At 51.6% G+C, this 140,842-nt stretch overlaps 3 protein-coding genes and 1 pseudogene across 5 annotated transcripts in view; 2 read left to right on the top strand and 2 right to left on the bottom strand.

The window, feature by feature from the left end:
• Positions 1-18,163, top strand: part of LOC311622544 (uncharacterized protein) — a gene marked incomplete at its 5' end in the record, with an annotated part of 19,019 nt that extends 856 nt beyond the window's left edge. Inside the window, 5 exons of the mRNA XM_084883817.1 lie at positions 804-862; positions 5,924-6,050; positions 6,545-6,631; positions 17,521-17,654; positions 17,972-18,163. Coding sequence (XP_084739943.1) covers positions 804-862; positions 5,924-6,050; positions 6,545-6,631; positions 17,521-17,558 — 311 coding nt within the window. The 3' untranslated portion in view covers positions 17,559-17,654; positions 17,972-18,163. The remainder of the gene's footprint in view (positions 1-803; positions 863-5,923; positions 6,051-6,544; positions 6,632-17,520; positions 17,655-17,971) is intronic.
• Positions 18,164-35,749: 17,586 nt separating this feature from the next.
• On the top strand, positions 35,750-128,056 carry RNF216 (ring finger protein 216). Of its 2 annotated transcripts, none has more exons than XM_084886154.1 (17): positions 35,750-35,910; positions 46,025-46,158; positions 48,114-48,247; positions 49,088-49,789; positions 51,289-51,365; positions 51,759-51,861; positions 56,553-56,717; positions 60,394-60,508; positions 62,645-62,784; positions 64,297-64,347; positions 65,713-65,850; positions 68,053-68,201; positions 68,665-68,743; positions 102,792-102,889; positions 110,694-110,916; positions 125,447-125,516; positions 125,881-128,056. In XM_084886154.1, exons 2-17 carry the CDS (start codon positions 46,092-46,094, stop codon positions 126,198-126,200), a joined length of 2,631 nt encoding a protein of 876 aa, XP_084742280.1. In that variant the 5' UTR covers positions 35,750-35,910; positions 46,025-46,091; the 3' UTR covers positions 126,201-128,056. The 2 variants fall into 2 exon arrangements, with proteins under 2 accessions (XP_084742280.1, XP_084742279.1); XM_084886153.1 differs by having other exon boundaries at positions 48,917-49,789.
• On the bottom strand, positions 40,663-41,755 carry LOC311622299 (ras-related GTP-binding protein A-like; annotated as a pseudogene). The gene has a single exon. The product of its transcript is annotated as a ras-related GTP-binding protein A-like (transcript).
• Positions 128,057-132,087: 4,031 nt separating the features above from the next.
• Positions 132,088-140,452, bottom strand: FSCN1 (fascin actin-bundling protein 1). Its single transcript, XM_084886184.1, has 5 exons — positions 139,492-140,452; positions 134,678-134,834; positions 134,473-134,594; positions 133,545-133,712; positions 132,088-133,213 (listed from the first exon to the last, which is right to left on the bottom strand). Exons 1-5 carry the CDS (start codon positions 140,318-140,320, stop codon positions 133,011-133,013), a joined length of 1,479 nt encoding a protein of 492 aa, XP_084742310.1. The 5' UTR covers positions 140,321-140,452; the 3' UTR covers positions 132,088-133,010.
• Between the last annotated feature and the right edge of the window lie 390 nt (positions 140,453-140,842).

Raw genomic sequence — 140,842 nt, 5'->3', positions numbered from 1 at the left:
CAGCCTGCGGGGGGCGCCCTCCGCCTGGGTGCCTGCGGGAGAACTGGGGCCTGAGGAGGGCGGGGACTTGCCGGGGTGTCCCTGTGTCGGTGGGATTGCCAACAGGACTCAGACCCCCAGGGCAAGTGTTGTGCCCACCGTCTCTTGGTTTCTTAAAGGAGTAAGTCAGCTCCAGCCAAGTCTTGTCTGATAAATCAAACCATGCCATCAAGCACATTTATCCCTTTTCTGAGAGCACATATCTGTTCCTCTGTAATCGTTATTTTTAACGGAAAGAAAAGTAAGGAAATAGGTAAACAGTATGACAGGTCCCCCTCCCCCCCTCCTCCAATCACCACCTTTTTATTTATGGGACGGCTGTTTGAAAACGGAGTCTGTGTTTATAGTCACCAATGAGAGGGACTGTCATTCCCTCCATTCCCTTGGGCGGGGCAATGGTTTGGGTGTGTCTGTCCTCTGTCTCCCTGGAGCCCTTTCTGAGTGTTCACCGGGCATCATTCTATTGCGTTTTCTTTGGTGATTTTTTTTTTTTAATATTTTTTATTGCTTTCTTACAGAGAGGAAGGGAGAGGGATAGAGAGCCAGAAACATCGATCAGCTGCCTCCTGCACACCGTCCACTGGGGATGTGCCCACAACCAATGTATGTGCCCTTGACTGGAATCGAACCTGGGACCTTTCAGTCCGCAGACTTATGCTCTATCCACTGAGCCAAGCCAGTGATTCTTACGCAGAAGGTTCCCGGCTACACAGGCCAGGGGCCAGGGTACCCATGACTTCACTGACTTGCTTGTTCTCCCCCAGGTCCATTGCGAACTATCTCTGCACGTTCCCAAGAGCCGCCGAAAATGCACGAGTCCCAGGTGAGTTCCCACTTGGCTCTGTAAGACCGCTTAGGGAGTTTCAAGGCTCCATACTTCCACCTGGGAGCAGGGAGCTGGGAAAAGACTGTGAAATGCAGCTCAGAGAGTGTCGGCCGATCGGCACCAGAATCCTTTGTGAGTTCACCTGTCCAGGTAGCATGATACTTCAGGGCGAGTGAGATTGAGCTGCAAATACAGCCAATGCCCTTGACCGTCATAGGAAAAGGGAAATACCATCCTTTAGGTGGTTTGTATAGACAATAGGAGACTGTGGTTTGTTAGTTGTGGGTTGTAAAGATCTCCTAGGACTTGGGAATTTTTCTTTAATAAAGTTGATAAAACGTATTATAGCTTTATAACAAGCAGAACGTCATTGCAGTATATGGCTTGTACTCGCTTTTTTAAGCAGAGGGCCTCCTGCCCAAGGGAATGATATTTTGTTTTTTTCAGGCACCAAAATATTGTGATCGAAATAGACACATTTCCATTGTTACACCGAAGTCAGGGCACCGGCCTGTTTGTCCTCAGACGTGCCTGTCAGTCTGTGTATCTGGTTGCCCAGAAAACAAGGCAAAACCAGTATCCTCTGATCAGGGTGTCCCCACGCCCCGTTTCCACTCAGGCCTCAGGGGCTGGGCTTGGTCCTCCCCCTTGCCTGCATCTGTCGGTGAGGATTAGCCGTGACCTAATTATAGCCGATCCTGTGCACAGGTGCCATCCTTTCCTCACGTGACACGCATCTGCCTTTGGCATCTGTGTCTTCCGTACTGATACTTCCTCCTTCGCTTGGCTTTAAAAAAATTCTGTCTTTCTCTATGTGTCTCTGAAAGATCAAGGGGCTTTCCAAAGTGGGCGGGGATAACTCACAATACTGTGCTTGGTTCTGTAAGATCCAGTGTTCCAAATTCCAGTTTTCTGAATGGTTTTTTATTTGTCCTTTTCAGTCAGGACACAGATAGAGGCCAGACATTGCAGTAGGCCTCTTTTAGTAATAACTGTCCCTGTCTGTCTTGTGTTATTTCCAGGAAATTTGTTTCCTGAAGACACTGGGTGCGCTGAGAGGTCGCTGGTTGATTCCGGGTCAGGGCACATGCCCGGGTTGTGGGTTAAGTCCCCAGTGGGGGCGTGCAGGAGGCAGCCGATGGATGTTTCTCTCACCTTCTCCCTTCCTCTCTAAAAACCAATAAAAAGTCTTTAAAAATGTTTACAAAGTAAACTGGGTTATCCTCAGTTTGCCCCCCATCTGGACTGTGCTGATTGATTGCTGTCTGCGTAACTTTGCTTTTTAAGTTGCCGGTGCTCCTGGTAGCGCTGGCAGTGAGAGGTGGAATTCACTCAGGCTTGGGTCCCGCTCTTTGGGAAGACGGTGCTGTCTGTGACATCTGTCCTCCTCCGAAGGCCCTGTTCCTTCCTGTCGTGTCTCGGATGTTGGCGTCTGTGGACTGACATCCGTTGTCCAGATCCATGGATTCACTCGGGGAGACCAGCTGGGGACGTGCTTCTTTACCGTTTCTGCTTCGTTTGCAAACTGGGGTCCGCTTCTCGGGAGAACATCCCCGCTGCCCTGTGATCCCCGGGAAGGACAGTCCCCGGCGCCTGAGGGCCCCGGGGCCAGGCTCTGGTTTCAGCCGTCGCTGTGAGCTCAGGGTACTCCAGTGGGGGGTGGCGAGGTTCTTCTTTCCGATGTTTACGGGGCCCATCTGTGAGTCCCTTCCAGCAGTTCCTGCTTCCTTCTGAAGCATTCCCTCTTGTTTTATAGTCGTTTCTTTTGTCCAACATTTTATTTAGAAAAGCTTCGAGTTTACAGAACAATCACAGGGATGGTACAAGAACTCGTTCCTGTGGCCGAGATGCTCGGTTTTTGACATTTTTAACATCTGCTCTATTACTTTCTCTGTGTGGGTTTCACATTTATTTCTGAGTTCTTCGAGAATGGGTGTCATGTCACACCCCCTCCATCTGTGTTTCAGATTTAAGCTTCTAAGATCCAGAATATTCTCTTACATATTCTCGGCACGGTTACTAAATTTAGGAAATCTAACATTGATACGAGCTTTTATCTAATCCATGGTCATCTTTCAGTTTAGCCAGTTCCCCAGGATTCCCTGGTTTAAATTCTGGCGGAGGCTGCAGTCGGGATAGGAATCACATCAGCTCGTTCTCCTCTCCTCTGTCTCAGCTCCGCCCGGCCCCAGGCTGGCCCTCGCCGGCGGGAGCTGCAGGGCCCAGGCGTGCAGTTCCATCTCTCGGAATGGCTGGTGCTTCCCGTTAAAGAAAAATCCTGACTTTAGAACTTGAGAGGACAGAGGCATACGTGTGTGCGAGCATGTGTGTCTGTATACATTTTAAAAGTGTAGCTGAAACCGCTTTGGCTCAGTAGTAGAGCATCGGTCTGCGGACTGAAGGGTCCCAGGTTCAATACTGGTCAAGGGCATGTACCTTGGTTGCGGGCACATCCCCAGTGGGGGTGGTACAAGAGGCAGCTGATCAATCTTCTTCTCTGTAAAAAATCAATAAAATATATTAAAAAAAAAAAAAAGTTGTAGGCTGTTCTCCATGAGAAACAACATCAGTTACTAAGGATCTGGGTATTTTTTTTCCTCTGTAATTTTTTGGATTTTTTTCCTTATCCTCTTGGCTATTTTATCAGGAAATTTCTGATCTCTGTACTTCCCCCAGTATTCCGCTCTGGGTGTTAGCTGGGCCCTCTGAGTGAGGGGAGCCTGCGTCTGCAGCTCAGAACCATTTCCGTCCTCCTGCAGGGTGTCCTGCTGCTCCTCCACCTCTGTCTTTCCGGGAACGCCCAGTCTGCTGGGTCTGGCTTCCTTATCGCAAGTTTTCTTCCATCGTTTCCGTTTCTGATTTGCTGAGGGCCGTCCTCACATATATTCTGTCTCGTTTGTTATGCAAGCGTCTTTCTTGAGGATCTTGAGAAAATTCAATAATGCAGTCTTTAATTTCTAAGTATTCTGTGGTGGCTGTTTCTTAGCAGACTGTTCTCATTTTATGGAAGCAATATGTTGCTTAATTTATTAAAAGTATAAATCAGTATAACGTTATACAAGTTGTTTTCTTTATGAATTTGATTGTTGTGGTTGGGTTATTCATTTTGATGTTTATCTTTTATTTACACTGTTTTCCTCAGCTGGTGATTTTTGACGTTTTTAATTTCCGTTTCTGAGAGAATTGTTGCCGCTAACGTGTGTGTATCGCGAATGAGCCTTCTGCCCCTCTCCCTGTCGGAGGGGATGGCTGCAGAGGGGTGGGGAGGGCTGTGGGTGTCACATCCTTTCCCCGCAGTTTTCATTGTGTGAAATCCCCGCAGCACAGAGCGTGCTCTCTTCAGAGCTTCCCATGCTGGTTCATGGAGTTAATGCGTCCGCATTGCTGGGCGGCCGGCACCCCGTCCGCCTCCAAATGCTGCTCCGCTTGCACACCGGAAGCTGTGCTTGTGAACCACGAACTCCCACCTTCCCGCCCCGGCCGCCCCGGCCGCCGTCTGTCTGTGAGCCTGACTCCTGAGGGCGCGTGTCCGGACGCACACAGGCCTGTCTGTGTGACGGGTTCACTGGGCATGAGGTCCTGCACTCCATCGCGTGCCCCACCTGCCAGCTTCCTTCTCGTTCAGCGGAACAGCCGTCCGGTAACGGGCCGGCACTCCCTGCCAGCGCGGGAATGGCGCTGGGCACAGGCTGACACTGTCTTCCAGGCCTCGCTTCCCGTGCTTGGGGCGTAGACCCAGCGGTGGGCTCGCTGGTCACGTGGTCATTCTGGTTTTGTTGAGGAGCCGGCAGGCTGTGTCCGCAGCAGCGGCCCCATCTGACCCCCACACCTCGTACGGGGCCCACTGGCGCGCCCGGCGGCTTCCGTGGCGCTGGCTCCCTGCTGCTGCCTCCGGAGAGCCACGCTCGGAGGGAGAGGTGACTGTCCTCTGCCTGAGAGGGCCTCGGGGTAACGTTCCCGCCCTGTCACTTAGGGGTCTGGAGTGCGATGTGCCTCTGTCGTGGCCACAGGGTTTCAGGAAGCGCGGCTGCCTGTCCTGTGGCGGTGCCAGCCGGCCAGGCGCTGAGCCCGGGACCTCTGGCCGGGCCTGGGCGCTCCGGCTCTGTGAGTCTCTGTCCCCGGGGCTGCGGCCCAGCGCCTGCCTGTCCAGCGTGCCCGCAGCTCTGGTTTCTCCCCTCCTCCCGCCTCCGGGTTCGCTCAGGGAGCCTGCTGTGGGCAGCCAGCATCCGGCTCCTGGGAGGGGCTCCGTCGGCACATCTCTGTGAACTGGGCTTTTGGGCTTGTCTTGGGCCGGAAAGGAATGCTGTGTGCAGCTCCCACTGGAATTAGGATCCCTTCACACCGTGCAGTGTCCTCAGCAAAGCGCCCTCCCGCCTCTGCCCGGGCCAGCCCTGGCACTGATGCTGCTTCTGCTTTTCCATCGGCACTTCCTGCCCCTCCTCTTCCTTCTCTTCCTCCTGCGGGTACCCAGCGGACCGGCGCCTGAGCTGCAACAGGAAATGTCAGTAATTTGCATGCATCGCTCTATAGCACCTGGGCGTGCGTGCAGACAGCAGGTCCCCCTGCCGTGAGCGTGTGTGCTGAGAGACCCCGGGGCAGGAGGAGCTGAGCCGTGCGGAGAGCCGGCTGTGACTGGGTCCGAGGCTCCGAGCTGGCGGTGGAGACCGGAGTGGAGGGTGAGGAGAGCAGGGAGGGTTGCACGCGAACAGCACCGAGCGGCCGGGAAGAGGAGGGCCCGGAAAGGCGCCTGGAGATCTGACAGGGACGAGGGGTGCTCCCCCTGCTGCGCTGTCCGGTCACTCCCGAGCAGCAGTGACGCCCCCGCTCAGTGCTCCGCCGTGAGTCAGAAAGTGGGTCCTTTGGTTTGAGGGTTTTGTCATCATTTTTTGACACAAGAAGGAACCCAGATGCCGTGCGTTTCTGACATGGTTCGTTCCCCTCCCACAACCTGTAACAGAAGGGATCCGGGGCCCTGGCTGCCTCTGCCAGTGACCCGGTAAGCTCTTGTCCCCGGACGCCTCGTCCCCGCCACCCAGTCCCATCGCGCTGCTGTTACAGGAGCCGGTGTCGTTCAAGGACGTGGCCGTGGACTTCACCCAGGAGGAGTGGCAGCAGCTGGGCCCGGAGCAGAAGACCACCTACAGGGACGTGATGCTGGAGAACTACAGCCACCTGGTCTCCGTGGGTGAGCAGACGGCTCCCTGCACTGCTGCTGGGCCGGGGGGCGGGGGGTGGGGGGGAGGAGGGGGCTTCTAGATCCATGACTTTATCCTCAGGTTTGAAGAAGAAATAGGATTGGATTCCTTTTGGGCACCAGGTAGAGTACTTGTATCTCTGCTTCTCCATCAGAACGTTCTAACTTTGCCCTGGATGGTGTAGCTCAGTGGTTAGAGGTTGGCCCGTGCACTAGAGGGTTGTGGGTTCGATTCCTGGTCAAGGGCATATACCCGGATTGCAGGTTCGATCCTGGCCCCTGTCAGGGTATGTGTGGGAGGCAACCAATTGATGTGTCTCTCTCACTTCAACGTCTCTCTCTCTCCCTGTCCCGTTCACTGTCTCTAAAAATCAATGGAAAAAAACACCCTCAAGTGAGGATTAGCAAAAAATAAACAAAACCAATGAGGTGCTGTGCGGCCTCCAGGCAGCCCTCCCTGCAGCCGCTCTGTCCCCTCCCCGCAGGGTGCCACAGTGCCAAGCCCCGTGTGATCGCCAGGCTGGAGCAGGGCGAGGAGCCGTGGGGCGCGGACGGGGACGCCGCGTGTCCAGGTGAGTGAGGAGCGCGTCCGCGGTCAGAAACGGCCCCGGGCTTGGGAGTGCCCGCGTCTCCGTGCCTTGGCGCCCCGTTCACAGCCCCGGGACCCAGGGGCAGCTCCCCCGCACGTGTCCACAGCTTCCTTGTGACCGTCCCGCCTCTGGCTCTGAGTTCTCAGTGCCTCAGCTGCTCCGGTACCACAGGCCTCCTCGTCCGCAGGCGTCAGAAGGCTGACGAGAGGCTTTCGTGTTCTCTCTACGGAGGTCCGAGGCCAGCACCCCACGGAGTGTGCTGTGCTGTTGGGAGGATCGGACACAGCTCCCCGCTGCGTCCCCGCTGATCGGGGGCGCGGCGCTGGCCGGCCGCCTCCCCCATCGCTCCTCCTGCTGTCTGTCTGTCTGTCTGTCTGTCTGTCTCCCGGGCGACGGCAGCCGCTGGGGAGGGGTGTCGTCAGCGGGTTGGTTCCTCCTCTTCCTCCCTCAGGAGGCCGACCTGGGCCTGCTCTTCACGCCGTTGCTTTTCTCTGGGTTCTTAAAAGGTTCATTCGGTCCCCATGTTAGGACTCTGGGTTTGTGTTTATGCGGCGGATCCAGCTGCCTCCTAACCCTCCCCTGTGGTCCCTGACAGAGGCCAGTGCCAGTGAGACAGCCCACCGCCTCCTCCGTTCTCAGAAAGCCCCTCAGTGCTGTGGTCCGCCCGCCCGCTCCGCTTAGGCAGGTGCAGTGAGCACAGGACCAGGCTTGCGGAGCAGCGGGGTTTGGAGCCAGGGCAGTGCTGGTTTGAATGGAGCTGTGAGTCCCGGTAATGACAGACTCACTGGTGAATGGACTTCTCTGATCTTTCCTGTGTGTATTTGGGGTTTTTGGGGCTCAGGATTGTAGGTTTCAGAGCAGGTTCTCGGGATTGCGGTGAGTGTGGGCGAGAGTGTCTGGCAGCAGTTTAGAGGATCCCATAATCTGTAAGAAGTTCAGGTGTTAGGGGCAACTTTTGGAATCTTTTTTAAGGTTTTACACCAAATGAAACCCAGGAGTGTGGGGACTCTTATTTGTGTTGAGAATTGAGTTATGGTGTTGTGTCAGGGACATGACTGCTTTTAGGAAGTTTAGATCAGAAAATTGAAGGAAAATTAATGGTGGACCTTAACGGGCTTTTGTAGTGTCCAAACATTCTAAGCAGATGCGTGAGCTAACGGGATTAGTCTGTTCCCAACCCCGTGGTGTAGGCGCCCTTGCCCCCATTTCAGTGAGCGAACCTGCATCAGAGTTCAGTCACCTGCTCAGGTCCCCAGCGGGTCGTGTGTCTGTGTTGGTGTCCCAGTACCCTGACCACTGGGCTCTGTTGTGCAGACAGGTTCGTGGGTGTTAAATAAGACTGTGCACCCTTCGGAGCGCTGATCTCACTGGAGAGGTCTCCTGCTGTCCAGTCTTCTGTTGTTGGGACATTTCTGTGCAGGGAACTCTCCTTCTTGGTGAATGTGTTCAGGGCTAGGGGGCTGGGACCCTGGTTGTGGGCTGTCTCTAAACATGAGGAGCATGGAGCTTTTAGAATGTTCTTTTGGATTTCTGTGCAGAATAGAAAGGCAAAGATTTTGGGAGGAGCTCTGCTGGTGAGGATGTTACCATGGTAATCCTGTTGTGGAGTGATAGTTCACAGTTTAGTATAAAATTGTAATCTGCTTTTCCCAAGCGTCATCCATCCTTGAATGTTTCCTTTGAACATACATCCAGCCGTTGTTCTCCCGCTGCCCCGTGTGCTCTGCCTGGGTCTAGCACTCTTCCAATGCCTTCGTTCTCTGCTCACCACTGTGCTTGTTTATTTACCTTTTATACCAGAGTTTGAACATGTTTGTAAAGTAACAAAGCTACTTGTATTCAAAGTGAATTTATTATTTCTTTATCCACTAACACTGAGTCCTACCCCACTCTTATCCTTTCCCCATGATTCCCCTAGCTCTGCCTGTGTGTGTGTGTGTGTGTGTGTGTGTGTGTGTGTGTCTGGAATGACAAATCAAGGCGAAAAGAGGATTATATATGTGAGTTATTTTTTATTTGTGGAAATTGGCCTAAAAGCCAAGAGTTAACCCCACAGTAGGGTAATTGAGTACCACTCCTATCCTGTAACTGGTATATTCAGATTCACAAGGTTTATTTAACTTTATTCCTTTTCAGAAGAAATCAAGAAATTTGATGGTGTATTAGAAAGAATCCAAGAAAAGGAAGATGAACGTTCAAGGCAAAGTGTTTATGTAAATAGTAAAATCTTAACTGAAGAGAGAGAGAATACATTCGATAAAACTTATAATACAGACCCAATCTTTGTTCCTTCGAGCATATCTCATAATTGTGTCTCTTGTGGGAAAAACGTAGAATCCAGTTCAGAATTAATTATTGGTGACGGAAGCTATGCAAGAAAGAAGTCTGATGAGCTTAGCGAATGTGGGAAAACACACCATGGAGAGAAACCTTATGAATTTAATCAAAACGGGGAAGGCTTTTCTCAAAATGAAGAAAATGTTCTTCAGAAAGTTAATGTTTTAGAGAAACCCTTTGAGTATAATGAATGCGTGGAAGCCTTAGACAATGAAACCGTCTTCATCAGTCATAAGAGAGCTTATATTGGGGAGAAGCCCTGTGAGTGGAGCGACTCTGGACCAGACTTTCTTCAGATGTCAAATTTTAATATGTACCAGAGATCACAGGTGGAAATGAAGCCCTTTGAATGCACTGAGTGTGGAAAATCCTTCTGTAAAAAGTCAAAATTCATTATACATCAGAGGGCTCACACAGGAGAGAAACCTTATGCTTGTAATGTATGTGGCAAATCCTTCAGCCAAAAGGGAACCCTCACTGTACATCGGAGATCACACCTAGAGGAGAAACCTTATAAATGTAACGAATGTGGGAAAACCTTCTGTCAGAAGTTACATCTCACTCAGCATTTGAGAACTCATTCAGGAGAAAAACCCTATGAATGTAGTGAATGTGGCAAAACCTTCTGCCAGAAGACGCACCTCACCCTCCACCAGAGAAATCATTCCGGGGAGAGACCCTACCCGTGCAGTGAGTGTGGGAAATCCTTCTCCCGCAAGTCGGCCCTCAGTGACCATCAGAGGACGCACACAGGAGAGAAGCTCTATAAGTGTAACGACTGTGGGAAGTCCTACTACCGAAAGTCTACCCTTATCACACACCAGAGAACACACACAGGAGAGAAACCTTACCAATGCAGCGAGTGTGGAAAATTCTTCTCTCGAGTGTCATACCTCACCATACATTACAGAAGCCATTTAGAAGAGAAACCCTATGAGTGTAATGAGTGTGGCAAAACCTTCAATCTGAATTCAGCCTTCATTAGACATCGGAAAGTACACACGGACGAGAAACCCTTTGAATGTAGTGAATGTGGAAAGGTTTCTCAATTCTCCTGTCTTACTGACCATCATACAACTCATTTAGGAGAGAAACCCTATGAATGTAATGAATGTGGAAGAACTTTCCTTGAAAATGCAGCCTTTGGTGGACCCCAGCCACTTCCAGAAGGAGAGAAGTCCTATGAATGTAATATATGTGGAAAATTGTTCTCTGATTTGTCATACTACACTGTACATTATAGAAGTCATTCAGAAGAGAAGCCCTACGGGTGCAGGGAATGTGGGAAAACTTTCTCCCATAATTCATCCCTCTTTAGACACCAGAGAGTGCACACAGGAGAGAAGCCCTATGAGTGTTACGAATGTGGTAAGTTCTTTTCTCAGAAGTCTTATCTCACCATACATCATAGAATTCATTCAGGAGAGAAGCCTTACGAATGTAGTAAATGTGGAAAAGTCTTCTCTCGGATGTCAAACCTCACTGTCCATTATAGAAGCCATTCGGGAGAGAAGCCCTATGAATGTAATGAGTGTGGGAAAGTCTTCTCCCAGAAGTCATACCTCACTGTGCATTACAGAACTCATTCAGGAGAGAAGCCCTACGAATGTCATGAATGTGGGAAAAAATTCCACCACAGGTCAGCCTTCAACAGCCACCAGAGGATCCACAGGCGGGGGAATGTGAATGAGCTCAATGAGGGGAATCTCCTGTGAAAGTCAGGCCTCATTTTAGAAAAACCCTCTGAGTAATGATCTGGAGTCAGATATGATCTGAGAGTTCATGATTTTGAACGGGGGAAAATATTCAGATGTTAGGTTCATTTTCATCTGACTTCACAGGAGGAGAGTCCCTAAGAAGGCAACAGGAAGAAATGCCTTTGGCAACACGCTACAACTCATTGGACACTAGATAATTTATACAGGAGTCAATTTTATAAATATTTAATATTTATTTTGGACTAACGTCGTATCTACATATCAGGGAGTCATACCAAGGCAAAGTCTGTCAAAACTGATAAATGTGGAAAAATATTTTGTCTTGGAAAATGTTATACCAAAAGCCATATTTCTGATGTAAAATCACATGTTTATAGGAAAGATGTCAGAAACTGTCACCTCTAAACTTTTATTGTATAAAATGAAGTTTTCAAATCATCAGGACTTGATAATAAGGTCAGTAGCATTAAATACCTATGTGGAAGTTTATATCATATTTTAAAAATGCAATCTAATAACTCTATGCAAGTTTGGATTTGAATAATTTATGAGAAGGCAATATTCTTATTTGTGTATTAAAATGGCAAAATGTTAGTGAGATGTTTGGCAGGTACAAATAGTTAAATGCATAAGTTTCTATTATTTTCAGGCACTTATAAATGGATTTCTAATAAATGTCTCACCAATAGTGATTTTTGTATTTTTCAACTACATTTGAGAGGAAAAAAAAAGGTTTTAAAACATACTATTTTCATAAACAATAATAGATAAAGACAATTCTGCTGCTCTTACTCTATAAAATATGCCCAGCTCTGATCCCATCCCTGTTTTTTAACCCACACATTTGATTGTGCAGTGTGCCTCAGAAGCGTTATCTATACTTTTTGTTTGATATGAATACAGTGTCATCATTTTGTGCACTGCCCCTTATTTCCAGTATTTGGGAACAAATTAATACACGTTTCTAGCAGATTTTTTTTTTTTTTAACTTGATGTCCTTCTCTTCTCTTGCCTTGATGGAAGAGTTTAGTGTCTATCATTTCTTAACATGACTCAGAGGGTAAGTCCTGGTTAGTCTAAATCAGTCGTGATGGTCCATTTTGATTGCCCGTAGCTCTTCCATCGTAGTTGCATGGCCCCGTCCTGGGGAGACAGAGTGATTAGATGTGTCTTACTCCAGGAAGGGGAGGGTTTAATAATTAAAGATCAGTAACTGTGATGCCACACGAAGGAAAGTGATCTAGCAGGCAGGAAACGAATGTGGTGACGTCGCCATTCACCCGTGTTCTTTAGTGGAATACAGAATATCTTAACCTACAGTCAGCAACATGCTTAGTGGGGAAATATTGAAAGTTTTCTCCCAAGATTAAAAAACAACACAGCCGAAACCAGTTTGGCTCAGTGGATAGAGCGTCAGCCTGCATACTGAAAGGTCCCAGGTTTGATTCTGGTCAAGGGCATGTTCCTTGGTTGTGGGCACATCCTCCATAAGGGGTGTGCAAGAGGCATCTGATCAATGATTCTCTCTCATTGGTGTTTCTAACTCTCTATCCCTCTCTCTTCCTCTCTGTAAAAAATCAATAAAATATTGAAAGAAAGAAAGAAAGAAAGAAAGAAAGAAAGAAAGAAAGAAAGAAAGAAAGAAAGAAAGAACGAACAACAGGACAAACAGACAAGGATATCTACTATCACTAATTTTATTCAGTACTGGTGACCTGTGCACAGATTCGTGCACATTGAAATGAAATTAATTAAAAGGTGGCTGGTGGGACGGGAATGGTGTAGATGGGTCAGACATGCCCTGGAGCCAACTTCGCACAGTCCCTCTGGCACCGTCAGAGTGAGGGGTTCCCTCCAGCAGGTGGGGTCCCTCTGCCTGGTCTGCAAGGATCAAGCTGAAACGGGCTCTGACATCCCCCGAGGGGTCCCAGAGTATGAGAGGGCACTCTGCTAAGTTGCTGTCATATAGGGTGAGGAATACAAACGCAAGTGAGCAGTAAACCAGATTCTGGACCAACCATGCCCCAGCCAGAACATAACCCACCACCGCAGGTGGACTCACGCGGGCAGCCTCGAGAGGAATTGGGCTCCCTCCTCTCTGGTTTCAAGGTGTGTTACCTGAGAACCACCCCTGCCAAGTCACTGCAGCTCAGCAGCTCCCGCTTTGAGCATCTGCCCCCTGGTGGTCAGTGCACATCATAGTGACCAGGCAGAGGGACACATAGCATATTAGCCTTTTATATACATAGATGGTTATGCAGAAGGACCGAGCCAAGAAAGTAAGGGGAGACTTGTAAGCCAAAGGCTTACGATTTAGAATGAAATGGCATGATTTTTGTATGTAGAAAAGTCTGAGAATTATACAGACAATTAGAATTAATGAGTAAATTCAGCAAGGTCCCTGCATACAAATTCATTATGAAAAAATTGCTTTACTATACCAGCAATAAACATAGAAAACGAAGAATTTGGAAGCAATAGGACTTATAGTAGCATCAAAAATCCTCAAGTGCCTGGGGGAAAACTTACCTAACCGTGCTTTCAAGATAAAAACAGTTGCAAAACAAAAACAGTTGCAACTGGTGCATGAGTTCCCGGACAGACCCTTCATGTGGTCCTCCTGCCCACCCCTGAAATGGTTAGCGTGAACAGCAGCGGGAAGGCATGTGTTGGCAAGAATGTAAACAGCAGGAAGTCCGTGCTGCTGCTGGCATTGCCCATTGCTAGATTTTGGAAATCCGGTACTTCAGGCCAAACCCTTTCCCCAAACCTGGCAGAAACACGGGATGTCCACCAGAGCCATGGACTGTAATGTTCGTGGTGTAAAACGCAAAACCCAGAGCTCTCTGAAGGCATGTGTGCCTGAGGGTGAATGAGCTTCATGGTATATTTCCCCTCAGAATGCTGTAATGCAGAGAGAACATACAATCATGCAGCTTCATTTCACAAATAAAGTCAAATGACAGAATCCAGAGACAAAAGTGAACATCGTGTCTATTCCTTCTATTTACACTAGGAGCAGGCGAAGCGAGTCTATGCACTTAGACATCAGGAGAGCCTTGGCCTGGGCACAGGCTGCGGGTGGGGGAGGGGGTCACTGGTGGAGTACGTTGTATTTGAAATGTGGTGCTGACTATCCCAGTGTTCTGTGCACTCGGGATATGTGTGTGGTGTGTCTCTGCATGTGTGTTAGACTTCCATTAAAAGTGTTTAAAATCACAAATGCCTACCATTTCTGTTGCTCAGCATTCTTGCCATATTTTTCTAGATGAGTATGAATATGCTGCAGAACAGCAAGTAAGTGGTAGATTTTGCATAATTCTGTGCAGGAAATACTCTTTATTGTAGTTTCCATGGCAACTGCTAAGATTTCCTACACTGTGACCATAAAGCTTAATGACTATAATGTATATTTTAAGTGAAATATTTGAAAGGTCATTACATGTTTTGTCATCCCACCCTTTGCATATATGAATGGGTCTGAACTGCCTCTTCAATAAAGAACTAATGTGTATAAATGTTTCCTATTTTCTCAAATTGTTCGCACTTCTGAGAAAGGGGTGCATCTTTTCGCTGTCACCAAGGTGACCTTTCTTTGCAGTAAGAAATGTGGCGGTGAGTTTGATTTGATGGAGAAAAAGTATATTTTAAAGTTTTCAGGTAATCCTTTCAGATACACAGTTATCAGCACCAACGTGAGTGGGTAAAGGAAAAAACTAAGACTTTGCACCATAAAAAACAGAGCTCTTGCCCTAGCCATTTTGGCTCAGTGGATAGAGCGCTGGCCTGTGGACTGAAGGGTCCTGGGTTCAAGTCCAGTCAAGGGCACATGCCCCAGTAGCGGTTTGATCCCAGTGGAGAGGGAGGGGGGGGGTGCAGGAGACAGCCTATCAATGATTCTCATCGGTGATGTTTCCTCCCTCCCTCTCTAAAATCAATAAATATATATATATATATATATATATATATATATATATATATATATATATATATATATATATATATATATTTTTAAAAAAATAGAGATCTTGGTTGGGCTCAGCTGAGGGCACAGATGACATTTGCTGGAGCGCATACTTGGTTTTATTTCCCCTTCCCCTGCCCGCCTCAGCGGGATGTGTGAACAGGTGAACTGCGCCCCCTGCTGGCGGAGGGGTCAGCGGCGAGGTGAGGTGTGATCCGCATAGGCTGCCTGTTCCCGGGCGAGCGGCCCAGCCAGGCGCTGCTCGGCCTCCACAGCCCGCTCCTGTGGTCACGGCGCCCTGTTCCTCCATGTTCACCGCTCAGCGTGGGGCCAGGAACTCCAGTTTGTCTCCAGAGCCTCCCCGGTGGGTCAGAGAGCAATGCGAGGCCGCCTGTGCCTGAGGACAGAACTGCACCCAGTTCCGTTCCGTCCCCGGTGGGCAGGACTGCTGTCACCCACGCGGCCCCACAGCGGGGCCACGGCGGCCCGCAGCACCTGCCTGCGCAGCGCTCCCCACGTGAAGCCGGGTGCCGGCCACTGAGAAACGAGCAAAATGTGCGTCCCTCCTCCCCGGCCTCTGGGGTGGAAAAACCCCGCACGTGGGAGAGTTCACGGCTCCTGGCCGATGGGCAGCTGCATTGACCTGCCGCTGGGGAATCAGTCAGAGCTCCGCAGGGGAGGCGGGCCTGCGGGGAGCGGTGGCCGCGGCTGGGAAGGAACGTGCAGAGCGCGTGGCATCTGCTGAGCGGAACTTGGAAAACCACCCTCTGCTCCACGCGCGCGCCCATCGGCACTGCGGCCCTGCGGGCGCGGCGGGGGCAGGTGTGCGGGCGCGGCGGGGGCAGGCGTGCGGGCGCGGCGGGGGCAGGCGTGCGGGCGGCGGCGGGGGCAGGCGTGCGGGCGGCGGCCGGGGGCAGGCGTGCGGGCGGCGGCCGGGGGCAGGCGTGCGGGCGGCGGCCGGGGGCAGGCGTGCGGGCGGCGGCCGGGGGCAGGCGTGCGGGCGGCGGCCGGGGGCAGGCGTGCGGGCGGCGGGCGGCGGCCGGGGGCAGGCGTGCGGGCGGCGGCCGGGGGCAGGCGTGCGGGCGGCGGCCGGGGGCAGGCGTGCGGGCGGCGGCCGGGGGCAGGCGTGCGGGCGGCGGCCGGGGGCAGGCGTGCGGGCGGCGGCCGGGGGCAGGCGTGCGGGCGGCGGCCGGGGGCAGGCGTGCGGGCGGCGGGCGGCGGCCGGGGGCAGGGGTGCGGGCGGCGGCTCCTCCGCGCCCCTCGGCCCGGCCCCCAGAGGACGGGGATGTCTGAGGCCCTGGGAAGGGGGGGTCTTTGCCGCGCTGGCCTGGGAGGTGCCCGGGAGGTCGGGGATCCCCGCCGGCCGCGGTGGGCTCTGGCCACGTGTGTCCTCCCGGAGCCACGCAGATCGCAGTGTCCTCGGCTTTCCCCGCCGCGCCCGGGGCTCCGGGAGGACGTCCGGTCGGAGGACGGAGGATGCGGCCGCGGGAGGGACAGGAGCCGGGGCTCGGGCGCCCGCGGGCGTCTAGAGGGCGGGGATGTGCGGGTTAGAAAGCGTCCGGAGGGACGGCCTCGGCACACAGATTCCGGCAGGAACATTTTATTTTTCCTGCCTGACGGTGCGATGTGGAGCAGACAGAGGAGAGGACAGGCTGCCGGCAGCCCGGGGAGCCGAGCGGGAAAAGGTGTGCGGAGCTCAGTGCGGAGAGGGAAAGGGCAGGAGCTGCAAAGTGGGGGCAGGAGGCTGTGACTGTCACGTATGAGGGGAAAAACAACAGGACGGCCTGGAAAGAAAGGTCGGAGCTCTGAACAGGAATGGTCCGGACACAGCCATGCCACTAAAAAGAAATGTAAGGACATTAAAGATAAAAGTGTGAAACGGTTCTATGAGGAGGCCATCATTCAAACCTAACAGACCTGTCATCTTCCCTTTCTGGCCAGACTCGCCTCCTGCCTAAACAACTAAAAACTGGACAAAAAAATAAATAAATAAAAATAAAAAAATAAAAACTGGACAAAGCCGATGAACCGCGGCGGTCGGACACTGGCCATGGGGTGCGGGCCAGTGACCCCTGAGAGGAGAAAGTGACCCGTGGTCTCCCCAGCGGACGGCCTGCAGGGACCGCAGGCCACAGTGCGGGGACCCCCCCAGGAGCTGGGTGGTCTTCGGGCCGAGGAGGCAGCGTCGGAGGCCAGGGGGCTGGAACCCGCAGGGTGACCGCGCCTGAGAACCCGCAGGCGCCGGGCTCCTGGGACGGCTGGGCTGGGGGCTCACGTCGGGGTTGGGGCTCGCACCCGGGAAGAGGGACTCGGCGGGAGGGGACCCCAGGGTCCCGCTCACCATCAGGGTGGCCCTGGCTTAGGGGTGTGTCCCGTGGGGGAGGGCTTGTCTGGACGCTAAGGGTGCGGTTAAAGAATGGGGGCGTGGCTACAACCCGGGGGCGTGGCCATCGCGAGGGGCGGGTGTAACAGTGGTGGGCGTGGCTTAGGCGGGGCGGGGCCATCGCGAGGGCGGGTGTCACAGTGGTGGGCGTGGCCAGTGGCGGGGCGTGGTTTGGGCTCGAGCCAGCACCCAGAGCTCCAGGAGCCGCGCCGGCAACTGCCTGCACCTAACAGTCCTTGGGGATCCCGAGGCTGGAGCGGGCTGTGCACAGGTAATGGCCCTGCGAGGGCGGGCGGGCCTCGGGCCGGGGCCCGGGCTCCTGGGCGGGGGAGGAGGGAGGAGAGGAGGGGAGAGGAGAGAAGGGGAGGAGAGGAGAGGAGGGGAGGGGAGGGGAGGGGAGAGGGCGGAGAGAAGTGGGGCAGGGTGGGAGGAGCCTCTGACCCCCCACCCGTCACCCTCTCCCCCGCAGCCCTGACTGCCTCGCCATGTGGGGCCCACTGGTCCTGATGCTGCTGCTGCTGCTCTCGCTCAGCCCCGTGCCCAGCGCCACGGCGGCGCCCATCCCCAATGCCGGCGACCAGGACTCGCAGAACCTGCCCCAAGGTCCCGCCGCCCTGGAGGGTCGCGTTGGGGGGCAGGGAGGAGGGGCGCGGCCTAGGGAGGGGCCCTGGGCGGGAGAGGCGGGAGTGGAGAGGGACGGGGACCCGGACCGGGGGACCAGATGGGGGGCTTGGGCTGGTTTGCCCTTGAGGGTCAGAGGGGAGGAAGGGGGAGCCGCGGGCTGGCAAGAGCGTCCACCACTCAGCCGCCGCCTGCGAGCTCGGGGGCCCGGGGGGGAGGGGCGGGAGGAGGGGGACTGGGAGCGACACCCGCTCGCCGGCAGCCCGAAGCCCCTCCTGGAACCCCTCGTCCTCCCCCAGGGGCCAAAGGAGGCGACGGGGAGCCGTGGCCGGCGGAAAAGCCGGCCCCGCACGCGAGCTGCCCTCCGACCTGAGGCGGCGGCGGGGCCCTGCGCCCCGAAGTCCTGGGCCGGCCCGCGGCTCCCGGAGCGCCGCCCCCGCCCCCGCCCCGCCCCTTCCCAGCCGGAGCCCCTTCCCCAGCCCCTTCCCCGGACCCTTCCCCGGCCCCTCCTCCGGCCCCTCCTCCGGCCCCTCCTCCGGCCCCTCCTCCGGCCCCTCCCGGCCCCCCGGGCCCCTCCTCCGGCCCCTCCCGGCCCCCCGGGCCCTCGGGCCCCGCCCCGGAATAAAGTTCTTTCTCCGCGGCTGCCGCGTCCTCTCCCGCCGCCCCCAACGGAAAGCGGGGCCCGCGCCCGAACCCGAACCCCGAACCCCGCACGAGCCCCCGGGGCGCGGCCAGTGGGTTCTCTTAGGATCCAGACACGCACGGAGTCAGTCCCCTGCGGTGCCTGGAGCGGAGCCCCAATGTCCAGCCCCCAAAACGCACCCTTCAGAGCGGCGGCCCCGGGGTCAGAGGAAGGTCAGGCCCGGCACCGCCGCCCGGGCTGGGGAGGATGGGGGGGGCGGCCCGGGGCTGGCTCTGAGGCGGCACCTGGGATGGGGGGCTCCGCTCTCTGCACCCACGGGAGTGCGGTCTCCCTCTCCCGCCGGCTCCTGCGGGGCGCCCTCCTCAGGGGAGAGGGAGCGAGAGCTAGAAACATCGATGAGAGAGTCATCGATCAGCCGCCTCCTGCACGCCCCCCACTGGGGATGTGCCCGCAACCAAAGTACATGCTCTTGACCGGAATCGAACCCGGGACCTTCCAGTCCGCAGGCCGGCGCTCTATCCACTGAGCCAAAGCGACCAGGGCGTGTCTTTTTATTTTTAATATTGTAGTTAATTGATTTCAGAGAGGAAGGGAGAGAGAGAGAAACAGTGATGAGAGAACCATGGATCGGCTGTCTCCTGCACGCCCCCTACCGGGCATGCATGGAGCCTGCAACCCAGGCACGTGCTGAAGATCAGAGTCAAACGTGGGACCCTTCGGTCCGCAGGCTGACCCTATCCCAGGCGCAGGAGTGTCTTTTGAAGAGAATGAGTGCGGACGCCGGAGCGGGGGGCAGGTAGTTAGAATAGAGGAGCCTGGAAACAGCCCGCTGCGGTGAGCGTGGCGGGCGCCGAGGACCGGGGCAGAGCGGGCGCGGGGCCTGCGCGGATGGCAGGCGGCCTGCTGCTGCCGGGAAGCAGCCCCGCAGCCCCGGTGCTGAGCGAGCAGTAGACAGAGGACCTGGGTGTCCCCTTTCGGGAAAGGCCAGCGACAAGCACGTCTGGGGCGGCCGCCTTCCTCCCCTGGCGGTGGCCTCGCCGGCATCAGGGCGGCCTGGCTGCGCGGGCGGCGGGGTCCCCGGGTGCCCCAGGCCCAGGGCGGCGGGAGCAGCACCCGGGCTGCGGGGGCCGGGGGTTCGCATCCGCCTTCTGGGCGCTCAGGTGGCGGCCCGGTGCTCAGGCCGCTTGCCCCGCCATTGGACGTGGTGCCATCCTGCGCCCGGAGTGGGACCCGAATGCCGCCTGGGTGAGGCACCCTGGGGGGGGGGGAGGCACCCTCCGGGGGAGGCACCCTGGGGGGGAGGCACCCTCGGGGAGGAACTTGGGGGGGCACCCTCGGGGGGGGGAGAGGCACCCTGGTGGGAGGCACCCTGGGGGGAATAGTGCGCCCAGGCCGGGGCGCGGGGCGCGGGGCTGGCGGCGGGGCGCGGGGCGCGGGGCTGGCGGCGGGGCCCGGGACGCGGGGCGCTGGGACCGTCCCGCCCCCGCCCGCGGGGCGGCTCCGGGGGACTGATAATTTCTTCCTGGGTCCAAGGCAGTGAGTGCGGCGCACGCTCAGCTGAGAATTCCCTTGTTTATCCAGCCGTGCGCATACGGTGCTGCCCAATCTGACTCCCGTCTGCCGTCCAGTCCGAGCCATTATCTCCCTGAATATTTGCTTTTCTCCCATGTTCCCTGCCTTGTCTGGGTTTCCCGCTGGTTCACATTCCTGTCTGTCTCTGCTGAGTTGCTAAGCTCTGCTTTCCCTTCAGCTGAGTCTGATCTGCCGTTTGCTATGTTCGTCGAGTATTTTCATGTTGAGTTTTAAATTTCAGTGACTTTTTCATTTCCACTGAGTCACACCGGCTAGGACTAAAAAATATTTTTATTGATTTATTTTTTAATTTTTAATTTTTATTATTTTTTTTTCAGAGGAAGAAAAGGTAATAGAGAGTTAGAAACATTGATCCAGCCCTTGACTGGAACCCAGGACCCCTCAGTACAGGCGATGCTCTATCCACTGAGCCAAACCAGTTAGGGCTGTTTTTAATTTTTTCTAAAGATAATCAATCATTTTAATAAAATGTCTGGTTTTTCTATTACCTAAAATATTTGTAGTTCTTATTTTATTAAAATGTCTGTTGACTTTCCTGGTGGCTGGGTTCCTCATGTTTTATAATTTTGCATTATGAACTTATTTGGGGTTAGTATTTAAGAATCCTGACAAACCTGAGCTGAATATGTCTTCCTCCAGAAATATTTTTTTTGCTTCTGTAAATTGTTTTTTTTTTAAGGCCAGGACAAATATGTGTCGATTGTTCAGTTTTTTAACTGGGACATGAATAGGCAAATTCGAGATTCTCACTCATGTGAGCTGCTGCTGGTCAAGGCTTAGGAATCAGCAGAGTAATAAACTCTTTCCCACAGAATCCAGGGAGAGACAGACAAGCCTCCTGTGCAAATGGGCAGATTTTCCTCTAGTCTGTCCCTCACCCTTCCGTGCCTGGCTGCCAGGAGCCAATTCCAGCATGTCATAATCACAAGAGTTTAACAAAAGGTTGATGAAACGTGGAGGCTCAACAAGGGCTGATTCACACATGTAATTACCTGTCGGAGTAGCTAGAGGGCACTTCCCCCAACCTGAATAGGATGATTGTTTATTCCCAGACAGCTTAGGGCATGTCAGTCTACATGTTATTGCCTCCTATTGGCCAAACACCTGAACGGCTGGCTGTAGGCTCTTCCCCATTCTGACAGTGCTCTCAACCCTACCCTTTGCAGAGTATTATCTCCACCTTGCCTTAGGACAATTTGTGTTAATAAAAAGCACGGGGTCCTGAGTCAAGGAGAGTCTTTAGCTCCTTTAGCTGAAATTCCTCTGACCCCCAGTGCCTTTCAAAACTATCTTTCGTCTTTGGACTCCTTATTGAATCTACACACAGCCTTTCTCCAGATAGTTGAATCCCTTCTTAATGCTGGGACAAGAACATGGATTTTTGAAATTTCTGAATTTGAGTTATTTCAGTGCCAATTCTCTGTCTTGTGTGTCCAGGGCTGTGCTTTACATCATCTGTTAGTCTTTAACACCCAAGTTTTTTTGATAAAATTAAAGCCACAGGCAGCTGCAGCATCAACTCACACACTTAACTGTGGCTTAAAGTTTCCTCTGCCCAGCTGGCACCTGGAACTTCACTCATCTCCTTACAAGCTGAATTATGCCCAGGAAAGAAAGTTATCTGTTATTGTTCTCTGGAGGCCCAGTGCACAGATTCGTGCACCAGTGGGGTTCCTCCGACTAGCCTGCACCCTCTTGCAATCCGGGACCCCTTGGGTGATGTTGGAGTGCTGGTTTCAGCCCGATCCCTGCAGGCCAGGCTTAGGGACCCCACCAGTGCACAAGTCTGTGCACAGAGCCTCTAGTATGCATATAAGATCTTTGGATAATTTCTTCCCGCATTCCCTGTCCCCTTCCCTCTGAGATTCATCAGTCTGTTCCATGTTTCCATGCCTGTGCATTGGACGTCTGCCCCCTGGTGGTCAGTGCACATCATAGCTATGTTGAACAGTGGAGTGGTTGCTTGGGCTTTTAGATATATAGACTAGAAGCCCCGTGCACAAAATCCGTGCACAGGTTGGGTCCCTAGGCTGGCTGGTGATCAGGGCCAATTAGGCTCCCTGCCACCCCATCTCCCACCTCCTCCTTTCCTCCGCATCTGCCGTCGCCCAGCCCAGGGCCCGGCCCCAATCAGGTGATCGGGACCTGCCACCTGGGAGGGAGGGGCAGGGGAGGGACCCAGGAGGTTGGCTGCCAGCTCCAAGGAGGAGCCAGCCCTCAGCCTCCCTGGGAAAGGGGCCATGTCTGCCGCCACCCATCCCCAGTTCCACATCCCAGCCTGAGGGCCAGGCCCCGATCAGGTGATTGGGGCTTGCCGGCCAGGGGGAGGGATTGGGAGGTTGGCTGGCATCTGCCCCCTGGTGGTCAGTGTGCACTATAGAGACTAGCTGTTCCACCGTTCTGTGGTAATGGTGGCTTAGGGTTTTATATATATAGATTGTTTGTAGTGGTCACCAGTCAAACCGTTTTCACATTAGGCAGTCTACCAGCTTGCCGGAGAAAGGAATCCTAAGTACACACAGTTAATACAAGTACAAACAAAAGTTACATGTGTGATGTCAGGAGATGTCAGGGAAGTGTCGGTTTCCAGATCCAGGGGGTTCTGTCATACTTGCCAGTAAACAAACAAACAAAAAACCCCAAAGGGTATGTGATACAGTGTGTGGCCATCTTGTTTAATAGTGAATTCAGGTTGTCCCCATTATAAAGTATATTGCAAAGACAAAAGGGTAGGAATTAGTGTGGACAGTCTCAACAGATGTCATTCTAGATATTATGGGGTATATGTCTACAAGGTCACCGTTATGTTCAGTGATAAGTAAAATTCTTCTTTTGTAGCTCTGCAGGCACAGAACCCCTGAATAGCCATGGGATTGTCCTGGTACCTCCTATTACTTACTGGTTTAATTTATTCACATACACCAAAGCTCAGTAATCACAGTTACTGTAGCTACAGATGGACATTGTAATTAAGTATGTTCTATATAAACTAGAGGCCTGGTGCATGAATTTGTGCACGGTAGGGTCTGGCCAGCCCGCCCCAATTTGGGCTGAAGGGGTTGGGGCTGGCCAGGGGGAGGGGCCACAGGCCTTTGACCAGCCGGCCCCGCCCCCTGGTTGAAGTCCTGGGTTGAATTCCCTGTGGCGGTGACAATTTGCAGAGTAGCCTTTTGTTATAGGATATATATTGGGTCGGCAACTAAGTAATTGCGGATTTTTTAAAGAAAATCAAAGACAATTTTTTCATGGAACTAAATAACTTTATTCTGTAATGTATTGCCCATTTTGATCAATGACCTTTTGCCATCTTTCAGGCAGCATCATAATCCCACGTTCAAAAAACTTCTGGTTTTTATTAGCAAAAAACTGAATCAGGTACGATTTGACATCATCATCATTATTGAAATTTTTACCATTCAAGGAGTTTTGTAAAGATCGAAACAAAAAGTGATCCGATGGTGCAAGGTCAGGACTATATGGTGGATGTGGCAAAACATCCCAACCAAGCTCCATTAATTTTTGCCGAGTGACCAAAGATGTGTGTGGCCTTGCATTGTCATGATGGAATACAACACCTTTTCGATTTGTCAATTCGGGCCGCTTTTCTTCAACTGCATTGTTTAATTTCGTTAGTTGTTCAATGTAGACATCAGAATTGATCGTTCGGTTGGGTGGTAAGAGTTCAAAGTAGACAATTCCTTTGTAATCCCACCAAACTGATAACAAAACCTTCTTTTGATGAATATCAGCTTTTGATGTTGTTTGAGTTGGTTCACCTGGCCTGCTCCACGATCTTTTCCACTTGATATTGTTGTAAACAACCCATTTTTCATTGCCAGTTATCAGTCGTTTTAAAAATGGATCATTTTCATTACGTTTCTTTAGCAAATCGCAGCTGCTAATGCGTTGCGTTAACTGTGATTCTTTCAGTTCATGAGGAACCCATGTATCGAGTTTTTGAACATAGCCAAGTTGTTTTAAGTGATTTTCAATGAATGTATGTGATACATGAAGCTTCTCTGCAATCTCACGTGTTGTACTGTGACAGTCCGAATTGATTATTGCTTTGATTAGGGCGTCATCAACTTCAACTGGACGACCAGAGCGTTTTTCATCTTTGAGTGAAAAATCACCAGAACGAAATTTGGCAAACCAATTTTGACACTGCCGTTCTTTTAAGGCTTCGTCACCATAAACAGCACATAACTTTTTATGAGCTTGCGATACGTTTTTCCCTTTGCGGAAATAAAAAAGCAAAATATGATGAAAATATTCCTTTTGATTTTCCATTTTTCAACGAACGCCAAACGAAAACTACAAAACAGATCAAAAAACTTTTTTTACTGATTAACAGCTGAATAGCCAACTATCAAATAACAAAAGGTGTTTTACATTTGTACTACGTCTGCAAACCTAAAAATTCAACTGAAGCCATACATGTGTGAAACCCGCAATTACTTAGTTGCCGACCCAATACCTCCCTAGAGCATCATCACCGTCTGACATTCTTTCAACATTGGTGGGTAAGTACACACACCGAGGAAAACCACAGCGCTAAGACACGCATTAAATAAAACTGAACATTAATGACCTTGGACTCAGAAGACGAGGGTGGAGAAAAGGAGGAAACCCTGGGAGTGTAACGGACAAGAAACAAGGAGCAGCGGAGGTTCGGGGGCCCTTCTGTTCGCCTGACCGCAGCTCCGCGGCTGGGAGCCGCGGAGGGGACCTGTGCTTCCAGGGACTCGGACTCAGATACTCAGTAGGTTTGTGGGCCGAGATCGGTGTGGCTCAGTGGATAGAGCGCCAGCTTGGGGACTGAAAGGTCCCGGGTTCGATTCTGGTCAAGGGCATGTACCTTGGTTGCGGGCACATCCCCAGTAGGGTGTGTGCAAGAGGCAGCTGATCAATGACTCTCTCTCATCGATGTTTCTAACTATCTCTCTCTCTTCCTTTCTGTACAAAATCAATAAAATATATTTTTAAAAAAATAGGCTTGTGGAGGGAAGACAGGCATGCAGATCCCTGAAATAACCATCACCCCGAGCCTCCGACCTCGGAGCCTGCGTAGACGGGTCCACGCAGTGAGGGAGGGCCGGGGAGAAGGGGGCCTTTCCTGTCAGTCCCTCCTGCCCCGAGGGAGCCTGGCCACCGGAGCCGAATCCAGAGACCTGGGTGCGCGGAGAAGCTCAGGGTCAAGGGACAGAAGCAAATCCACCGTCGGGAAAGAGGGGTGACGTTCGCGGGAGAGCTGGCCACCCACTGACCCAGCAAGGCTGTCGCTGGTCCCTGCGGATGTGAACTCGGATGTGGCTGAGCTGCGGGGGGGACAGAGATGCAGGGAGACCCGCCTGCAGCACCCTCCTGAGCCAGACAGGAACCCCGATTCTCTGCAGACGACGGCAGGTGCAGCCGCCCCCGGCCGCATGGAGCACCCTCCCCGGCGTGGAGTCGGCCAGGCGTGTCCGCTCTACCGCCTGGCGCGGAGGGAGCCGCCAACCCGACCTGCAACCGGGGCCTCAAAACCCACCAGGTCCCGGGTGCTAGCCACCGAGGCCAGCCCGGGTCCGGCACTGGGAGACCTCGCAACACTGCGTAGCTGCCCCTGATCTTGGGGAGGGAGGACTACAACTCCCAGCAGCCTCCGCGCCGAGTCGGCTTCCGGTAATCCGGGAGGCACTTCCTGCCACAGTGGCGGCTGGAGCGAAGGCTGGCGTGGTGGTGGGTGTGGCGCCGCGGCCAGCGGCAGAGGAGCACCGCGGTGGCCCTGGTGACCCGCGGGCTGGCCGTGAGCGCAGCCTTTCCGGAGCGGCTGGCGGGTGGCAGTCGCCCTGGCGGCTTCCCACCGGATCCGCCTGCCCCCGGCGCTGCCCGGCTGATGGCTGCCCAGCCTTGTAGGCCCGGCCTGGCTGCAGGCCTCGGCCCAGGGAGTCCGTTAGGTGAGGGGGCGTGATTGACGCCTGCCCTTCGGTCCCCGGGCCAGTCCCCAAAGAGGGGTCGTTCTCCCCGTTCCCCAGGTGAAGACGCAGAGGCACCCTTTCTCGGTATTTTCACTCCGAAGGAAGGAACCCCTGCAGTAATTCCCAGGTCCCTCCCTGCCTACATAGTGGGCTCAGGACAGAATAAGGCAGTCTTTTTTTTTTTTTTTTTTTTAATATATTTTATTGATTTTTTACAGAGAGGAAAGGAGAGGGATACAGAGTTAGAAACATCTATGAGAGAGAAACATCGATCAACTGCCTCTTGCACACCCCCTACTGGGCATGTGCCCTCAAGCAAGGTACATGCCCTTGACCAGAATTGAACCTGGGACCTGGAGTCTGCAGGCTGACACTCTAGCCACTGAACCAAACTAGTTAGGGCTACATATATATATATTTAATTGATTTCAGAGAGAAAGGGGGAGAAGGAGAGAGAGAAACATTAGTGATGGGGCAGAGTCATGGATTGGCTGCCTCCTGCACGCCCCACACTGGGGATCGAGTGCCCAACCCCGGTATGTGCTCTGACCAGGAATCAAACTGTGACCTCCTGGTTCATAAGTTAACACTCAACCACTGAGCCATGCTGGCCGGTAAGCCGTGAGCTGGAGTTTCCATCAGAATTGTAAGCTCAGGTCAGTGCTGGGAAAATCATTACTGCCACATCAATGGGACTAAGGGGAAAAACTGCAGGACCATTTTCATAGAAGCAGAGAGACATGAAATGAACACCCATTCGTGATTTTTAAAAATACTATATAAAATAGAAATTAATGGATGCTTTCTTAACAGGATAAAAAATACGTATACTTCATCCCAAAAATCAGGATTGATCTTAATGAGAAACACTAGTAGCTTTACCACTAAAGTAAGGCCACAAAAAAGCAAATTAGAGCAAAGAAAGAGAACTATATAATTTCAGCTGACATTTCTATTTCTTCAATATGCAAAAGAATCAATAGGAAAACTACCACAAAATAATAGAATTTTGTAAAAAGAAGCAGGTCATAAAATCAACATGCAAAAATCTATGTAAGCAAAAGCCATTTAAAAGATATAATGGAAGCCGAAAAAGGTTTGGCTCAGTGGTAGAGCATCAATCTGCAGACTGAAAGGTCCCGGGTTCGATTCTGGTCAAGGGCATGTACATTGGCTGCAGGCACATCCCCAGTGGGGGATGTGCAGGAGGCAGCTGGTCGATGTTTCTCATCAATGTTTCTGGCTCTCTATCTCTCTCCCTTCCTCTCTGTAAAAAATCAATAAAATATATTTTTTTAAAAAGATATAATGGAAGAAAAATGAGGTAATGGAAGAGATGACCCCATTTATGATAAAAAATTACTTAAGCATAATCTTAAAATACCTAAAATTCGTATGAAGAGAAAAAGGAGGACAAAAAGGGAGATGAACAAATGAAAAGACAGGCCACATTCTCGGGTAAAACGACAATTCATAAAGATGTGCACCCTCCGTAAGGTAAGTTATAAACTTAAAATGATCTCAATAAAAACATCGTGCATTTTCTTCTCCTGGAATTAGAAACAAGCTGATTATAATGTAGAAAAGATCAAATAAGAATAGCTAGATAATGCTTGAAACACAGCCAGATTCCAATATATTAGAACACATACACAGCACCCATCATTAGAATGGCCCATTCATATGCCAAAACCAGTTTGGCTCAGTGGATAGAGCGTTGGCCTGGGGACTCAAGGGTCCCAGGTTCGATTCCAGTCAAGGGCATGTACCTTGGTTGCGGGCACATCCCCTGTGTGGGGGGTGCAAGAGGCAGCTGATTGATGATTCTCTCTCATAGATGTTTCTAGCTCTCTATCCCTCTCCCTTCCTCTCTGTAAAAAATCAATAAAATATATTTTTTTAAAAGTAAAAAATAAAAAAAATAAAAATAAAAAAAATAAAAAAAAGTAAAAAATAAAATAGCCCATTCATAGATGGAAGAAAATCCAGGAACCAAACTGATTGCAGATGCAAAACAAGTAAGTACCCAGAACAGATAGCATCGCAGGCCCGTGAGAGGGCTCTTTACTGTGTGACAGTTTCTGGGAAGGAGATAGTGACTTAATTATAGGTTTTCAGGGACACCTGGCCAATTCCATGGAAACAGAGAAAATGAAATCTATTCCTCATACTGCACACCCAGTCATCACAAAAGAATCAGATTTAGGTGAAAAGTAAAAAATGAAGCCATACAAGTACTAGGAGAGAACTCGGGGGAATTCCTCCATAACTGGGGATGGGGAAAATTTCCTGTTACTTGGAATCCATACGTGAAGGTGGGCAGCATTAGTCCATTTGGCAGAATAACGATGGGAACATTTACATCGCTTAAAAGCCCCGGACCAGAATAAAAAGACCAGCGACTTACTGTGGGGGGGTATGTGTGATGGATGTCACAGACACAATATAGAGAATGCTCCTAAAGGTAGAGACAAACCCAGAGAAGCATGAGCACCTGACTTGTTTCTTTAAAATATATATATATATATATATATATATATATATATATATATATATTGATTTTTTTTACAGAGAGGAATAGAGAGTTACAGAGTTAGAAACATCAATGGAAGAGAAACATGGATCAGCTGCCTCTACACAACCCCTACTGGGGATGTGCCCACAACCAAGGAACATGCCCATGACCCGAATGGAACCCGGGACCCTTAAGTCTGCCGGCCAGCGCTCTATCCACTGAGCCAAACTGGCCAGGGCCTGACTTGTCTCTTGATTGCCTCCTCCCCCCAACAAAGCACAGAGACCCAGGGAGACACCTTTGCCTTAAGCCAATGTCATGTGGCTGCCTCGGGCTCCTCCCCCATAGAGCTCCGCTGCTCCTGTCCCAGCTCACCCCAGGGTGCTTTGTCCCCTCGTGGAGGGAGGCCCTGAGTCACCAACCCCAAGTGGCACCCAGCGTGAGCCGGTGCTTGAGCCCCGCTTCCCTAACTCCTCCTCGCTCTGCCCTCCTGCCACCAGGCCCTGTCCCGGGATGGCGGGGGGCAGCGAAGCCAGACAAGACAAGGGAGTGGGAGGGGGATGTGACCGGGAGAAGGAGCGTGAGCTGACTCGTGCAGAAGACGAAGGAAACCAAGGACGCTTCAAAGATGGAGGGACACTGTTTAACACACCGGCGGCCTGGGGGAACAGCCTTCCAAATCTGAGAGAAGGAACATGCATGGGGCCCTCCCTTAGGTCTCCCTGTGGTCCTTGTCCCGCAAACATGGATTAAGCTTCCGTCCTTTTCACAGGCCTGGCGAGAAGGCCCCCAGGTGCTGGGGTCTCCAGGCCGTATCTGAGGGTCTGGCCTGGCGCCAGGGTTAATAACCCTCCCTCCGGGGCAGGCACTGTCCACAGTGACAGGCTCTGCAAGACCAGTTTCTGGGAAGGAGAGAGGGACTTAATTATAGGTTGTCAGGAATGTACACTGAGCCAAAACCGGTGTGGCTCAGTGGATAGAGCATGGCCTGGGGACTGAAAGATCCTGGCTTCGATTCCCGTCAAGGGCATGTACCTTGGTTGCGGGCACATCCCCAGTAGGGGGCGTGCAAGACGCAGCTGATCGATGTCTCTCTCATCGATGTTTCTAAACTCTCTATCCCTCTCTCTTCCTCTCTGTAAAAAAAAAAATAGATAAAATATATTAAAATCAATAAAAATATATTTAATAATTTTAAAAAAAGAGCAAAGGCCTAACGAGGGCCTCTGGTAACCAGGGTTCACACGTACGTCTCAGGGAGAACGGCACCCCGCCCAGCAGTCACGTTAGACCGCCTTCGTGCTGGCGGGAGAGGAGGTGGGTGGGAGGAGGGAGCGGCCGCCGTGTGGATCGCAGCACGTCCGTCGGAGTGGGCCTTATCTCTGTCATCTGGCTGGTTTGGGCTTGCCGCTGGAGTTCAAGTCCCAGCCTGCTTTGTTCCTGATGAAGGTGCTGGGACTGCACAGCTGTCATTCTGTGCGTGCTGCGTGGTGCGCTGACACGAAGCAGTTTTCCTCTCATTCTGTCCTAAAGCTTGCTTGGTTAAAAAAATAAAAAAATAAAGCTTGCTTGGTTGCCTTCGCAGTTTCCATCTGAACGTGGTCAGTCATATGGTACTTCATTCTCAAAGTGGAGTTTTTCAACCTGCTTTTATTATTAACTTTCAAACTGCATTGCTTTAAGGTTGGATTGAGGATTTTAATTAGCCTAGTTCCGCTCCACTAACAAGGTATGTATAATTCCATTATTCTGCAGTTGTTACCCTCGAGATGACAACAGACACCTTGGAATCACTGTCACTCCGTCCGTTCCCGGGCACTGTGGGGGTGTCAGAACCCTCCTTCCCCATGGGAGGCCGGAGAAGCGATGCTCTGAGAATTAATTCCAAGCGAAGCCCTCAGCCGGGCCGTTTCTGCTGCAGAATTCTCTCTCAGAATGTTTGCTCCTGGGCTGCTCCCTAGGGAATGCAGCTTCTTTTTTCTTTATATTTTTAAAGAATCACAGCCCACCTGGAGGGCCGTGGGGAGAAGAGCCACGGCTCTGGTCCTCTGCTGCAGCTGAGCCATCAGCCAGCGCCGCCCGTGAGCACTTAGCCCCGCGGCTGGGAAGACGCAGTCCCAGGTGACGGCGTGAGGAGCAGAGCCGCCCAGGAGCCCGGCCCGTCCACGGCGTTATTGGGGAGAGTAAGACGCGTTGGTGCTTTAAGTCACAATTTCAAAGCTCACTAGTTCCAATACACGGTTTTCTGTGAAAATGGTCCCTGGATTTTCATCTTACAAGCGACATTATAAACCCTGATAATCTATATGTACACTAGGTTGATATGTAAAGTGTCCCCTCCGGAGTTAAACCCAGAGTCAGGGAGTTCGCTCGCCCGCTATGACGTGTGCTGACCACCAGGGGGCGGTGCAGGATGAAGGAAGGCCCTGCCGGCAGCCAGAAGGCCCTGAAAGGCCAGAGGAGCCCTGATGGCCGGCCAGGCCTGGGGACCCTACCCGTGCACGCGTTTCATGCACCGGACCTCTGGCTTTTAATAAATGTTTATGTTGAGAGACTTAGTTCTCCACTGTCAACCGAAACAGGTAAAACTAAACGCAAATAAACGTAGAGCTGCAGAAGTATTTGAAAATGTGTTCAGCAAATCATTGCCATAAACAAGTTGCAACAGTGAAGCAGATCATATTTAATTTTAGTCCACATATAGCCTCATACCTCAACGTCTCACCAATCACACATTCCCTGTATGCACATCACCAAAGGCGATTGTAATTTGACCGAGTGGCAGCCGTTCACACACCCCTAATTCTTGAATTTCAAATCCAGGACTGGAGACCATTTTTAAAAATATATATATTTTATTGATTTTTTACAGAGAGGAAGGGAGAGAGACAGAGAGCCAGAAACGTCAATGAGAGAGAAACATGGACCAGCTGCCTCCTGCACACCCCCTACCGGGGATGTGCCCGCAACCAATGCACACGCCCCCAACCAGAATTGAACCTGGGACCCTTCAGTCCGCAGACCACTGAGCCAAACCGGTTTCGGCCGGAGACCGTTTTTAATGATCTCGGTCGCAGAAGTCCTGCTTGACCAGCAATAGCGATAGAAGGCTGTGGGGCGGTGGGAATCCCCTTGCCTGGCTGCCGTGACCAGGAGAGAGAGCTGGCCTTGCACCGAAGGGCTGCTCAGGCGAGGATTAACAAAAACATAAACCAACAAGTAAAAGGGTTAGAGCAATCCTTACCCGAAGCCAACATGGAGGAATTCACCCAGAGCAGGAAAACAGATCAGATATCAGCAAGGTGCAAGGCGGGAAGGTAATCCGGAGACCAGAGGAAGGGCTGGCGGTAAAGCATCACCTGGTGACGGAGGCCGCTTGGTGTCACGGTGTGCTGGCAGACGTTCGGCTGTGGGCCCTCTGGGGCGGAGAGCTGGGGTGCTGCATTTGCTGATTTCTATGGTGCAGATGCTCCCCCCAAGGCCTGCTCCAAGCTCCCAGTGCGACCTCACTGAGCATGGAGTGGAGAGGAACCGCATGGGGGCTCCAGCTGAGCCGACACCCCACTGGCCAGCTGACATCTCGTCAGCCGACCCCTGCCTTTGCCCTGAGCCAACTCCCCGCTGGCCAGCCGCCCGCCCCGGGTAAGAGGCGCCAGGTTTGTGAGGGCCGCCGAGGTCTCTGGGGCGGAGAAGCTAATGGAGGTTGGGAAGTGAGAGCAATGAGGAGGGTTATGTTTTTGTGAAGATGTATGGCAAAGGGAGGGTGGCATTTGGAACAAGAGCTAGAGTGGGATCCAGAACTGAAGGGTGCGTGTGCGTGTGTGTGTGTGTGTGTGTGTGTGTAAAGAAGGGAAATAGTTCCAGGTATGAATATGCTGAGGGAAGGACCTAACTGAGTGGGACATTTTTTTTTTAAATATATTTTATTGATTTTTTTACAGAGAGGAAGGGAGAGGGATAGAGAGCTAGAAACGTCGATGAGAGAGAAACATCAACCAGCTGCCTCTTGCACACCCCCTACCGGGGTTGTGCCCCCAACCAATGTATATGCCCTTGACCAGAATCGAACCTGGGACCTTTCAGTCCGCAGACCGATGCTCCACCACTGAGCCAAACCGGTTTCGGCTGAGTGGTACATTTTCAATATTTAGGAGAGACAGAGGGTCAGTGATGCAAGAGGGACCCTGTAGAAAAGAGAGGAGACGGAAACCAGAGGGGAGGGCAGAGGAGTCAACCTCCATTAGAAAAAGAGCACTTTTAGAAACCAGTTTGGCTCAGAGGATAGAGCATCGGCCTGCGGACTGAAGGGTCCCAGGTTCGATTCTGGTCAAGGGCATGTACCTTGGTTGCGGGCACATCCCCAGTAGGAGGTGTGCAGGAGGCAGCTGACCCATATTTCTAACTCTCTATCCCTCTCCCTTCCTCTCTGAAAAAGGTCGACCTTTTTATATTTAAATAAATACATTTAAAAAAAAGAATTACTCTAAAGAAAAATATTACTAATGGGTAGTACACGGATTAGGGAAATATTGTGATAAAACTGCTCAAATATCTGACCTTTGGAAATGTCCCGCCCACGGGGCAACAACGGGGGCACGCAGGAGCCATCTAAGAGAATGAACAAACAAGGAACGCGAAAGAATGGAGGCAAGACAAGGTTCTGATCAAGCTCCGATTTTATTCTCTGAAATGGCTGTATTTATACAGCAGAGACAAAGGGGGGCAGGGCCGCCCCTGCAGAGGGGTCCCTGGCAGTGTCCATGGGGGAGGATCAGGACGGGGAAGTTGCAAAGATGTTAACATTCCAAGGTGCAACCTTCCAAGGCTGGGCTATCTAGGGGGGAGGGTCGGGAAGGGGAAGAGGCAGGAAGACAGGAGATGCTAAGCCCCAGGTCAATCTTATCTTCTGGCCAAGCCCTCAGGGCACCGCATAACTTCTGCTAGAAGGAACTTAATTCTATTTCTTTAAGACTGAGTTGCTAGTCTCAACTTTGCTGGCTCCCAACATGGAAAAAGCTCTGCTGCTTCGTGGCTCAGTGAGAGGGCGGGCGGGCTCTTCTGTGGCCTCCTGACACGATGGAGCAGGATCAGCAGTGCCCTGCACAGGTGAGCCTTTTAAAACCTTTTCCACCGCGTTTTTACTGTAGCTTTTCTACGTTCAGGTAGATAAACACTTGCCATCCTAGCTGATAAAGAGGGAGTATGCTAATTGACCATCACTCCGTTACAAAGATGGCTGCACCCACAGCGGCGGCCAAGTTCCTATATGGAGCCTCAATGAGAATCAGCAGGGACTCTGGGTCCTGTGTGAGCCCCAGACTCTGACAGGAGGGAGGTTTTCCTATACATTTTAGTAATTTTCTTTCATCTCTCACACTTCCATTATAGAGAAAGGGCAAATAGCAATATTAAATTATTTCCTCTAATTAATCCCCTTTTATTTATTCATTTTTATTTTTTTAATGTATTTTTTTGATTTTTTACAGAGAGGAAGGGTGAGGTATAGAAAGCTAGAAACATCGATGAGAGAGAAACATCCACCAGCTGCCTCCTGCACGCCCCCTACTGGGGATGTGCCCCCAACCAATGTATATGCCCTTGACCAAAATCGAACCTGGGACCTTTCAGTCGCAGGCTGACTTTCTATCCACTGAGCCAAACCGGTTTTGACAACTAATCCCCTTTTAATGTGCACAAATTTCGTGCACTGGGCCACTAGTTGTGGTATAATTGCCTACAGCCTTCAGTACGGAGCATGCTGTATAGGCTTGTAGTGTAGGAGCAGTAGGCGCTATACCACCCAGCCTAACGTGAAGTGGGCTGTGCCATCCAGGTGTGCCAGTGTACTCTGTGATGTTGGCACAATAATTGCCTAAAGAGGCATTTCTCAGACGATACCCCGTTTCAGTGACACACGACTGCAATCGCCTATTGAAATCCCAACTGTTGGTTTGCCGGCGATTGGATATGTCCGAAATGTGTTCACTTCTCCCCCCTCTGACCCAAACCTCTTCCTCTTCATTTCCCCCCATATTTCGTGAACGGAACCACCATTTATCCTCTTGCACAAGCCAAAAAATTTGTGGCTATCCTTGACTCCTTCCTTCCTCACCCGCATCCAGTCCATGTGGGAAGCTCTCTGTTCGACCTTTAAACAATATCCTAATCTGGTTTTCTCTCACCGCCTCCTCCCTGACCATACTAGTCCGAATCACCCTCACTTCCTAATAGACTCCTGCCATCCATTCCTAAGTGGCTTCCCCACTTCTGACTTGACCTCTTCATCGTCTGTTCTCTAAACCAGTGTTTCCCAAACTTCTGACATATGTGTACCCCTTCTATAATTTTCATAATGCTGAATACCCCTCGTACTCATGAGAACGTAGAATTAGGCGCAGCTAAGCATGGTGCAGTGCATATCCCCACCAAACTCTTCTGTACCCCTAGGGGTAAGCGCACCACACTTTGGGAAACACTGCTGAGTCACCAGAGTGATCTTTGCAAAATGTAAGCAGAATAGCCATGCCCCTGCTCCCAATTCTCTAGTAGCTTCCGTCCCACTTAGAATGAAATCCATGGTTTGGGCCCCTGCCACCTCGCCAAGCCCATGCCTTGTCACCACGTGTCTCTCCCTGCGCTGCAGCCTTGCTGTGTCCTCAGCCACCAGGCGCGTTCCCCTTCTGGAGCCTCTGCCTTTTCTATGCCGTCTGCTTGAGGTGTCTTCCCTCCGGAGGTCACCTTGGCTCACCCCTAACTTCTTTCAGTTTTCTGCTCAATGCCCCCCACCCCCCTACCCCAGAAGACACTTTCCCTGACCACCCTGTTATCCCCATCACTCTCCATCCCTTTCTGCACTTTTTGTTTTTCCTGAACACTTCTTGTCTGGGCCAATATATTAGTTAGCTCACAAGTTGATTCACAAGTTAGTTACAGACGCGCCCGCTAAAACATAAGCTTCATTAGAACAGGCACCTCCATGGATACCTTTGTCTCCCCAGTGCCTGGCACAGTGCCTGGCGCACAGGGAGCCCTCCGCGTGGAATGAATGACTGACACGTGCGGAATGAATGAATGACACGTGTGAATGAATGAATGAATGTGCTGCAAAGGCGGCAGGTGGACATAGGTGCGCAGCAGGAAGACTTCCAGGGCCACCTGCCTCCGCCCTTTCCAACCCCAGGGCGCCAGCAACACTCCCGGGGTTGGGGGAGTCTCGGTTCGTTCCGTCCTCCCGCCTCGAGGGGGAGTCGAGGCTCGGTGGGCGGAGAGCGGGCGGAGCGGCGGGCGGGCGGCCTCTCTATGGTCCCTCCCCAGCCCCTCGCCCCGCCCCGCCCGGCCTCTATGGTTCTTCCTGTCGGCGTCGGGAGGGGGCGCTGTGCGCAGGCGCGCGCTGACGCCGCGGCGGGGCCGGAAGGAGCGCGGCGGTGCCTCGGCGGCCGCGACGGAGCTGCCGGCTGCGGCTTCGGTGACGGGGCGCCGGCGACGGGGCTTCCAGCCGCCTCGCGGGCCCGGGGAGCGGAGTGGCGGGTGAGTGGCGGCCGCGGGCGCGGCTCCTGCGCGGGCTCCTGGGCGAGTGCGTGTCCGCGCGGCGCCTCCCCGGCGCGGGGTCGACGGGGCCGGGCCGCGCGGGGCGGCGGGGGCCGGGCCCGGGGCGGCCGTGAGGCGGGAGCCACAAAGGCGCACGCGGCCGGGGCCCCGCCGTCACTTCGGGAAGTTCGGCGGCGGCCCGTCGGCCTGCGGCGGAGGGCGAAGGCGCCGAAAGTCCGACTTCCTGGGCGACCTCGCGGGGGGCGGCGTCCGTGGAGCCGAGCGCGGCCGGGGGCGGGGGCGAGGCCCGTGAGGGAGCTTCGGGGGCCCCGCCGCGCACCCCGCGCTGGAGGATGTGTCCCCCGGCAGCCGCGAGGGGACCCCGGCGCCCGCCGCCGAGGGGCGCCCCCAACGGACGCGCCTGCAGCGCGGGGCGCGGGGCCGGAGCGGGGCGCCCGCCGGCCGTGGCCGCCGTCCGGGGCAACGCGGCGCCCAACTTCGGCCCCTTCAGCCTCGTGTCCGCCGCGCCGAGCGCCTGCGGGGCCGCCGGGCTTCCGGGGCCGCGGGGCCGGGGGGCCCGGCCCGGTCCAGGCGCGGGGCCGGCGGGGAGGGCGGGCCAGCCTCCGCCTGGAGCACCCTGTCCGCGGAGCACCCGCCGGGCCGGCCTCGCCCTGTTTGTGCTGTGATCCGTGCAGAGATGGCCGTGCCCTCGGGGAGGGCTGGGAGTGGGCAGTGCTGGGGGAGAGGGAAGCGCTGGGGGAGAGGGAAGCGCTGGAGAGCCAGGCCGGACCGGGCCCCGCCTGTAAAACCTACACGGAGGCTTCAGCCCGATGGAGAAATCGGGTAAAGGAAGTTGGTGTGAGTCGGGGAGAATGAAAGTTTATGAAGTAGGATATGTGAGAGCATCTGTGTTTGCTGATAGCCGCTGTTAAAAAAACACACACAAAAACCCAAAGCCGAAACCGGTTTGGCTCAGTGGATAGAGCGTCGGCCTGCGGACTGAAGGGTCCCGGGTTCGATTCTGGTCAAGGGCATGTACCTTGGTTGCGGGCACATCCCCAGTAGGGGGTGTGCAAGAGGCAGCTGATTGATGACTCTCTCATCGATGTTTCTAACTCTCTGTCTCCCTTCCTCTAAGTACAAAATCAATAAAATATATATATCTAAAAAAAACCCCAAAACCCACAAACATTTTTATTGATTTTGAGGGAGAGAGAGATGTGTGTGAGAGAAACACCGATAGGCTGCCGCCTGCACCAGGGATCCAGCCCGAAGCGGGCCTGTGTCCTGACAGGGAATTGAACTGGCAACCCCCCAACTGAGCCACACCGTCCAGAGCAGCTCATTTTTTCCCCTTAATCCTCACCGGAGGATATGTTCATTAATATGGAGAAAAAGGAGGGGAGACAGGGAGAAACATCTATGTGAAAGAGGAACATGGATTGGTTGGCACCGGTTCTTGCCAGACCCAGGATCAAACCCGTAGCCTAAAATGTGCCCTGATGGAAACAAACCCGTTGGTGTATGTCACAAGCTCCAACCAACCCAGCCACACCATCAGGCCGATGGCTGCTATTGTATAGTGCTTACTATATTCTGTTAAGATTTCAGAGACGTCGTAAGTAATTTCACACCTAACCATGTTATTTTTTTTAAATATACTTTTATTGATTTCAGAGAGAAAGGGAGATGGAGAGAGAGAGAGAATCATTGATCGGCTGCCTCCTGTGCACCCTGCCCCAGGATGGATCCCGAATTCCCGTCTTGTGCCTGACCGGAAGGGAACCCTGGCCTTCTGGCTCATGGATCGACACTCAACCACTGAGCCACAGCAGCCAGGCCCTAACCATGTTTCTGCGTTGTTAATCCCCACTGGAGAATGTTTTTCCCATTGATTTTTTTACAGAGGGAAAGAGAAATACCAACGTGAGAGTAACACAGTGATTGGTTTCCTCCTGAATGTAGCCAATTGGGGCCCAGGCCAGGGACGAGCCTGCAATCTTGGTATGACCCTTTGGTCCACTGGCTGACACTCTTATCAACTGAGCCAAACTGCCTAGGGCCCTAACCATGTTACCTTATCCTCCTTGCTAGTCCTAATAGGACAAACCATGAAGCTATGTGCCAGATACTGTTCGAAGTAGTTTCCATATAGTAAATCTTACTCCTCAATGATGTGGGTTTTGTTATTCTTATTTTTAAAAGAAAGAAAATGAAGGTGCTGAAAAACAACTTACCTAATCACAAAGCTTACAAGTGTCTGACTAGAATTTGAACTCAGTTTAATTCCAGAGTTCATGCTCCTAATTATCCTGCTATACCGGTGAATATTTATTCAAAGGCTCTTATGGAGTATTTAATTTGTGTCTGTCAGGGTCCTATATCCTGGGACTACGGGAACAAATAAGATGTAAGGTCCCACTTCTTAGAACTTGTTTTAGCAGAGGAAGTGGATATTAAACACAGCTTCCTAAATAATTGTAGATTATTAGTGAGCCAAGTCCTTTGAAGGAGTGAGACGTGTTTGTGGATACTGGGGATAGTGAGGAAAGCTTTTCTCTGAGGAAGTGACATTTAAGATGAAGAAGTGAAGGATGAGGGAGTTCATCTGATCAACAAGAAGCAGTGAAGAGTGATCCAGCCAGAGAAAAGGTGAAAGTGAAGGAGGAGCATGGCAGCCACTCTCCCCGCGGGCCGGTGAGTGGGGAGAAGAGTGAGGCTGGCAGTGTCAGCAGGTGTCAGGAGGCAGCATTTTGCAGGCCTTGGCGAGGATTTTGATTCTACTGTGACGAGTTTTGTGGTTTCAAAACAAACTCTCAGTGCTATAGTAAAACATGCACGGGTAGAATCTGTAGGCAGGGGAAAAAAGACTGGGTATCGAGGATTCAATTATAAAAAGGTCATTGAAAACATTGTGTTTTTTTTACCCTTTGTAGATTAAAAAGTGCTTACTTAACTATTTTAGTTTCTGAACCAATATTCAGTTGACAGTTAAGGGGAAATTTTATTTTTTAAAATATATTTTATTGATTTTTTTACAGAGAGGAAGGGAGAGAGAGCTAGAAACAGAGATGAAAGAGAAACATCCACCAGCTACCTCCTGCACCCCCCCCATGGGGATGTGCCCGCAACCAAGGTACATGCCCTTGACCAGAATCGAACCTGGGACCTTTCAGTCTGCAGGCTGATGCTCTATCCACTGAGCCAAACTGGTCTCGTCAAAAAAAATTTTAAGGGCAATTTTAATGTTATATGTCTAGGCTACCCATTGAAGATATTTTTAAAATAAATCTTAATTGTTCAGATTATTACAATTGTTCCTCCCCCCTTCCTCATAGCTCCCCTCCATCTGGTTCCTACCCCACCCTCTGCCCTTACCCTCCCCCCCCACTGTCTTCATCCATAGGTGTACGATTTTTGTCCAGTTCCTTCCCGCACCGCCCACACCCCTGATTCTATTATATTCACCAGTTTATTCTGTTCATCAGACTTTTTTTTTAAACAGCATATGATTATATTTAATACACAAGTTTGATACAACCAAAAAGTAAAACACCAGAGTAAAATAGTGACAAAAACATGGTATCAGATTTTTTATTCACTTAATTTTTAGATTCACTTGTTGATATATATTTATTGTTCATAATTTTTATCTTACCTTTTTCTTCTTCCTCTTCTTAAAGAGTACCGTTCAGCATTCGTATAATACTGGTTTGCCGGTGATGAACTTGAGCTTTTCCTTATCCGTGAAGCTCTTTATCAGAGCTTCAATTCTGAATGATAGCTTTGCTGGGGGTAGAGTAATCTCGGTTGTAGGTTCTTGCTATTCATCACTTTGAATATTTCTTGCCACTCCCGTCTGGCCTGCATAGTTTCTTTTGAGAAAGCTGACAGTCCTATGGGCACTCCCTTGCTGTAACTGTTTTTTCTCTTGCTGCTTTTAATATTCTCTCTTTGTCTTTTGCTCTTGGCATTTTAATAATGATGTGTTTTGGTGTGGTCTTCTTTGGATTACTTTGGTTTGGGGTTCTGTGCACTTCCTGAACTTGTAAGTCTGTTTCTTTCACCAGGTGGGGGAAGTTTTCTGTCATTATTTCTTCAAATAGGTTTTCAGTATCTTGCACTCTCTTCTGGCACCCCCATAATTCAGATGTTGGTACACCTGAAGTTGTTCCAGAGGCTCCTTACACTATCTTCATAGTTTTGGATTCTTATTTCTTTTTGCTTTTCTGGTTGGGTGTTTTTTGCTTTGTTGTATTTCAAATCTTTGGCTTGATTCTTGTGATCTTCCATTCTGTTTTTAGGAATCTGTATAATATTTTTTATTTCAGACAATGTATTCTTTATTTCTAGTTGATCTCTTTTCATATCCTCACAGGTCTCATTTCTTTTATTGGCCTTTTCTAGGAAATTCTTGAAAAATCTTATATAGGTTTTGAACTCTATATCCAGTCATTTGCTTTCCTCCATTTCTGACCTTTTGTTTGTCTCTGCATTTTGGCTGCTTCCCTGAGTTGATACAGTGGCTTTGTGTGCTAGGTGTCCTATCGGGTCTAGCCACCCAGGGCCACCCACGGTGCAGATAACCAGGGCCGGCTAAGGCTTGTGCTGCCGGCACTGGCAGCAGCAGAGGTGTGATGGGGTGTCCCTTCCTCTGATCACCAGGTCACCTCCCACCCTGAGAGCTCCTGGACTGGGAGGGGCAGGCCCAGTGGCTCAGCCTACCCAGTTATCTGAGGTGGACACTTTTTTTTTTTTTTTTTTTTTTTTAAAGCATGGGGAGTAGGGAAGAGATGGAAGTAGTAAGCAGCACACAATTCAAAGCCCACCTTTAAGCACACCACATTATGAATACTGAAAGGATGCGGGAGGGGCGGGGGAGAGAGGGAAGGCAATTCAGCATTTTCAGAATGGGCATTTGGCAACACTCAACGCATAAGGAGGCTGTGCTTGGGACCATCACTCTCTCCAGCTTCTCAAAGTGTTTCCTGGCGTTGCGAATGTTGATCAGAGTAGCTGCGGACGGGATCGACGGATCCGACATCACCGCCATCACGTACGTGTTTGACGTGAAGATGTTGATGAAAGCAGCGAAGTTGGAATTTCTAACTTCCATACCGCAGCTCAGCTTGAACTGCTTGATGATGTTGCTGATCTTCTTGAACCGGTGCACGTCACGCTGCTCCTTGCACTGGTAGTGGGAGATGACCAGGAACGTGGCTCTCTCGAACAGCAGAACTTCATCGGCCTCGATGATCTGGGCAAAATTCCTTAGGTTCATCTCCAGCTGCTGGACATTGGGGATCAGCTGGTAGACAATACTGGACCAGGCCTTGTAGAGCGTTTCATCCCAGATGGATGTTCGAAAACAAGCGCATTCCAGCGGGCGGGACAGACGCCTCAGGTCTTCCTCTGGCTCTTTAAAAATCAGGTCACGCTGGTCCTCCTGCACCAGATCCATCTTGTGCACCAGGCAGAAGATTTTGGCGTCCGGAGAGTTCTGGAGGATGGCCTCCAGGCACGACTGGTAGTAATGCATGTCCTTTTCCAGCTCGCGGCTCTCCACATCAAACACGTAGGTGAGCACCTCGACGTTGCGGAAGATGTTGTCCCGCTGGCTGGTGAAGTAATTCTCCATGAAGGTGTCCTGGCCGCCGCAGTCCCACAGGTTCAGCACCAGGCTGCCCAGGAATCGGACGTGGGAGTGCTCCACATCGATGGTGGCACCCAGGCGCCGGGTGTCGCGAACGATGTAATTCGCAGAGATGATCGACCTCATGCTGGTCTTCCCCTACCCGCTCTTCCCCATCAACAGCACCTTTTTCTTCATGGCCGTATTGGGCATCATGTACAGGGCCTCAGGGCGGGGCCTCACTGCAGCGCGGAGGGAGGGAGCGGCTGGACATTCGGAGTGCTCCGCAGGCTGGGCCGCGCGGCGGAGCAGGCAGGCAGGCCGAGAGAGCGGGCTGGGGTTGGCAAGGCCCGGTGGGGTGAGGGCTGCCTTGGGATAGAGAAGCAAACGGCTGCAGCAGCTCCGCCGACCGCTCGCCTTCCAGTGAGGAAAGCCACTGCGTCTCGGCTGCCACCCACTTTCGGCGGCGATCTCGCGAGAACTCTGAGGTGGACACTCTTGGTGCACCTCTGTGTGGGCTGTGTGCACAGTCTTGTAGTTAAGCCTTGATAACAGTTGTTGGTATCGCTGGGAGGAATTGATTTCCAGGCCAATTAGCTGTGAGGTTCAGCTGTGTCTATGATGGGAGATCTTCCATGCTGAGACACCCTTATGAGATAAGACTTGCTTCAGTGGGACTTTGGTGCTCACTGACTCTGCCCCCTGAGTGTGTCCCGTATGGATCTGAGGAGTTGTAATCTGGATGGTCCCACGCTGACCCCTGGGTACACTGGCTCTTGGATCTCCAAGGAGGTGCTAATATAGCCTCTGCCTGAGGCCACCCAGCAGGAGCTACAGAGAGATCTACAGATTCTTCTTCTTTGTTTGGGTTTTGGAGGGGGCCAGATGAGGCCCAGCTGTGAAGCAGTGCAAGCTGCTGTGGGGCCTTGGGCCTTCTTTTGGATGTTCTTGGTCTCACTGACTCAACTGCAGTTTGTTAGGTAAGTTTAGAATTCAAAGGACCAGGGCATTCGTATGCAAAAGCCTCTGCATTCAGCTTGGATGGGGCGGAGTCTCAGGGCCCAGCAAACAGCAATGGCTTCCCATCAGCCTTGTCCTAAGAGGTCCCTGGATCCCATGGTAATTGTTGCAAGCACCTCTGAGGGAAAGCCGCCCTCGAGTTTCACCCGATGCCAGACAGTCCAATTTCTCCCGTGTGAGTGGGTCCCCGGAGTCTCGTCCAAAACTGGAGTTCAGAGTAGTTGGGAGCTTTTGTCTCCCTCCCAATTGAGAAAGCCAGCCCTCTCCGCAAGAGTGCCTCCCTACCTCTGCTTTCCGCAGCTCCTCTGAATCTCAGTGTGCTTTTCTCTTTTCTTCTAGTTGTAGAATTTCCACTCAAGCAGCCTTCCTGTGGTTCTGGATGATGTCCGTTTTGTCTTTTAGTTGTAGTTTTGAAATTGTGTGAGACAGCAGTTTAGGTATTTATCTATGCCGCCATCTTGGTTTCTCCTCCTCAATGAAGATTTTTAATTTAATTTTTTTTATTAAAACTTCTATTGTAGAAAGATACTGATTATAGGATTTTTAGGGCTTTTTAAAACTCTGCTTAAACTCGATACTAATTGTTTGCATAATTATATATGTAATTATAGATAGTATTTTACCTTAGATCTTTCATTTTTGTCTGTGTGTTAAAAATACCATGCATTGAATTTTCTTATTCTGAATTCATCACCTGCCTTATTCTTTCTTTTTTAAAAAAAAATATATTTTATTGATTTTTTACAGAGAGGAAGAGAGAGGGGTAGAGAGTTAGAAACATTGATGAGAGAGAATCATTGATCAGCTGCCTCGTGCACACCCCCCACTGGGGATGTGCCCGCAGCCAAGGTACATGCCCTTGACCGGAATCGAACCTGGGACCCTTCAGTCTGCAGGCTGATGTTCTGTCCACTGAACCAAACCGCTTAGGGCTAAGTTGATTTTCTTAAAGCACAACTCTCCATTGCTTTCCATTGCTTAGATACTAAAATTTGAGCTTTAGTTAGTTATTGACGCCTAGCAAACCACCCCCAAACTTAGTGACTCAATACAACGATTTGTTGACAGTTTCTGAGTCGGAGATTGGGAGTGCTCACCTGGGCCATGCTTTTTTCTCCTCCACTTGCTGTTGAACGAGGTGGCTGGGGCTGGAGGACCCCCTCCCAAATGGCTTCTTCACTCCCTCGCCTCGTCAGCGGCTGGGGAAGACTGGGTTCCCTGGGCTTTCTCTCTCCGTGTCGTGGCAGGGCTTCCCACAGGTGACTCTGGGCTCCAAGAGCCCAAGATGAAGCTGCTGCGTCCTCTACAGGCTAAGCCTGGAGCTGGCACAACGTCCAAGTTAGCTTAATGCTGCTATCTCCGCTAAGCATTTCTGACTGCCTGCCCTTCCCAATTGCAATAGTCTTTTTATTTCACTAATGGCTTTGTACTTTTTAGTGTAGCTAGTTATACGCATTTTAGAGGCCCAGTGCCCGGGCTTCATGTACTGGTGGGGAGTGTGGCCTGCGGGGATCGGTCCACTGCGGGTGCAGCCGCTCATCCTGGTCAGCGGAGCAGCCCTCCCATTGTGGGAGCACACTGACCACCAGGGGGCAGCTCCTGTGTTGAGCATCTGCCCATGGTGGTCAGTGTGTGTCATAGCCACTGGTCAACCGGTTGTCCTACTGTTCAGTCGCTGGGTTTTTATTATATGGGATAGGTTACGATTTTCTCATTGAAAAGATTCTCAAGTTCTTTGAGGCAGGATCCATGTTGTATTTTTTGATATTTGTTCACCATGATGTGCAACACATTATTTACATCATGTGGCAGGCCCACAATAAATATTTGTTTGAATGAATTCTTTTACCATATTTTAATTTTAAATGTTATTGTAAATAATAACCAATTTAGTGTAAAAAAATCAAAATATAAGGAAGCAAAAAATAAACTACCTTAAAATTATTACTTAGAAATAGCCATTATTAACTTTAAAAAAATATATATTTTATTGATTTTTCGCAGAGAGGAAGAGAGAGGGATAGAGAGAAACATCCATGAGAGAGAATCATCGATCAGCTGCCTCTTGCACACCCCCTATTGGGGATGTGCCCACAACCAAGATAGATGCCCTTGAACGGAATCGAACCCGGGACTCTTCAGTCTGCAGGCCGACGCTCTGTCCACTGAGCCAAACCGGTCCCGGCTATTATTAACTTTTTGTTGTGTTGATTTAATAATGATTAAATGTTAGTACAGGCTGAGAAAGAATGGATATCCAAATACTGGTTAAGAAGCTAGGATTTGAATGAAGAGCAAAATTCATTTATAGACACTTGAAAAATATGTTAGGAGGAGGCATTGTGTGGGGCTGGTATGATGAGCATGTGAGCTTCTCCCAGCCTGTACTTGACTCTCCTTTGCCCAACTTTCCCTGGAATGTTCAGAGATTGATTCAATACATTTGAAATATCTTTTATTACCCCCAAATCAGTGTCTACAGCAGTGACAGGCATATTTATGGAGATTATTATGGAAAGCAGGAACACTACAAAACTCTAGGAATGTGCATTGGAAGGAAAAATGGAGAAGTAACACAAGTAGAAGAATGAGAAGAAAATGTATTTTTATTATACTTTTAATTTTTATTAAATCTATTTGGGTAAAATTGATTAATACTATTATATAAGTTTCAGGTGTTCAACTTTATAAACAGCATCTGTGTACTCCATTGTGTGCTCACCCCCTAAGGTCTAGTCTTTTGTCACCATATATTTGACCCCCTTTACCCTCCTTATCCTCCCTCTAGCTCCCTTCCCAACTGGTAACTGCATTCTGTTGTCCGGATCTGTGCGTGTGTTTTGTTTGTTGTTTATAAATTGGATTTATTAGAGTTACATTAATAATATAGGTTTTGCCGAAACCGGTTTGGCTCAGTGGTAGAGCGTTGGTCTACGGACTGAAAGGTCCCAGGTTCGATTCCGGTCAAGGGCATGTACATTGGTTGCGGGCACATCCCCGGTAGGGGGTGTGCAAGAGGCAGCTGGTCGATGTTTCTCTCTCATCAACGTTTCTAGTACCTCAGCCCAGCCTGTGCCCTCTCACAGTCCAGGAGACTGCTGGCTTAGGTCTGCTCCCCATGGGGAGCGAGCTGCTGCTGAGGCAGGAGAGGCTCCTGCCTTCTCCATTGCACTCGCAAGCAGTGAGCCCTGTTTCACACTGACCACCAGGGGGCAGCTCCTGCATTGAGGGTCTGCCTCCTTGTGGTCAGTGTGCGTCATAGCAACTGGTCGTTCTGCCATTTGGTCCAAGTTGCATGTTAGCCTATTATTATATAGGATTATTTTCTCTTTTATTAGCTTTTTAGTCACGTATTCATTTAGGGTTTGTTGGTTGTTGTTTTTTGTGGTGTGTTCACCAGATACCTGGGAAGAGTTTTGATACTTCCCTCATTCTTAATGTTCTTTTTTTCATCTTTTTCAGTCCCTTTGGAATAGATAGTAACCATGTTTAGATACTAGCAAGCCAATGTGTATGTCCACATTTGAAAATGGCAGAGGGAAATAATAATGAAGAGGTAATTCACTTGAACAGCTTTCACTGCCACCAGGGACAAGGTAAGTGTTGGTTCTCACTTTCTCCTTTTCATCATTTCCCCCTTAGTACTACAGTTATATCTTCTTTAAAATGAACCTGTTTTGCACCATGCAGAATCCAGAGATGTCTCATTTTTAGGTCTCAGAACATCAGGTGTAAATGGATGTATCAAACTAGAATTTTGTGTCAGATGGTGATACCTAATGGCATGACTGAAGTTTAAGAAGCTTACATCAAAAGTAGATTGATAAGCTATGAATTCACAGTCTAAAAAGAATTGCGGCTGAAACCGGTTTGGCTCAGTGGATAGAGCATCGGCCTGTGGACTGAAAGGTCCCAGGTTCGATTCCGGTCAAGGCCATGTACCTTGGTTGCGGGCACATCCCCAGTAGGGGGTGTGCAAGAGGTAGCTGATCGATGATTCTCTTTCATCAATGTTTCTAGCTTTCTATCCCTCTCTCTTTCTCTCTGTAAAAACTCAATTAAAAAAAAAAAAGAATTGTGAGCATATAGTCCTTGGATCTTAAGAAGTTGGAGTTTGAGAAAAGTGGCATGTACTTTTTGTGCTTGAGTTATTCTGCCCAACAATTTATTTTGAGATGAATTTTATCCATGTGTTACATGTGTAAGTAATTCAATCCTTTTTAATTGGTGAATAATATTCACCTAGAATTCTAAATCTATTGAAAATAGGTTTAATGTGAAGATAAAACAGAGTTTAAAACTACAGGAATGAAAGATACATTATGCAGATAGTAGCTTAAAAAAATAAAGAAGAACTGGTATGTCTGTATATTATCAAGTAAAATAGACATTGCAGCCAGGAGTATTAATAAGATTGCATAATGATAAAGTCAGTGCACTCGGAAGATAAAACAATTCTAATCCCTACACACTTAGTAACATGGTGTCAAAATATACAAAGCAGAAACTGACAAAACTAGAAGAAATGAAGAAATGAACTAATCCACACTCATAATGGGAGATTTTAACATGTTTCTTTAAATAACTGGGAGAGAGCCCAGCACACACAAAAATTATATGAATATAGAATATTGGAAAAAACATGATAAACAAACTTGACACAATAGACATGTATGAAATAGACCCAGTGTGTTTACCAAAATTGACCATATTTTGAGCCACAAAACAAATTTCAAGTTTCAGAGGATTGAAATAATATAGGTTAGCCGAAACCGGTTTGGCTCAATGGATAGAGCGTCGGCTTGGGGACTGAAGGGTCCCAGATTCGATTCCAGTTAAGGGCACGTACCTTGGTTGCGGGCATATCCCCAGTAGGGGGTGTGCAGGAGGCAGCTGGTCGATGACTCTCGTCGATGTTTCTGACTATCTCTCTCCCTTCCTCTCTGTACAAAATCAATAAAATATATATTAAAAAATAATAATAATATAGGTTAAACTAGAGTCCCAGTGCACAAATTTGTGCACAGGTGGGGTCCTGGGGGTTGGGGTTGGGGGACGTGATTGGCTCTCCGGTCAGGCGATAGGATGCCCTTACCAGCCTGGGATTCACATCCGTCCCACTGATATTCACGCTGGTTGTCGGGAGCCACCTGCAGCCACTTTTATGTCCCTTCTTCCTTGTGGAGCGTCTAGGGAGGGGAACGGCTGTGGTGCCTGATGAGGTGCTGTCGAGACTTCAATTTTAAGAAATTGACATTCATCAAAGATTTTTCCAGCCTAGTATAAGAAAAAGTTGATGATCTTGAGCATAAGGAATTGTCAGATTTTCTCAAGTGGTTCCCAAAATGTATTATTGCCAAAGATTAGCATGGAAACGGCTATTTTTTTGAAACATGGCTCTTAATACTTAGGTATTTGTGTCACTTGAGGAGATACCACCAGCCACAAACTTGGCTTCAGACTTGACCTTTTGCATCCCAAAACTGAAATCTAAAGAACGAAATGTGATTGTGCCCACCTGCTGGTAACAGTATTTTCTGCCTGTTTTTAGACTGGATCCATCTCAGAGATGGACCCATCACCATATCTGATGACTCTGATGAAGAAGGAGTTCCAATGACGGTCACCCCAGCTTCTCAGCGACATGATGAAGAGGACCTGGATGATGATGTCATCCTGACAGAAGTGAGTTTTCTTAAACTTAACTTATGATGAGCATAAGGATATACATTATTTATTTTTAATTGTATTTATTTTTTAAAGAGAGAGAGCAAGAGAAACATCGAAAAGAGAGATACATTGCTTGGTTGCCTCCCTTGCTTAACCCAACCAGAGATTGAACCCACAACTTGAGCATATGCCCTGACAGGGACTTAAATCAGTGATCATTTGTTGCATAGGACGACACTCGATCAATTGAGCCACACTGAGCAGGGTTACATTTTTTTAAATATGTTTTTTATTGATTTATTACAGAGAGGAAGAAAGAGGGACAGAGAGTTAGAAACATCGATGAGAGAGAATCATCGATCAGCTGCCTCTTGCACACACCCCACTGGGGATGTGCCCACAACCAAGGTACATGCCTTGACCGGAATCGAACCCGGAACCCTTCAGTCCGCAGGCCCACGCTGTATCCACTGAGCCAAACCGGTTTTGACTGCTTTTATTCTTATAGTGAATATAGTATGATCAGATTTTAGTGTTACCACAAGCATGAAGAATAAGTTTTGTGGTTGAGATGTTTTTGTCTCTTTCCTGTCCTATCTCAGAAGCTGCATATAAGTACATAAAGAGGTCATAGACATAGGAAAGAAATGGAATTATTGTTATTAAAATTTCATTTTTTCTTAGACAAGTAAACCTCAAACATCCCGACCTAATCTCATCAAACCAGCTGCCCATTGGCAAGATCTCAAAAGCTGGGGAGAAGAAAGGCCTAAAAAGTCTAGAGCAGCCTTTGAATCAAATAAGAACAACTATTTTGCAGTGAATAACAGCACATTGTTTGATTCTGGGACACAGGATGATTCTGAGGATGACTACGATGAATTTCTGGATCAAGGGCCTCCTGGAGTTTCTGAATTAATTAATCCAAGTGGCCAAACAGAAAGAGAACCCAAGCCTGGACCAAGTCATAACCAAGCAACAAATGATATTGGCAGCCCGGGATCGGAGCCAAAAATCTTCATCTGGAGAAAGAGTGACCTTCTTATTCCAGATAATGATCCTTTGGACACTCAGAACCAGTCATCTGAAGACTCAGAGACAGACCTTTTATCAAACCTTGGAGACTCAGCTGATAATCTAGATGATCAGACCAACGAAGACGACTTTTGGTTAGAAAACCCTCCTTTTTTCCCGTCTCTAAACCCACAGCCCCGGGAGAGAGCAAACCCAGCTGTTCCTCGGGAGCGGCAGCCTGAAGCAGAGCTGGGCCCCTTGTTCTATCAGCACGGCCCCCGTGGGCTGGCTTTCCCGAGGCCGGCTTTTCCGAGACCAGAGCCCCCTTACGACGGCATTCCCGGCCCCTCCTCTCCTCGGCCTGCCCACCCTCTGGGAGAGCTGGAAGACCAGCAGCTAGCAATAGACGAGGAGGAGGAAGAGGAGGATGACGATGACGAGGGGCCAGGCCCAGCCTTTCAGGAGCCCAATTTGGAACACCTTTGGGGACAAGAAGCTAATGAGGTCGACCAAGAAGTCGTTGCACTGCTAGTGAAAGAAACAGTAAGTTGGATTTCATTAAGTAAGTAAGTGTAGACACTAACTATACTGTTTCCTTTTATTGGAAAAACATTGTGAGTGTGGACTTCACTTTCCTAAGGAGGGTACATTTATGGAATAGAAGAGAAACATGAAAATTAAATCAGAATTTCTTAATCTATTTTTAAATTCCCAGCAAGCCCTTTGGGATTCTAGCTGTAGATTAAGGATAACTTGGTGCTGTCATAAAACCAATCCCCCCCGTTTTAAAAAAGACTTTGAGTTAACTCCAGAGTCAAACCATAAAGCAGGTTTACCAGATTACCTAGAGCCGCACTGTCCAATGTGGTGGCCTCATGCAGCTGGCTAAGTTTAAATGTCTATAAGATTTAAAGTTTTGTTTTCATTGCCACTCATCACATGTTAGTGTTCGGTGGTCACATGGGGACGAACAGCTGCTATATTGGAAAGCACAGGGTAGAACATTTCACTCTTTTCCTGGCTAGCGCGGCTCAGTGAGTGAGTGTTGACCTGTGAACTAGAAAGTAACAGGTAGATTCCTGGTCAGGACACATTCCTGGCTGAGCCCCCATTTGGGGCGTGCAGGAGGCGGCCGATCAACTCTTTCATCATTGATGTTTCTATATCTCTCTCCCTTTTCTGAAATCAATGACAATATATTTTAAAATAAAAATAAAAAGTAGTGCAGAGCCCTGGCCAAATAGTTCAGTTGATTAGAGCGTCATCCAATACACCAAGGCTGTGGGCTCAATCCCAGTCAGCCAATGAAAGCATAAATAAGTAGATAACAAATTAATGTTTCTCTCTCAGAAAAATAAACAGTACAGGGTTTATGTCCTGATCCTGCTGCCCATTGCCTTTGGACTCTCTCCTAACCCTGCTTCACTAGGTTTCTTTCAATTGGCCCACTAGGTTGTGTGCTTTCTGAGGGTAAGCACTAGATTGTACGATACTTTATTCCACTTTGAATCCCTTTACTTGGCAGAAATGTTCGATGTTTATTGAAAGAATGAAGGACATTACAAAATGGGAGCAGAGGACCAGATGATCCCAGGGGTCTTTCCATATTCTATGTAGACGGATAAATCTGGGCTCCTGGTGTGAAGTTTTAAGCTAGACACAAACTTGCTTTATAGCCCTTTTCTAGTTTGTAATTATTTGGCATCTGGTGTTTTGTTTTGTTTTGTTGTGTTGTGTTGTGTTCTGTGTGTGTGTGTGTTTTAATATATATTTTTATTGATTTCAGAGAGGAAAGGAGAGAGATAGAAACATCAATGATGAGAGAGATCATTTATTTACTGCCTCCTGCACGTCCCCTACTGGGGATCGAGCCCACAATCCGGGCATGTGCCCTTGACTGGAATCGAACTCAGGACCCTTCAGTCTGCAGGCCAATGCTCTATCCACTGAGCCAAACCAGCTAGGGCTGACATTGGATTTTTATTGCAATTTAAAACATTCTAATGGATGAAATGAACAAAAATGTTTTTATTCTTTTCCAGGAAGCAAGATTTCCAGATGTAGCACCTGGCTATATTGAGGAAATAATTCATTTGAAGAATTATTATGATTTGAATGTGTGAGTATACCACCATGCCTTTTTTTCTTTCTTTTTTTTATTGTACTAAAACATAAAAATTTATAATTGAACCATTTTTTAAAAATAAATGTTTTTATTGATTTCAGAGAGGAAAGATAGAGAGAGAGAGAGAAGAGAGAGAGAGAAACATTGATGATGAGAGAGATTCATTGATTGGCTGCCTCCTGCACACCCAGAACCAGGGATCAGGACCACAACCCAGGAACGTGTCTTGACCAGGAATCAAACTGTGACCTCCTGGTTTATAGGTCAATGTTTAACCAATGAGCCACACTGGCCAGGCAGAACTTCATTTTTCAAACATTGTGTTTGATTCGTGGGCAGGTGTGGGATTTGGAAACAGTATGAAAATAACCTCATTTATTTTTGCAGACTTTGTAATTTTCTACTGGAAAACCCAGATTATCCAAAGAGAGAAGATCGAGTCATTATCAACCCTAGTAGCAGCCTGCTTGCTAGTCAAGATGAGATAAAGGCAAGTATTGAGTTCTTGTTTGCAGTCTCTATCTGGAAATGCTCTGCTTCTTTCCATTGTCTTTATGAGAAGAAAGTGATTTGTCAGGACACATTTTTAAAGATTAGCCAGGAAAATAGAATTTCAGAATATATTTATTCTTTAGTGGGATTTGCCCATCTGAGCCACTTTGAATTCTGTATTTAATTCTCCCCTTTCTCACAAATCCTCCATATCTCTCATCCTACAAAATTAAGTTCCTAACTTGAAACAAGAATTGGTCAGGATTTTTGGTATCATCTCAGTTATTTTTTAAACATTTAAAATTGAAAACATATGAAAAATTTTAAATATGAGTCCTATGGAAAGATTTTATATTGATCACCTATATATCCAGCAGTATTTTAAAAGTTAACTTAAAAAAAAAAATTTTATTGTTCATATTATTACAAATGTTCCTCATCTCCCCCCCTCCCCCATTGCTCCCCTCCACCAGGTTCCCACCCCACCCTCTGCCCTCTCCTCACCCCCCATTGTCCTTATCCATAGGTGCACAGTTTATGTTCAGTCTCTTCCCACACCCCCCTCTCCCCTTTTCCCTGAGAATCGTCAGTTCACTCCCCTTCCATACCTCTGATTCTATTATATTCACCAGTTAATATTGTTCATCAGATTTTTTAATTCCCTTGGTTTTTAGATTCACTTGATAGTTTTGTATTTGTTGTTCATAATTTTTATCTTTATTTTCTTTCTCTTCCTAAAGAACCCCCTTCAGCAATTCATATAATTCTGGTTTGGCTGTGATGAACTCCTTTAGCTTTTTTTTTAATTAGTGAAGCTCTTTATCTGGCCTTCCATTCTGAGTGATAGCTTTGCTGGGTAGAGTATTTTTGGCTGTAGGTTCTTGTTGTTCATCACCTTGAATATTTCTTGCCATTCCCATCTGTCCTGCATGGTTTCTGTTGAGAAATCAGCTGACAATTGTATGGGTGCTCCTTTATAGGTAACTACCTGCTTTTTTTCTCTTGCTGCTTTTAATATTCTCTCTTTGTCTTTTGCTCCTGGAATTTTAATTATGATGTGTCTTGGTGTGGTCCTCTTTAGATTCCTTTTGTTTGGGGTTCTGTGGGCTTCCTGGACTTATAAGTCTAATTCTTTCACCAGGTGGGGGAAGTTTTCTGTCACTATTTCTTTCAGTATGTTTTTGGTATCTTGCTTTCTCTCTTTTTTTGGGACCCCCATAATTCTGATGTTAGTTCGCTTGAAGTTGACCCAGAGGTTTCTTACATTATCTTCAACTTTCTGGATTCTCTTGTCTTCTTGCTTCTGCGGAGGAGTGTCTTCTGGCTCTTTGTGTTCCAAATCTTTGACTTGATTCTTGCAATCTTCCATTCTGTTTTTAGGACTCTGTATAATATTTTTTATTTCAGACAATGTATTCTTTATTTCTAGTTGATCCCTTATTATTTCTTGATGATCCCTTATTATTTCTAGTTGATCCCTTTTCATATCCTCATAGGACTCATTTATTTTATCAGCCTTTTCTAGGAAATTCTTGAAAAACCTTATAAGTGTGGTTTTGAACTCTATATTCAGTCGCGTTTTGTCTTCCATTTCTTTCGTTTGTGATCTGTTTCCTTGTCTCGGCATTTTCGCAGCTTCCCTGAGTTGGTAGCCTTAAAAGCCTCTGTGCTCAGCTTGGATGGGGCGGAGTTTCAGGGTGGAGCCTACAGCCTTGGCTTCCGGTAGACCCGCCCTATGAGGTTCCCGAGTCTCAGTATTCCTGTGTCCTCCGGTACTCACTGCAAGCACCTCTGAGAGAAAGGTGCCCTCGAGTTTCGCCCACTACCAAACAGTCTAGGCTCTCCCCCAATGAACCCGGAACTGGGGTTCAGTTCAGTTGCAAGTGGGGTTCAGAGCAGTCCGGAGCTTTTGTCAACTTCCCGCCAGGGCAATCCCGTGGCACAGTCAACTGTCCTTTCTCTGTACACAATGTGCGCGCCTCCGGGACTTCCTTTCGCCGCTCCCCTGGGTTTCCACCTTTCAGCCCAGGCTCCCTCTGTATGAGTATGGGTCCCCAGGGTCTGGCCTAGAACTGGGGTTCAGTACAATCGGAACTGGGGCTCAGCACAGTGTGGGGCTTTGTCTCCTTCCCGCTAGGGCAATCTAGCAGCAGAGTCAACAGTCCGTCTTCTGCGTGAAATGTGCGTGCCTCTGGGACTGCCTTTCGCCGCTCCCCCGGGGTTCCGCCTTACAGCCTAGACTCCCTCCGTATGAGCCTGGGTCCCCAGGGTCTGGCCTAGAACTGGGGTTCAGTACTGTCGGAACTGGGGTTCAGCACAGTTCGGAGGTTTTATCTCCTTCCCGCTAGGGAACGCCAGCCAGGCACTCAGCCTCCCCCTCCTCTTTGGCTCTGTCCTCTCCGCCCGCGCCTCCTGTCTCCGTACCTTAGGCTTTTACAGCTCCTCTGATTTTCCTTCTGGTTTTCTCTTTCCTTCTCGTTGTAGAATTTCCTGTAGTTCTGGGTAATGTCCATTTTGTATTTTAGTTGTATTTTATTGAAATTGTTGTGTGAGGCTGCAGTTAGGTGTCTACCTATGCTGCCATCTTCCAGAAAGTCAAAAGTTAACATTTTATTGTATCCACTTTGTCACCTATCTGTCCCTCTGTCCATTAGCAGCTCTTCCTTATATTTCATTTCATTATAATGGACTTAAAGGTAAACCTCTAAGGCATCAGTATACTGCTGCAAACATACCTTAGCCTGCAGATCGCCTAGAGTTCAGTATCTGTTTATAGTTTTTGTTTGTTTTATCCTCACCCAAAGATAGGTTTATTGATTTTAGAGCGGAAGGGGAAGAGAGAGGAACATTGATTGGTTACTCCCATACACACCCCAATCAGGGATTGAACTCACAATCCAGGTACATGCCCTAACCGGAATCAAACCCACAACCTTTTGGTGAATGGGATCATGCCATCCAACTTAGCCACCTGGCCAAAGCTATTTATAGTTTTTGTTTTTAATTTATTACTCATTTCAGAGGAAGGGAGAGGGGGAGAAAGATAGAAACATCAGTGATGAGAGGGAATCATTGATAGCCTGCCTCCTACACGCCCTCTACTGGGGATTGAGCCCACAACCCAGGCATCTGCCCTGATCAGGAATCCTACTGCAACCACTGAGCCACATCGACTGGGCTGTTGATTGTTTTAATGTAAGATTACATGCCGAAACCGGTTTGGCTCAGTGAATAGAGCATCGGCCTGCGGACTGAAAGGTCCCGGATTTGATTCCGGTCAAGGGCATGTACCTTGGTTGTGGGCACATCCCCAGTAGGGGGTGTGCAAGAGGCAGCTGATCGATGATTCTCTCTCATCGATGTTTCTAATTCTCTATCCCGTGCTCGCTTCGGCAGCACATATACCAAAAATTGAAATGACACAGAGAAGATTAGCATGGCCCCTGCGCAAGGATGACACGCAAGTTCGTGAAGCGTTCCATATTTAAAAAAATAAAAATTAAAAAAATAAATAAATAATTCTATCCCTCTCTCTTCCTCTCTGTAAAAAAATCAATAAAAAAATAAAATAAAAAATAAATATATAATGTAAGATTACATACAATGCATACACCTGTGTAACCAAATCCTTATCAACATATAAAGTTTGACTTTTTTAAAAATTAAATTATCATCTTTGTACATATAAGTTTGACTTTTTAAATCTTAATCATTATCACCCTGACTGATAGCTCAACTATTTGAAGTGTCAGCCTATATTTGATTCCCAGTCAGGGCACATACCTAGTTTGCAGATTCATTTCTCTCTCTTACCCTCCCCGCCCATTCCCTCCTTCCCCTGCCTTCAAAACAATAAACATAACCTTCAGTGAAGATTTTTTAAAAAATTCTTGCCTGGGCCTGTGTGCTCAGTGGTTAGAATGTTGGCCCATGAAACAAAGGGTTGCAGGTTCCATCCCCGGTCAAGGGCACAAACCTGGGTTATAATTTCCCCACCCTAGCAGAGGCATGTGTGGAAGGCAACCAACTGAGGTGACTCTCACACCGATGTTTCTCTATCCTCTTTTCCTTTTCCCCTCCCTCCCACTCTCATGGAAAAATATCCTCCTGTGAGGATTAAGAAAAAAACACATACAAAAACACACACACACACACACATATATATTAATATATATATATATATTAATATCCTCCTGTGAGGATTAAGAAAAAAACACATACAAACACACACACACACACACACACACACACGTATTAATATATATATATATTAATCATTATCTTCACTTGTGGTCCAAAGGAGCATTTAGGGTAAGTGGTGAAGGGAAATATAGTTCAGAACTGCCTCATTGGGGTCTGTTGCTCCGTCTTATTTCCCACAAATTCTTTTGATTAACCTCTTTTACATATTTTATAGCAGGAAAAATTTAATTTTCTAAATATTTTTGTGGGAAGAAGATGGCTGAAAGATGGGGTTCAAATCCCCAGCTATACTTTTTTTACTTGTTCTAAGTAGTAAAGCTATTTCTAGACTCCAGACAGTCATTTAATTTCTCTGAATCACCATTTCTTCATCTCTATTCAGGGCTGGTAACCTCCTTAAAGAGTAGTTGTGAATGAGGTGTTCTTTAGTCAGCAATCCTTCAAATGATTTCCTCTGCCCTCTAATGTGCCTCTCTCTGGTTTCAGTTGCCGAAGGTAGACTTTTTTGACTATTCGAAATTGGCTCCTCTTGACCAGCGCTGCTTCAACCAGGCTGCTGACCTCCTGATGGCCGACTTCAAAATGCTCAGCAGCCAGGACATCAAGTGGGCCCTGCATGAGCTCAAAGGACACTATGCCATCACCCGGAAGGTGCTCCTCTTCTTCTTCCTGCGGCTCAGGAGGAGGGTGCCCTGGGATCACAGTGAAGCGTTCAGCTTGCAGAAACGGGTGGTGTATGATGGCAAAGGGCAAAGGAGATTGTCGGGGTGAAGATAGTAAATAGACTGAGGTGTTTGCTGGTTTGGAAGAACTGAATGAAAAGAAGTAATGCATTAGAAGCAGGGAAGTTCTGGCTCAACCATATAAGAGACATGGCGGGTCATGAATTTTACCTTGGAATGCAGGGTGTGTTCCAGTGCTGCTCTTCCCTCCTGAGCTTTCTGGCTGAGGGCAGGCCACACAGTCCTGCCCAGGAGCTCAGCTCTCAGGTCCCTGAGGCAGCACTGCCCTGTGAGCGGTGGTTTGCCTCAGAAAAGAGTTGGAAGCTGCTGGAAGCTCCCACGACTCCAGGGCGCTAAATAAGACACCTTTGAGGGCCTCTGTCCTAAGGCTTAGAGAGTGCTGGCCACTGTGGGTGAGGCAGCATGCCGCATTAGTGACGTCCGCACAGCACCGCTTCTGGCGGTCAGCCAGGACAGAGAGCACCAACAGGTGTTGGGCTTGTTCCTCTTCTCCTCTGCTGCCATGAAACCCATTTCTCCTGCTGACGTTCTTGTGGTTCCCAGCACACAGTATGCTTTTTCCAGTGGAGTTTTAATGGTGAAAGCACCCACTGCGCTTAACCTCAAAGCTGGTGAACGCTAGGTGAACGTGCCTTCATGCTGAGTCTGAGACCCTTCCACCTTTAGATTGCCAAGAAGATGCAGGCACCTGTCAGCAAACTCCTGATCGTAGTTAATTTAGGTGAACGTACTCTGAGGGGAATACAGAGTTAGTGTTTCTATTTCTGAATCTCATTCCCCGGGCTAGCTAGCTAGGGAATGCCTGTACTGTCACTGAAAGTGAATGAGCTTCGCCCGAAAATAGTAACTGCAAGAAAGCTGGGGCTTTTATCTTGAGGCACTCCCAGCGCTGCGCTGCTGCAGGGGGCCTTCCCGTGCTCTGAGCTCCGGGAGCCCGGAGGAGAAGTGGTCAGGGAGGGGTTCTCATTAGCGATGTCCCTGCCAAAGGCTCATCCCACGGCCTCTTGTGATTGGGTAGGAGGCTGTCCCCTCGTTTATACCTTCCTTATCCCTTCCCTTCCCGGCCTTTGTGTCTCTCATGTGTCTGCGTGTTTTGGTGGGCAGTTTGGAACTTTACATGTTATTTAGTGAGTGTTGCGTGTTGAGGGAACACTCTTGGCTGAAATCTGGTCGGCTGGTGCAGGTGATGGGAGTCCTGCCGTGGAAAGGGACCCTCGGGGACAGGACGTAAAGGCTGCCACTTCGTACTCAGAGCAGTGACACGTCTCCCGTGTGCTGCTCAGACATGGTGCAGGCTTAGGGACGTGTGTTCGCTGGGAGACAATCACACTGCCCTGGGTTCCCCCCTGTGTTATTAATGAACATCAAACACGTATTTTAAAAGAGATCGTATTAGAGGAAACCCACGCTTAACCCATCACTCAGCTTCAGTAATTATCAGCGACTGCCCAGTCTTGTTTGATCTCCACCCGCTTCCTCCCTCCCCGACTATTTTGAAGCTGATTGCAAGAATCATTTCATTTTCTCTTCAGTCTATAAGTTCTCACTCTCCCCTCTCCCAGGCTCCAGTCTCTGTCCTCAGCTTTTATGTCATCAAATGCCCCTTACAGTGTTGTTTTTTTTAATGATTTTTTATTGTGTTTTTCTTTAGAGAAATAGGGTGAGAGAAAAAACAAAACAAAACATCGATGTGAGTGAAACACATCAATGGCTGTGTTTCAGCTGCCTCTGGCACAATCCCCCACAAGGGATCAAACCCGAAACTCAGGCATGTCCCCTGACCAGGAATCAAACCGGCAACCTTTCAGGGCATGGGATGATGCCCACCAGTTGAGCCACACTGGCCAGGGCCGTTAGAGTGACTTTAGGTCATCCTTTAAAGGAACTTTGGCGATTTTCACAAATATCCTAAAAATCATATTGGACTGTGTCTTTGATTCTCAGAATAATACCACCAGTGGGTATTTGATTTGTGAACATGAGCAAGCTAGAGGGAGAAATGCCAGATAATAGTAAAAGGAAAAATTATGCTGAAACCAGTTTGGCTCAGTGGTAGTCAGTTTGTCGGTCTGCGGACTGAAAGGTCCCGGGTTCGATTCCGGTCAAGGGCATGTACCTTGGTTGTGGGCATATCCCCGGTAGGGGCTGTGCAAGAGGCACCTGGTCAATGTTTCTCTTTCATCGAGGTTTCTAGGTCTCTATCTCTCTCCCTTCCTCTCTGTAAAAAATCAATAAAATATATTTTTAAAAAAAAGGAAAAGGAAAAATTATGCTTCAACATCTGTTGTTCCTCTGTTCCCTGGTAGGTTTTTTGAGCACTTACTGGCTATTACCCCTTGAGGACACTGGCATCAAGGAACACAAATTAACTTATTTCCAAAGAGCTTTCATTTTGAGGAGATTTTAAAAAAATATTAAAATAGTTCCGCCTATATTATAAAAAGCCAGTGGCCAGATGCCGGAATGACCAAACAACTGGTCACCAGGAGGGGCGTTGATGGGTCCTGCGGAGGCTGTGGGAGACTCTGGGTCTTGCGTGATTTTGCGCTCTGGGCCTCTAGTCGTATTATAAAGGAGAAGTATGTCTACGAGAGCACTAGGGAAGAAATGACGTGGTGGTTAAACAGTCTCAATGATAGATGTCTTCACTAGGAAACAGAAAAAGGCTGTGAGGTAAGGAAAGGCAGACATGGTGTCTTTGGGGTGTGTGGGTGTGAATTCTAACCAGCAGGTCTTGAAAATTAGCAATTCTGAACAACTCACTTATCTGGTCTATGTAATTAGACCTTCAGTGGTAAAGACTTGAGCACATTTAAATGCTTATTGGGAAGATCTAAAAAGAAAAAGGGAGAAGTCCTAACTGGTATGCTCAGTGGGTAGAGTGTTGGCTATCCACCATAGGATCATGGGCTCCATTCCTGGTCAAGGACACATACCTGGATTGTGGGTTTACATCCCACCCCCTGGTTGGGGTGTATGTGGAAGGCAGCCAGTCAGTGTGTCTCTCACATTGATGTTTCTCCTCTCTCCCCTCTATTTGTCCCCCCTCCCCCCAACTCTCTCTTAAAGGCAATGGGAGGAAAATAGGCTCTGGTGAGGATTAACAAAAAATAATGATAATATTAAATTTAAAAAGGGGGAAGTGAAAAGGTATGGAAGATGGGATTATCACTGGGATAAGAATTTTGTGCTCCAGAACCAGGTGAAAGCAACAAAGGAGTGTGGGGAGTGGAACAGGGAGTGTTGACCAGAATAACACCATAGAGGTAATGTCTGTGAAATACAGCTCCCTAGCCATTCATTTTGTGACTTAACCTGTACTTATTCAAGGACAGTTTGGGCCGTTTGTGTTTTCTTACCTGGCCCTTTAATTTGTCAGCAAGCATTTGGGTTCTGCCATTGTAGCAGTTCGTCCAAGTCAGAAAAAACAAAAATTAAGTGCACCTGTTTTCCCCACTACCTGTTTCTGTAAGCCATGCTGGGGAGAAGCGAAACTGAGTCAAAATGAAATTCGGGGATTGCCTGTGTTCCAGGTAGTCTCGTATCCTATTTATAGTGTAATCTTTCCCTTTCTCAATTTTTAGGCCTTTTCTGATGCTATTAAAAAATGGCAGGAGCTATCACCAGAAACCAGTGGAAAAAGAAAAAAGAGAAAAGAAATGAATCAGTATTCTTACATAGATTTCAAGTTTGAACAAGGTAACGGCAAACTGTGTGCTGCTGCTCTGCAGAACCGTCCCTTCCCACACACTCTTGCCTCTGGAATTTCCTGCTGTGGTGGTAGCTCTTGCCTCTGGAAAGACTGGGAGTCTGTCTGTTGTCACTCCATCTTCCTGACTTTCCGTCTCTGTGTGCACTCCGCTGGCTTGTCAGTATCTCTCTGAAAGTTCTGTGTCCTGGGCTAGACAAAGTATTCCGAGTGAGATCTGCTGTGGAAAGACAGCAGCTGGGATTTTGAATCTGTATGTCAGTCCATTCAGCCTAAGAATGTAACATCAGATATGTAAGCTCTGGTCTGTTCACCCACCTTGCTTTTACAAAAGTCTCAGTTTTGATGCATCTGATTTTTCCCTGTTAACTTCATTTCAGCCCCTTGTTTCAGATATATCCCTTTTAATTTTTGATTCTGGTTCTTATATTGCACTTATTAGATCATCTTTAACGACATTGGAAATTAGAAATAGAAAATATACTTGATTTACATTAGTAGTTTAATATTTGTGACTTAGAGATACACTTAACTTTTGTTCTTAACTCTCACCTTAGGACATATTTTTATTGATTGGAGAGGGGAAAGGAGAGGAATGGAGGATGGGAGGGAGGGAGATAGAGAGAGAAACATTGGTGTGAGAGAGACATTGATGAGTTGTCTCCCACATGCACCCTGACTGAGGATATAACCCACAACCTAGGTATGTGCCCTGACTGGGAATCAAACCGGAGACCTTTCGGTGCCCAGGACAACGTTCAACCAACTGAGTCAAACTCTTGTTGGTATGTACCAAGTCCAAGAGGAGTATATTCCAAAAATGCAAGGCTGGTTCATTATTCAAAAACAAATCAGTACAATACACTATATTAATAGACTAAAGAAAAATCACCTGGTCATATCAGTTGATGTAGAAAAGGCATTTAACAATATTTAAAACCTATTCAGATTAAAACTCTCAGAAAGTTAGGAATTAAGAGGAGCTTTCTCAGCTTAATAATGTCTACAATAAAATCTATTCCTAATATTATACTTAATAGTGGGTGAATCCTTCTTCCTCTGAGATTGGGAGCAAGGAAGGATGTCCTACTCGGCTGGCGTGGCTTAGTGGTTGAGCATCGACCTATGAACCAGGAGGTCACAGTTTGATTCTCAATCAGGGCTCAATCCCCAGTGTGGGGCGTGTAGGAGGCACCAATCAATGATTCTCTCTTATCGATGTTTCTCTCCCTCTTCCTTCCTCTCTGAAATCAATAGAAATATATTGTTTTTAAGAAGAATATTCTATTCACTGCTATTCAATATAGTCCTGGAAGTTCTGGCCATCTGGAACCTGATATAGTTAAATATTGATAAAATCAAAAGATTTACTAAGAACAGGTTTTTTTGAGTAAATAGAAAATCTGGATGAAGTAGACAAGTTTTTAGAAAATGAAAATTACCAGTCAACAGAATAGACCAATTTTATATTATGTAATATTTTATGATTCTATTGTCTTTTATTGTGTTATTGTGAATATAGGTCTTATTCTTTCAGCTTTTGTATGTGAAATCTCCAAGATAAAAAATTTAAAAACATACATAAAACGCATGTGCGCCTACCAGAATGGCTAAAATGGAACACTGTCAATACCAGGTGTTGATGTGGCTGTGAAGTGACTGGCACTTGCTTACGTCGCTGGTGGAGGGCATGTGTAAATTGGGAGACTGACATTGGGAAACTGACAGTTTTCTAAAGCTGATCCAGCAGTTCCGTTCCTTCCTGCGTGCTTGACTGAATTGTAGCCGTATGTTCAATAGCCCAATTGATACTAACCCTAAACTGTAAACCCACCTATCCTCAGAGTAACATGGTAATAAACTGCTGTATTCACACAGCACAAAACTGGGGATAGGAGAGATGCTCCCATTGGAGTATAGAAAGGGGGAAAAGACAAAAGTCAGAAAGAGCATGGAGGTTAGGGGATGGACGAGAGCTCAGTTTCCCCAATGGTGGCGCATGCAGGAGAGGAACGAAACGTACGTCTAGAAAGTAGGTGGGGCCCAGGCCACAGGAGAATGGAATGGCTGGGCTGTGTTTCTAGCACACAGTTATCTGCATGGCTTTGCATTGTCATGTCTTGTAGGTGACATAAAAATAGAAAAAAGGATGTTCTTTTTGGAAAATAAGCGGCGCCATTGTAGGATCTATGAACGGCGTGCCCTCCATCCAGCCGTGCAGCAAGAGCAGGAGTTCTATGAGCAGAAAGTCAAAGAGATGGCAGAGGTAGGAGGATGTGCATGGCGTGTGTTCTGGGATTCTGGTTTGCTTGGAGGGCTAGTACAAAACTGTCTTTTAAGATTTACCTTTTGTCTGTGTGATTGATTTGAGTAAACTGTTACGTTTTTAAAAGGAAAACTGGGTAAAATAATATTAAAAGTTCATAAATCAGATTTATGGCAGAGAATTTTAATTGGAGCTTAGCACACAGTATTTGACCCCCCTCAGTCCCTAATGGTGGAGCAAAACCAGAGAAAAATGCCACTGAGCTCTTTAATTCTTCCAAATATGCATCAGATGCTAGTCAATGATAATATGTATCTTGGTCGTTTAATATGTATTGTCTAGACCAGCAGCTCTGAAAGTATGACCCATGACTTCCCCAAGGCTCTATTTATCTATTTATTTATTTACTTACTTATTTATTATTTTGAGAGAGAGAGGGAGAAAGAAACTTGGATTGGCTGCCCTCAGCATGCACCCTGACCAGGCATGGGACTTACAACCTGGAAATGTGCTCTGATCGGGAATCGAACCAGCAACCTTTTGGCGCATAGGACAATGCCCAATCCATTGAGCCACACGAGCCAGGGACCCAAGACTCTTTAGGGGTCTGCAAATCAGATCTCTTGTGATAATAAGACATTATTTACCTTTTCCCTGTGTTGAATTTATACTGATAAAACAAATGCAATGGTGCCTTAGCATGAGTCAAGCCAGTGGCACCAATTTGTATCAGTAGTCATCATTTTCTTCAACATGCACACATTTTTTCAAAAAGGCAGTGTCACCTAATGACAGGTGGACAGGTAGCTCTGTGACAGATGGATCAAGACGACTTCTCAAAAATCCTAATTTCTGCTTGAGATGGAGAATTTTATCCTTGGTTACAAATAATCACCTCATTCCCTTTGAGAAAGTGTTTGCCAAATACCTAATTTCGCATCACCACAGTTTTTGTCAATCATTTTATTTTATTTATTTGTTTTTATTTTTTTCATTATAAATGTATTTTATTGACTTTTTACAGAGAGGAAGAGAGTGGGATAGAGAGTTAGAAACATTGATGAGAGAGAATCATCAACCAGCTGCCTCCTGCACACCCCCCACTAGGGATGTGCCCGAAACCAAGGTACATGCCCCTGACTGGAATCGAACCTGGGACCTTTCAGTCCGCAGGCAGACGCTCTATCCACTAAGCCAAACCGATTTTGGCTCTGGCAATCATTTTAAAGTGCCTAATTCAGCAGCTTGCCATTCAGTGGCACAAGGGCTTCTGCTTGAGGCGACCATCATAGTCAGGGTGCAGCAAAAGCACTTGGCACGTTTCCCCCACTTTGTCAGAGTCCTGGAGAATGTTTTTGAGGGTCAAAATTTGATAAATTTAAACTGCTAAGTCATGTAACTGAAAAGATGACCATTAATAATAGCTCTTTTATGTCTATTGCAATGAATTCTAAATGGTTTGTGACATCTTTACTAAATTTGTATCTGCATGTCTGGATTTTTGTTCCTCAGCATGAAGACTTTTTGCTTGCTCTGCAGATGAATGAAGAACAGTATCAGAAGGTATTTTGAAAACTTACTTAATTCATTTATTCTGGTATTTTTTATGGACTCTCTTCTTATCACATTTCCTCAGCTCTTTGATGGCACATTGGTTCCCGGATAATCTGTTGATCTGCTGAGTTTGTAACCATGTTACAGTCAGACACTTGAAAAATCATTGTTGCTCTTAATACCAGCCTGGATGGGAGTGGAAGGGGAGATGATAGGAATTCTGTTAAGGAACGCTGCCTAGAATCCGTTGGGATGAGCAGGAGCTCTATGAGCAGAAAGTCAAAGAGGAAAACTCTTAGAGGAGAATGTAGTCATGCTTACTAGTCGAGGTAGAGGGCAGAGATTTCTGTGACCTCAGGGCCAGACGGCTTTGTACTCTTACCTGCTCTTCACATAGTGGCCTTTTCTCACAGTACCTGGAGGAACTGTGATTGCTGCTGCAGTAGCTTTGGTTCCTTACCTTACGGTAAAGATTGGGTTGGGGTGTGATCTTCTCACACAACTGTCTTATACCAAGAAGAGAAAGCCGAAACCGGTTTGGCTCAATGGATAGAGTGTCGGCTTGGGGACTGAAGGGTCCCGGGTTCGATCCCGGTCAAGGGCATGTACCTTGGTTGCGGGCATATCCCCAGTAGGGGGTGTGCAAGAGGCAGCTGATTGATGACTCTCTCTCATCGATGTTTCTAATTCTCTATCTCTCTCCCTTTCTCTCTGTAAAAAATCAATAAAATATATTAAGAAAAGAAAAGAAAAGAAAACCCAACTTAAATATATATATATATATATATATATATATATATATATATATATATATATATATATATAAATTGGTTTCTGAGAGTAAGGGAGAAGGAAGGAGCAAAGGAAACATTGATTCGCTGCCTCCTGCACACCCCACTCTGGGGACTAAGCCCACAACCTGGGTATGTGCCCTGACTTGGAATTGAACCTACATCTCCTGGCTCATAGGTTGACACTCAACCAATGAGCCACACCAGCCAGGCGAGAAAATCCAATTTTTGAAGCTTTTTAGCTAATAGCGGTCATGCCACTCCTCCCTGACTCTTAGAATCCTATTAGCAGTATAATCTGCTTGCAGACGGTACAGTTCTGCTAGCACCGTGGACTTGATGAATAAGATAACATTAAACAAAGGATGATGCCAAAAAAGTGAAAATCTCACTCTCTTTAACTGTGTATTAATATTTGTGCTGCCATCTCAAGCTACATTTATACAGTGGAAAACAGGTCCTGGTGCTTTTATGGCTTCCCAGGCTGCTCTTTACCTCTGGGGGCGTATGGGTGGAGGAATCTGAAACCTGAGGGCTCTGTACTGGAATTTGGGGAATTTTCATGTGTGTTTGTGCCCTGCAGGATGGTCAGCTGATTGAGTGCCGCTGCTGCTACGGGGAATTTCCATTTGAGGAGCTGACTCAGTGTGCCGATGCTCACTTGTTCTGCAAAGAATGTCTCATCAGATATGCCCAGGAGGCGGTCTTTGGATCTGGAAAGGTAAGAACTGTGGAATTTGCCCACAGGTAAGAAACATGCACAGAGTCTGTGGAGACCACGTTTATAGACAAGTGTGAATACCTCGTGGAAGTGCCTTTCTTGGAGGGAGGTGCGACGCTGCCACGGCCTGTGAATGTGTGTGATTCCTAGACGGTCCCTGATTTGCGTGGTTATGTTGGTGCTAAGCATAGGAGATACCTTTTCAGGGAGTGGCATTCTTCCATGCTAGGAGGACCAGCTTCTTCCCTCATCCTCCTGTTCATAAGGAAAATGAAGGATGAGCCCTAGTTGGTTTGACGCAGTGATAAAGCGTCAGCCTGTGGACTGAAAGGTCCCAGGTTCAGTTCTGGTGAAGGGTACATGCCTGGGTGGTGGGCTTGTCCCTAGTAGGGGACGTGCAAGAGGCAGCCGATCAATGATTCTCTCATCGTTGATGTTTCTCTCTCCCTCTCCCTTCCTCTCTGAAATCAATAAAAATATATAAAGAAAAATGAAAGATGAAATAAAGAATTTATTCTTGTTTGAATATGTGAGTGCAAATTAGTAATTTTAACTGACTTAAAAATTTTTTTTTATTGATTTCAGAGAGGAAGGGAGAGGTACAGAGATAGAAACATCAATGACAAAAGAGAATCATTGATCGGCTGCCTCCTGCATGTCCCCTATTAGGGATCAAACCTGCAACCCAGGCATGTGCCCTTGACCAGAATCGAACCCGGTACTCTTCAGTCTGCAGGTCAACATTCTATCCACTGAGCCACACCAGCTAGGGCTAACTGGTTTTTTTTTAAAGGACTTTATAGTTCTAGTAGAGGCCTGCTGCACGGGTATGGTCCCTAGGCCTTGCCAGCAATCAGAGCCGATTTGGGCCTCCCTTCATTCCACGCTCTCCCTTGGTGGTCAGTGCGCATCATAGCAAGTGGTTGAACTACCTACCGGTCAGTCAACTCCTGAAGGAATGATTTGCATATTAGCCTTTTATTATATAGGATTACAATCAGTTATCTATTTAAAAAAATATATATTTTATTGATTTTTTTTACAGAGAGGAAGGGAGAGAGAGAGAAAGTTAGAAACGTCGATTAGCTGCCTCCTGCACATCCCCTGCTGGGGAGGTGCCCACAACCAAGGTACATGCCCTTGAAACGGAATCAAACCCGGGACCCTTCAGTCTGCAGGCTCCACTGAGCCAAACCAGTCAAGCAATCAGTTAACTATTTTATACAAGACCACATTTCTCTTGCCAGAGTCATTTTCTCAACACTAGAAAGTAACAATGGAAGGAGTTTTGTTTTGCCTGGATGAATACTTTAAAACCAAAATTGGGTTTCCTAAACAACCAATAATCAAATCACTCATCATATTCTAAAGTCAGATATGGTTTAGTGAAGGACTGAGTAATAATGAGCAAAGTGGCTGTGATGTCCACCTCCTTGGCCCCAGAACCTGTGCGTATGCTGCCTTACATGGCAAAGGGAAATGGAGGCTGCTAAACGGAGCACCTCAGAATAGGGAGATTGCCCTCATTATTCAGGTGGGCCCACGGTCACTGTAAGGGTCCTTAAAATGGACACGAGCAGCAAAACTGTCAGAGTGCTGTGGTGTGAGGCCCAGCGGGCTGGAAGTGGCTTTACAGATGAAGTCCAGAGCCCTCTGCTCCAGCTGCCCCAAAGGCTGTCCTTCCTCCTGAGGAGTTTCATCACCTGACAGCATCTGACGGCGTAGGGACTGGGGGCTCTTCAAACAATCCTCCCGTTTTCAGTTTATATCGCTGTCGGTTCCCGCCCCTGTCCTGCAGCTCACATCCGCCTCCCACGATGTCTAGCCCCCAGCCTTTGCAGAGGCCGTAGCGGGAACCAGCTGGCTGCTCTCGGTAGCTCCCTTTCAGACACTGCGCTGTGACCTTCCCCTCCAGCCTGCTCAGCCTTACCCTCCTCCACTCCCATCGCCCTGCGCTGTGCTTTGGGCTGCTAGAGGCCTTTTGGGGAAATCCCATTTGGACTTGTGTTTTTGTTTCATGGTTTCCTTGTTTGGAGTGTGGTTTCTCAGAAGACGGATCTTTATAATCTCACAACCTGTGTACTTAATCACAGTTTATTTGCTTATGATGCATTTAACTACTGAGGCTGTTCATTTTTTTGAGACCTTGGTTAAATTTTCCTTTTTCCCTCCTCTCTTTGCCTCCTGACCTCCTCATTCTAGTCAGAGCTTAGCTGCATGGAAGGCAGCTGCACATGTTCCTTCCCAGCCAGCGAACTGGAGAAGGTGCTCCCCCAGACCGTCCTGTGTAAATACTACGAGCGCAAGGCCGAGGAGGAAGTCACTGCGGCCTACGCCGACGAGCTGGTCAGGTGAGGGCCCCTCCTCCTCCACCGGGAAGGCGGCTGAGCACATCGTCAGGCGATGGAATTCCTGTAACAAAGCTCTGTTTTCCAGTTTTTCTGGCCCTTCTTGCTGAGCAATAAAAGAACAATTTATTAATGGAAAGCACCTGCACTTCAGATTGTTGCCTACATCCCTTGGCTTCTCTTAACCACCTGGCTGTGTACAAACATTGTACATTGGCTGGAGGGAAGTGATGGCTGTGAGGCGCTCTCAGACGCGTATGTTTGTGGGGTGGTTCGCACTGAGGAGGACCCAGAATGGCCCGCACTTTCTGGTCAGGGCCAGCGCACAGGCGAGCCTCAGTCCACGTTTTAATGCAAAGTAAGGAGTGAGAGAGGTGGCGAGCGCTGAAAAGCCCGCCATGGGGTCAGCAGTTACACGGAGCCGCGCCGGTGGGCTGTTCTGACCGCTCCTCTGCCTTGGCTCTAGGTGCCCCTCCTGCAGCTTTCCCGCCCTGCTGGACAGCGACGTGAAGAGGTTCAGCTGTCCCAACCCCCGCTGCCGGAAGGTAAGGAGGGCGCTTTCTCTAAGTCTCTATTTGAATTAAGGTTTGAGCTACCCTGGTGGCACACACATCTACCGGTTATCTGTGTGCTGAGCTGTGAGAGGGTTTGAGTGCTCTTTCTTTTTTCTCTTTTTCGAGGAAGCAAACGAAGGTCGGTACTCTGTGAGTGGTGGTTGGCATGGCTCAGGTGGAGCCCCTCGTGGAGTTGCAGTCACAGGGTGTGGGTCTGTTGTGTGCCATCTTCCTGTACTGTAGATGTAGAGTTTCTTGTTGCTTCCCCGGTACCAGCTTTATTCTTGGTTTCTCTTTTCCCCACCCTACTGTGCCGAAACTCCTTTGGTTAGAGAGCTGGGCATCATGGTGGCAATCTGTCATGTCTGGTGTATTGTTCACTCAGATGATCGCATAAGAACTGATTGTATTGGGTGAGACCAAAGCTGTTCAGTCACCTCATTGTTGAAAATCTTCTCTTTAATCAGACTCTTATTCTGTGTACTAAGAATGTCTTAAAATTTGTGAGCTATCACATAGAGTTGTTGTTTATTTTTTAATATATGTATATATTTATTTATTTTTATTTTTATTTTTTCAGAAAGGAAAGGAGAGGGAGAGAGAGAGAGAAACGTCAATGATGAGATAGAGTTATTGGTCGGCTGCCACCTGCACATCCCACGCCAGGGATTGAGCCCGAAACCCTGGGCATGTGCCATGATTAGGAATTGAACTGTGCTCATAGGTCAACGCTTAAACATCGAACCACACCTGGGCTACTTTTCTTGATGTTTAAAGAGACAGGGGAAGAGGGGGAGAGAAAGAGAGAAATGTCAATTTGTTGTTGTACTTATTTGTGGATCATCGGTTGTTTCTTCTAAATGCCCTGACCGGAGAGCAAACTCACAACCTTGGCATATCAGGACAGTGTGCTAGCCAGCCAGTTCACTTCCGTCAGGGTACATGCCTGGGTTTTGGGCTCGATCCCCAGTAGGGGGCCTTCAGGAGGCAGCTGATCAGTGACGTTTATCTCTCATCGATATTTCTCTCTATCCCTCTCCCTTCTTTCTCTAAAAAATAAATAAATAGATAAATAAGTAAATAACATTTCTAAAAATTTTGAAAAGATACTTGCACTTCAATAGTCATTGAAGCATTATTCAGAATAAGCATGTAAATGGAAACAGTCTAAATGTCCATCAGTGGATGAATGGATAAAGAAAATGTAATCTATCCATACAGTGGAATATTAGTCAGCATTTGAAAAAGAAGGAAATTCTGATACATGCAGCCACATGGATGACCTTTGAGTACATTGTGCTGAGATAAGCCAGTCACAAAAAGACAAACACTGTATGACTGCACTTCCAGGTTGTATCTAAGGTAGTCACTCATAGAAGCAGGAAGTAGCGAGTGGTTGCCAGGATCTGGGGGAGGGGAAATAGCTTTTATGCAGTGGGAATGGAATGTCAGTTATGCAAGATTTGAAAGTTCCAAAGATTTGCCCAGCCAGCATCGCTCAGTGGTTGAGCATTGACCTATGAACCAGGAGGTCACAGTTCAATTTCAGGTCATTGGCACATGCCTGGGTTTTGGGCTCAGTCCCATGTGGGGCATACAGGAGGCAGCTGATCAGTAAGTTATCTCTCATTAATGTCTGTCTGTCTCTCTCTCTCCTCTCTGAAATCAATAAAAAATATATATTTTAAAAATATCTGTATAACTATGCACATATAGTTAACAATACTTTACTATGCACTTAAAAGTGTATTAAGGTTTTATGTTATTTATTTTTACCACAATAAAAAAAAAAAAAGGAGCACATGGTTCACTCTCTTTTCCTTCTGCCAGGATAGACTTATAGAAATAAGCCTTTGGCCGAAACCGGTGTGGCTCAGTGAATAGAGCGTCGGCCTGCGGACTGAAGGGTCCCAGGTCGATTCTGGTCAAGGGCATGTACCTTGGTTGCGGGCACATCCCCAGTAGGGGGTGTGCAGGAGGCAGCTGATCGATGATTCTCTCTCATCGATGTTTCTAACTGTCTATCCCTCTCTCTCCCTCTCTGTAAAAAAAATCAATAAAATATATATTTAAAAAAAAAAAAAGCCTTTGTTTTGAGGTTTGAGTTTGTTACCAATAGCATCACCTGGTACTTTCTGAGTAATGGAGATGATGAAACCATCACTGGTTGGGGGGAGAGGGGAGAAAGGGAGCAGTTTTGAAAGGTAAGAGGGAGTCAGGGTTAGAAGGAAATATTCTGATTGGAGGGTGGGGAGCAGTCAAATGAGTCCCCGCTCCCGTTTGGGCTACTAAGTGGATGACAGCGCTGTTCACTCAGAATTGGAAATAGGACAGAAATAAAGATTGCCGGAGAGAAGGTAAATTCTGTTTTGGACATGTTGTGTTTTGAGAGTATGCATATATTTCCAAGGACTAGCACATAGTAGTAGATGCTTTTACTTGGTAAGTGTTAGGTCGCTGAAGGAGGAAAGCACGAGGCCAGAGTGGTGAGGGATTACGAATTTATTCGACCATCTGCACACCAGGTGGCTGAGCCCCAGATGGCCCAGCCCCCAGTGACAGGAGTCCGTGGCTTTTAAAGGACTGTTGGCAGGCTTTTTCTGGATGGAGGCTTCTTTATGCATTCCCAGAGGGGAGAGAATGGAATGTGATCGCCACCAGTGAAACGTGGTCTCCGCAGAGGGAATGTCCTTGGTGAAATGGCCTGAAAAGCCAGCTCCCAGGGGAGCGGTACCAACTCAGTTGCTCAGCATGGCAGCCTTTCTGTTCTATGGAACAGGGACGAAGGCTATAGCCTCTGTAATTACTTCCTGCTGAACCTGGACATGGAGATCACAGGGCTGGCTTTTGACTGTTGTCAGCTGGAATGTTGTCCAGGTTCCTTCTGGTTGGGGGAGGGCTGTAGCAGCATGATTGCCCCGAGAGGCTGGTTGGTGGAAGCGGTCCTGGAGGAAAGATGAAAGATGGCGCAGAATACACGGGCCAAAAAACAGGATGAGGCACCGATTTATATTCTTTAGCCAGTAGCCCATGAGTTTGATTGCCGTTCCCTGATCTTTGCGGCCCTCTGTTATTTTTGGGTGGCATCTCTGATGGGCCAGACTGATTGACAGAAAAACAACCTTCTTCCTCCAGAAAGAGCCCTAGGCCCCCTCTCTCCTGTCCTCTTCTCTTCTGGAGGGTGACAGCGCTAGTGAGTCTGTCCCTGAATGTGAACTAAACGTGGTGATGTCCTCTAGGCTTTCGTAAGGCCTGAGATGGGTTTCAGTGGAGAAAGCTCTGAGAGCCTCTCCACCTGTGTGAGGCTGGACACAGAATGGGATGGACTCAGACTGTGTCCTCCGTTCCTGCTGCCTCCCTCGGGGCGGAATGGGCGCAGGATAGAAGAGGCTGGTGAGGAAGGCCGTCTTTGCGTGGCCTGAGGACAGTGTTAGCGGGAAGACTGTGTTTGGAGCTCTTGTTCTCGGGCTCGGACTCTCGGGCTGGGGGAGAAGATGGTGGCTGGTTAGGAGGGGCTGGGTTTGGGGAATCTAGTGCAGGGAGAGTGGAGGTCGGGGTCTGCTGGTCAAGAGTAGATTCAGAAACCAGAAGTATTGGGGGTCAGGTGTTTGTGTGAAGGAGAAAGATCTGATGGGCTAGAGCAGGACGGGGGGAGGGGTACGGGGCGGGGGATTGGGACTTCAGGGTGAAAAAGGCCTGGATGTAGGGACTCTCTGGCCATTTTCCATTGCAGTGACAGCAATTCTCTAAATTGCTCAGTGTGTTAAAAGTGCTGTTTTCAGGCCGTGGAAGCCTATTACCTAGTTTACGTTGTGGCCAGTGTTACAAAAGAAAGTGAGGTGGTTGAGCGTGATCTCCCCCACGAGTGTGCCGAGGGCGTGTGGGTGGCCTCACAGAGAGGAAGGGGGAGGGACAGACACAGATCCAAAGGGGACTCTTCAGGGCAGGCGTCCCTGCTGCTGAACACATCACCACGAGCAGTGACCCTCTGGACGGCATCCCCAGTCCAGAAGGACCCAGAGCCAAATGCTGAGGAGTCTTCTGGCCTAGCACTAGGACTTTCCAAACGAGAGACTTCCGAGAAGTCAGAGAGAGAGAGAGAGGGTAGGACACCCGAGAGAAGGGAGACTGGCGCTCGCCTGGAGAAGGTTGGGTGGGGGCTCAGCAATGGAGAAAGATTCCCCGAGGAGTCACCAAGTTGGATTCGGAGGCCCTGGACGAGTAGCAAACTCGGGGTGACTGAAGGCGGGACAACGGCTCCCATCCCTGTGGAACCCTCCTGGCCCTAATAATATAAATAGCCCAGAAGCATTGCTTTCCAAGTTCGACACCAAGTGTTGGGCTGCCAAAGGAGGAACGCACAAGCCGGAGTGGTGAGGAGTTAGGAATTCAATCATCCGCACACCAGGTGGCTGAGCCCGGGTGGCCCCAGCACCCAGTGAGGAGTCAGCGGCTTTTAAAGGGCTTTGGGGGTTTTCTAGGCAGAGACTTCTCTGTGCATACCCGGAGAGGAGAGAATGGAATGTGATCACCGCCAAGGGGATGTCCGCAAAGGGAGCGTCCTTAGCGAAGCGGCCTGGAAAGCTGGTTCCCAGGGCGGGAAGTAAGTGCAGGGTCAGGAACACGGGCAGAGACCGAGGCCGGGAAGGTGTTGCAGGCTGGAGGGAAAAGCATTGGAAGGGCCGGCAGAGAGGCCAGGAAGCAGCAGGGAGCCGGGGAAGCAGAGGGGCTGGAGCCAGGCCAGCCAGGAATCAGAACAGCTGGTAGCATTTTAATTAGACACTCGCCAAATTTATAGATGAATTTAGGGAAATTATTACCTTAAAAATATCGAGTCTTGGTGTCTACGTTAAAAGTATGTTTTTTTCATTTATTCAGATCTTATGTTTCTCAGTAATGTTTCCCATCGTTAAGGCGCTGTCCGCTCCGGTGCGCTTCAGAACCGGACGCTTGCCGTGGGAACACCGTTCCCGCTCCAGACTTGCTCTCTGCTGTCGGTGGAAGGTGCCCTAGTGTATGGCCGCCGCGGGAAATAAGTGAAATGGTGTCTCCTGGGAACCTGAGCGTGACAGCAGGCCGCAGAGCAGTGTCCACCTGTCCTTTGAATGCGGAGAGCTAGCAGTCACAGCCAAGGTCCGTCCTTGTTATGAGCTATGGAAGGAGTTGCCACTAGGTGGCACTGATGCTCCGTGAGAAAAGGTTTTTCTCGGGCATTTTAAAATGTGTGTGTCAACGAAACATTGTCTTGTAAGAAGCGTTTACAGAATTCTTTTAGGCTTAGCACCAAAGCAAACCACTACGTACATTCAGAATGTAATGTCAATGATGCCAGTGTTGTTCAGCCAAACTCTCCTATGACAGCCTTTCTCCAGTTAGGTGGCTAAGCCAACCGTTTGTCTGGAACTGACTTTGGTCCACGTGAGACGAAGGGCGTCAGCTTCCTCATGTAGGGATTTTGCCAGTAATCCGACTCCAGTTCCATTTCCAGGAACTTGTCCCTCTGAGAGGAGGCATTCTGTTCAGACAGTCTCTGGAGGAGGGCTCCGTGTCTGCAGTCATTCCTCTGGCATCCCTGACGGTCTCTGAGGAAATGAGGAGAGAGTCTGTGTCACAGCCTCAGGGCCCACCACCCTGTGTTCTCTGGAAAAGGATTCGTCAGCTTGTTCCCAGCGTGTTGCTCTTAGGCGTGGATTGGATGTGTTGGGTGTGGGACTGCGGTGTGGAGAAAGGGAACTTGGAAAGCAATGCTTCTGGACTATTTATATTCTTAGGGCCAGAAATCTCCAGGTTGAGTCTTTTCTGTTTTTCCAGAACCATAACTTTGCTCCGTAAGAAAGTAGAGCTTTCTAGAAAGGTCGCCAGGGCCACCGGGAAGTGTACGAGGACTCGGGAGGCGAGGGCTGAAGAGGGTAAAGGAGGGGACCTGAAGAGCACTGAGTTCCCCCTGGTGGGGAGCCGAGCTTGTGCTGGTGTAACCACTCCTCTTCCGGGTGTGAATCTATTTGTGTTTAATGTGTCCTCACCCACCAGCTCTCTTCCCACTCATCCTTCACCCCCTTTCCAGAACCTTCCTGTCCTTTGTCACACTCAGTGTTCCTGACGCCAGGGAAGGGGAATATAACTGAATTCCCATCTGCAGTTTATGAAACAGGCATCTGCAGCCCCTCCAGGAGCTGGGTGGCCGCGTGGTAAGAATGCGAATGAGGCAGGACCAGCTGCAGTGCCAGGGCGGCTCCAGCTGTGGCTGTGGAGGCTGGCACTGAGGAGCAGCGCTATGATTTGAGGCCCAGCCAGTCAGCTGACTCCTGTGCAGAGCACAGGACTTGACATTGATCTAGATACGAATGAAGCTGGGTCCTCTTGTTCCGCTCTCAGGGAAGACCTTTATTCAGGAAGTAACGTTGACAAGAACTAAATGTCTAGGTAACAAAGGGAGTTTTAAGCCCCCAAACCAGGGCTCATTTATTTGCTGGTGTGGAAGTCCATGCTGCACAATGAAGTCCCCAGAAGAAGGGGGGAGGGTCCTTCCTGACAGTCAGCCTGCCCTGCTTCTCTCCCGCTGGAGGTGTTTCCTTCCGAGCCTGGGGTTTGGGCTGAAAGCTTAAGGCCCCAGGCCGCAATGATATTCACCAGTGCCCTGCAGAGCCCTTCCCTGTGAAGTGGACACTGACGTGTGAAATCAGGTGATAGCAAACTGGGGCTAAAACCCCCAGGGACAGCTCCCCACCCCAACGTAATTCCAGAGTGGATCCCAAACCCATCCCCGTGAGCCGCCCTCCCACCAAGCTCGGAGTAGAGCTGGCATCATAGCCGTGAGCTTTCAATGTTTAACTCCATTTTTGTCAGTTTCCATCTTTAAGTTCCCACAGCAAGCAGCATAGTGAATCTGTTCCTCAGAGGCCTCCGCAGTTTTTAGAGATTTGGGCTGATAATCACACTCATCCCCTTCCCTGACGTTTCACACGTCCAGTGCTGTGACCGGAGAACCTGGCTCTCTCAGTGGGGTGCATTTGTGAATTGCTCTGAAGAATAAAAGCAACAGCCGAACCGGTTTGGCTCAGTGGATAGAGCGTCGGTCTGCGGACTGAAAGGTCCCAGGTTCGATTCCGGTGAAGGGCATGTATGTTGGTTGCGGGCACATCCCCAGTAGGAGGTGTGCAGGAGGCAGCTGGTCGATGTTTCTCTCTCATTGACATTTCTAACTATCTCTCTCCCTTCCTCTCTGTAAAAAATCAATAAAATATATTTAAAAAAAAAAAGAATAAAAGCAACAGAGACAAATACTGCTTACCTCTCTCCCCACCCTCCCTTTCCAGTAAAAGCCAAATAAGTGCTCTCTCTGCCGGTGTTTGCAGTGCTTATTTTAAAAGGAGATAAACATCTACCCAAATCGGGAAGGGTGGAAATGTGCCCGTGTCAAACTGAAACGCCAGTCTGCATAAAACGTTTGTTTCTGTTTCCGATCGGCCCCACAGAAAGCGTTTTATTCCCGTGTTTCATCCTCTTGGTCCCTTGACTTGGGCAGGGAATGGTGGAACAGCCGCCTCTCCCCCTGGGCCTGCCTTGGAAGAGGCCGGGGGACTGAAGGGGGCTCCGCGGACCGCTGTGCCTGCGCCTCCTGAGGGCCCTGCCCTTAAAACTCTCGGAGGTTGACTGCAGCCGATTAATGATTCTCTCTCATCATTGATGTTTCTATCTCCCCTTCTCTCCTCCCTTTCTGAAATCAACAAAAAAAAATTATTAAAAAAAACCCCCACACAACTCATTTCTTACTAGCATGTTATAATGTAAAGGGGGTGAATTTTTTTTGCTAGTTAATATGTTCTGTAAGAAATTATTGCTCCCACTGTAGCCCACATTGTCAAGGTCAGAGAGGGCCCCTGTGCTGCCTGTGGAGAGCTGTGTCCTGAAGACGGCTGCCTGTGGGTTTGCCCTCCAAAGTCTCAATTGCCTGGTTTACAGCACTTCTCTGCCCCCTCCTCTCTGGGTTTCCATTGATTTTTTTTTTTTTTTTAATCTGTATCCAAAAGTATCGGTATCCCAAGGAATGCTGTTCAGAGATGTAGAAAGGGCCTAGGAACAGAAATGTTTTTGCTGGCGAGCTCAGAATTGGTTGCAAAATGAAGATTAAAAACCCAGGTTTGTCTTAATGACTCATTGGTGATGGTTTTTGTCTTGGGAGGGCACTAACCTTTGCGTCCTGACCACGCCACCCACTCCCGTGCAGCAGGCAGGCCTGGTGGAGGAGCTGTGCCATGGGCTGTCCTTGTAGAGAAAGAACATGTCACCTTATTAAAGTAGAAGTCTGACCATGTCCCATGGTTTTTGTGGCCACGATATATCAGTCTCATCACAGCCTAACACTGTTCACAAACCGTAAAGGTCGTAAATAAGCTTTGAGTGCCGCCTCTTCTGGAACCACACATTACTTGTTGAGTGCTTTTATATGTTTTGCTAAAATAACCTGATGTTATTTTTCTGTGTCTGTGGCCTCATCAAAGGACAAGTGCATTTTGATTTAAAGTCTTTAGAAATCTCATGTTAAAAAACCTCAAGAATTGTTATCTACAAAATACCTTTTTATAGCCATTTGCCTCCTTTTTGTCTTTACACTAATTTCATGTTAGCAGGTGTCAGCATCTTAATTTTTTTAGTGATTCTCATTGCGATGTCCTTGAAGAAGGAATGTGTGTGCGCGCATACATGATGGAGTACAGAGCAAGAGTGTTCCCTCTTTGCATTCTCAGCATTGAGCACTGCAGGCTTCCAGCCTTCCAGGGAGAAGAGGAGCTGTTGCCATGGTGATGACAGAAGCATGAAAACACCCTCTATCCCCGTGGGTGCCTGTGTCAGGGAGGAAGAATGCGGGCGAGGGAGGCTGTAGTGAAGAGGAATGAACGCTCAGAGACCATCGTGCAGAATCAGAGAAGCCTAGGCTAACGCAGCCGCTGGGGGAACTCTTTGTGTTTGCTGTTGAATTCAAGGTCATTTCCCGATTCTGTGGTGGCTGAGAAATGTAAATAGCCTTTTACTCCTCAGTGGCCTCCCCACAAGCATACAGAGAATGAGAAAGGCCTTTGTCACCTTCCCAGTCCCCATAAGTCACACAACCGTCTCCCAGGTCACAGTTAGGAAAGCGTGCCTCTGTCTGTGGCCAGCGGACTGTTCTAAGTGCGATTGACCTCCCAGACCAACTGTCTTTCGTGTAACTGGCTAAGGAGGCAGCCCTGCATCTCTCTTGTTTTTTAAATATGCTTTTATTGACTTCAGAGAAAAGAAGGGAGAGGGAGAGAGAGAGAGAGAGAAACATCCATTGGCTGCCTCCTGCACGCCCCTCACTGGGGATTGAGCCTACAACTCGGGCCTGTGCCCTGATTGGGAATCAAACCAGCAATCTCGGTGCACGGGACAACGCTCAATCCAGTGAGCCACGCTAGCCCGGCCCTGCCAACTCTTTGGAAACCAAATGGCAGCCATGTCCTCTCTGTCTGCTTATGTGCTAATGTCCATCGAGAAGACAGTCTCGGAATCACCTTGGTAACTCAGAAGAGCAGTGCTGAGAAACCAAGTCCGGGCCTCTGCGGTCGAGGTGAGGACCACAACCCAAAGCTGCTGTGCTGTGCTGTCTGCCGGAGTCAGCAGGTGCGCGAGGCGGCCTGCGGCAGGGCTTTCACGTCAGAGTTAGGTGGGCGAGGGCAGGTCACCGCCAGCAGAACCCTAGGGGTTTAGGGGTTTCTCCTCCGTATCTGCTCAGGCATACACTTACCAGGCGACATCAGGAGTCAGAGCCAGAGCTTGCTTCCTTCTTGTTGTTTGTGTGTTTTCAGGTGTGGTTTTGGTATGATAGGTTGGTTTTAAGAGTTCTTATTTTATGGGGTTACAACCTGAAATACAACTGAAATGATGTGTGATCTGGGATTTGCTTCAAAATTATACTGGAGGGCTGGCGCGGCTCAGTGGTTGAGCATCGACCTCTGAACCAGGAGGTCACGGTTTGGTTCCCGGTCTGGGCACAGGCCTGGTTTGAGGGCTCCGTCCCCACTGTGGGGTGTTCAGGAAGCAGCTGATCAATGATTCTCTCTTATCATTGATTTTCTATCGCTCTCTCCCTCACCCTTTCTCTCTTAATAATAAAAATATATTTTTAAAAATTATACTGGAGGAAAGAGGTAGATAGGGTTTTGGTAAGCTAAGATGGGCCATGAGTAGATCATTATTAAACATGAGTAATGGATACATGGGGTTCATTATATTATTTGCTTTTGGATATATTTAAATTTTTTCATAATAATTTAATTTTAAGAACACCAGCTAAAGAAATCTAGGTCTGTTTGACGTTCTCCATCTGTGCTCTTACCTACGTTGCTTTGCTGCTTTGAGGCACCTCACTCTTGGGAACTGGAAAGACCGTTACTCAGATGTTTTATGTATTTTGTGGTATGGTTACTTGTTTTTAAAACTGATTTTAGCCGGGACTGGTTTGGCTCAGTGGATAGAGCGTCGGCCTGTGGACTGAAAGGTCCCGGGTTCGATTCCGGTCAAGGGCATGTACCTTGGTTGCGGGCACATCCCCAGTAGGGGGTGTGCAAGAGGCAGCTGATCAATGACTCTCTCTCATCGATGTTTCTGGCTCTCTGTCCCTCTCAATTCCTCTCTGTGTAAAATCAATAAAATATATTTTTAAAAAAACACCAAAAAAAAACAAAAACTGATTTTAGAGGGAGAAAGAGAGAGAAATACCAATCAGTTGTCTCCTATATGCATCCCAACTGGGGATCAAACCCACAACCCTCAGTGCATGGACGGCGCTCCAGCTGACTGAGCCACGCTGGCCAGAGCAGCACGGCCGCTGTTCTGAGATGTGAGGCAAGTCTGACGTAACAGGACAATGTCCACAGCCATTGTGGGGCGACCTGAGGGCCTGTCTTTGGAGGAGGGGAGGTTTGTGGCGTGTCTCTGTTTCTACAGGCTGTTCTGTGGAAGTGCTGGTGGCCTGGTGTTTCCAGCTTCTCAGAAAACAGACTTCCGCTCCCTGTAAGCAATCTGGGATGGCTCCCAGACCATCACATCAGCGAACCGGGCTCCGGGAGCCGGGGCCCCGCACGGGCCTCTCCGAAGGCGCCTGGACAGCCTTGCGCAGGCTCCGTGGTCTAGCACGACTTCGGCGTGTGTTTTAGCCTCAAGGCCAGGAGAGGGGCCTGTGACTCTCAGGCGTCCTTCCAGTCTGAGCCTGTGCCTTCTAGAATACTGAGTTTTCACACTGGCTTTGGCCTTTGGTTTTCAAAGAGAACTAAGCTAAGGAAACTTCTCAGATCAAATCCCTGTAGCCCCATAAAAGCACTTTGCAGTTTTACTTCTCATCAGCAGTTCATATGAAAAGCATTTGAGTTTCAAAAGCTCCCTGTGTCTGGGAAGCTGATCAGATTCTAGCTGAAGAGAGGAGGCGGATTACAATATTCTCTTCTCTTGTCTTTGACCGCAGCTTGTCCTTTTGCCTTCCTGTCCCCTCTTCTGTCGGATTTTGCAGCTAAAAACGTCTCCTGTGGCTGCTGCTTGTATTACCACAATCATCTCGGCTCCACGGCCCTTTCGCTTCCCATAAACCTCCTCTTCTCCCCCAGGCCGGTGCCATGCTGACCTAAGCTCCCCTCTCATGTGGAGCCTTCCTCCACGCAGGCCCCCCATTACCGCCGTGGCCCTGCCTGCGTGCAGCTCTTCCCGCGCTCCCCTTTTATTATTGTTGTTAATCCTCACCTGAGGAGATTTTTCCATTGGTTTGTAGAGAGAGTAGAAGGGAGGGGGAGAGACAGAGAGAGAGAGAGAGAGAGAAAGAAACATCGATCTGAGAGAGATGCTTTGATTGGCTGCCTCCCACACATGCTGTGACCAGGGCTGGGGATCAAGCCTGCAACCAACGTAGTATATACGTAGTATATACTCTTGAATGGAGTCAAACCCGGGACCCTTCAGTCAGCGGGCTGACCCTCTAACCACTGAGCCAAACCAGCTAAGGCCATTTCTTCCCTCTGTGAACAGCTTCATTAGCCACGCCCTCCACATAGGCTTGGTCATTGCTTTGGTTGGAATTTACTTGGACGGGAGCACTTAGCCAGAAGAACTACAAAAGGGGCCGCCTCAGCCCTAACCTTGGATCTGGGCGGGGAAGCCAGCTCACACACAGACATTGGAAAGTGAGCGGGGACGGGGATGGCCAGAGGAGTCGGAAGAGGACAGTCACTGTGAGTTGGCGCAATGAGAACTACCTTAGAAAGAACTGCGTCTTGGCCTAACGGCCCTGAGGGCGGAGATAGAATAGTGCTCCACGGCCAGAGAGTGACCGGAGCAGGACTGTGTGAGGGGTCAGCCAGCAGACAGGGGACCGAGCGGGAGGGAGCAGTCTCAGGAGAGGTCAGCCTCCAGAGGGAGGAGGGCTTGGCCGGGTTTGGTTCCGCACCCGGAGAGCTGGCGGCCTGAGGGACGGTGTGGTCCGGTGCTGTTTGGGGAGGGTGGACATGGAAGAGCCGAGGAAGGAAGGGGGAGCTGGGAGAGATTAGATACAGAAGGTTAGGGGCGCTGGCATCTTTGCCAGTTTAATCGTAATGGGGTGTTTCTAGTAACCTAGGACCGGAGACCCGGGAACACACAGTGCTCCCTAGTCCTCGGCCAACAACCTCCGTCCCCAGGCTCCTTCGTGTGGAGGCGCAGGTCTTTGCTGCAGTTCCTCTCCCTTCCGAAGGCCTCAGTGGGCCTGGGTGGCCTCTGGGGACTGGCTGGGCCGCAGGGCAGAGGGGCGATGGTGGGAGCCGCGTTGCTGCTGCAGAAAAACTGGACACTCGGCCCCTCTTCACTAGGCAGCTGCATGGCTGCGGTTGTGTGCTGGCCTGTTCTCCGGTGCCTTCAATATGGAAGCAATTGTTCAGCGTCACAAGGTTTCTTCCCGCCCATTTACACAAAGACTTGTTTTCCAGCTGAAAGCGTGTTGGATGAGCTTAATCCCTCTCTCTCAGATAAGCTAATTCCCCTAACTCTGATGTGCGCGCAGATAATGGCCTCATTCTCCTCTTGCAACATGTTTTCCCAGCTGCTGGGAGGCCTGCCTTTCCAACAGAAACCAAACTGTGTAAGGCTGCCACGGGGGCTGGATTGGATGTGTTCCCCAGGGAGTGTGTTCAGCTGGAATTCAGGGCCATGCTCCTGTCCCGTGAGCCGCCCAGGAGAGCGGTCAAGGCCGGCCTGGGCCTCAACAAAAGCCAGAGTGAGCCCGCCCCCGCCCCGCTCTGGTCCCGGGTGCAGTCTGACTGGAACCCAGTTTTCTGGGCACCTCTGCTGACATCCTGCAGCAGAACACAGCCAGCCTCTTTACCTCGTTTTGTGAAACACGAGTTTACACAAAAATAAGGCTTGATGCTGCTCATAAATAAACAGATCGCTGCCCTAGCCGGCTTGGCTTGGGATAGAGTGTCGGCCTGCGGACTCAAGGGTCCCGGGTTTGATTCCGGTCAAGGGCACGCCCAGGTTGCGGCTCAATTCCCAGTGTGGGGCGTGCAGGAGGCAGCCCATCATTGATTCTCTCTCATCACTGATGTTTCTATTTCTCTCCCTCTCCCTTCCTCTCTGACATCAATAAAAATATATTGAAACACACACACACACACACACACCCCTGTGCAGGCACGGCAGGAGAGGAGGGGACTGCACTGGGCATTCGGTGGGCCTCGCTTTCCCTCGCTGAGTGCCCGGCCTGACTGTCCATCCAGGGGTGGCTGACAGGGGAACACTTCTCTCCTGCCAAAACCACAACAAATGGCAACTTTCCGTTCTGTCATCTCTCCGCTCCACTGCTGGGCCTGCAATTCATTTTTCTACCATAAAAGGCTAAGGGCGCTTGTGCAGAGCTGCGGGCCTCCCCTGCAGGGAGCGAGCAGAAGGCAGGCCGAGGCCGGGCGCGGCAGGAGCAGCAGTGCTTGCCCGGCTCCCGGCGCCGCCCAGGCTGCGGGGTCCGTGTCCCAGCACCTCACACTCAGCGGCTCCTGGTGTGTCCTCAAACCCTGCTACGCGGAACTGCCGGAGCCTGCCCGCCGGCCGAGGTGGGGGGCCTTTGGTTGTCTCCATCTGTGGCTGCAGATGCTGGCTTACACAGGTGCCTGGGGCACGTAGACAGACACCGTCAGTGGCAGGTGAAGAAAGCGGTTCATGCAGGTTCAGGCAGCTGAGGAAACCCTCAAACTTCCGTCTTCCGGTATGTCTGTCTCCTCAGCGGTCCAGTAATGCAGTTTGACTCAATTAATGCTGAGTCACAGAAACCTTGACAATACAAATACACTTTTTAATTCGTGGGTTTGTGTGTCAGTCAGCAGGGTCTTTAGAAAGTATCTACAGGGTGGACAAAAGCAGGTCAATAATAAATAATACATGTACTCACTGTAAACCTACTTTTGCCCACTGCTGTCTTTGTCGTGTTACATGTAAAATTCATGGGTCCTTTAGGATATTGTGAACAGCCGAGACCGGTGTGGCTCAGTGGTAGAGCGTCGGTCTGCGGACTGAAGGGTCCCAGGTTCGATTTCGGTCAAGGGCATGCACCTTGGTTGCGGGCACATCCCCAGTAGGGGGTGTGCAAGAGGCAGCTGGTCGAGGTTTCTCTCTCATCGATGTTTCTAGCTCTCTATCTCTCTCCCTTCCTCTCTGCAAAAAATCAATAAAATATATTAGAATGTAGTGAATAGTCAGCACAGGAGCAAGTAGGAAGCGCACACTTGGCTCTGTTGACAGCACGTAGAGCACTCTGCTGCAGGGCTCCCGCCTCGTGCACCTGGCGGAGGAACCGGATCCAGCTCAGCAGACTGCGAGCCCCATCCCTAGCCAGTTTTGCTCAGTGGTTAGAGTGTTGCCCACGGACTGAGGGACTGGAGTTTGTTTCCGGTCAAGGGCTCGTCCCTTGGTGTAGCTCAATCCCTGGCCTTGGTTTAGGCGCATGCAGGAGACAAGCAATTGGTGTGTCTCTCGCACATCCATGTTTCTCCCTCTCTCTCCCACTGTCTCAGAAGAAAGGAAGGAGGGACGACAAAAAAACAGGAGCCCATGGCCAGCCACGCGGACGTCTGCTGCGGGCTCTGCTGCCCGCCCCGAGGAGAGCAGCATCTCAGGCTCAGCCAGGAGCAGGGCCCTCTCTCTGCCTGGCTCCTTGAAGCTTTTCCTGGGAAAACAGATTTGTTGCATAAACTTACCTTGATTCTAACTGCACGTTGATCTCATAGCAGATCTTGGAACTCAACCACGCACATTCCTAAGGGAAAAACCATGGCCAGGAATCTTGCTGATCTGGAAATTTGGGAGGCAAGCAGGAGGATTCCCAAGGTTACATTTTATGGCCAATAGCGCTGGTGGTCAGAAAGATTCTGCACTCACTGGCTCCGCATCAGGAGTAACTCGGAAGCCATTCCTGAAAGAGAGGGTCCCTTGGTAATAGCGGTGGGAGCCACCTCAGGATGCATGATTCAGCATTGCATTCCTGGGCCTGTGGAAACGGGAAGACTGGTTTAAAACCTACTGCTCCAGCAGATAAAGTGACTGAGTAGGCAGTTGTCAAATGGAAAGTGCACACAGTTCTTTTTGAGCAGAATCTTTCTAAATTCTTTTTTCTCAGCGTAAAACTGACTGGCTTATGATTCTATCCAAGTGCCAACCGGAACGTTTCCCTGCTACTTTCAACACCTCACCGCCCGTGGAATAAACAAATGCCAAAACTGTCTCCCTGTGCGCCTCACACATTCTTTCCTGTGAGAACCTGGCAACTGCTTTTTGTCAGCAGCAGCAGCAAGTAAATTTTGTCTTAAAAAACAGTTATTAACTCTTGTTCATAATAATTTGTTGAGCAAATAGCATTTCCTTCTTAGACTGAGTCTCCGTCCTCGCCCATCACTGTCTGCACGCCGGTGACCAGCTAGGGACCTCACCCTGATTGCTTCCTAATTTGGTCACAGTGTGCTTCAGGCAGTCTTGCCTAATTTAGAAAAAAACACACAAACACAGGGATTAACTTTGATACAGCAAAGGGGAATTTCCTCTTATCAGAAGGCCTACAGTTCGCCTCTTACTTCCTCTGAAAAGAGGAAGTGGCACTTGAGAGGTTAGAGCTCAGTTGCCCTAAGTTCCCTCTTTAAGCTTCCTGGCGGCCCCTTCCCAGCTAGTTCCTGCGTTCTTTCCTCACCCTTCCTAATGCCTCTCGGCCGTGAGGGCTTATTCATCAGGACTTTTACGGAATGCGTTCATCATCAGGGAACAGGTTAAGGACATTTTGGTACATCCATACAATGGCAGCAAGCAATGTCTTTAAAGGGTAGCATAGTAAGTATTTTAGGTTTTTCAGACCTTGTGGTCTGCCACAGCCCCTCAGCTCTGCCTTTGTAGCTCGCAAGTACTGTAGGCGATCGGGCACCAATGAGCATGGCTGTGATCCATGAAGATGACGGTATATTTACAAAACTGGCAGCAGCAGGCCAGATTTGGCCTGTGGGCTGTAGTTTGCCAACCCCTGGCATACGCCATAGCATTAAAAAGGATGACATGGGCCCAGGTATGACAGCATGGAGCTGTTTCTGAGATGTAGTCAGAGAAACAGCAAGGTGCAGAGCAGTGAGTGTCTGGGTCTCAGATGGGGGGGAGGAAGGGGAGGAGAGCTGGCGTGTACCTCAGTTCTGTGCACATCAGTTCTGTGCGGAAGGGCAGATAAGAAATGGGCTGCAGGGAGGTGCTGTGGGGGAGGCTCACTGAGGGGGGGTTACTTTTCCAATTTAAAATATTTCATCCATTTTCATCAGCCCAGGTCATCTCTGACTTTTAAAGCAAAACAATTTCATTTGTGTGGTTTAAGAGAACTTGAAAAGAAAGACAGTGACTTGAAAAATATGCTTGTACAAGCTCAAGCACTTAGTCATTTCTCCCGGGTCCCGGGGGCTGCCTCGCCGCTCGGAAGGAATGCCTCGCCGCGGGCGGTGGCCGGATGGAGGCAGTGGCCGGGGAGAGCCGGGCCGCAGCCTGCCCGCGCGCTGGCCTGTTTGCAGGGCCCCGCCCGCGGCGCACACTGGCGCTGCCGGGGTGTGTGTGTGTGTGTGTGTGTGTGTGCGCGCAGGCAGTGAGAAAGCAGGCCTTGGCCAGAAGCCAGAGCCCCTTGGGAATAAACGGCTCTCCGTGACTGTGATCAGGACTGCTTCCAATGCTTCCTTTTCCCACAGAGACTATTTCTGACCAACGAATAGGGGTGGTTCTGATTCACCCAAGCATTGCGGTGCCCGTTTTTAGAACGTCTGCTTCGGTTGTGAAAGCAGCAGAGAGCTGTTGCTGCCTAGTGTGCACACAGTTCACGTTGGTCTGTGGCGGACACATGGCAGGGTGAGGAGCAAACCCCTCTGCAGAAGCTGACGTGGCTGTGCGCGGCTTAAGGGTTACAGACGGCTGTCGGCGTGTTGCTTCACAGCACCTCCCCATCTTCCAAGCCCAGTTTCCTATCGCCGTGCTCACCCCTTCTAGGCGTGTATGCAGGCTTGTTTGCTGCTGCCGTGCAAAGCCCCGTGTCGGAATGCCAGATCCTGTGCCTTTTGGAATCCCCCTGGAAACACGCTGGCGAGGGGATTTGCAGAGAAATGAAAGCGTTTAGAACAGCGTAGTCTCTGTCTCTTCCTGCCACAGGCGCGCCTGGCTGCCAGACCCAGGCCAGTCTGCGCCGCTCACCCTGACTTCCCTGTGAAAGCAGTAAGTGAGGACGCACCCGTTCTGCTGAACAAGCAGGCATTGCCTTTTGCAAGAGAAGTCATTTAAAACATCAAAAACATGTTTGAAAGATACTGGTGTAGTTTCCTCTGACCTCAATTTCATACTCTAGTAACTCCAGCCCTGGACGCTTAGCGCAGACGCACTCCCTGCTGCCAGGTGGCCAGAGCCACGTGTCCGTCCGGGAGAGAGGGAGCTGTCCTGCTTGATCAAGGACACCATGAAGTTGTGCTTTGCCATACATATGGCCCCTAAGGGAAGCTGGGTTCTCTCTCTCTCTCTCTCTCTCTCTCTCTCTCTCTCTCTCTCTCACACACACACACACACACACACACACACACACAGACAGACACATACATATGCACGCCATAGCTCTCTCCATTACTGCTTTTAACCTTGAAACCTCTGTTGTACATTTATGCATTCATCCTGTTCCTGCTCTTGCATTATTAATGGGCCTGGAGCGATCCAGCCAGAACACTGACATTACTAATTACTGCTTATAACAGAAGTAAGGAGCAGGGAGTAAAGTGGGTCACGACACAGTGTCATACAGTAAATACGGCTGTCGGCGAAACTGCCCGGTGCCTGCTCTTTCTGTTCGGGGTGGAGGTGGCCGGCAGCCGAGCCCACCGGCAGCAGAGCCCCTGCTGGCGGGTGTGTGAGCGTGTGCGCTGCTTCCCATCGGCCACCCCAGCTCCGGTCTGTGAGCAGGGGGAGAGAAGGAGACTCGCTTCTACCAGAACTTACAAACGCCCAGCACTCCTGGCAGAGCAAGCCCTTGGGGAGCAGGTGCTTGCGGTGGTGGGTGAGCCAGGAGGCGGCGGGGAAAGTGTATGGGGCCGCGCTCAGCTGTGCTCGCCTCTGGGCTTGAACCGGCCCTTCACCTCCGGTCTGATTCTGCTCATCCGTTAGTCACTCCTGCCCTCAAGTCCCAACTCTATGGCAAGCGTGTGCGTGTGTGAAAGACAGGGGTTAGCATGCCAGTGTGAGCTGGCGGCTGGTTTCTGTGAGAGAGGAGGGAGCCCTTCCTCCCACGGCCTAAGTTGTGTGTGCTTCAGGGAGAGAATGTCATGCTGCTGTAGCCATGGGTAAATCTGGGAAACCTTAACAGGGGTCCTCAAACTTTTTAAAGTGGGGGCCAGATCACAGTCCCTCAGAGAGCTGGAGGGCCGGACTATATGAACTACTAATTCCTACTGTAACACCTCGGCTGCGCTCACTGCCCAAAAAACCTGGCGGGCCAGATCAGACTCCTCTGCGGGCCGCATGTGGCCCGCGGGCCGTAGTTTGAAGACCCCTGCCTTAGGAAAACCCACCCAGCTTCTGAGGATACAGGCCTCATCTTCTGGAGGAACAGGAAGTAGAGAGGGGTTTTAAAGATTTGAGTAAAGTAAAATATAACTGAACTCTGCACACATGGGTTACCTGCTCCCTTGCACACCACTTTCTTGAACTGTGAATACCTAAACTATTTTATTCCAAGTCTACCATCCTGGAATACAGCCCTGAAACTACATTTCTTATGCTCTAGAACTGTACTTGTGCAAAACAAAGAGAAAAGGAAAACTACTTTGAAATAATTTTTTTAGTTGTTGAAAAGCAGGAAAGACTGTTTTGAGAGCACATAAAGCTTTGCTCCTTGAGAAGAAAACAGCTTTGTGAACGTGACCGATTATTGATCCCTTACTACAGAATCCGGGGGATGTGGGTTTCCAGGTGCCCTGCCTCCTGGTCTTGAGAGGTTCTGCTTTCTTTTTTCTTTTTTAATATGACACATGTGGCCGAATACAGAGTGTCTGTCGGGTGAGTCACGGCGCTCAGAACTGAAAGCAAACGCTGTCACTTTCCCATGCCGGCCGCCAGCGGGAGCGGGAGCGGGAGCTCTGGGAGGCCCTGATGGTGGAACGTCCCACAGGGCACTCATTCTGTCTTACCGTCTGGACCTCCTGCTCTTTCACAGAAGATTCCTGTTGCCCAAAGACCCTCCCCATCCACTTTAGGAAGAAAGAGTTATTTCCTTTATTCCGTTTTTGAATTTTTTCTTTTCTGTTCCTTTACTCTGCTAACATTTGAATTCAGAGTCTCTTAAATGTTACTTTTAAGAAAAAAAGCACAGTGATCTACATAATAATGTTAGCTATTATCATTTAAGAGCCTTATTAAATTTTATCAAAAGCAGTGCTTTTATTGAAAGGAAAGCAAAATACAGAGAATTGCCCAGTGCTAGAAAAAGTCACCAACAAAATTTCACATAACCCATTCCAAAAAAGAAGACTGGTAGGCACTGATCAGGAACTTTATCCGAGAAATGCTCTGTCAAGTCCTAGCCAGTGTGGCTCAGTGGATAGAACGTTGGCCCGTGGACCAAAGGGTTTGATTTCCGTCAAGGGCACGTACCTTGTTTGCAGGCTCCTCCCCGGCCCAGGCCCTGGTCAGGGCTCCTGCAGGAGGCAGCCCATGCTCCTCTCTGTCTTTCCCTCTCTCTCCCTCTCTAAAAATCGATGAAAAAATATCCTCCGGTGAGGGTTAACAAAAAAAAAAGAAAGAAAACAAAGAAATGCTCTGTCAAGTGAAAGCAGGGACAGGGGGTGCGATGTGAGTTTTTGGCTCCTTGGACATAAATGTAGAAGATTTCTCTGTTAAATGTGTATGTTTTTCTGAAATGAAAAAAAGTGCAAAAGGAAGGCTTGGAACGAGAAGGGAGTGTCCCTCTGTTTTATACCATTTAGTAGTTCTCAGTGTGTACGTGGGTCTTTTCCTTTCCCTGTGTCAACAGGTTTAAGAAGAAAAAGAAACCCAGTGAGTCCAGGATGGAAATCCAGATTTTAGCATTCTACTCATTTACTGTCTATTTACACTTTTTATATAGCTTACTCTCCTCTTTCTCTCAATTTAAAAATAATTGAAAGCCCTAACCGGTTGGCTAGATGTCTAGAGTGTCGGCCTGTGTACTGAAGAGTCCGAATTCAATTCTGATCAAGGGCATGTACCTTTGTTGCGGGCGCATCCCCAGTAGGAGGGTGTGCAGGGGGCAGCTGATCGATATTTCTCTCCCTTCCTCTCTGTAAAAAAAAATAAAATAAAATAAATCAACAAACTATATTTAAATAAATAAATAAAATAAAAGTAATTGGAGAAAGCCAAATGCAGTGGCGCACGCCTGTGCTCCCAGCTACTCAGGAGGCTGAGGCAGGAGGATTGCTTGAGCCCAGGTGTTCTGGCTGTAGTGCGCTCGGCTGACCTGTGTGTCGGCACTGAATTTGGCATCAATACGGTCACCTCCCGGGGTGGGGAACCGCCGGGTTGACTGAGAAGGTGAACCAGCTCGGGTTGAAAATGGAGCAGGTCAAAAATAATTGAAAGCAGGCAAATCAGTGCTAGAAATTCCTTTCCGTTTTACTCACTTCTGTGCTTTTAACAGCAAAATGAAAGCCTGGTGTCCTTGCTGTCGGGTGATAGGAAGTCAGACTTGAATCATGTAACAGCCTGTGGCTGTTCCAGGAGAGCGTGGCAGGGCTCCATGCGGTGTGTCAGATACTAAAATGCTATTCCACTCACTGGCCGGAAGTGCGCCTTCCCTCTCTCAGACCTACGTGGTGTCAGGGTCTTCGTTTATAATCGTGTAGAAGTAAGTGAAAAGTCATTAGGCAGAAACTTTGATATTGAAATAAGTGGTTTAAGTTTTCTCTCGGAACAGAATCAGTACACAGAACACAAAAATTTGGTTCATTGAGCCAATTCATTACTGCTCCTGTCACATCTTTAGTTTCATGTCCCAAATCCCCAGGATTTAACATCAAATGTAAGTAAAATTGTTGGAACAGCTAGGGGTTTTTTTCCTGATAGAAGACAGAGGAAAGAGTATGATAGGATTTTAAATGTGGTATGACAGGAAGAATTTTGGACAAACCTGTAGGATCTAATCAAGTCATTCAGTCTCTCATTAGCTTGGTTTCCTGTCTGTGAAATGGGTATAATGACACCTATATGAAGGGTTCCTACGCTCTCTCTCCCATGGGGCTTGGGGATAAACAAAGGGTAACTGTTGTGTTGCTCTTGACTCCTCATTTGGCATTTAGTTTCTCTCCCTTGGCTCTCTCCTCTGGCACCAGATGTGCTTATCTCAGATCTTGCCAGGGACAAAGCAGCTTATCACAGACTTTGGACCTAGAAGAAACCTAAGATGATGTTTAGATCCAAGGTATCAATATGAGAATCCTTCGTCCAGAAATTAGATACGATACTTTCGTTTCTAAAACTCCACTTGTTTTCTTAATTTCTAGGTTTTGTGTTGAATCTGGTATTCCTGACAGATACATGGAAATGAACCCAGTTGGAATAGTAGGGCTTCTGCTTTTGTTTTAAGATCTTCTGTAGGTAAAGCTTCATCCCCACAACTAGCACTGCCTGAAAAGCTTTGCTAACAGGCTTCCAACCAGCTCAGACTTCTACAGCAGATTGCCCTACAACACACATTTATTTCTCACAATCTGGAGTCTGGGAAGTCCAAAATCAAGGTGCGGACAGATTCGTTTCTGGTGACACCCCTCCCCCTCAGTTTGCACATGGCCTTCCCTCTGTTTCCTCACGTGGTGGTGAGCAGAGAGCTTATAACGAGTCCCATTCATGAAGTCCCTGCCTCCTGATACCATCACGTTGGGGGTTTAGCATTTCAACTTGGGATTTTTTCGGAGCACAAACATTCGGTTCCTAACACCAGCTCATATGCCTTTTAAGAAATATTGACAACTATAGTTGTAACAGCCCTGCAATATAGACAATCCTGAGAGCCCGTCGTAGGGACTTGTGTGCATTGTGACAGCCTTTCCTGGAAGTACTGCTGGAGCCAATAGCCTTTCCTCCGACTCTCACCACTTGTTTTGTGACCTTCGGCAGATCAGTTACTCTGAGTGCCTGTCAGGAAGATGGACGTGCTGTTCCTGGTCCAGCTCCCTCTCATGGTTCTGTGGGGGGGCTCTGACTTGGGGGGAGAGCACGAGGCAGCAGCTCTGCTTTAGAAGTGGAAGACTGGGAGACCATTGGCTAATGGGTGATTATTAAAGAGAGATTATCAGAAGATGACCAGAGGGACAGCAGAAGCAGAGGACTTCCAGCAGGGCCGCAGGGTGGGGTGGGGAGGGGAGGGTCTGGCCGCGGAGCGGGCCTTATCACCGTGAATAATGTGCAGCCGGAGAGGGAAGATGCTTATCGGGCGCATTTTTCCGCAGTGGTATGGGCCGAGATTGCATCTACATTCTTTCTGCCTGTTTTTACAGTGTGTGCTTCACTGCATTTCTTACATAGTTTTCTACAAGATCAGTACTTAGAATACATTTTACTGCTGCAAATGTAAAGAATTCACATTTTGGAGATGTTTTGCTTTTGTCTAAGCCTTCTTAACATACGTATTTAATTACGAGGCATGAGGATTAATGGGGCTTTGAATATTGAAAGCTCTTTTTCCCCCGAGATTAATCTGATTTAATTACTCCTGAGGTAGACGTTTGCCATTCGGAGTGACTGTGAGAGGAGGGGCTGGACCATGGCTTCCGGTTCAGCCTTCGGCCTTTTACTTCCCTCTCCTCTGTACCCTCCTCTCCTCCGTCAGCTCATCACCTTGTCCTCTTGGTTGGGGAGGACTTGGTCTTCTGAGGTTTATCTTGTAGTGTGCTGTGTTTTCAGAGCAGTCGTGGTTGGTGGGCATTCCTTAGCACCCAGGAAAATAAGGCAGCAGAACGGGTTCTAGAGCCTGGAGGATCCACATACACACACACACACACACCGGTTCTTCGACCTGGTTCCCCGTGTGGAGCGGAGGAGGTCACAGGCCCGGAGGTGCTCAGAGACCAGCCCCGGGCCAGTGGGAGTCCACCTCTCCCGACATCAGTCCCGTTCGTCGTCCTTTTAGTTCTGCGGGCGGAGGGCAGGGAGCTTGTGGGGCAAAGAGGGAGTGACTGTTCGAGTTCACTGCTCCTTCCATCTCAGCGGCTGTGCCAGAGAGCCACCCTGCTTCCCAGGTTCCTGCAGTCCACGCCCAGCGACTCACTGCTCACCCCCCTTTCTGTAGCGGTCTGGCTTCTGCTCAGAATCGGAGTGCAATGTCCAGCCAGTGGCAAAGGTGGTGGGTGGAGGGGAGCAGGGTGTGGCCAGCAGAAGCTGGCTTCCTGCAGTGCATCTCGCCATCAGCACCCCGCACCTGTTCACACCGCCTGGTGCTGGGCGGCGGAGCAGGCTGCCTAGCTGCTCTTGCTTTTCTCCAGGGGCAGATAAATCAGTGCTTTGCTGACCTCCCCTTTGCCACCTTGAAAAAAAAGTGAGGTATGAAAAAAAAAAAAAAGGTGTGTTACTTGATATGCTGAATGGGTGTACCCTACACAAGGACAGGTTTCTTTTCCCTTCCTGTCTGAGGGGCCCGCTGAAGCACCCCCTCCTTCCCGACCTGAGTGGAACCGGAGACACACAGGACCGTGGGGCAGTCTCACTGCCCCTCACATATCCGGGCTTGCATTTCCAGAAACCACAGGGAGCCTCGCCCAGCAGCGGTGTGGCTGGTGCTTCCTGGAGCAAGTCAGAGACAGACAAAATCGGGCAGCAGTTGAACCTTGGGATTTTTCTTCTTTTTCTAACGCAGGAAGCCCAGCTAAGGGAAACTCAGGCTCAGCCATCCAAGATCGGCCCCTTATTCAGACATCCACCCTGAGTCAGCCGTGGCCGGCCTGCCGTCTTACCATGGTACCTTGTCATAGCACAGTGTTATCACGTTCTTTAAACAAAACCGCCCCAGCGCCATCCAGAATGAAACTGGAAAATCCTGTCTCTTGTTTGACTCTGATAATGGCCAGAGTAGCCAGGCTGTAAACTGCTCAGCTCATCCTGAGCTTTTTATGATTTTATCCCAAGACACTGATCTAAGTGCCACCCCCTCCAATAGTAATTGTACGATCATTGGTTATCTGCTGCTTTGCCGAGACTTTGAAACCATGCCCCACCCTCAGTACCCTGAATGGGGCAGCAGCAGTGCCCCATTTTGCCGGATGGGGCCCTGGGGCTCCGGGTTTACACCGCTTACAGACCTGCGGATTGCAGGGCCAGAATCGGAAGGTTCGAGTGAAATAGTTAAGATACAGGGCCGTGTGCCTCTGGCACCCCCCTCGGTGTAGCGAAGTGTGACAGCCCCGTCTGATCCGTCACTGCTGCATTTATTGCGCACATACGTGCTCTCATTTATCTTTAAGGAAACCCTGCCAGGTACTTGTTTTTCCCATTTCTATTGATGAAGGCAGGACTTGTCAGGGTCACACAGATCCGTCTGGTCCCCTGCACCCTGCTCCTTCCACCACGTGGTGCTGCAGCTTCAGCTGTAGGTCCCGCGTTTGTTTGTTTTCTATCCTCAACGGAGGATATCTTTTTCATTGGTTTTCGAGAAAGAGGAAGGAATTGGGAAAGAAGAAAGAAATATCCATGTGAGAGAAAAACAGCCATCAGTTGCCTCCTATATACATCAGACCAAGGATCAAACCCATAACCTAGGTATGTGCCCTGCCTGGGAATTGAACCCACGATCCTTCGGTGCATGGGGCAGTAAACAACCCACCAACAGCCACACCTGCCAGGGCCGGGTATTTGGTTTTGCCATGTGATTGTAATCATTCCATATGGATAATATTGTGCCCTGTGTGTTTGTTTCTTGCTTAGCATGACATAAGTGCCTCCTGCATTCTTTTTTTAATCCTTACCAGAGGGCATTTTCTCCGTTGATTTCTAGAGAGAATGGAAAGGAGTGAGGGAGGGAAGGAGAGAGAGAGAGAGAGAGAGAGATTGGTTACCTCACGCACATGCCCCTATCAGGGCTGAGGAATCTGCAATAGAGGTATGTGCCCTTGACTGGGAATTGAACCTGTGACCTTTCGGTCCACCGACCGATGCTCTAACCACTGAACAACCAGCCAGTGCTACATTCTTACGTGAATATCTGTTTTCTCCAGTGGTCTTAGGCGACCCCTGGACCCACAGGTTGAGAACCGCTGCTGTAGAGCCTAAGACCATCAGAAAACACAGATATTCACATTATGATTCATTAACAGTAGCAAAATTACAGTTATGAAGTAGCAACGGAAATACTTTTATGGTTGGGGGGTCATCACAACATGAGGAACTGGATTAAAGGGCCGCGGTATTAGGAAGGTTGAGAACCACTGGTCTAGGGAGAAGCTAACAGTTACAGCAGGCAGCCAGCAGAGGGCCCCAGTGCCTCACAAATGCAGCAAGCCTAGAATCTGGCTTTGTTAGGATGCTTGCCAGTTGACAAGCAAGCCCACACCTCTGAGATCACGACAGGAGTCAGGTAGAAGGTGGAAATTGCAGGTACAATACTAACAGAAGAACAGTTCCTAACCTGGTGACGGACAGTCACGTGTGATCTTGCATTGAGGGTGGGGCACAGGACTGTGCACCATTGTGTGTGAAAGGAACCCACTGGCCTCTACAGAAATTGGGAAAGGAACGAGAGACCATTTACCCAACTCCTTCACAATCCAGCATCCCCTTACCCTGATTTCACTGGGCACTGATTCAGCCAGTAACCCTAATGGTCCAGCATGTATGACCTCGCCTGAGCAGCACTCCTAAGACCATGGACAGTAATGCCAGAACGGGGGTAAGCTGTTGGCTCTTAACCCCCAGTGTTAGCAATTGAGTGGCCAAATTCCAGACCAGTTTCTTGTTTTGTGGGTTTTTGTTTGTTTTTTTCCTGACCACTCCCACTCTCCAGAACAAGCCCCCACTGCCCCAGTGTCCGTGTCCATTGGTTATGCTAATGTGCATGCAGACAAGTGCTGTGGTTGTTCTCTTACCGCCCCGCCCCCCTCCCTCTGAGGTTTGACAGTCTGTTCCATGTTTCTCTGTCTCTGGATCTATTCTTGTTCATCAGTTTATGTTGATCATTATATCCCACAAACGAGTGAGATCATGTGATATTTATCTTTCTCCGACTGGCTTATTTTGCTTAGCATAATGCTCTTCAGGCCCATCCCTGCTGTAGCAAATGGTCAGAGTTTTTTGTTGGTTTTGTTTGTTTGTTTTTTTACAGCAGCATAGTATTCCATTGTGTAGATGTACCACAGTTTTCTAATCCACTCATCTGCTGATGGGCACTTAGGCTGTTTCCAAATCTTAGCGATTGTAAAGTGTGCTGCTATGAACATAGGGGTGCATATATCCTTTCTGATTGGTGTTTCTGTTTTCTTAGGACACATTCCTAGATTTTTAGAAGTGGGATTATTGGGTCAAATGGCAGTTCCATTTTTAACTTTTTTTTTTTTTTTTTTTTAATATATTTTATTGATTTTTTTACAGAGAGGAAGAGAGAGGGATGATAGAGAGCCAGAGACATCGATGAGAGAGAAACATTGACCAGCTGCCTCCTGTACATCCCCCATTGGGGATGTGCACGCAACCAAGGTACATGCCCTTGACCGGAATCGAACCCTGGACCCTTGAGTCCTCAGGCCGATGCTCTATCCACTGAGCCAAACCAGTTTCGGCCATTTTTAACTTTTTGAGGAAACACGATACTATTTTCCACACTGGCTGTATCACAGATCAATTTTTAGTTATTTCTTTCTAAACAGGATCCTGAGTATAGTTATGATTGATTGATAGCTTAGAACTGTGGTCGGCAAACTGCAGCTCACGAGCCACATGCTGCTCTTTGGCCCCTTGAGTGTGGCTCTTCCACAAAAGACCCAGGATGACAAAGTGGGCAGAAAAGAAGACTTCCTTTTTAAGCTTGGCAAAGAGGAGTGGTCACAGTGTATGTTCTGTCTACTCAGGCACCCACCAAAGGAAGCTAGCAGCTTGTTGGGAAGGGACATGTGTTAACAGTTCTTTGCTCTTCTCCTGAGGGGAAACCAAACCACAGAGGGAACAGTCATGGCTGTCCTAGAGGAAGAGGGAGCAGGGCTGTGATTGAGGTGCCACTGGCTGTAACAGAGCCCCCAAAGGCTGGTCCTGGGCCCCCCCAGGGCCACTGTCTCAAACCCGCCTCTCTGTGGCAGCCGCAGTGGTGCTGATGCTCAGAAAATGGACGCCGGGCCGCGGTTCTGTTCGCCAGGCTCGTGCAGAGCTGGTTTTTTCACACGTGCCCAAACCAAGACACAGGAGATTGAGACAGCAGAATGCTGCTTTAGTCCCAGAGAGAGCTGCCGCAGACACTGGGGCCGGCCTTCCCGCACCGCGGTCCCCAGAGGCGCCTCTGAGAGGGCACATAGCGGGCGAGCGGGCCGGGCATCTCCTGGCCGCTGCCGGCGCTGCAGGATGGAGCTGTGACAGAGAGATGAGCTGCCGGGCAGGTCCCTCGTCCTTAGAGTGTGTACAGTCAGGCTGACAGATTCCTGACAGCGTCCCAATGATTCTTTTCTGTAAATGGGCATGTGAGAGCAATAGTCATCAGTATTTGAATAACTGCTATATAGGACTTGGTATTTTTGTTGGTGTTATTCCGGTAAAGCTAAAATAGAATTTGTAGCCCTAGCTGGTTTGGCTCAGTGGATAGAGTGTTGGCTCATGGACTGAAGGGTTACAATTCAGTTCTGGTCAAGGGCACTGTGCATACCTCAGTTGCAAGGCTCAATCCGGGTCTGGGTTGGGGAGCTTGCGGAAGGCAAATCAGTCACTGTGTCTCTCTCACATTGATGTTTCCTCTCTCTCTGAAAATCAATGGAGAAAATATCCTCCCGTGAGGATTAACAAAACAAAACAATTTGTATGTATTCCTCAAAGCCCTGGCCGTTGGCCTCTTTATCTCACAAGCCCTGCTCCCGGGCAGTAAAAGGCGGTGGTTATGGCTGGCTCTCTTTCCCAGTCAGTGCTCCAGCATTGCCCTCTCCCCAGCGGTGTAAACCTGGTCCGGTGCCTTTATAGTTTTCTGTCTCTAGGGGGCAGCATTAGCTCACAAACCCAAGTTGAGGCCCTGTGTTCCAATTGATTATCACCACCTGCTTCTTTCTGATGGATCCGGAGGAGAGCGTGCTTGGCTCCTTACTAACCTGCAGAGTAAGACTTTGGAGATTTCTTTCTCCAGACTCTGCTTCTGTACATAGGAATGGTAAGGTGCACATCCAGTACACACATTCTTCAAAATTCCCGTAATTTTGTGCATGACCATTAAACACAGTAGTATGGAATCTTCTCGCAAAATGTCTTTTCCTCAGGAATGTTGCCCAGAGCTGTCATCTGGCCATGCCAAGATTTGAATTTCTGCATTTAGACATCTAGGTTCTCTTGCTCCAAGAGATGGCTTACTGGGGGGAAGACAGAAACCCCCTGTGAGGAGAGCTCGGCTTCTTGGAGAGGAGTGATGCAATCAGTAACTGCAAGATGGCCTGGAAGCATTAACGTTTGGGTTTGTTTGTCTTGTAAGAAAAGCGGGCCCAGGCAGGCTGGGTACCCTCATCCCGGCAGTGGGGATGGGAGGAACCTGCGATGGACTTTGGTGGTAACTGACCCCCAGAGCCCTTGGGAAGCTTTGTTTTCCGAGCCAGCTGCCTGGTTTCCGGTCCTGACCCTGCCCCCGGACCCAGGCTCCAGCACATGTGTGCAGGCGCTGCCACATCCCTGTGAAGCTCCCTTCGGGAACGAAGAGATCAGTTTCCACACATGGAAGCTCTAAGAGAAAGTCAGCAGGAGCGTGTTAATTCCATGCGTGCAGCCCTGCTGGTGTCTCAGTTGCTGAGTGCTATTCCATGCACCAAGAGGCTGCCAGTTTGATCCCTGGTCAAGGGCTTGTGCCTAGGTTGCAGGCTTGATCCCCAGAAGGCAAGCCAATCGGTGTTGAGCTCTCACATCAATGTTTCTATCTCCCTTTGCCAGTCCTCTCTAAAAATCAATAAACTATTATTTAAAAAAAGAAAAGAGCCCAGCTGGTGTTGCTCAGTGGTTGAGCATCAACCCAGGAACTAGGAGGTCATGGTTCGATCCCCGTCAAGGGCAAATCCCCAGTATGCACAAGGCAGCCAATCAATGATTCTCTCTCATCTTTGATGTTTCTATCTCTTTCCCCCTCACCCTTCCTCTCTGAAATCAATAAAAATATGTTTTTTTAAAAAGAAATATATTTCATACTTTCTCATGCACCACCTACAAACATTTGGCTGTTAACTGATCTTTCCAGATTTGTGCATTAGATTGGGGGAGGGAGTTAGGGATGAAAAAGACATAAAACCTGTATCCTTACAACATAAGCCCTAATGAAATAACCTGGAAGTGTCTGTATAACTCGATTTTCTCATAAAATCATCATCATAATCTGCAGGTGTAAGTGGTTAGAGTGTCTGCCCAAGCACCAAAGGGTTTTGGTTTCAATTCTCAGTCAATGGCATGTACCTTGGTTGTCGGTGTGGGAGGAAACCAATCTCTGTATCTCTCTCGCATCAATTCTCCCTCCCCCTCTATCTCCCCCTCCTTCTCTTCTCTCTCTAAGAATCAATGGAAAAAATATCCTCCGGTGAAGATTAATAACAACGACAAATTGTCATTATACTTTACACAATTATAAGTTTGAAGACCCGATAGGAACTGATGTTCTCTTTCCCCGTCTACGAGGGAAGTCCCCGGAGCAGTGGAGGGGGAGTGTGCTTTGTCTCGCCACTGCCTTCTCGCTGTCATTTTGTCATATATTTGGCTCCTTGTGTGTGTCAGACCTGGTCTGAGGCCCTAGAAATTCAAAGGGAACTAAATCATAGTGTGGCGGATTATAAATAAGCTTCTTGTAATCAGGAATCTGCGGCTTACTCACTAGTGCATCTCCATATTGACAAGATAGACGCTCAGAGAGGACGTTCTTTTTGCATGGATAAATTGAATCCTCCCAGCGATCTGCAGGGCACAGTCTTTGCCTACAAGGAGTGCTTGGTTCCGTGGAGATGTGATGTAATCAGATCGTTACAAGACACGATTCAAAGTGTTGTCATTGAGTGAGAGCCACGTGCTCCCAGAGTCCCGGAGACGAGCGCCAGCTTTTGCCCGGGTCACGTGAGTCCCCTAGAGCGCTGGTATTTGACATGGGAACTGAGGAGCACATGTTACCAGGGGAGAAAGGGCGCCTAGGCAGAGCATCGCATGGGTAAGGGTGTCGGGCGTGTGGCACTGGCAGGAGGCCAACCGTACTGGCCCTGAGCAAGCTGTGAGGCTGCTGGGGACGCTGCTCCCTGAGCTCCTCCATTCTACTCCCACCAGGTACCCCTCAGGTTTGAGCTGAAACCCTGCTCTGCACGAGGGGTCCTTCACACCAGGGTAGATGGCAGCCTCCCTGCCTGCCCTCCCCCCACGCCACTCCTCCATGTTCTCCTGTCCAGTGTCCACTCCTCACCCTCCCAGAGTGTAGACTCCAGCAAGAGGGGCTCTGTCTGTTCACTGGTCCTTTGCTGGGAACATTCTAGAATAGCGGTTGCCAGCGGTGGTCCGTGAGGTCTGAAAGGCTGGCGAGCGCCGTGCGAGGGGTTGCTGGTTGAAGGGGGAGGAAAGGTGAGAGGGCCGCTGTTCTGTCCGAGCAGGAGTCGTCTCCATTACCAGTGTCGCTCGGAACAGGACGTGGACCCAGAGCAGTGTGCGGTGGCAGTGCTCTCAAGCACTGTCACTGACAGATCCCACGTGTCAGCATCCTGGTGCCTTTAGAGGAGTGAGTGGCAAGTACTGACAAGGAAAGGCCCGGAGGCTGGTGGAGGAGGACCGAGTAACTGATACCTTTAGTTCAGTGGAGCACTCCTGGTGAGTCCTATAACACACTTCCCTCTGTGCTGCCAGACGTGCAGCTGGCCGCAGGTGGCAGGGACAGCTGCTTCCTCACGCGTCCAGTCTCGGGTTGCTCGGTGATGAGGAAGTCCTGTCCTCATTAAGAAATCTCAGTCCATCCTGCGTCCTAATGGGCCGTTCCCAGCTCTCCAGGAAGCAAGGGAGCCCGTGTCCCGCAGCTGATGAGAGAGAAACATCGACCAGCTGCCTCTTGCACACTCCCTATCAGGGATGTGCCCGCAACCAAGGTACATGCCCTTGACCGGAATTGAACCTTTCAGTCCGCAGGCCGACGCTCTAGCCACTGAGCCAAACCGGTTTCAGCAAAACCTATTTTTTAACAAATAAAATAGAAATGGGTTTGATGCTGCTTTACATTTTGGTGTGTAATAATTCACTGTTGACTGAGCCTGTTTTCCTGACAGGGATGTGGTTAGTGGACCAGATAAAATCGTTCACTTGGGAAGCAACAACATTTAATATAGAATCTCTGATCAGCTCATCTCTACCCCACCACCTCATTGCTGCCTTTTAAAGGGCTCTTCAAGTCTCAGCTCCTAAAACAGTCCATTTCATTTCTCTCTCTTTAAGTTTTGTTTAGCTTTTAATTAGATAGTACATCTATGTAGTTTAAGATTCAAAAGGCCTACAGTGAGAGTCTCGGCCCTGCCTCCCAGCCACTCAGGACAGTCATACTACCAATTCCTTGGGCATCCTTTCTGGTTGGTTTTATATCACTATCTTCTACCCCCACCACCTTCTTTACATAGAAATGGTGGCACCTGTGCTGTGCATACTATTCTGCGCCTTGTGAGAGTCATCTGAGCAGTTTCTATTGGAAAATGTTCGACGATGAGTGGAGGATGTAGTGATAGATGTTCCTAGAATTGATGTGAAAATATAATTGAGGCTCCTGGTGATCTCTAGCCCAGCCACTCCCAGATGCTAGACATTTACACCCACCGGCGTGCCTGGCAGGTGTCTCTGCTGGTGTCCCACAGGTCGCCTGTACCACCACCACCCAGATCAAATTCCAGACCGGATCTTAAAGCTGCCCTCTCTCTGCCCACGCCAGCCCTCCCCCTGTTCCCAAGCTCCATCTGGGCTGCTGCTACCTTGTGTTACACAAGCCAGAAACCAGGCGAATTCCCGGACACCTCCGTCTTCTCACTCCAGCACCACACCTGGCGTTGCTTCCTAAATGTCTCTCCAGGCTGTCAGCTTTCCTTCACGCCCTCACCTGCCTCCTAGGTCTGGGTGGGCCTCCTTGATCTCTCTCCTGGTGACTTTAGTAGCTTCTAACTTTCTTTAGGCTTCCACTCTCTCCTCCTGCCCATCTGTTCTCCGTGAAGAATGATCTTGTAAAATCACAAAACTGATCATGTTACTTCCATGCGTGGCACCTTTGGGCACCTTCGTGGTGCTTTTAGGATAAAAGTCAAACTGACAGTCAGTCCCTTCCAGGCCCCTGTGGGCCCAGCAGGCCCATTTTCACTGTCTGCAGGCCAGCTTCCCGCCGACTGCTCCGGCTGCTCCTCTGCCAGAATGCTGCCTTCCTCTCCTCTCTGACTCATCCTCCAGCTCTCGGCCACCTCCTCAAGCCTCACTGTCCCAGACTAGGCCGGTCCCCAGTGAAAATGACACTGTCTTCTCCTTTACTGGACTTATGGGGGTTGTAGTTTCCATTTATGGGAATTTAATTAAATTGCATTATTTTTTAAAATTCTCATTATTAATGAGACAGTTTATAAATTACAAAGGATCCTAGAATAAAAAATAGTAATCTTTAAGTTCATGTTTTTTATAAATGAAGTTAAGTTATGGAGAATGTTCCATGTTTGGGAGGGAGGAATGCCTCCCATAAGAAGCCCTAGTAATCCTTTCCAGTGTTTCCCGAAGTGGGGTGCACGTACCCCAGGGGTACGGGAAGAGTTTGGGGGGATGTGCACTGCACCGTGCTTAGCTGCACCTAATTCTACGTTCTCCTGAGTACGAGGGGTACTCAGCGTTACGGAAATTACAGAAGAGGTACCCATATGTCAAAAGTTTGGGAGACACAGTTAGACCATCCTTCAACTCAGTTCAACAAGAGCGCTCTGTGCCAGACAACACTGGGACACTGGGGGTAGGGGTTGCAGAAATTAATAAAACCTCACAGACCTTGAGCTCACAGTATTTTATTTTTAAAAACCCAAAATCTAAATCTGCCTTTTGTGGGAGTTTTGCAGGTGGCCCCTGGCATTGTAGAAAGCCTTATACAAAGTGGTGCTGGAAGCAATGCATCCTTGTGATCTAAGGAGAGAAAAATGTCTCGTGCTCCCTTCCTCTTCCATGGAGGTGTCCGCAGAAAGGTGCCTGCTCAGAGGGAGGAGCCTCTGGACGACCAAGCCTTGGGAAGCTTAGTGCCCGCTCCCGTTGTTGAGCAGAACTTGCATGGGGCTACTCACCAGGAGTGTCTGTGTGTCTGCTCTTTCCCCAGGAGACCTGCAGGAAGTGCCAGGGGCTCTGGAAGGAGCACAACGGCCTCACCTGTGAAGAGCTGGCTGAGAAGGATGATATCAAGTACCGGACCTCGATGTGAGTGGCATAATCCAGGGGGTTTATTGGCTGATTCACAGCACGTACACATCACCTCTGGCAGAGGGGGGAGTGCATTGTGGAGGGAACAGGTTCTCACACTCCCCAGTCTAGAGTGACCTCCAGAAAGTGACCTAACTTCTGAGCCTCCGTTCCTCATCGCTGCAGCCTCAGAGCTGTTCCCAGGGTCCAACGTAACATAGTACATGCCTGGCATATATGAATTCAGTATATGTTACTTCCTTATTATCTAACTAAATAAGCAATAATGTTTTAGTTGGGTAGATGGTGCTAATGTTGTTTTGTTACTTCTCAAATGAGGATAATGTTCCATTGAATTTTAGAGTGGAAGGAAGGGGTAGAGACAGAGAGAAACATCGATGTGAGAGAAACACATCAATTGGTTGCTTCCTGCACATGCCCTGACCAGGGCCAGGGGTCAAGTGTACAACCAAGGTACATGCCCTTGAGCGAAACTGAACCCAGGACCCTTCAATGGGCTGATGCTCTATCCACCAAAGTCCGGTTAGGACTTTGCTTTCATCTGTCACTGAGGCCTGTGACATTGAGTAGAATCCATGCTAATGCAGTCAGTAGTAAGAGTCATTACTGTGGAGCACTCTTTATGTGGCTGAATGCTTTACAGATATTAATTGATTAAGTACATTGATTTAACAAACACAGACACCTATTCTCTCATACAGTAGTTCAGCCTTGCCAGGGGCGGGGCAGAGCTGTCCCAGGAGGTCATTCAGAGACACTGGTTCCTTTATCTCATGCTTCGCCATTATCTACGGTTGGGACTTGGTTGCAGCCACATTTACACTCCAGCCTGCGGTGATGAGAGACAAGTTGCCAGGCAGGCAGCTTTTCTGGGCTTGTAAGTGACCCAGAAAGTGTATGAGTCACTGGCCATGGCCTGCTCCCAGGCAGGCACCGTGTGTAGTCTCTAGTGAGGTGGCTTTATGTTAAGGTGACCAGACGTCACACTTTTGGCGGGACAGTCCCACTTTTTAACAATTTGTTGCGCATCCTGCGGCGTTTTAAAAAAAAGTCCTGATTTTTTGAAATATTTTTCTTTCCAAAAATCGGGACTTTTTTTAAAACGCCTGGGGACACATTGTTAAAAAGCGGGACGTCTGGTCAACTTACCTTATGTCCACGTTAAGTTTGAAGGGGAAGGAACAGGTTCGTTACTTTAGTTAAAGGTCTCCAAGTCTGTGTCACAAGTCGATACTATTTGCTCGTTTTACACATGACACAGCTGAGACACAGAGCCCCAGGCGACTTACCCATGGCTCCCCAGGTAGTAAGTGCAGAGAGGGAATTTGAAATCTAGACAGATGGCTTCCTGGCTGCTCTTGACCTCAGATTTGGTGGGCAGCATAAAAGCCCCCAAAATGTCCATGCCCCAGTCTCCAGAACCCGTGAACAGGAAATATGCCACCTTACATGGTGAAAGGGACTTTGCAGGTGTGATGAAGGTTATGGACTTTGAGATGGGGAGGCTATTCTGGATTCTCCAGGTAAACAGTCTAATCCCATGACCCCTTAAAAGCAGAGCGTGTGTATTTCTCTGGTCAGATGGAGATGCAGTGATGGACAGAGGCAGGGAGAATGAGAAGGACTCAGCCTCTCATTGCTGCTTCGAAGATAGAGAAAGAAGGTCTGAATAAGGAATGCAACAGCATCTAGAAGCAGGGAACGACCTTCTGCTTCCAGCCACCAAGAAAACAGGGACCTTGGCCCTCCAGCTTCAAAGAACTGGATTCTGACAGCCCATATGAGCAGCAAACAGATTCTCTCCTAGAGCCTCCAGTAGGTCACGTGGCCTGCCAGCTCCTTGATTTTGGACTGGAAGGACCTGTGCTGTACTTCAGATCTACAGAACTATGAAATCGTACGTGTGTATTATTTAGTAAGCTAATAAATTTGTGATGATTTGTGACAACAGCAATAGGAAACTAATACGAATTTGGTACCAGAAGTGGAACCCTGCTGTAACAGTTACCTAAAAATGTGCAAGTGGGTTTGGAATTGGGCAAAGGGTAGAACCTGGAAGAATTTCGAGAAGTATTACAGCAAAAAAAAACCTAGATTCTCGTGAACAGGCATTCAGTAAAAATATGGACATTAGAAACTCCACAACTGGAGGCTCAGAAAGAAGTGAGGAACATTCAAGGCAAAAACTAAATTGCCTTAGAGAATAGTTAGGTCACCATCGGAGATGGTTAGTAGGAATATGGACACAAAAGACACTGCTAGTGAGAACTCCTAAGGAAATGGAAACCTGTTACTGAAACTGGAGGGAAGGGGCCTGGGAAGCTGCGCCAGGTGGTGGTCACATCTGCGGGCTGACTCTCCCCCAGGGGTGGCTTCCCCGATCCTGGCGACCCCTCCTCCGTGCCGGCCACGGTAAAGTGAACAAACAATGGCCAGTAATCACTCTGAAGGGGCGCGCAGCAGAGCTCGCCCTTCAGCAGAGCTCGCCCTGCTTCACGAGGTGGGATTGCGTTGACAGGAAGGCCTCCTTCTGGAATCCCACCGCCATCAGGGAATATTTGAGGGCAACTGGAAATCAACTCTTTCTGGGCTTGAGCTACTGAACAGGCAATGCCTGACCTCATCCGAACTCTGCAGATGTATTTTTGCCCAAGAAATTCTAATTTCAGCAAGGGGACCGTTCTCCTGAATGACGACGCTGTGGGAAGTGAGCGTGCACAGACCTCGTCTTGGAGGAAGCCCATGCCACACCCTTGATCGTGTTCTGTACGTGACTCACACAGCGCGAACTGTGGCCACTTCCCTCCTATTTCCCCACCATTTGACAACCCACAGCCTCTTCTTCCTCCCAAGGAGCCAGAGCTCCACATTGGTGTGGCTCAGGTCCCCCCGCAGGGTGCCTCTGGGGCTGCGCGCCCCTTCAGAGTGAGGTCCACGTTATCTGGGCTGCCCACAGTCTGACTGCTGAGAATGGTCTTCCTCCGCCCAGTAGATGCGGCACCGAGGAAAAACAGTTTGTTTTTTAAAAAATTGATCCCTCCCTCATTCTAGGTAGTTTAAAAACTTTATATTTAAAAATAGGGAAGCCGAAACCGGTTTGGCTCAGTGGAGAGAGCGTTGGCATTTGGACTGAAAGGTCCCGGGTTTGATTCTGGTCAAGGGCATGCACCTTGTGTGCAAGAGGCAGCTGATCGATGTCTCTCTCTTATCGGTGTTTCTAACTCTATCTCTCTCTCTTCCTGTCTGTAAAAAATCAATAAAATATATGTTTAAAATAAAAGAAAAATGACAAACTGAAAAATGATAAAGGAATCTTTTTAATATATATGTCATACATAGAGTTCAGAATATTTAAGAGCTCTTTCTGTATTAAAGCTATAAACAAACAAAAACACACACACACACACACTGGAGGAAAGGGACTTCTTACTATGTAATGTCAGAAAGCTTAGCTAATGTGTGTCCTGCATCGTGCTGAAGAGGTAAATACAAGTGGGAAGAGATCAATTGAGGGAAGAGCTACTAACACAAAGGAACAGGATGTCATTGTTTCTGAAATTCTCATCCGATCCAGATGAGAAAAGACCCTAAAATGGACAGGCTCACTGTCAGGAAGAGCATGCCCTAGAGAAAAACAAGGATATGTTCAGAACTGGAGAGTATTGTCATACAAAGGCTCTTTGAAGAGGCTGAGCAAGTGGCTCACAGATCCGCAATCTAACCAGCAGCCTTAGGAAACTAGGGCATTACCCCTCGGCCATCTCAGCAGCAGTCAGAGCTAGAGGTGGGTTATGGAGGAAATACCTATGAATGCGCTGCGTGCCTAATGCAGTGAGTTCCTGTGGCAGATGGAAGCCCGCAAGGTTCCTGAGAATGTCACATCAGCAGAAACAAGGCCAGCTTGGACTGGAAAGATGGAGTATGAAATGAAAGACGACTGTCAGACCCCCACAGTCCTCCAAGCAGGAAACAGGCTGATTAAAAACTGCTCAGCTGCAAGCATCTGCTACCTTTCTTTCAAAGGGCTGTTCGGAAAGTGGAGCCCCGAGCCAAGAGCACAGCTTCAAACCACAGAGGAGGATTCTCAATCTGAAATAGGAGTCTGCCCGCTGGATTTCCAAATAGACTGGATAGTGACTGCTTTTCCTCCGTTTTCTCCTTTTTGAACCAGAATATCTGTAACTGTTACCCTATTCCTGTCCTGTTGTCCTTTAGAGCAGGTAACTTGTTCCTTTAGTTTCTCAGGCCCACAAATGGAGGGAGACACATTGACTGGTTGCCTCCTGCATGCACCCTGAACGGGGGCAGGGAGTGAGTCTGCAACCCAGTACACACCCTTGACCGGGCATCAAACCTGCTACCCTTCGGTGTGGCATGGATGCATCTTGAAAACACGCTAAGTGAAAGAAGTCAGTCACATCTTATATGATTCCATCTATATGAAATGTCCGTAGACATGGATAGTTGCCTGTGTACAGAGTGGACACATCTGTTAGAGACAGAAAGCAGATCAGCCATTGCAGGGAAAGAGGATGTTTATAAGAATAAAGCTGGATGGTCGCACAACTTAGGCAATATACTACATGCTCCTGAATTGTGCACTTTAAATGGTTAAAACAGTACACTTTTTTGTAAATAAAAAATAGGAACACCAGTCAGAAAGGATATATGCACCCCTATGTTCATAGCAGCACACTACAATCGCTAAGATTTGGAAATAGCCTAAGTGCCCATCAGCAGATGAGTGGATTAGAAAACTGTGGTACATCTACACAATGTAGTACTATGCTGCTGTAAAAAAGAAAACTCTGACCATTTGCAACAGCAGGGATGGACCTGGAGAACATTATGCTAAGCCAAATAAGCCAGTCAGAGAAAGATAAATATCATGTGATCTCACTCATTTGTGGAATATAATGAACAACATAAACTGATGAACAAAAATAGTTGCAGAGACATAGAAGCAGCGAACAGACATCAAACCTCAGAGGGAAGGCAGGAGACGTTGTATGGAGCAGGGAGAGTAAGAGACCAACCAAAGCACTTGTATGCATGCATTTGAGCATAAGCAATGGACACGGACACTAGGGGGTGAGGGCATGTGCTGGGGCCTGAGTGGGCGGGGAAAAGTCAATGGGATAAAAAGATGTAATACTTTCAACAATAAAGAATTTAAATGAAGCCGAAACCGGTTTGGCTCAATGGATAGAGCGTCGGCTTGGGGACTGAAGGACCTGGGTTCGATTCCGGTCAAGGGCATGTACCTTGGTTGTGGGCATATCCCCAGTAGGGGGTGTGCAAGAGGCAGCTTATCAATGACTCTTTCTCATCGATGTTTCTAACTCTCTGTCTCTCTCCCTTCCTCTCTGTAAAAAGTCAATAAAATATATATTTTAAAAAAAGAAGAAGAATTTAAATGAAGAAAAAAAGTACGCAAAGGAAAGCCATTTAAGATTTGAATAGTATGTGCCAAGAAACAGAGCGCCCCCCACGGGGGAGTTCCCAGGAACCTACGTGGTGGCGAGGAAAGCGGCCTGGAATCGCAGGCTCTGCGGGGGGAAGAGGGGGCGAGCCTTCCTGCTGGAGCATGAGGTCAGCAGACACAGCTGCAACTCAGTCCTCTTCCTGTTCTGAACGGCAGCGCATCCTGTGGGGCTGCTTCCTGCCTCGTTTAGAGTCAAGTTGCCAAATCACCTTCCTCCCAGAAGAATCCACAGATTTACCCCAGTTCCAGTTGCATTTTCATCTGCTGGGCAGGTGGTCACAGTCCCACAATGGCAGTCCTTTTTGGTACAAGGCCATTTTGGCCCTGCCTACTACCGTTCTACAAAAGCAAAGGGCTCGAATGGATATCCGTGCAGTGTTGCATTGCATTCATGTACGTATTTCTTGTCCATTTGGGAGTGCCTTTTCGCCTCACCACACCCGCTATTGTTTCACATTGGGGCTGACTGTGGTGAAACAGTAAGCAAATGCACCCTCTTTCCAAACCTCAGGAAGAACTGTGTAACCGGGTTCTTCTCAGCCACTTCTCTCCCACACTGCAGCTGCAGTCACCAGCAGGCGACCAGAGTGCGGTGGTGAGAGCCACCCCTCCGTCTCCGGGGCTCTCTGACGCAAAGAGGCTGTGCTCTAGGAAATGGCAATTGTGGGGGGGGGGGGGGTTGTTTTTAAATATATTTTATTGATTTTTTACAGAGAGGAAGGGAGAGAGAGAGAGAGCTAGAAACGTCGACCAGCTGCCTCTTGCACACCCCCCCACTGGGGATGTGCCCGCAACTAAAGCACATGCCCCTGAGCGGAATCGAACCCGGGACCCCTCAGTCCGCAGACTGACGCTCTACCACTGAGCCAAACCAGTTTCGGCGGCAATTATATTTTGGTGACAGCATTGCAAATTGGGAGTTTTCTCACTAGAACCTTGTAAGTCTGAACATAAAGCATTGACAGGTGTCCTCACAGTTGCTCAGTAACAGAAATAATGAGCATGTGTGTTATATTATTTAGTTGACAATAATAATGCACTGCATTTAAACATTGTCGTCTTGACAGTGTTTTCTATTCAGCAAAACTTAGAACTCATCTGTTCTGTAACTTGAACTGGGTTTAAATTATTTTCAAGCCAGAGTTCTGACTTCCTTCATTTTGGGTCATTCAAAAATTAGACCTAAATGAATAGCAGCCAATTTCCTAATGCAGTTTTCTATTTTTAAAGAACGGTCTGGCTTCTAAGGAGCATACTACCGCAGCAATCTTAAATGCCAGTAATGCAAAACCCCTGCCTGGCCTGGCTCCCATGGCTGCTCTTACTTCGCAGAAAAACCTGCAGAGGTGGGGACGAAGGCTGTTTCCTCAGCCTTAGGAGGGAGGCGCGCAGTCAGAACTCCTCCCAGTGCTTAGTCATTACGGTGTGGAGCAGTGGGGTGAGTCCCGGCTGCAGGGCTGACACTTTTTGGGTCTTTCATGCTCTTCCCTAGTCTCAGTAAGTAACTTCCTGTCAAGACCACACGGGTAATGCCAGCCCGGCCTCTGCTCTCTCCCTGCAAGGAACTCGGCCTCGTAGGGAAGACACACACACAGATTATCGGCCAAGGTAGCAAGTGTTCGAACAGCATCCCGGAAGAAGCTTGGTTCAGGAGTGGCAGCTCGTGACAAAGAGCCAAGACCTGTCATTTTGATCCTCGTCTCTTGCCCTTCCACATCAGCGAACATGCTTCTGGAAACATGCAGCCCTACAGGCTTCCCACGAGTCACATGTGTGCCCATCCCCTCTGCCAGGAAGTCTGCGAATGTGGGGTCCCATTGGCTGTGGGATCACCCCCACCCGTGTCCATCCCACCCCATGCCAGATAGGTAAAAATCCAAGGTGTGAATGTAACTAAGATTTAGGCTTACTGGCTTCCATTACCCAGCTTTGTATGTATAAAACACATCATTTCAGAAAACCCTGAGTTTTTCTCTCCGTTTTCAGACTACAGAGACGCCTATAACAAATAGATGGTTGTTTTCTAAGTGCTTTGTGCCAGGCACCGGGCTAGAGGACTTTGTATTTCCCTACAATCCTCAAAACACTGTGAGAAAGTTGTGTTTTCCCAATTTAAAAATGAGGAAACTGAGTCTCCAGTCAGTGAGTAACTTCCTGAAGGTCAACAACTGATCAACAGAACCCAGTTCTCCGGTCCAAAACGTGGGCTCTTCTCTCTTGAATGTCACCAAAAGGGCTGGACAGGCATACGGAACAGCCATGTTTTTCTTTCTTCTCATCTTCCCTGGTGTCTCCAATCTTGCGTTCTTTTTCCAGTGAAGAGAAAATGACCGCTGCTCGCATCAGAAAATGCCATAAGTGTGGGACGGGCCTCATCAAGTCCGAAGGCTGCAACCGCATGTCCTGCCGCTGCGGGGCCCAAATGTGCTACCTCTGCCGAGTACCCATCGGTGGGTACGACCACTTCTGCCAGCATCCCCGCTCGCCTGGAGCCCCCTGCCAGGAGTGCTCGAGATGTTCTCTCTGGACCGACCCCACGGTAAGTGAATGCACGGCTGCCCGTTGCCCTGGAGGGGGAATATCAGTGAGAGGATACAGGGAGGAAGGTGATGGGATACACCATGACATACTGGGACCCGTGAGAAGATAGGAACTACACAGACCAATAACCTCAGGGGAAAACTGAGTGAGTGAGAAAACAGCTCCTCCTCAGAAGGCAGCGTGCCAAAACAGTTCTGAGCAAATTCTTTCAAACCTTTAGAGAATAAAATTCTTTTTTTTTAATATATTTTATTGATTTTTTACAGAGAGGAAGAGAGAGGGATAGAGAGTTAGAAACATTGACAAGAGACATCGATCAGCTGCCTCTTACACACCCACTACCGGGGATGTGCCTGCCACCAAGGTACATGCCCTTGACCGGAATCAAACCACTGAGCCAAACCGGTTTCGGCTAGAGAATAAAATTCTTTATGCCATCTGAAATGTTTCAGAGCATAGCAAAGGAAAATTTTATGTAATATCTGAATAATGCTGATACCAACCTGTGACAATGATAACTCCCCAAAAAAAAACTACAGATCAGTTTTACTTATGACTATCATAGGTTTTCAATTCTCTAAATAAAATTCCGGGAAATAAAAACCATGACTAAGTGAGATTGTTCCAGAAATGCAAGATGGTTCAATATTACGACCTCTTAATATAAGTCACCATATAATAGCTTTAGATGGTAAAGACATTGAATTAAAATCAGATAGCCAGTCTTGATTTTGAGCTTTAAAAAATAGTGTTAGAAGGATGCTTTACTTAATATTATATTTTTAAAGTCCATAGTTCAAAGCAGTCATTAGCATGTATTTAATAATGAAATACATGGACATGTTCCCAAAAAGTCAAATGTAAGACTATCACCACTAATTTATTCTGGAACTGCTAGTCAGTACAGTTAGCTAAGAGAATGAAATAAAAGGTGCAGATATTGGAGAAGATAATTGCTAATGTTTATTGGGCACCCATGTGTGTCAGACTCTGTTGTGAGCACTTAGATTTGTAAAGAAAAAAAGCAGCTCTACCATGTTAGACCTAAAAAAAGACGAAATAACCAACTTGAAGGCTATTAGAAGCAGTAGATGGCTAGATACAAAATAAATACACAGAATGCCACTCAGCAATATAAATCATACAATACTCTAGAAATGAACTTTAGTTAGAAATGTGAAGAAAACCATATCAAAAGACAAGAAAGAGATTTGAACATATGGACAAATGTGCTCTGTTCTTAAATAATTCTATATTAAAAACGTATCAGTTCTTCTTAAAATAGTTTTAAATTCAAAACTATCACAGTCCTTTGTAAGTTGATCTATAAGGATAGCAATGTGGCATGTGAGAAGGCTGGTGCTACCACAAAGTGATTCAGCCTGACAGTGCGGACCGGCCGGCTGGCCAGTGAACAACCTTGAGGACGGGCACCAAAGCCCATGGGGGTGCCCAGTGACACCAGGCTCCTCAGCTTCCCCCTGAGACAGGGCGATGGCCTGGATGATGGAGAGCATCTTGACCCTCAAAGAGGAGACTGGGTAGTACAGAGATTAGATCTCTCCAAAGTGACCCGGAAGTCTACTGCAGTTCCCTCTTAAATTCAGTAAGATTTTTCCTTGAAAAATTACCTATCATTTTGGAAATAAGACTAATTTTTACTATGAAGCTAAACTAATTAAAACCATTTAGGCTTCCCTGTTTGGTTTGGCTCAGTAGAGCATTGGCCTGTGAACTGAAGGGAATCTCAGGTTCAATTCTGGTCAAAGGCACATGCCCGGGTTGCGGGCTCAATCCCCAGTGGGGAGCGTGAAGGAGGCAGCCAGTCTCTCCTCATTGGTGTTTCTATCTCTCCCTCACCCTCTCTGAAATCAATAAAAATATACTTAAAAAACAAAACAAAATAAAAAAACACCACCTTACAGGCTGGTAAAAGAAAAGGTAGCTAGATCAATGAACAAAATAGACACCAGAAATAGACCTATGAGAACTTAATGTGAAAAAAGTACCGTTTCAATTCACTAGGAAAATGATAGATTTGTTCGTAACTATTCGGTGTTGCCAGGACTAGTTTGACAGAAAAGCCTCGTTCTCATGAAGTTCAGTCTATAACAGTCCTCCATGCAGCAGGTGCTGTGTAGGAAGAAGAGCAGTGTGAGAGGGAAGGACAGACGCCGAGGAGGCGGCCCCCTAGAGTGACCTGGGAGACCGGTGTGGGAGGAGGAGAGCAGCAAGCGGCCAAGGGAATGAACGAATCCAGCGGTTCGGGGACCAACCTGTCAGTGTGGCCTGCAGGCGGTGGGCGGAGGACCAGGCTGTGGGTGGGTCTCACCGAGTGTGGTGGGTGCTGCTGCCCGACTTACAGGAGAGTGACTTAAGTTTTCAAGGTCACACTGGCTACTCTGTGGATTGAGAAACGGGGGAATTGTGACATATATGTGATAGAAATAACTTAATACGTTAATATCTGAAGAGTAATGTGACGCAGTAAGAAATCGGTAAAGCCCAGCTGGCATGGCTCGGGTTGAGCATCGACCTATGAACCAGGAGGTCTTGTTTGGTTCCTGTCGGGCACAGGCCTGGGCTGTGAGCCTCTTCCAGTGTGGGGCATGCAGCAGGTGGCCAGTCAGTGACCCTCCTCATCGCTCATGTTTCTCGCTCTTTCTCCCTCTCCTTTCCTCAGTGAAATCGGTGATTAAAATATACGTGTGTGTGTATATACACATATATATATTAAAATATTTTATTGGCCAAAACAGGTTTGGCTCAGTGGATAGGATGTTGGCCTGCAGACTGAGGGGTCCCGGGTTCGATTCCGGTCAAGGGCATGTACCTTGGTTGCGGGCACATCCCCAATAGGATTTTTTATGGAGAGGGATAGAGAGCTAGAAACATCAATAAGAGAGAAACATTGATCAGCTGCCTCCCACACACCCACTACTGAGAATGTGCCCTCAACCAAGATACATGCCCTTGACCGGAATCGAACCCGGGACCCTTCAGTCTGAAGGCCGATGCTCCATCCACTGCACCAAACCGGCCAAGGCTTTATTTTATTTTATTTTTTTAGAAATCAATAAAAATCTTTATTTTATTAGTAAGTAAGGATCATTTTGTCTGTGAATATCAGAAAACCCAAAAATAGCAGTGGCTTCTACAAGATAAAGGTTCATTTCTCCCTCGTGTAGGTAGCAGTGGTGGCAGCCGGATGCTCACATTATGTAGTGTACGGCTATGAAAAGCAAGGCTGTGTATCTGTGTTTTAAAGCGTGGAGGGTGGGGGAAGCATGGCAAGATTTACGCATAAAATACACCTGCATGCAGCCGGGCTCACACCGTTCCCACGGGGAGAGGAGCATGAGTGGTTGGTGAACACAGAAGGCAGGTCCAGGAGACGGCGGGTGCGGCAGGGACTGCGGCACAGGAGGGCGGGTGGGCCGCTCCCGCACAGCGCCCACAGCTTGTTGCCAGATGAGATTCTATCCCGTTACCATGGCTGCAGATTCTCCAGAGAGCCGGGGGTCTGTATTTTAATGTGAGCTCTCCCAGTTTTAAAGATTGGGCTATTAATCCAAGTATCTTTAAGACCCAGTGCAGCCCTGGCCAGTGTGGCTCCGTTGCTTGAGTGTTGCCCTATGTTGATTCCTAGTCAGGGCACAAAGCTGGGTTGGCAGTTTAATCCCCTGTCGGCATGAACTGGAGGCAACCAATTAATGTTTCAATCTCCCTCCCTCTCTCTTCCTCTGTCTCTAAAATCAAATAAAAAATATATACAGTTCTGCCCAGCGGGTGTGGCTCAGTTGGTTGAAGCATCATCTGTGAAGCAGGAGGTGGCAGGTTCAGTTCCCAGTCAGGGCACATACCTAGCTTGCAGGGTCAATTGCCTGGTCAGGGTAGGTGCTGGAGGCAACTGATAGATGTTTTTCTCTCACATCAATGTCTGTCTGTCTCTCCCTACCTCCCTCTCCCTCCCTCTCTCCCTCCCTCTCTCTCTCTCCCTCCCTCTCTCAATGAAGAAGAATTGTTTTAAATACACAACTCCAGCCGGTACTTTATAAGCCAAAGGAAGGTCTTGTGAGCAGTCTGGTGCAGAACATCTTGGTGTGCCTGACTAGAGGTGTCTGGGTATCAGGCGCCTCTGGGACAGCACAGCAGGAAAAGCAGTGAGTCCTCCGGAAACCAGGAACTGCTCCTATCCCACAGCTCTGTGACCCCATCAGGCTTATTATTAATCCCCCGCCAAGGAGAACCATGACAGCAGGGAGGCTGCAGAGAGGGGCGGTGGTGGAGGGAGGTGCCGCGCAGCGGGAGCGCCGGGCCCCGGACCGCTGCTTTGTGACCAGACTTCAGGCCGTGGCCATCCTGCTGGCTCACTCCGCCCCATCCAGGACAAGGGGCTGAGCATCTCCAGGAACGCGGCGGGGAAATGGGGTCCTCTTTCTCCAGCTGCACCTCCTGAGACAGATTCCGCCCCCTCCCCATCTTGTCTTGAAAACAAAGAGCTGAGTGGAGCGACCAGGAGGGAGGACGAGCAGTCCGGCCTATTCTCGGCGCTGGTTTCCCTCCTCCTCCTCCTCCGGTCTTAGGCCCCTCCGCCGCCTTCTCTCCCCACGCCTGGAATCGCTGGTAAAGGCTTCTCGTGTTCTGTTACTTGTTTGGGTGCCACAGCTTGTGGCTGCACCCTTGTTTTCTGTTGTGCTGTCTTCTACTCTGAGAAAGGCTCTGGGTTTCTTAAAATAAGCGGGAAGGAAGGTCAGGCCCGTACAAACCCTTGGATTTCCTCTGCTAGCCGCAGCCAGAGATTCTGTTCTTCGTGTCCGTTCCCATCAAAACCGGGATCAACCCCGTTTCCTTAATTCTCACCAGGAGACCGATTGAATTCCAGCCCCGCATCTGGTGGGGCTTCTGAGAACACAAAGCCATTCAGAAGTTCAGGGAAACAAAGCAGGCCTGTCACCGCGCCTGCTCCGCCTAGTGCGCCGGCGGCGGGGAAGAGGCGCCCATTTGTCAGCGCGGAGCTGGCCCTGCGTGGTCAGCGGACGGGGTTTCACCCTTAAGGACCAGCAATTGCCTGGGAACGCACACTATCTCCGTATTACAGAGCTAAAGTGGTGAATGATAGCATTCTTTTTCTGTTATTTATCTAAACTGAACCAAAACACTCAACCAAGAGTCTTACAAAAACAAAATGTCATTTTAGAAAGAAGAAAAGAGAGAAGCAAGCATAGTCTCAGCAAACCACAGTTCTCTGGTTTAGGGATCAGAATGCAAAGCGAAATCTCAGCACACAAGCGAGCACACACTTTGCAGGGGGGGAGGGTTCTCCCGGGACCTGACTCTGTCCAAATCTGCTGACTCTGCTCTCGGCCGCCCGCTGCCTGCGTGGCGGGCTCGGCTTCCTCTCCTGCCGGGATGTGTGTGCAGGAGTCACCTGGCAGCCTGGCCCTGCGCGTTTGGCAGGATTTCCTTCAAACCAAACAAAGAAGCATTGGTCATGGGTCTTGGCTACCAGAAACTGCACAGAACTGTTTCTACAACCTTGTTTTCTGAGTGTGGGCGTGTGAAGCATGTTCAGTTCAAACACAACCCAAGGCTTTCACAGCCAGTTCATTTCGGTGTCATCACCTCCGGCCGTTGGTGAGGACACCTGCTCATTTCTCCCCGTCTGCAGGGGTCAGACAGGACCAAACGCATTCCTATTTCTGTGGCCGTCCCGTAGGCAGACGTGTCATCCACTTGTACAAATGAATGAACTGCTGGGCACCGGTCAGTCACGGGGAGGAGCAGGGTTCCACCCCCGGCCTCCGCCTTGGACACCTGGCTGCAGGAAGGAAGGCCGTTGCAGCAGTGAGGGGCAGAGAGGACTTCAGGGGCTGATGGGGAAAGGTGGGAGCCCACCCTGGAGGAAGATAGATATTCCAGACCTGAGGTTGGTAACTAATTTCTGGCCTCAGCATTGTTTTTCCTTACCTTTTCCTTTAAATCACATGTGTCAAACACAAGGCCCGCGGGCCAAATCCAGCCCGCCAGGCCTTGCGATGTGGCCCGCACCGCGCTGTCATCACTGCACTCCGCTGTCAGTTTATGACATTGTCAGTTTATGACTGTTCAGTAAACCATTCGGCCAGCGATTTAGGCTGGATTTTAGATTTTGGCCCCTTCTCTGATTGAGTTCGACACCCCTACTTTAAATCCTCACCCAGGGAAATGCTGAGAGAAAGGAACATCCATCGGTTGCCCTCTCTATGTGCCCCAACGAGGAATTTAACCCCCATCCCAGGTATGTGCCTGACCCGGAATCGAACTGGCAACCTTTCAGTGCACAGACGACACTCAGCCAACTGAGCCACTCCAGCCCGGCTCCCTTCACTTTTTACACGTACCTTCTACAAAAGGGGAGAGAATCAGTGAGCCCCATCCCCCAGCTCCCACTATTGGCCGCAGCCTTTTATTTCTAGTCTCTGTTTTAAATACCATTGTTCCCGTGACAGCCTGGGGCAGGGCCACTTTCCTGTCCTTGCGATGAGGAAAATGGCATCCAGGTCGCTCAGTAAGACCGGATGCAAGCCCAGGTCTTGGACCAGATGTCGGCTCCTTCCCCTCCGAAAGTCTCCGTGTCCTGGAGCGAGGTCCCAAATACAGATGCTCTCGTGGGGTGCCCACGGGCCCCTGAGCCCAGTGAACTGAGTGGGCCTCCACAGGGGGGTGGGGGGACCCTCACGGGACCCCTTCCCCATTGGGCAAGTTGCAGATGGTGGAAAGGGGGCCTGGCAGCTCCAAATGAGTGTCCCTGCTCTAGTTGGCCAATTGTGGATGCTAGGGGGTGGGGCAACACGAGGGCTCACTGATTCTCTTGTAGAAGGTACAAAGTGTAAAAAGTGAAGGGAGCCGGGCTGGAGTGGCTCAGTTGGCTGAGTGTCATCCTGTGCACTGAAAGGTTGCCAGTTCGATCCCCGGTCAGGCACATACCTGGGATGGGGGTTAAATTCCTAGTTGGGGCACATGTAGAGGGCAACCGATGGATGTTTCTTTCTAGTTGGGTGTCACTGGAGGACTTGACCCAGGAGGACACAGCAGGCTCAGCCCAGTTAGCATGGCCTGTGGGGATGTGTTGTCTTTAGCAAATGCCTCAGGCCCCGGCTGAGCACTGAGCCCTGAGAGGAGTCAAAACACAGCCACACTCCAGGCTGCCTGCAGACCCGGGAGCTCCAGACAGAAAGGTGTTCGGTGCGGCCTCACCTCTGCTTCTCCCCGCGGCAGACCCACTGCACAGCACGTGCCCCTCCGGCCGCGGCGCCCCTCCTGCAGTTTCCTGTTGCAGGGGGACAGCTGGGCGGGTTAGGCTCTGCCGTTGCTCGGCGATCTGCAGTCGATCTGGGAATAATTTGAAACTAAATCCTCAGCTCTTTGGAAGCCTTTTATGAAATCATTGCAAGTTTATTAACAACAGCTGTGGCCACACATGACCTGGATCCCAACCCCCAGTATCGCCAGAGGGAAACAGTCACCTTCCCAAGGGGAGAGAAAGCCAGATGGAGGAGAGAAGCCCAATCCTAACTCCCTGGTCACAGGGGGCTCGCCGGCGGGCAGGCGGGCAGGCGGCCATGTGCCGAGTGCCAGGCGCCTCCGGCCTTTGGCGGGCGGTCACTGTTAATGCCCCGGGGCACACGCTCTCTCTTCACACACACACACACACACACACACACCCCTTCCCTCCCCCCCCCCCCCCCCCCCCCCGTGCTCTCCTGTCCTGACCCTGCGCCCTGGCTGAGCTGCAGGCTGTTGAGAGACGAGCTAGGAAGTGGGGTTTTGTGGCAGTTTTTCTCAATTAGAGCCTGTGGTGACTTCTGCCTCACTTCCTACTGGCGCTGCATGCTGAGCCGTCCACCTCCTGCTCCCGCCAGGCCTCCCCCCCTCCCGGAAGCGGGCGTGCCCGAGGCTCCGAGTCAGGCCAGCCCCTGCATCCTGCTGAGCTCAGGAATTCAGGGAAAGGAAGGAAATAAACTCTTCTCCCTGTTAAGATGCAACCCGCTTGCTTCTTTACTTAAAGTGTCCTCCAGCCCTCGTTGGTTTGGCTCAGTGGGTAGAGCCTCAGCCTGCGGACCGAAGGTTCAGTTCCTGGGTCCAGTCCCGTCCAGGGCACATGCCCAGGTTGCAGGCTCGTTCCTCAGTAGGGAGGGTGCCAGAGGCAGCCAGTGATTCATCATGGATGTTTCTGTCTCTCTCCCTCTCCCTTCTCTCTGAAATCAGTGAAAATGTTTAAATAAATAAATGAAGTGTCCTCCAGATCTGCTGGCCGGTGAGACCCCCGTCCCATTCTGCTCTGCTGCTGTGTCCCGGGCGCTGGCCCGCTTGGGTGCTGCGCGTGTTCCCGTCCAGTTCTCAGCGGCGTGCGTGCTCACTGCTCCTCCACCTGGTGTTTGTCACACTCAGTCCCTGGAGCCACCATCGAGGGACATTGTGACCGCTTACCGGTCTTCCCCTCCCGCCTGGGCCCGCCGTGCTGAAGGAGCACTGTGGCCCTTTGGAAAGGGCTCACGGAGATGAGGGCCAGGAGGGGGCGCACCCAGACTACGGGGAGGTGCGCTGGGTGGGGTGTCGCCCTCGGTGGCTGTTCACCGGGGCACAGTGAGTACGGACAGCTGTCTGGCCCTCTCGCAGGGGTATGGAGAGTGCAGGTTCAAACAGGGTAGTTAATCCTCCAATCCTATTGAGGGCAGCACCATGGAGGGGCCCTCATGGCTCTCCCAGGGCCAGCGGCCTCTGGCTGCCCACAGAGCCCAGGAGTGACCGGGCACCCCTGGCGCTGTCAGCCAGGAGCGCCAGGCTCTGCCCTGGTTCTGGGTTCACTCCTCACACGGCCTCAGAGCCAGCTGCTCCTGGGTAGAGGCCTGCAGCCCTGAGCCTGGGCTGCACCGGGAGGGCGGGCGTGAGCGGGGAGCGGCACACAGGGAGGGCGCGGGGCAGCCTTCTGGACTGGACGGGAGGGAGCCTCGGGGCTTTTCGAACGTGACACGTGGGTACACAGCGATGGGAATTAGCCCAGTGTGCCTGGCATTGTCTGGTGAGGTCAGGGCGTGACAGAAGGGGACATTTTATGGGCACCGTAGTACGTGTGCAAGTGACTTGGTGGCCTCATGAGAACATGCGCGGCCAGGGAAATGGGAAGTGTGTGTTCCACGATCGAGGTGCGCCCGAACAGCACCCAGTCAGGGGCGACGGGAGGCTCCGTGGCCACGAGCCAGCAAGTCCTCCAGCTGCACCTGAGGCTTCCGCTCCGTGTCCCGCTCCCCTCTGGGCGGAGGGAGGCGGCTCCAGTGGTCCCTGCCAGGGCCTTAGGGTGAGTTAATGAAATGTTTGACCAATGCAGCGCTGATGTTTAAGTGGATGGTTTTACATGGCCCAGGTGCTGTGGTAAATATCCAGATGGCCGGCCCGGGCAGGAGAGAGGCTCCCCCTGCTTTGGGCTGGCACGTGCACTTCCAGGTGAGCTGACCCCAAGAAAGGAAGAGCCCCCCGAACTTCCCAGGGGCGTGGCCCTTCTCGGCTGATTGGTGGTTTGTCTCCTTGAGGCATTTGTTTCGTGTTGCCCTACTCTGCACTGAGTGGAAAGAGGAGATTTCAGAGTTCTGTCCATTCCAGAAAGAAAAAACCCTCTTGTGTTTCCAGATGGGCAAGATACACTCTTTCTAGAACAAAGCAGGGCTAAAAATAGTCCCCTCGGACGGTGACGAGGGCGCAGGCAGGGTCCTGGCCTCAGGCTCTCTGCTCTTGCAGCTCCTTCAGAAGCCTGGAGCTGTCAGGCTCTGAGCTGGGCCTCGGTTTCCGCATCTGCAAGGGGGCTGGGTGACGGCACCTGGCTAGGGGCGTCGGTAGGAAGATCACAGAGGGAGCGCTGGCTCAGCCCCCGCTCCCTGGTTTCCTGTGAGTGACTCAGCCGCACCTGGCCTCACATCCTCTTTCCTCCCATTGTCCGCACTTCCAGCCCGAGGTGTGTCCCGCCGGCGGGCCCTCGCTCACTGAGCGGTGACCCCGGGCGGGCGCGGCATGTTTCCCCGGGAGCTGCCCTCGAGGCTTCGGTGCTCGCTGTCACTCAGCCCTGCGCCGGAGAGGTGTTCTGATGGGGAGCCAGTCCTCGGGTTTTACCTCAAAATAACCCGACAATGACTTCTCTTTTGTTTAACATTAACTTTTTAATTGTAGTAAAATATATATAAAGTAAAACTTGCTATTTAAAAGTGTACAGCTCGCCCTGACCGGTGTGGCTCAGTGGATAGAGTGTCGACCTGAGGACTGAAGGGTCCCAGGTTCGATTCCGGTCAAGGGCATGTACCTTGGTTGCGGGCACATCCCCAGTGGGAGGTGTGCAGGAGGCAGCTGATTGATGCTTCTCTCTATCCCTCTCCCTTCCTCACTGTAAAAAAATCAATAAAATATATTTTTTTAAAAATAAAGTGTACAGCTCAGCCGAAACCGGTGTGGCTCAGTGGATAGAGCGTCGGCCTGCAGACTGAAAGGTCCCAGGTTCGATTCCGGTCAAGGGCATGTACCTTGGTTGTGGGCACATCCCCAGTGGGGTGTGCAAGAGGCAGCTGGTCAATGTATCTCTCTCATCGACGTTTCTACTCTCTCTATTCCTCTCAATTCCTCTCTGTGTAAAATCAATAAAATATATATATATTAAATAAATAAAAGTGTACAGCTCAGTCTTCACTCTTCACTTGAGGAATTTAAAATGCTGGAGAGAAGCTGCTGTAGAAAGAATTTACACCCCAGATGAAGTAAGAACTCTTCCCTTTAGAATCTAACCTATTTGGATGAAACTATCATTTAAATTTTAAAATATATATATTAGGCAGTGTTTGGGGTTGTTCGTTGTTTGTTTGTTTTTAATCCTCACCCAATAATATTTTTTTCCCATTGACTTTAAAGATAGTGAAAAAGATGGAGGGGGGGGAGAGGGAGAGAGAAACATTGATATGAAACACACATCAATGTGGGGAGTGAACCTGGGAATTGAACTCTCAACCCTTGGAGTGGGGGAGCAACTTTCTAACCATGGAGCAGCACAGGCTGGCCAGAGCTGTTAGGCAGTGTTTTAGTTTTTAGTTTTTAAACACAGTGTCCTGTGATTCCAACCAGTGGAGAAAGTTGAAATCTGAAACTCCTGACCCATATTCTAGGTGTAACTGACAGTTCACTCATTATTTATGCTAACAATCACTGCTCAAAGTAGTTGAGCGCTGACCTTTTCTGGTGAAATACAGGCTGAATTCAGACTAAGGGCACTGCCCGCGGGGGAGGACAGGCGTAAGGACAGATGGTCTTGAGTACACTCAGCAGATTGGAGCGATCGGAGCAGAGGAAGGAAGGGAAGAGTCCAGAGGCTCCTTGTCCCTCCTCCAGGGAGGTCTCAGTGGCAGCGAGGCGCCTGTGCCAGCAGGAGCACAGCCGCCCTGTCCTCCCGGGGCTGGCCGATCCGCACCAGGAAGCTCAGCTGACACTCACTCTGCCAGGCCTCGGGCCCACCTGAGGGAACCCTTAGGCTGCGTTCATTCACTGAGCGTCCGCCAGGGCAGGGCCAGCGCGGGCACGCATTGTAGAATCAGCAGTGCTGGGGGGCCTGGAATCTTCACCCAGAGGGAAACCTCTCCCCCTCATTCCTCACTTCCTGACAGAACTGCTTCTGCCGTGCACCCCGCAGGGCCTGATCTGTACCCAACACTCAGTGCTGGCTGCTTTTGGTTTTCTTTGTTTTGTTTTTTAATGATTTAGGGAAGGAAGGGGGAGAGGGAGAGAAACAGACCAGTTGCCTCGCTCACTGTGGTTGGAACCACAGCCTGGTGTGCGCCCTGCCTGGGACTCTGACCGGCGGCCCCTCGGTGCAGCCGCCCTGGCCAGGGCCCTCAGTGCTGACCGTGAGAGCGGCAGTGCTTACACCCTTCGGGTTTCCCCTTCAGGTCAGCAGTGGACAGGGAAACCTTCCGGACTCTGCCATTTTCTCCCGAAAGCCCTCGGAGTGGCCGTGGAGCAGCATAAAGCGTTTGCTTGTTTCCCACCAGCTCGCCATAGCATGGAGCGGCTTCCTTCCTCCGGTCCCCAGTGTCTGCCGGGAGGAAGCGGGGGGGTGGGGGGGGGCGGTTAAGATGCCTCTGTGCTGCCAGGGGCCCTACGCCTCCATCGAGGGGATGTGGAAATCGGGGTCGGTGGTGGTGATGGAGAGGGAGTGCTAATAGTCATCGTCAATAAGTGACCAGCCGAGAAACCTGTCACTTGTACCTAAAAAAGCCGCTGAGAAATGGAGGGACATCTCCCAATGTGCGCCATTTTCTCACAACTTCTCATTGTGCTGCAGTCTGGCTGCCGTCTGGCAGACTTCCTACCCTTAGTCCTTTTTCTTTTTTTAATATATTTTATTGCTTTTCCACAGAGAGGAAGGGAGAGGGATAGAGAGCTAGAAACATCGATGAGAGAGAAACATCGACCAGCTGCCTCCTGCACACCTCCCACTGGGAATGTGCCTGCAAACAAGGTACATGCCCTTGATCGGAATCGAACCTGAGACCCTCCAGTCCGTAGGCCGATGCTCTATCCACTGAGCCACACCGGTTTCGGTCGCCTTTAGTCCTGAGCGCTTGCCTCGTGCTGAGGCCTCTACACACGGAGCTCATCGGTCCTTCCCTCCAGCAGCCGGTTTTCCACGAGGGGCTGAGACTCAGCAACGCACCCGGGTGACCTGTTGCGAGGTATAGGCACTGCGCTCCTGCTTCCCTTCATCTTCATCACTTCCCTTTCGTTTCGTTTTATCTTTCTTCCTAGGTGTGCCCCTGGCACCAAAAGAGGTTTGCCAGCTCCTAGTCTGGATGATCGGTAGAGCTTACCTGACATCCATATGAAGGCCAGACTGTCCCCCAGACCGGAGTTGCCTCGCTCAGTGCACACTCGGTAGAGCAGTGAGCTCCTCGTTTGGGTGCTCACAGAGAGGCTGGGTGGCCGCGTCTTGGCTGTTTTAGCATGTTCTGCATTACCTGGGGTGGGCGTGCCACCCGCCGGGATCCCTCCTGGACATATGACTCTGATGTGCGCAAGCACTTGGCAGCGGCCGAGATGCATGATGGGTCTTAACCTTTGTCCCGGCTCCTGTGCCCCTGGCCTTGCTCCCAGATCGGCTGGCCAGGCGAGGCTGGAAAGGGGTGTCTGATAGGATTTGCACATGCTGAGTTTGGAGAGTCCTTGGGACCACTGAGTCCAGACCATCCGCTGAGGCCCGGAGCGTGGAAGGCAGAGTTGAATGGGCTCCCAGTGTTGCCCGCAGAGCCCAGTCTGCAGGGACCTGTCCTAAGATCTTCACCTGCCAACGAAGGGACAGCAGGACGTGCTGTTCACTCACTCCGTCCGTCCCGTTGTTGACCAGAAGTTGAACCAGTGAACTTAGTGCCTAGCACAGAGCAGTGTCTGACACGCTGGCTGAGTGAAAACGTGACTCCGGCATCCTCGGGGGCGAACCCTCACACTGCTGTCTTGGCTGTGACGTTAATACCACCACCGCCCGCAGCACACCTGCCGACCGCCCCCGCACAGCTCCACCGTGGGGCCGCCCGCTCTGGGCCCGGGCTGCCAGGCTCCTTCCCAGCTCGTCCTCCGCTCTGTGGCCCCACCCAGTCAGAGCCTCGGGTCGGCACGGAAAACGAGCTCACACTGACACTGCTCCCCAGAACACACCCTGCGGGAGGAGGTCACGCCGGGCCGGGGAGACGCCATGGGCAGCAGGCTCTTGAAGCACCAGAACTTGCTTTCGCCCTCCCGCCCCCATGTTGGGCACCACTGTCCCTCCCTGTGCGTGGCTGCTCTTCACTCCAAAAGCAACAGCTGGAAGACCCAAAAACAGACAAGGCCTGCCTGTCGCTCAGTGTAACAGTGCAGTGTCCTCTGCTCCCCTCCCTGCCCCGAGCTGCTGCCTGTGCCAGAGCCCCCCTGGCCCAGGCTGGGCCACCCAAGTCTGAGGTGCCGGTCTGCACAGCCGGCCCATCAGGTGCTGCGTTTGGGAAGGGGCGTGGCAAGTCTGTTCTGGCCGGGCTGCTCCCTGGCAGGTGCTGCTGCTGCCACAGCCCGCCAGCCGCCGGGCGCTGAGGGCCGGAGGCCTGAGCAGACAGTGCAGCCCATTGGGGGGAGCCGGCAGACTGCTGGGCTCGGAGGCAGTAAGCCGGGAATCCTCGGGCCCTGCCCACCAGACTTACTGCTTCCCAAACCCCCAGCTGCATGAGACAGGCTCTCCCTCTGCTGACCCCGTAGCTGAGGGAATGAAGCAGGCTCTGGCCCAGCCCCCAGGCCGCCTGCCTGAACCCTCCAGTGGGGAAGGAGGGCCTCGGGGGGCTGGGAATGAGTGAATGAAGGCCCACTGGTCAGCAGCAGATTTCTGGCTTCACCCCATTGCTGACCAGCGCAAACTGGCGTCCCAGTATCCCGGTGGGCCTCCGCACTACATGCAGCTGGTGGAGAGCCAGCTTCTCACCTTGTTGTTGTTCTAGGAAGATGATGAGAAGCTGATTGAGGAAATCCAGAAGGAAGCCGAAGAGGAACAGAAAAGAAAGAATGGAGGCAAGTGCTGCTCCCCTCCCCCTCCACAGGCCCCGCCCAGCACCTCCCCGCAGCTGGCCTCCCGGGGACCCTGGCCCTCTGCCGGCCAGCGGCCACCCGGGGTCAGTGTCAGGGGGCTCTAGACACACTGCAGCCCCGTCCTCCTGGGGAAGCCCTGGGCGCCTCGGTACGGCTCCAGCCCCTCCTGATGGCAGGAAGGACCCAGGGGCAGATTCCGCTTAGGACGGAAGTAGCCGCCAGCCCAGACGGACAGGCGGCGCGCCGGAGGCCACAGAGCAGTGCAGGGGCCCTCCCGGGAGGGGCCTGGCTCTCGGGGGGGTTGCTCAGCTCAGCCCGTGTCTCCCAAACCCGATCTCCCTCTCAGAGAACACCTTCAAGCGCATCGGGCCCCCGTTGGAGAAGCCTCCAGAGAAAGTCCAGAGGGTGGAAGCCCTGCCGAGACCCGTCCCGCAGAACCTGCACCAGCCGCAGTTCCCCGCCTACGCCTTCGTGCACCCCGCCTTCCCGCTGCCGCCCGTGCGGCCCGTGTTCAACAACTTCCCCCTCAACATGGGCCCCATCCCGGCCCCGTACGTGCCGCCTCTGCCCAACGTGCGCGTCAACTACGAGTTTGCCCCCATGCACCTGCCCCTGGAGCCCAACCTGCCCATGCACTTCGGCCCCCAGCCGCGCCATCGCTTCTGACCCCCGAGCCCAGCCCCGCTGAGCAGCGCGGGCAGGCGGGCTTGGCTACACCCGTCCACGCGGCGGTGGCTCTGCGTGCTCTCGTGGGATGCGGGCTTGGCTCCCAAAAGCATAGGCTGCTTGTCCCTCCCCCTCCTGCAGGGCCCCTGGCCCTGGGGGAGGGGCCGGCACGCTCGTCCTTGCTGACCAGAGATGGGGGGCGGCCACACCCCTTCCGGAGCCTTCTGCCTCCTCGCAGCACAGCAGTCCCCTCTGCTCAGTCCGGCCAGGGCCACCGGGGAGTTCAGGCCCCGCCCTGCAGAGACCGGGGAAGGCCTCCATCCCTCGCGCTAGGCAACAGGCGACTCAGTGAGAGCCGCACAGGCCCTCCTCACCACAGCCCCGGTTCCCAATAAAGCTGCAGCACCAGTGGTGCCGTTCGGGGAGAGAGCCGTGTCCCCAGGCCGGGCCGCAGCGCCCCCTTGCCCCCGAGTGAGGCGCTCTGAGCCGCTGGTCCCGTGGAGAGGCCAGAGCAGTGGCCACGGCCCAAGAGCACCAGGTCCCCCACGTCATGTCCAGGACCCCGGGCGCGGCCGTGCTGAGGTCTGTCCTCCTCGGCCGCTCACATGAGACCAGCGAGCTGCGGTTCTGTCAGTGATTTACCTAAAACGTTCCGCTGGCTCACTCGGCAGTTACCAGCTTCCGGGGCCACGAACTCCTCAGACCGGGAGGTCAGTCACCCAATCCGCAGCCGGCCGGCCCTGACACTGGCCGGATGGAAGGTCCTGGGAGCGGCTGTAACGGGTCTGGTGGCTCCCAGGCAGCAGTTCCCTGGAGCTTCTCTGTCACCAACTTGCGCCCACAGCTCCCCTGAGACTCGGTGGGGATGGGGGTTTCTCCCGTCAAGGTGCTCCCACCAGGTGCTCGGCAGGCCCGGCCGCTGCCCTATCTTGAGGCTCATTGAGGCTTGCTCTGTCCCGTTTGTCCTCACCCCGCGGGGCCAAGCCTGCCTGGCTCCTGTGCTGGCTGTTCCACTGCTGCCTGGGGGTTCCCAGAAACTCAGAGCGCACCGCAGGCCTGAGAGAAGGGGGAGCGGACACCCTGTCCCTGCTCCAGGGCAGGCAGCCGGGCACCTGGGCGTGAGATGGGCCATGAGGACAGGCCTGCTCCTCGCTGCCAGCCTGGGGGCAGTGACAGGACCTGAGAAAGCATGTGCCTGTGCTTCTTCCCCAAAGGGGGGGTCTCAGAACAGTGAGCCCCCACAGACATCCCTCCGAAGGGAAGGGTGGGCCCATGCACTGCCTGGGTGGGTCCATTCCCCCTCCGGCCCACAGCCGGGCTCTGGCTCCGTGGAGGGCCTGCAGCAGGAGGCATGCACCATCACTGCCATCAGCAAGTCCCCAGGGACTGGTTCCCCCAGGCCAACCTGAGGCCCTGTCCCTGGAGAATTCTAGACACCTCAGGGTCTCGGAGGCAGGACCTGGGTCCCGGGCTCCTCAGGAAGCAGTCCTCCTAGTGATGGTTTGGGCAGAGATGGCCGTAATCATCTGACGAGATGCAGGTGACAGGAAACCCCTTTCTGGGGACAAACTCCCCCTCTGGGCGGAGTGCTCCCCAGAGCCAGAGACTGCCCAGTGACAGTCCCTTCCACTTGCCTTAAAACTGGAGAGAGGAATCTATAGTATTTGCACTCAGCAAAGGATTTTAAAACCTAAAAGAGCATGACCTGTCACTTTATAAAAATAGCAGAAATGATTAAGTGTTTTCTTTACTTTCTGGTAGTAAAAACACATAAAATAATCCTGTTTTAACTACTGTGTACAAAGCCTGTATCATATGTACCTTGGACTTTTGTAAATAAACATTTGTGCACTCTGGTCCCTCTGGCTTCGTTTCTTCCACGGCCCCACTGCTCCCAGGAAACCCCAGGGGTCCCCAGATTCCTGGGGTGAGTGGGCCTGAGCACCACTCCACAGAGATGGCAGGATCTGGTCCCTGCAGCAGCCGCTCCGGGAGGAAGCTTGCCCTGCCCTGCCCGGGCGGGAAGTGGGCCCAGGGTGGCACAAGGGCTTATTTTTGGGTGTTTTGGCACAGAATGTCCTTTGAGAAATCGTGGTCAGCCCCTCCTCCAGGCTGCTGCCGCACATGCTCCCTGGAGAGCCTCCTGTAGAAGCTCTGCCCCCACTCCTGAAGGTTGGGGTGAGGATGGGACTCGGGGTGTCCCGGACGCCAAGGCTGCAGAGCAGAGCAGAGCGCGCCCGGCAGAGAAGCCCAGCGCTGGGCCCTGCCCTGCGGCCCAGCCTCCTCCCTCAGGCACAGCCTCTTCCCTGCCACTGCCCCCGGCCCATGGCCGCCCATCCCAGCACCTCCTATTGGGTGCCAGCTCCCACCTGCAGGAATCCGCCCGGGTCCCCGAGGGCATTCTGGGCACAGGTGGACCACAGCACACTCCGGCGCAAACCGAGCTCAAAGCTTTAATGAAATGGGGCAATCCGTCTTCTGCTGGTGGCAACTTTTTATGGAACGGTTTCTTTATTACTATTATTATTTGGTATGTTTTAAGTACAGCGGACCCTTGAGCAATATGAACCACCACACGGTGGGAAGTCCAAGTCTAACCAGTCGCCCCATCACATCCCAGGGTTCCCAGCGCCAGGGGACGGTGGAGCGTGCATTTCACAGGGGAGGCCTGCATGGCGGTCTTGCAAACTCAGAGACCTAAAGTCACCACAAAGGATGGCCTAAAATTAAACTTTAACTAAACGCGGTTGCGGTGGGTAGTCACCTCCTAGGGCCGGTATCTTCCCTGACAAGGTCACCTTTTCTTTAACTGAGCCCGTCGGTCTTTTTTGCTTCTGTGATAATGAGCCTGTGAACCGTCAGGGCGACTTGTAACTTCCCTTTTTACTGGACCCCTCGGGGCACAACCTAAGGCCCTGAGCGCCAGGACCGATACCACAAATTCCTTCCTGGTCACCGTTCCCGTGTTAATTGGTGACTGTTACCCACCTAAGTACGTGACTATCATTTTACTTTTTATCCACTCCCTGAGGTTGCCTGCTTTGCTTTCCGCTGCCCCTCTAGCCTACCTCCAGTGGATTTCCTGTAACCCGCCTGCCCTTCTTTAGTTGCAATGAAACCCGCCATTCTCCGGAGCACTAAGCCAATCGTTGGGATTCTGCTTCCCGGCAATTGTCGACAGTTTGGCTCAAATCAACTCACATTCTTTACCGGTTTGAATGTGTTCACGTTAACACGGGGAGCCTGAAACCAAGGTACGTGCCCTTGACCAGAATCGAACCGAGAACGCGGGGGGAGGGGGGGGAGACACGGACATTTCGATGCCATTAGTGGGTTCCTCCCCTCAAGGCCTTGCGATGCGCCATCGCAGGGGAGAGCTGGGCGCTCTGCCCGCAGCACTGGGCACTGAGGTCGGCCTGCCACCTGAGGCTCCCCCCGGAACCACCTGGAGGCGCCGTCACCCCTTCCTCCAGCGGCAGCTGCTCCCGATCAGGAGCTCTGGGAAGGCCCACCTGTCCACCCTCACGTGTCGCTCTTCAGAGACACAGCGGCCAGTTATAACTGTTAAAACAGGAAAACCTTGGAAACGGAGACGTACAAAGAAAGAGGAGTGCTGTGCTGGGTCAAGGTGACCACGGACAGCCCTGGTGGGAGCCGTGTCACCGGAACCGAACGGTAAGGAGCGGGTTTGAGAGGTGGGCGGCCATTGCTCTCTCACTTCTTGCTCTGGCCCCAGGTGAGGATTTGTTTTTAAAGGAACTGCTGATCGGTTTTTTGTGGCTTTGTTACTGGTAGTGTTTTAATGCGTCTCCTTGCTGTGTGAGTTTGCCTGGGATTGCACAATACATCTCAGACCTGGGAGGCCAGGTGTGCGGCCTGGTGAGCGGCTGCCGAAGGCATCAGCAGCGAGGTCCCTCCCACCAGCTCCCGGGCAGCCTCCTCCGCCTCCCTCCTCAGGCAGCAGCCGCGGCCGCCTCCTCATCCTTGTCCTTCTTCAGGGGGCGGCCTCCTCCAGAGCCCGAACCCTGAATCTGAACCCTGAACCACGTGGGACCTGGGGGACACTCGCACCCCCTCAACCTCGCCTCCCGCCCTGTGACTGCGCCTCCCCCCTCAACCGCCCCTCCCCTCTCAACCGCCCCTCCCCCCAAAACCGTCCCTCCCCCCCCCCCCGTGACTGCGCCTCCCCCCTCAACCGCCCCTCCCCCCTGTAACTGCGCCTCCCCCCCAAACCGCCCCTCCCCCCTGTAACTGCGCCTCCCCCCCAAACCGCCCCTCCCCCCCGTGACTGCCCCTCCCCCCCAAACCGCCCCTCCCCCCTGTAACTGCGCCTCCCCCCTGTGCAGGGAGATCAGCCACGTCTCTGGGCTGGAGAATTGGTAGGAAGTGCCGGCCAGAGGTGGGAGGTGAGGACTGAGTGAGGGAGAAGCTGCGATTCCCTCAGGCTGGTCCTTAGGGCCTCTCCTCTCCCAGCCGCTCAGCCCTGAGCACCCGCAGGCTGGGGTCCCTCACCACCGCCCCCCGCGGGCGGCTCCTGGGGGACCTGCTTGTCCCCTGACCTGCGGGTGCGTCTGAGCTGCACCAGCCCCACAGGATGGAGCGTGGAAACCATGCCCGCGCCCTGGACACGGTGCACACCTGTCCGCACACCTGCGCCCGCGCCCCGAGGCCACAGCCTGGGCCGCCGGTTCCCTGGCCTCCTCCTCCCGCAGGTGCGAGCCTCCTTCTCCCTCAAACCCACAGCCGCCAGCGCGGGAGCCATTTCTGCAGGACTGATGTCAGTACCTGCCTGGGGGTGTAAGGGGCACCCTGGGACACCCCGGGACAGGCCATCCCTGCCCTTGGCACCGCAGGATGTACAAGGGCCCGACAGGGAGCCCACCCCAAACGAACCCCTTCCAGCTGCCTCCCCCCCACCCCCACCCCCGGTCTGGAACGTGCAGCTGTTCCTCCCACGTCACCGGGCCGGCTCTGGCCTCCAGCCCGGCTAACGGCTAACGGGCGGGCTGGCCGCCAGGACACCGCTGGAGGCCCCGCATCCCTTTGTGCCCCATCTGCTCCTGTCACTCCGACTCCCCCGGGGCCGCCAATCACAGCGCAGGCATCTGCGTTCCGTCACCAGCAGCCAATCGGCGCTCCCGCCGACCGCTCCGCCGCGAGGGGAGGCCCAGGGGCTCCAGGCTGGCGGAGGCCCAAGTGTCCCCCCCTTTTACCCCCTCTCCCCCAAGTCCCTGTCCCTCAATTACCGCCTTACTGGACACGCCGTGGCAGGCCCCGTCCCACACGGGGGCTGTCCCGCCGCTCTGGCCTCGGGAGGATGGGAGCCCAGCACCCACCGAGGTGCCCTGGCCTAAATGCAGGGCCAGCCCAGAGCCTCTGCCCGAGGCCCCGCTGCTGGCCACGTGGCCCGTGGGCTCAGGACCCCGGTCTCCCCTGGCAGCGGGAACTGCCGCCTCCCTCCACCCGGAGCCAGGCCCGGGGTCCTGCTGCCATGAGGGACCGCCCTGGCTGAGCTTGGCCCCCCGGGCCCACGGCTCCGGGCCCTGTGCGCAGCCAGCCACTGGAAGGGGCCGGAGCCGGGCACAGGCCCTCCTCCGCTATTTAAGGGCCAGCCCTGCGCGTTCCGGCAAGGCCGCCTGTCTGGGCAGGTGTGCTCACTGTTCGCTGTTGGCTGGATGGCCGCCTCCTGACCACGCAGGCACAGCCACCACAAAGCCTCCTGCCAGGCCCCAGGCGGCGGGACACTGAGGAACAGAGTCAGCGCCTCCCCTGGTGGGAGCCGTGCCCTCTGCAGGGCCTCCTGTCCCCGGGGGTGTCCTGGCTACGCAGCCCCCTGGGCCCCGGGCCCGCCCTCCGGCTGCTCTCATCCCCACACACACAGGCTGCCTTTGCGTTATTTTATTTTGCTCTTTCCAGTCTGAAGCTACTATCATGGGCATTTAGTTATACAAATGACACTTACAAAAAATAAAAGACCAAGACCCCCAGAGTGAGATGCATGGCGGGCAGGGGGTCGGGGGCTGGCAGGGGTGCGGCTGGGGGCTGGGTGTCTCCTCACAGGAGGGCGACACCGGCTTCGTCCCACCCGAGACCCAGGAGCCAGTCAGACGGGAGCACCAATCCGCCGGCTGGAGGCTCTGGCTGGGCGGGGCCGGCGAGCGCCCCCGGGCGGTGGGACCACCAGGGAGCAGGGGCACGAGGCCGGAGATGCGGCCCGAGGCTCGCCTGCGCCACCTCCAACAATGACATTTCATTAAAAAAACAAAATACTGATTTGGTCATTTTCTGCTTCCAGTTAGCCAGGGAGAGACAGGAGAGGGCCGAGCGCAGGGGCGCCGGGCGGGCCTGCTCCGTGCGGAGGGGACAGAGACGGGCACCGGCTTCAGCCCGGGCCCCACAGGCGCTCCTCCTGGTGCAGGGCTGGGGCCCCAGGGGCCACCGAAGGGCTTGGGCCAGGGCCCGGCTGCTGGGAAGTTGGGGGGAACCTGGGCTGGGGGGCGGGGCAGGAGATTCCAGTTAAACCCCCGCCACCCCCAGGCTTGAGCCCCCACTCCTCAGCCGCGGTGGGAAATAAGGCTCAGAGTCGTCTGAGGTCAGAAGAGGTGCCAGCCTCGCCCACGGCAGAGAGGGCGGAGGGTCCCGGGCCGCTAAGGCCAGGCCGCAGGGCTGACCTGGGAGAGGCCACGGGGGGACGCCATTTTCTCCGGTTCCAGTAGGAGAGCCAGGGGCTGCCTCCCCGGGCGCTGCCGCCTGGAGAGGAATTAGCGGGGGGGGGGGGTGCGGGGGGGATGGAAGGGGGGCGGGGGGCGGCTAGTACTCCCACAGCGTGGAGGGGTCGATGGTCTCCGCGCAGGCCTTCAGCACCCCGGCGTGGTCCCCCTTCAGGTAGCGGCCGCCCACCTTGATGGCCACCTTGTTGTAGTCGCAGAACTCGAAGAAGAAGTCCACGGGGCTGTCGCTGCTGCTGGTGACCAGCGAGTCGCTGCCCAGCGTCCAGTACTTGCCTGTGGAGTCTGGGGGAGGGGCGGGGCCCCGTCAGGCCTGTTCCGTCCCCCCCTGCACTGTCCGCTTCCCCCAAGCCCCCCTGCCATCCCGCTGTTCCCCCATCCACCCCCACGGTTTTGGTCCCACAGCCTGGGGTGGGTGCATCCTCCTCTCCGGAGCCCCTTCCTCCTGCTCCAGCCAGCCTGGGGGCTGCAAAGTCTCCCTCCGATCAGAGCCACTGGTGGCCTCGGGACACCCGCCCTCTGGGGCTTGGAATGAATGGCCCAACCACGTCACAAGCGGCCAGGCTGGGCGCCAGGACGGGGCCCGCCCCTGGGCGCCCCCGCCCCGAGGACCTGCCTTTGATGTTGTAGGCGCCGTCGTTGAACTCGAGCTGGAAGACGTCGTAGTTGGAGCGGTTGGCGTCCAGCGTGCCCGTGACCTTGCGGCAGCCGATGAAGCCGTGCTCCCCGCGGAACACGATGATGGGCCGGTTGATCAGCTTCATGAGGAAGAGCTCGGTGTCCCCTGGGCGGGAGGGAGGGGAGACTCAGGGTGTGTGTGTGTGTGAGTGTGTGGGTGTGGGTGTGGGTGTGGGTGTGTGTGTGGGTGTGGGTGTGTGTGCGGGTGTGTGTGTGTGTGTGTGTGTGTGTGTGTGAGTGTGTGGGTGTGTGTGTGTGTGTGAGTGTGTGGGTGTGTGTGTGAGTGTGTGTGGGTGTGTGTGTGTGTGAGTGTGAGTGTGTGTGTGTGAGTGTGTGTGTGGGTGTGTGTGTGAGTGTGTGGGTGTGAGTGTGTGTGTGTGGGTGTGTGTGTGTGTGAGTGTGAGTGTGTGTGTGGGTGTGTGTGTGTGTGTGTGGGTGTGTGTGTGTGAGTGTGTGTGGGTGTGTGTGTGAGTGTGAGTGTGTGTGTGGGTGTGTGTGTGAGTGTGTGGGTGTGAGTGTGTGTGTGTGGGTGTGTGTGTGTGTGGGTGTGTGTGTGTGTGGGTGTGTGTGTGTGGGTGTGTGTGTGAGTGTGTGTGTGAGTGTGTGTGTGTGTGTATGGGTGTGAGTGTGTATGGGTGTGTGTGGGTGTGAGTGTGTGTGGGTGTGTGTGTGTGGGTGTGAGTGTGTGTGAGTGTGTGTGGGTGTGTGTGGATGTCTGTGTGTGGCTGGGACCAGAGAGCGGGAGCCCGGGGTGGCCCTGCAGCCCGCCCTGGGACAGCATGGGGGACGCCCAGCACAGGGCGGGCTGGGGTGCCGGTGAGTGACGGGGGGTACCCCACAGGGCGGCAGCGGGGGGCCTCAGCTACCTGCAGTCTCCACCGAGGCGGCCAGCTGCCCGTTCTTCTTGGCCGTCAGGAACTTGCCGTTGGCCGCGCGCAGTGTGATCCGCCGGTCGCGCCACTCGATGTCGAAGTAGCAGCTGGCGCTCCTGGGGAGGGGAGGGGAGGGGGGGGCGGTCAGGGCGCCGGCCGCCGGGAAGGGCGCGGGGCGGGCGGGGCGGGCGGCACTTACTTGGCGGAGGCGGTGGACTGCACGCCCCCGGCGGCCGTCAGCGTCCAGTACTTGCCCGTGTGCGTGCGGAAGGCGCACTTTTTGGTGTCGCGGTCGATCTCCAGCTGGAAGGTCTCCTGGTCGGTCTCTTCGTCCTGATTGGCCGACAGGTCCATGCCTGGGGGGGAGAGCCTCCAGCTGGTACCCACGCCCGCCCGCGGGGCAGAGCCAAGGCCGGCGTGGGGCGGACGGCGCCAGCCAGGGCAAGCCAACTGCAGCCCGTCCCTGTCACTTTGATGACAGAACCGACCCCTTCCAGCAAACCAACCGCAGAAAGACATCCCGGAGCCGATGGACCGCACGAGGCCCTCGGTGAGATACGGAGGGTTAATCCTTGTTCACCGGGTGGTTATGTAACCACCGATTTCACAAACGTTTCGAGATGAAACGCCATGATGCCAGGATTTGCTTTAAAAACAACCAACCACCATGGCGACGCAGGCAGAGGACAGAGGGCAGAGGACAGAGGACAGGGGACAGGGGACAGAGGACAGAGGACAGATGGACAGAGGGACAGAGGACAGGGGACAGAGGACAGAGGGACAGAGGACAGAGGACAGGGGACAGGGGACAGAGGGCAGAGGACAGGGGACAGAGGACAGATGGACAGAGGGACAGAGGACAGGGGACAGAGGACAGAGGACAGGGGACAGGGGACAGAGGACAGGGGACAGGGGACAGAGGACAGATGGACAGAGGGACAGAGGACAGGGGACAGGGGACAGAGGGACAGAGGACAGAGGACAGGGGACAGGGGACAGAGGGCAGAGGACAGGGGACAGAGGGCAGAGGACAGGACAGAGGACAGAGGGACAGAGGACAGAGGGAGGAGGGGCAGTGCCCAGCCGGGGCCAGTGCCTGGCCACGCCCCCCTTCCCGCCTCCGAGAGCCGGAGTGAAGCCTGAGGCTGGCTCTCAGGGCGTGTGGGAGCTCGCACACGGTGAACACCAAGCCACACATCCTCCCTGCGGACCCCGGAGCCCCCACGTCTCGGTTCCCATGTGAGCTGCTCCCAACAGACAGACTCACACCCGGGCGCCTGGTCTGAGAGCCGCGGCCACAGGCGCCTGCCCTTTGGGCCCGGAGCCTCCAGAAGGCGGGGCCACGTGATGGGCGTCCGGTGTCCCTTCCAGTGGGAGCCTGGGTCTGAGCACCTCCGGGACCCACCCTCCGCTCTCCCACTCTCACCCCATGACAGGTCCCCACAACAGCACCAACGCCTGGGGACCTTCACCCCCACTTCACACGAGGGAGACTGAGGCAGGGAGGCGGTGTCCTTGGCCAAGGTCACCCAGAGAGAAAGCACTGCCAGGCCCTCCGCCCTCCGCGCTATGGACGGGGTGGGGCACACGTGGTTCGGACCACGGAATGGCCACTGCGTCCTGCCTCCCAGAGGAACAAAGGGGGCGCCGTCCACAGTCCACGCCCAGGGCCACGCCCGCCACCTGCTCCCACGCACACCCACCCGGTCCCAGGCCTGAGGAGAGGGCCCGGGCCTGTGGCGAGGGCCCAGCGCGGGGCCTCGGGGACACCTTCCCCTCCGCCTGGAGGGCCCCCTCCGTTCTCCCGGAGGCGGGGGGTCTGGGCCCGGAGGCGGGGGGTCTGGGCCCGTGCCACGCAGACAACAGGAAGGGGGGGAGGGGGGGAAGGGGGTATGCCTCCCTGCAATCCGGCTCGGCCCCTCCCGCTCAAGGCCAGGCCCAGACAGGGAGGCCCCTCTTGGCCTTGCAGCCTCTAATTGGAGCTGGGTTACCATGGAAACAGGGTTTTCTTTGGGATTTTTCTTTACATCAACAGCTGCATAGAAAGCCTGAGTCATAGGCCAGAGGAGCCCGAGGGAGGAGGGAGGCCGTACGGCTACGGGGTGGGGGTGGGGGTGGGGGGAAGGGCCCCATGGAGCCCTTGGGCACACCCACCCTCCCTCCAGAGCCCAGACACCTGGATCCCCACCCCCTTCAGCCTCAGCCACTCCCAGGGAGCTCCCCGAACCCTCACTCTTCAGGGGAGGGGTGTGGAAGCAGCCTGGCCGGTGCCCCCTCCCCCTCCCCTCTTCTCTTTCCAGTCCCTCTTGCACTTCCAATGCCTCCCCCACCCTGGCCTCAGCCATTCCCGGGCCTGCTGTGCCCGCCTCCTGAGAACTCCTCTACATCCTGCAAAGCCCAGGCGGCCCAGCCCTCCTCCGCCAGCCAGCCTGGCCTCTGCGGCTGGACCGGGCGCTTCCTCAGTGCGGCGTCCCTGGGAGGTGAGGCACTACCCAGGCCGGGGCCGGAGCCAGGGCGGGCAGGTTGCCAGGGAACAGTGCCCTCGCCATCCTTCCCCGTCCACGCCGGTCCTCACCTGTGAGCACAGCCACACCTCCCAGGCCCTGGACACGCCACGTGCCACGCTCATCAGCGCTGGGCACCAGGCCCATGGCCTCCCCCCAGAAATAAAGGCTGGCTGAGAATGTGCTCGGGCAGCCTGGAGCCAGCCCTACAGGTGGGGAAACCGAGGCAGGAGAGCAGGCCGCCCCACCCCCGCCCCCGCCAGGCAGCGGGAGGCCTGCGGATGATCCACCCCTCAGCCACCAGCCCCATCCTCCTGCCTGGCTGCCTCTCCCCGGGTGCTGGGCGCTGTCTCTGCCACGCAGGCCAGTCCAAATGGCCCCCGCGGACACCCCCACGCCCCCGATGCCCACCTGGGTCCTTCGGTCCTCCTCACCCACCGGAGACCCAGGGTCAGCCACTGTGAGAGCCCAAAGCCCCTCCCCCAGTCCTGTTCCCCTAAACTCAGATGAGCCCGCACCCCTCTCCGCCCAAGCTCCGGTGCTCCTGCCCCCTCAGCCTGGATCACCAGGGCACCCAGCTTCACCGGAGCAGCGGGCACCTGTCCCGGCGGGGCCTGGCTGCTCCAGCTCAGCGGCTTCCTGCCCCGGGCCTTTGCACAGGGCCTGCCGCCACGCCCGCCGCCTGAGCTGCCTTCCCGGTGCTCAGCAAGCACCCCCCCCATGTAACCTGGAGGCTGACTTCCGCCCTGGCCCCGGGGTGCTGGCCGGCCCCAAGGAGGGCACCCCCCAGGGAACCGTCCAGAACTGCCCCTGGCTCCCCACTCAGGCCTCCGAGTCTCTGGTGCCAGGGGCTCGTGGTCTGAGCAAGTGGGGAGCCTGCCGCCGGTGCAGTGAGAACGGGGGCCACGTGTGCCAGCGGCGGGAGGCCGCAGGGGGGCAGATCAGAGCGGCTCCGGTCAGGAAGACCCGGTTCTGCACGTGCTTCCAGCTGTGGGGGCCTCACCTCTCCGGGCCTAAGCCCAGCCCTGGGGAGGCGGGAGGCCCGGGGACCCCGCTGCCTCCGGAGGCTGGGCCTCTGCGGCCGGGAATCACGGCCTCCCTCACCGAGGGGGGCAGGAGGAGGGGGGCAAAGGGGGCCCTCTGGCTCGGAGAGGGCGGGAGGCGGGGCTCGGGCGGGTTCACTCGGGGGCGGCGGGGCTCCCAGCGGGACCCGCGCGGAGCGCCCCGGACACCGCGGAGCAGGGCGCCCGGGCGCGGGGCGGGGGGCCTGGTCGGAGGAGGGGGTCCGGCCCCGGCCTGAGCCCGGGGTTTGGGGGGCGGGGGGCCTGGCGGAGGAGGGGGTCCGGCCCCGGCCTGAGCCCGGGTTTGGGGTTTGGGGTGCGCGGGGCGGGGGGCCTGGCGGAGGAGGGGGTCCGGCCCCGGCCTGAGCCCGGGTTTGGGGTTTGGGGGGCGGGGGGCCTGGCGGAGGAGGGGGTCCGGCCCCGGCCTGAGCCCGGGGTTTGGGGGGCGGGGGGCCTGGCGGAGGAGGGGGTCCGGCCCCGGCCTGAGCCCGGGGTTTGGGGGGCGGGGGGCCTGGCGGAGGAGGGGGTCCGGCCCCGGCCTGAGCCCGGGTTTGGGGTTTGGGGCGCCCTCCGCAGGGGCCGGCGGAGCAGGCCGCCCCTCCCCCGGCGCATCTGGTTTTCGCTCCCGGAGCCGCGGACAAAGGGGGGAGGGCGGAGGGGCGGCCGGGGCACAAAGGCCGCGGCCCCGGAGGGGCGGGGGCGGGCGGGCCGGGGGCAGCGGAGCGACCCCTCCCGCCGCGGGGGTGGAGGGGGGCGGGGGCGGGGCGCACCCCGCGGGGATCAGAGCCTCCCGGCAGGCGGCCTGGGGCGGGGGCGCCGGCCCGCGAGGACCCCCCCCTCTGCCCTCGAGGCCAAAGGTCCGCGGACGGGGGAGGGCCCCCTCCCCGAGGCGGGGCCCGCCGACCCCAGGGGCCCGCGCGCGTGGGGAGCCCCGATTGGGCCGGGGGGTCGGAGCCCAGGACGGCGCCGGGAGGGGCCGGGGAGGGGGTGGGCGGCGGCGCCCGAAGCCGCAGAGCCCCGCCCGCCCCCCTCCGGCTGGGCGCCGGGCGGGGGCGCACCGGGCGGAAAGGGCGGGAGACCCGGGGGCCCGGTGGATGCGCTTTGTGCGGGGACGGGGGGCATGGAGGGGGATGGAGGGGATGGGGAGGGACGGGAGGGGGGATGGAGGGGATGGGGAGGACGGGAAGGGGGATAGAGGGGATGGAGGGGGATGGAGGGGGATCGGGGAGGGACGGGAGGGGGGATGGAGGGGATGGGGAGGACGGGAAGGGGGATGGAGGGGACGGGGGGGGGGGGAGTACGGAGGGGGCGGGGGGATGAAGGGGACGGGGGGATGGGAGGGATGGAGGGAAGGGGGAGAGTACGGAGGGGGCGGGGGGATGGAGGGGACGGGGGGGGGGAATTGGGGGGGATGAAGGGGACGGGGGGATGGGGGGATCCCCACTCACCCTGCCGCGTGGACACGTTGCGCTCGTTGGCCGCCTGCAGCACCACCTGGGCGCAGCTCTGCTCCAGCGCGAAGAGCTCGTCCTTGCCCGCCTTGGTGGCCTTGCCCGCCTTGAGCGTGCCGCTGGGCCCCGACGGCGCCAGGTAGCGGCCCTCGCAGTCGCGGAAGGCCACGCGGCCGGCGCGGAACTCCAGCGTGAAGGCCGTGCCGGGCTCGGGCCGCGCCACCAGCCGGCCGTCGTGGCGCAGCAGGCGGTGGTCGGCCGTCTGCAGGCTGTAGCGCTGGTCCTGGAAGGCCAGCGTGACCAGCGAGTCGACGCCCCACGGCACGTCGCGGTCCACGGCGAGCTCGTCGGCCGGCCGCGCGCGGAGGTGCGCGTAGCGCTTGCGGGCCAGGCTGAAGAGCGTGACCTGCGGGTGCATGGCGATGTGCACGCTCCACTTCTCGGCCGGCGACACGCTCTGCGCGAAGCACGACAGGCGGTCCTCGGTGCCGCCGAAGAAGCGGCGGTGCGCCTCGCTCTGCAGCGACCAGCGGCCGTCGTCGTGCGCCAGCAGCAGGAAGCGGCAGTCGGCGCCCGGCGCCTCGCGCTCGCAGCTCACGTTGCCGTCCTTGTCGGCCGCCAGGTAGCGGCCCAGGTGGCTGCGCAGGCACACGGCCGAGCCCGCCTCGTCGGGCGGCTGCTCCAGCGTCCAGATCTGCTTCTTCTTCAGGCTGCTGGCCGACGCGTTCACCTTGAAGCCGAACGCCTCGGCCGTCAGGTACTTGTTGCCGCAGTTGATGAGGCCGAACTGGATCTGCAGCGGCTCGGCCGCGCCGTTGGCGGCCATGGCGGCGGGGCCCGGGGGGTGCGGGGCCGGAGGGTGCGGGGCCCGGAGGGTGCGGGTGCGGGTCCCGGCGGCGGCGGGGCGCCCGGCTCCTTTGTTCCCGACCGTCCGCGGTGCGCGCCGCAGCGCCGCACAAAGCCGCCCGCCCGCCTTATAGGCTGACGTCACGGCCCGCCCCCCGGGGGGAGGGGGTAGGGGGAGGGGATCGGCGGCGGCCCCGCCTCCCGCCCGGCCCCGCAGCCCCGCCGTGGCCGCCGCCGCCCCCCGCGCCGGCCCCGCGCCCAGACCCGGGAGCCCGACCCCCGGAGCCCCCGCCCGCGGAGGGAGCGCGGGGCTGGGCTGCGGGGGCGGCGGGGCGGCTGAGCGCAGAGCCTGCGGAGCCGCCAGAAGCCCCCTCCCCGCGGGGCCGGGGCGGCGGGCGGCGGGCAGCGGGCGGGTCTGCAGACCCCAGCGCTCCCGCCCGCGCCTCGCAGCCCGGCCCTGCGGCGGAGGGAGCGGGGAGGGGGGTGCGGAGGGGCCGGGGCG

This window comes from Pipistrellus hanaki (genome assembly GCF_964339955.1).
Source record: "Pipistrellus hanaki genome assembly, chromosome: 5".
Lineage (NCBI taxonomy): Eukaryota > Metazoa > Chordata > Mammalia > Chiroptera > Vespertilionidae > Pipistrellus > Pipistrellus hanaki.
This window is presented reverse-complemented; position numbering and strand designations above follow the sequence as displayed.

Bases quoted from the DNA above. Each gene is read 5' to 3' on its own strand.
- RNF216 (XM_084886153.1), top strand. From the start codon at position 46,092: ATGGCAGAGGGAAATAATAATGAAGAGGTAATTCACTTGAACAGCTTT. The intron at 46,159-48,113 runs GTAAGTGTTGGT...GCCTGTTTTTAG, and splicing joins TCACTGCCACCAGGGACAAG to ACTGGATCCATCTCAGAGAT. The intron at 51,366-51,758 runs GTGAGTATACCA...TTATTTTTGCAG, and splicing joins AATTATTATGATTTGAATGT to ACTTTGTAATTTTCTACTGG.
- FSCN1 (XM_084886184.1), bottom strand. From the start codon at position 140,320: ATGGCCGCCAACGGCGCGGCCGAGCCGCTGCAGATCCAGTTCGGCCTC. The intron at 134,595-134,677 runs GTAAGTGCCGCC...TCCCCTCCCCAG, and splicing joins CAGTCCACCGCCTCCGCCAA to GAGCGCCAGCTGCTACTTCG. The intron at 133,713-134,472 runs GTAGCTGAGGCC...CCTCCCGCCCAG, and splicing joins CGCCTCGGTGGAGACTGCAG to GGGACACCGAGCTCTTCCTC.